The sequence below is a fragment of the Quercus robur genome, chromosome 7 (genome assembly GCF_932294415.1).
Source record: "Quercus robur chromosome 7, dhQueRobu3.1, whole genome shotgun sequence".
In the NCBI taxonomy this organism is placed as follows: domain Eukaryota; kingdom Viridiplantae; phylum Streptophyta; class Magnoliopsida; order Fagales; family Fagaceae; genus Quercus; species Quercus robur.
In genome coordinates, this window is record NC_065540.1 from 15,486,377 (window position 1) to 15,630,555 (window position 144,179).

Genomic DNA, 144,179 nt, shown 5'->3' on the forward strand with positions numbered 1-144,179 from the left:
TAGCCCCTCAAAACTCCAGTTTTTATCTCCTTCCGAGGAGAAAAGCGGGGTTTTGACTTTTCAAGGGATAAGATCAATTAGTTTCCGGTTCGCACGTGTGGGTGCAGTTGCTTCTGACGCATTACGATTTACGAGGTGCGGCTTATTACTCCAGGTGGCTTTATGTCTCCTTCATCTAATGGTGAAGCGCAGATCTAACGGTTGATATTCTTCCTAGAATTTTGAGCGGGAATGGCCTTCCCTTCTCTCTCTTGCTATATAAGGTCTTGAAGAAGCTTTTTTTGCTTTTCTTTTATACTAATGCTCCAGTTTGCCGGAGAATTTCAGCGCCCAATCCTTCATTAACATTCTAGGCTTTCAAATTTTCGTGATTACTTCAGTGAGAAACTTTTCCCGGAGGAAATCTCTAAGAGTTTCAGAGATTGTCGTAAGGATACTCGTAAGTTCTACTTCCTCTTTGTAACCTTAATTTTCACCTCAGCCTTCCTTCTCAGCCCACCGGTTTGACTAGATGGGTAGATTCAAGTATCTAGTAGATACTTCGGCTGCCATGGAGGCCTTTAGGGCAAAATATCTCATCCCGCAAGGGGTGGTCTTGGAGTATTGTCCTCCGGAAGGAGTGCTGACTGATAGGGAAGTGGGTCAAGTCGTCATTCCCATGATCGCTTTTATAGAAGGAGGAATGGCGCTTCCCATGCGTAGGATTACTCGGGAGTACTTGTTTAACCATAGGTTGACACCGCATCAGTGCGCTCCCAACATGTTTAGGGTCTTAGGCAGCATAGATGTCCTGAACAAGCAGATGGATCTAGGCCTTACATGGCATGACATAATTCACATGTACGAATGCCACCATCTTGACAAGATGGGATACTATCTTAAATCTCGGTTCGAGATCGTTAGGCTAATCTCCTGTCTTCCTAAATCCAATAAGGGTACGAAAGATGACTTCCTTATTGCCTCAGGAGAGTGGAGCGACGGTCTTCACTATCCAACTCGGGCAGGAGATCCAGGTGCGGTACCTTTAGGATCAATCCCCTGGGAAAGGGGGTTCAGCCCTTTAGTTTTATTTTCTTTTGATCGAAGATTCAAAATTTTTGTAACCTAACTAAAATTTCCTTCTCGGCTATTTTGCAGATAGATCACATGTCGCTCCTCGGCTCAGACACGTAAATGTTCAGGCCTTGAACTACCTTTTGAGGTCAGAGATCTACGTCAACGAGGACGGACAATTACGAGCGACTCATCTAATTTTGGGTTATGAACCCTTGTCCCACGCTTTCCAAGACATCGGCCAATCCATAAGAGCCGGTAGTCCAAGGTTGGCTAGGATCGACATGTCAAAGCCAAGGTTTTTAGCTCGAAACGATCTTAGGCCGGTTGTTTTGCCTGCTGTTCAGAATCCTCAGCCAGCTGCACAACCACTTCCACAAGACAGTCCCGAAGCTGCAGCGCCTGTTGAAGAAGAGACTGAATCATCTTGTCTTTCTCTTAAGGAAGAGATAGACGAGTTTTATTTCGAAGAGGATATTCCAAAAGCTCCACTGATCCAACTCTTGGACGTTGAGGAAGAGCAGGACAGAAACTCCATGATCGACGCTCCTTTTATTATCGCCTGCTCGGACGACTTTCCAGACGAGGAGGTGGACAATTTGGCCTCCAACAAAGGAAAAATTTTACGAGAGTTAATGGCTGCTCGAGGCAAGGGTCAATCATCGAAGGCGCTAGCCAAGTCTCAGACTTCTTCCTTCCCTCTTGTTGCTCCGCAAGTCCCTGCCGACCTCGGCCTGAAAGCTAATCCCGACCTAAAGAAGAAAAGGCCAGTTGAGTCCCTTGAGGAAGGTGAGGTGGGTCCTCGGCAAGGAGGCAAACAAAAAAAAACTACTCGGGAGCACAGGGACAGAAGGGCTCCATTTGTAGAGAGCCGAGAAGAAATGGAGTGGGCTGAGGTGCGAGTGACTCAGCGCACTTGGATCCCTCGACTCAAAGTGGACGGAGCATCCATTCCTTACAATGCCTTCATCCGAGAATATAATCGGGGTCGAGCGGGCTATATTGTGGAAGCCTTGGAGCAGCCCGTTCTCCTCCCGAGGGATATGGAGGCTTACAGGCAATTTTCATAGCCTGAACTCTTCTTATCCTTAAAGAGAGATCTTGCAATGGTAAGGCAATTCCTCCTTTCATCAGTAAGATTATTGGGTCATGTCTTATTCTAACTTGTCATTTTTTCACTCCTTGGGCAGATCACTCAACAAGTATTTGTGGCCGAGGAGTGGTGTCGCGACAACCGTAAGTTAGCTAAAGCTGAAGCCCTCTCTCATGCCGAGGTGGAGAAGGATCTGGGAGCCCTCAAGCAGGAGCACTGTGAGCTGTCTGAGAAGCTCAAGGAGGCTGAGTCAAGCCGTAAGAGTGCTGAGGCTGGCTTGAAGACTGTTGAAAGGCAAGCCGAAGATCAACACCAAAAACTGTACGTGACTGAGACCAACCTTGCTACTGAAAAGCAAGTCGTATTGGATCTCAAGGCCGTGTTATAGAAAGCTCAAGAAGAGGCCCGGCTTGCTAAGGAAGCAGCTCAGTTAGCCAAAGAAGCAGCTGAGGCTGAGAAAAAGGCTGCCTACCAGCTAGGGGCGGAAGAGACTGAGGCAAGACTCTCCGAGGAGCTGCCGGAGGTATGCAGGGATTACTGCAGTATTTCATGGGCTCAGGCCCTTAATGCAGCAGGGATCCCTGCAGACTCTGCCTTGAGACTGTCTCAGAATGTTTTCTTCCCTCCCGAGATTCGGGAGTTCCCTACCGATGCCACCGAAGTTTCCGAGTAGCCCACAACTATTCCTGATGCCATCCCCCTTGCTGAGATTACCGAGGGCTCTGGTCAGGTCACCGTCCGGGCAACAGATGTGGAGGAAGAGAAGGGTAAAGGCAAGGGTAAGGGAAAGAAAACCTCCTCCAAGGCCAAGGATCTTGCTAAGGATGCAATCAGTGAGGCTGAGGATCCTGGAAAAGGTCCCTAAGTCAAGGACGTCCCTCCTCCTCATCTAGAGCAGAAAGAAGATCCTTCTGCTGAGGCTTAGCTCCTAGGGCTATTTTTATTATTGCCATATAGAAGGAAAATTTTTTTTTTATTTACTTTGGACGGAAGTTGTATTGTATTGTATTTTGTTCCTTTGCCAAGATCTCTCATTGTATTATTTTTGGTTTATCAATATAAACGTTCTTTTTCTCATTTTTTTGTCTTATGATTAATGCTGATGGAATTTTATTACATTGTTCCAAGTTAACGTAACTATTTCTTTAATTCATGTTTGCAATAGCCATATCAATATAGACAAATTAGAAGAAATAGAACAGTGCAATGAATTTTGAACAATAAATGTTATTATGCCAAGCTGAACATACCTTAGAATTGCATAGGAACTTTGAGTTATCAATTTCTCCCAAGTCTATGGTTGGAATAAGTTGTTAATTTCCTCTAAGTCTGTGATCCGAGGAGTCATGCAGGACTTAAGTTCTGTTTAAAACTTAAATAGATGTCATAAGTTGTTAATTTCCCCTAAGTCTATGGTCCGGGGAACCATGCAGGACTTAGGTTCTGTTTAAAACTTGGATAGATGTCATAAGTTGTTAATTTCCCTTAAGTCTGTGGTCCGAGGAGCCATGCAGGACTTAAGTTCTGTTTAAAACTTGCATAAATGCCATAAGTTGTTAATTTCCCCTAAGTCTATGGTCCGAGGAGCCATGCAGGACTTAGGTTCTGTTTAAAACTTGCATAGATGCCATAAGTTGTTAATTTCCCCTAAGTCTGTGGTCCGAGAAGCTATGCAGGACTTAGGTTCTGTTTAAAACTTGCATAGATGCCATAAGTTGTTAATTTCCCCTAAGTCTGTGGTCCGAGGAGCCATGCAGGACTTAGGTTCTGTTTAAAACTTGAATAGATGTCATAAGTTGTTAATTTCCCCTAAGTCTGTGGTCCGAGGAGCCATACAGGACTTAGGTTCTATTTAAAACTTGGATATATGCCACAAGTTATTAATTTCCCCTAAGTTTGTGGTCCGAACATTCTGGTCATCATCCTTTGATAGGTTGACCCTGCATTCTTTAAACCGAAAGGCATCACCTTATAGTGGTAATTTCCAACGGGTGTCATGAACGCCATTTTCTCCTGATTTTCTAGAGCTAGTGGTATCTGATGATAACCCTGGAAGGCATCCAGGAAGCTCATTCAGGGGTGGCCTACAGTCGCATCTACCAATCGGTCTATTCAAGGCAACGGGAACGGGTCCTTCGAGCACGCCTTGTTTAAGTCTGTGAAGTCTACGCAGACTAGCCATTTCCCTGTCTTCTTTTTTACCACCACCGTATTTGCCAACCATTCGGGGTAAAAGACTTCTTTGATAGCCCCTGCCTTTTTCAGCTTCATCACTTCATCCCTAACAGCGTCGGCATGTTCTTTTGACGGGCGCCGAGGTGGCTGCTTCTTTGGAATAGAGGATGGGTTAACATTCAGGTAATGACAAATGAGACTAGGGTCAACCCCCAGGGCATTGTAGGCGTCCCATGCAAACACATCAACGTTCCTCCTTAAAAACCCAACCAGTTCCTCTTTTTCTTGAAGAGGTAATTCTGAGCCAACTTGGAAGAATCTTTCTGGATTATTGTCAACGGCAACCCTTTCTAAACTTTCACATTTTATCTCCTCGGCTAGTTCGCTGACTTGTGCTGCCAAGGTGGTTGATTGCTATAAGCTCTTCACAGGAGCTGAGGACTCGGCATTGGACCGACGTGAGATGGTGGCCACCATGCATTGCCTAGCCATGGCCTAATCTCCACGAATTTTCTTCCACTTGGCCCCCTGACGGGTATTTTACCTTCTGGTGAAGCGTAGAAGACACGGCTCCCAGGGCATGGAGCCAAGGTCTGGCTACTATGGCCGTGTAGGATGAATAGGCATCGACCACAATAAAATCCACCTCCACCACCTCTGATCCGGTCTATATGGGTAATCTGATCTGCCCTTTTAATACGACAGTCCTCCCTTCGAAACTTATAAGAGGAGAGTCATAAGCCGTTAATTCCTTAGGCCTTAAGTTCAACCCCTTGTACAGATCAGGGTACATTACTTCCACTGCACTGCCGGGATCTACTAGTACCCTCTTCACGTCGAAACCTCCAATCCTCAACGTAACCACTAAAGCATCGTCGTGAGGTTGGATAGTTCCCCCCTTATCCTCGTCCGAGAACCCCAATATTAATGAGTTTCCCTTTTTAGATCTTTTGGACTCCCTCTCACCATCCTCAGCGGGGAGCCGAGCCACGGACAGCACCCCAGAAGGAAAAGAGCCGGTTCTTCCTGGGGCGGCGAGGATGACGTGTATCGTCCCCGTGGGAGGTCTCAAAGATACATCTTTCCGAGGCTCTTGTACTGTTGGGCCCAGATGACCGCTAGAGGGGTGTAAAAGGTGACGTAACTTTCCTTCTCTGACCAACTGATCCAGGTGATTCCATAGATTCCTACAATCCTCGGTGGTATGCCTGTGGTCTTGATGATAATGACAATACAGATTCTGGTTGCGCTTCGATGGGTCTCCGGCCATTTTACTCGGCCATTTGAAGAAAGGCTCATTTTTTACTCTCTCCAGAACTTGTTGCATCGGCTCTCTGAATATGGCATTAACCGTTTGCATGTTGGTTTGTCCAGCGTGTCTCGAAAAATCCCTCCTCGGCTAGTTACTGTTATATCGTTCCGACCTGTAATCATTTCTTTTGGGGGGGGATGATCTTCTCCTTTCCTTTCCCTTGTAGCTGGTCCTCTTCCACCCTTTTGTATTTGTCAATCCTGTTCATCAATTGGCGAACGCTGGTGACGAGTTTACCAGTTAGAGATTTCCTTAAGCTGTGCTCGGTGGGGAGACCACTTTTGAACGTGCTAATGGCGACGTCATCATGGCTTTCGTCCATCTTGTTATACATCTCCCAATATCTATCCGAATACGCCTTTAAGGTTTCCCCCTTATGCATAGACAGAGATAATAACGAACTTAGGGGTCGTGGGACTCTGCTGTTTGTAATAAAGCTGTTGAACCATCTTGTAATAAAGCTGTTTGTAATAAAGCCAACTTGTAAAAAGCTTGAGTGAGCTACCTATAGGAATCTATGGAGTTCGTCTTCAAGCTGTTGAACCATCTCATTGCCACTGGTCCCAGGCTGGACGGAAAAACTTTGCACATCAGAGCCTCATTCTGGGAATGGATAGTAATTTTCTGGTTAAACTGGCTCACGTGCTCCACGGGGTCTGCTCAGCCGTTATAGATGGCAAACATAGGTTGATTGAAACGTTGGGGCAATTTAGCCCCCTCTATCCTGTGCGCGAAGGGTGATTTGGAGACCTGATCCAATGCCTTGTTCATGGCATCATTACCCAAACCCTTACTAGATGGGCTCTTACATCTCCGTTCAGGGCGCAACTCCTTCTCGTAAGAAAAGGTTTCACTTGGGGGAGTTTTTGACCTCCACCTGTAACTGACATCCTCCTCCTCGTTAGAGGATGTATCTGAGCTGGAACGGGATTGCCTTCGCTATGCACGACACAACTTCCTTTTTAGGTCGTCTATCTCTCGCTGCATGGCCTGATAGTTGTTTCGCCTCTGGGATATGCGACTACCTACTTGAGAGTGGCTTTGGCTCGTCTGAGTAGTATGTACGCTTCCCTCTCGGTTTCTTCCATTGCCTAGATTTAGCTCAAGGTCAGGAGGATTATTTTGCCGCTGAGGCCCAATAAGTTCTGTTTGCTGAGGGTTAGGTTGGCGTGGATTCTCTTGGTGTGGACCTGATCCTGCCATGCTTAACCGTCATACTTACTAACACTCAAGTTCTTCCCACAGACAGCGCCAATTGTAGGTGCACAATTTGGAGCCCAAACCTCTATTTTGTAAGTTTTGGTCCAAAGAGCCCAACACAATGAATTTTTTGTAGAGTATGGATTGAAGAACTAGGTTTTAATAAGTTAAACAGGGTATTGCATGGAATAAAGTAACACATGAACAAGAACAAAAGCCATTATATTGAAAAATCACACGATCTGATAGGGCTAAAAACTTAATTTGCGTATACAGATCAATGCAGTGGGGTTCTTTTGCATGCTACAGTACTCTCTCTTCTTTTTTCCCTTTCTCTCTTCCCCTTCTTATAGGGGCTTCTACACATTATATAGGCATTTTCTTATCATCTGAGCTTTACACTTGTCGATCATCTAAACCTCCACTTGAGCATCTGTCCCATTAGACACCTCTTTCAGTTCTTTGTGAGTTGTGGTATCCAAGGTAGCACTATTCAGGGGTCTTCTCCACATTAATGTGGCCAGGAAAGTAGCTGTAGTGCATTCAATGTGGTGGCGGCAGCTTTTGCTTAGATATTTTGTGTTTCCTTCCTTTTCACGTATTTAGGGGATGGGCTTTAGTGGCTTGGATGTCCTTTTGCTCCGGATTTTCAGTGTCCGAGGAGAAATTCCTCCTCAGACCTGTTTTCTTTGTTTCCAGTGATATGTTTAACATGAATTGTTTAAGCCACGTTAACTCCTCGGATGGGCTGGTGTCCTCGGACGGGTCCAAGGCCCAACCTGTTACTTTGGGCCATAGTCCCCACAATCATAATCCTAATGCATTTGGAATTCAAGAAAGTATTCAACATTGACGAAAATAACTACAAGTGAAAAAAATCAAATCAAATGCAAACCTATTTCAGCCATATAGTAAAATTAAATTTAACACGATTACCTATGTTGGGTAACTTTTTCTTTCCTTTCTCGACTAAGAATAATATCAACACAAATTATAAATAAGAAGAACCATTAGGTGAGGTGGCTATGACCGCATGTGTGGGTTTTGAAGGTGTTGAAAGCTTCTGCCAATCGATGTAATCCACAAATCCACCGAAGTACTTGTAAATTCCAATTGCAAAAACAAAAACAGTTTTATAAATAAGCAAGAGAGCCATAGTTACTACATTAAATTAGAATTCCAATTAACAATTATTAATAGAAATTAAAAAATTTTAAGAAAGTTGCTAAGGAAGCGTAGTTGTACCAAAATTCATACAGTATGTTATAATTGTTGACATCACCTCATAAGATTGATTCCCTCCCCCACGCTACCAATAACTAAGCCTTCACTCAGCAAACGAAAATCCGTAGTAAAAAAGTAATCGGTGAAATCCATAGAGATTTGCAAAACTGAATCTATAACAAAGGGCACAAATCAATTATTAAAAAAAAATGAATTATTGATTTATAATCATAGAAATTTTCATCATGTAACGATATTAATACAATCAGGTCATGGTAAACAAATATCTAAACTTAATTGCAAGATTTAGAATTGTACGCTATCATTGAAGGTTGAAAAATCAGCAATCAAGTATTATTCAACACGTGCACCACTCATAAACATGTATTGTCTATTGCACAGATTTGTAAAAATCAGCAATCAAGTATTATTCAACACTTGCACCACTTATAAATATGTATTGTCGGTTGCACAAATTTGTAAATTGCTAATGTTTATTGAACTAAACCCTAGATATCAATATAAAAAATTTTAGTAAATAGAAAAAGCCTAACCTTGATTTGATTTTTTAGATGTAGCAATTGGAGAGGGAGTGCTAAAGAAAGAGAAAAGTATGAATGGCTGAAACCCTATCTCAAGAAGGAGAAGCGTGGCTAGTTAGGTTTTTGTTTTGAAAAAGGAATGTGTGTTATTTATTTTTAAAAAGTCAAATAATTTTATTTAAATATTATGCTGACATGGAAAATTGTGAGAGTTTCAAAGGTTTCGGTTATATATATATATATATATATATATAGATTTGTCATGCTTTATTTACTTTTTGTTTAGTGTGTTAAAGTTTATTTACTATTTACCCTTCAAAAAATTGCATCACACTAGATATGTACAATTTTGAAGTATATCAGGTGATCTAGATTATGTGGTCATGAACCAATAACCTAAACCTAACATCTATTTGCTATTTTACATAAACAATGCTTGGAGCACAACTTTTTATTAAGATATCATTAATGGATTCATATAAAAGTAAATATACAAAATAACTTTAAGTAAGAAAACACGATTTTCCTGATCTCATCAATAGAAAATTGAAAATCCTTGTAGTTTGTTTAAATTGAGGGAGAGGGAAGGGGAGTAAAGTATAGTAGAGTAAAGTAGAATAAAATTGACTCAAAATTAGCCTATTTTCAACCAACTCTACTCTACCTCTCTCCACTCCCTCCCCCCCTTCAATCCAAACATGCTCTTAGTGCTCACTACATAGCATGACAAAATGTGAAGAATTTGAGAGAGAGGGACCCACGTTTAGATGAGAATGTGAATTCAATGCTATGCTGCTAAAGTATGATAATTGATATCTCTCTAATGACATATGTGGAATTTTATAGTAAAGACAGCAAAAGAGGCACATAAGGGGTGAACAATGGATCAACTAACTAATGAAGTCTTTAAAACTTAGTAGTAATGAAATTTAATTTTAAAAAAATGCTAACACCAGCCAAAAAGGATAGAAACTTCAATTTGAAAACCAACTTTATTAGTTGGAAGAAATCTGTGATGAGATGGGAAGAAAATATGGAAAAAATAAATAAAAGTCAAATGCTAACCTCCATGATCATAAACACCAAAAAAAGAGGTGTAACTGTCCAAATTTGGATAAACTGCATGCTACAAAAGAAAACACGGTAAATTATTTAGCATACAATCAGCAAGATAGCATAGTCAATGAAAAATCATTGAGATTATGTCCACTAAATGGACCCATTGAAAAGGCAACCCAAAGATTATGAGTCAACTTTGATCATATTTGGACCATTCTATCCACTTTGGTCATATTCAGTCCACTTTGGTCTTACTCGGTCCACTTCGGTCTAATTTTGTCCCATTTGGTCCAATTTAGTCCTATTAGGTCCACTCAATCCACTTTGGTTCTATTTGATCCATTTTGGTCCTATTCGGTCTATTATGTCTACTTTGGTCCTAATCAGTCTTTTCAGTCTAATTTAGTCCTATTAGGTCCACTTGGTCCAATTTGATTCTATTCGATCCATTTGGGTCCTATTCGGTCTATTCTGTCCATTTTGGTTCTATTTAGTCCATTTTGTCCCTATTCGGTCCACTTTAGTCTAATTTGGTCATATTCGGTTCAGTTTGGTTCTATTCAGTCTATTCTTTCCACTTTGGTCCTATTTGATCTTATTCGGTCTAATTTGGTCCTATTAGGTCCAATCGGTTTACTTTGGTCTAATTCGGTCCACTTTGGTCCTATTCGGTCCAATTCAGTCCACATTGGTTCTATTCGGTCCATTTTGTACACTTCAGTCCGATTAAGTCCACTTCAGTCCAATTCAGCCTATTCAGTCCATTCTGTCCACTTTGGGTTCATTCGGTCCATTCTATTCAATTTGGTCCTATTTGGTCCACTTCAACTCTATTCGGTCCACTTTGGTCCTATTATGTCCAATTTAGTCCTATTTTGTTTACTTCAGTCCATCTGTGTCCACTTTGGTCCATTCAATCCATTTTTGTGCACTTACATAATGGAAAAGGCAGGTTTAGGTTGAGAGCTAAGGTTGTGAGTTTGGATACAAGTGCTTCTAGCATTTGGTGAATCATAATCGGGTTTGATTTGGAGGTCTCATTTGAAAAGTTCCCACCGAAATTGTTGCCGGCGTGATTTGAGTTTTGTAAAGAACAAGTGGACAATGGTGAACCCTAAAACTAAAAGGCTTGGTTTTGTTTTTCTTTTCAGGTACTTTTAGTTGGGAAATGTCTTTTACATTTTGAATAGGTGGGAAAATTTGAAGGGCTTCAAGGAAAACTCTATTTGAAATGAAAATTTTAGATTTTACAATGAATTTGTCATACTTTATTTTCATAGTATTTTTTTATATATAATTTATAGAAAAATAAATAAATAAATGAAAAAAAAAAATGAGAATTTAAATATATGTATCTAGCTAAGTAAACAGAATAAATTTATTTAACTTGATCCGATGAGCTATTATTTAATAAAGATTAGTCTAGATAATTTATAGTTTGTTTATCTTAGCTTCAAATTTGAGTTTTTTTCAACTTTAATTTATATACAATTTTTTAAAACTTCATCTAATTATAATATGTTGTATTTTTAAATATCTTATTATCCAATGAGCTATTATTTAATAAAGATTAGTCTAGATAATTTATAATTTGTTTAACTTAGCTTAAAATTTGAGTTTATTTTAAATTTAATTTATATACAATTATTTAACACTTAACTATATTTAAATTTAATATGTTCAATTTTTAAATAATATAGTAAAATAACCCTCCCCCTTTTTTTTATAACACTCTTTTAGTGGTTTTTATAATGTCTTTTTTTTTCTTTTCTTTTTCCCTTTTTTTTTTTGGTCTCTCTCTTTACTAAAGGTGGTTTTTCTAATATCATCATTAGTCATCTATCACAAAGTATGATTTTTTTTTTTTTGGGGGGGGGGGGGGGGGGGGGGGGAGAACGGAGTGTGTGCTAGTTGTTCATTTTGAGAATAAACCGAAAATAAATGTGATCCAACTCCAACCAATTGCAAGATCTTTTTTTTTTTTTTTTTTTGGGTTATAGTTAGGAGAGGTGCATGATGACACAAATTACTTTTGAATAAATTAATAAATCATTATGATTTTCAAGCAAGATAAACATATTTATTTATTTTTATATGGAAGATAAACATATTTATAATTATGTACATGTGTATGAATTTGTGATTTGAGATCCATGTAATGTCATTTTGGTACCATAACTTGGCCCACTCATAAAAAATTTATGGTCCCATTCCTTACCACAATGGAACTCAAGCTTTTTTTTTTAATTATTTTTTTTTAGAGAGTTTCAACCTATAGCGTCTGCTCCTGATGATGACTCTTTATCATTAGACCAAGACACCAATTGGTTTTTTATGTAGGCGGGGATTGAACCCTAGATCTTTTATTCAACCATAAGAGATTTTACCAATTAAGTTAACTGAAACTCAAGCTTAATTGTGGTAATTAAAAAAAAAAAAAAAAAAAGTCACTCTCAACATGTTGCATTATTTTTTTTTTTGAAGGGCAACATGTTGCATTATGTTACTTATGAGTACCAGGTACCTAATTTTCTCTAAGATTACTTTAGATATTTAAAAATGACACCTAACTTCTTCATTTTTAAATAGAATAGCTAATATGTAACACATAGACATCTCTAAATATGATTATATGCGAAACAATATCACATGAAGTAAGCGTTTAAGGAAGATTTCGTGTTCTACAAGCAAATTACAAGTTTGCGTAACTTTTCTCTCTTTTAAATAAAAAAGAAAAAAACAATTATTCATATAAAGTCACAACAAAGAGGTATCAAACCAAAGGTAAAATAATAAAAAATAAACATAAAAATCCATACATGAAATTGCATTAAAACAACTAAATGATTCCTTTGAGTAAGCTTGAACCTAACCTATATGAATGATGAGAATCTTGCCCGAGAGTCAGCCACAAAGCTTACAACTCTTTAGACAATCTAAAGACACCTTGTTGAGCTTTCAAACTCATTGGCCGATCAAGTTCCCAAACATAGTACATTTATCGAACGACTGCAGACGATAGCCATTAGTCTAGGCCTATCGAGCCAAACCCACACTTCTTGCACTATGCTAGAGTACCAAGCACACTTACCTCCAAAGTAGCACATGAAATAAGCCACTCAACTTGTTGTGTCAACATTAATTACTCTGAGTAATCACTCCTTTTACTTTTTTGAATACAAGATAAAAAATTTACTCTATATTAATCTAAGTGTATATTTGTGTAAAACTCCCTCCTGAAGACTTGATCCTGCTCGTTGCCCCCTACACCCCACAAGTACTAATACTTATGAAGTGACCATTACACTAAGGATGTGCGGTGGTGTTCCTTTTACTTTAAATGCTACAAGAAATGTATCCCTTTAATACATTAAGACAACTGAAATTAATTACAATAGGGACCCACACTAATTGTGAGAGGAGGGAAGGGGGGGGGGGGGACTCCAATTGTAGGAATGAATAATAATGCATCCCTTTTATCACATTAAGACAACCAAAATTAATTACAAGAAGTGTGGGGCTCACCAAGGGTCCCATGTAGGGGCCCACACTAATTGTGAGATTGGGGGGGGGGGGGGGGGGACTCCTGTTGTAGGAATGAATAATTTCTCAAGGCAAATACCCTAAGGCCTAGGGGTGTCCAAGTAACCAATTTACCCAACCAAACCAACCAGACCGACACGCTCGTTGCCTGATCCGACGACTCTGACAGTCAGCAACGGGTCTCAACCCTCCAAACTAGATTCCGACAGGTCAAGTGGCAGGTTTTCTCCTTTAAAACACCAGCCACCTAACCCGCCCGACCACCACTTCAGATGAAACATCCTCCGTTCAGATCCCGTGACGATTAGCCATCTTTCGCTTAGATTCGGCGACGATTTTGCTCAAATCTACTTAGATCCAGTGATTTTGGCTCAAATTCGGCAGTATTTTTCAAAAAATCACTCAAATCGATGACGTTTAAGCTCAGATCAATGACGTTTAAGCTCAAATCGGTAACTTTAGCTTAGATCCAATGATGTTTAAGCTCAGATCAGTGACATTTCGCTCTCCTCCAACCAGATTTGACGTCATTTCATTCTCCTCCGCTCGTCGCTGCTATTCGTCAGTTTCAACCGGACCAATCAATCGTTTTTAAGAATCCGATATGACTCGACCTATGGTGATCGGCAGTCAGTTACGGATCTGATCCTCTCCCACCTGACCTGAACGGGTCGAGTCCGGGTTGAGTCCAAACTCGACTCGGACCGACCCGTGGTCAACCCTACTAAGAGCATAACCCCTTAACTAACCTGAAATGATGTCACGCTAACAAGACTACTCACCCTCGCCTTTATTATAAACTGATAAAACAATCAACATATACTTTCAGTTATATGACCTATTTAATGAGTTATGTGACTCGTTTAAATAATACACATTATTTTATGAATCATCATGCAATAAATTAAAGGAGATTCTCCCAATTCGGTTTTAAAACTTTTTTCAAATACCCTTTACAATGAACTATGCCCTATAGGAGCTCATTCACCCTGCAATGGCCATTAGGAATCATAACTCTGCAATCTCTATAACTATGCATTGTAGAGACCAATTGGGAATCATTGTAATAACTTTGACCTTCCCAATTGATTGGGCATGAATGCGAGGAAGTATGCTATTTTTTCTGATTTCAGGAACTTCGACCGGTGAACTTTATTGCTATGCCTATGAATTATAATTTTTATGATTCTCTTCAAGGTTTGAGTGGTAAGTAAGGTCCATTAAAAACGGATTGGCAGTAGCTGCACCTTATAATTATCACTTTAGTCCTTATTCAATGACAGACCGTCTGATCCGGTTCTGGCGTTGGGTGCATTACTCACACGAGGACAGTATCATCATAATATATGATTGTTTACTGCGGACCCACCATAGATACTGTGATCACATTTATGCAAAAAACATGATTCATGTCAGGTCCCCAATTTTGGACCCGTGATAAATTATTAAATTTGCAATGAATTTTTTTTTCCTGAATAATTCACACGAACACTAATGAATAATGAGAAAAGTGGAGGAGTGGTTGTGGTAGATAATTTGATATACGTTGGAAACTAGCCCAAAGACAAATAATTTTCATTGCAACCCACAATAAATCAACACCAATAATTACAAGAAGAATGTTCATTCTCAATTTGTTGCATCATATAACTTGAACACATGTAATTTATGCATGAATTTTTGTTTGATAATTTGATAGTTACAATGAAGAGGAGATTTAAATTGAATATTTACGTAGAAAACGTTTTAGCATTTTGTTTTTAAATAATTAAAATGAACAAAAATTTGGCAATTTAGATATAAATACGTGAGAGTTAGTATGGAAGATAAAGAGTTAATCAAATATATAATCTCGCATTGATAAGGCGAGACTAGAGAAACTCCTTTATTGATTTTTAAGTGTGTTTATAAATATGTTGAAAATTTGAAACATATTGGAGCAAATATTGGATTAGATATTTGCGCATAGAAATATTAAGAGAGAAAGTGTTCTAGTTGAATTATAAGGCTTCTGTAAATAAAGTTCAAATATTCTAATATATATGCACTAGCACAATACATGTTGTACTAGCCTTACAACTAACAATTGAATGAGTAAAAAAGTCTATTAACAACATGAACATCACATGAGCATATAGAAAATTAACTTGAAAATCGTATTTTATATAAATGAAGTTCAAACATTCTAAATTTTTTATATATTTATGTATGTTGTACTAATCTTATAGCTAACAATTGAATGAGAAAAAAGTCTATTAACAACATGAACATCACATGAGCATATAGAAAATGTTGTACTAATCTTATAACTAACAATTGAATGAGCAAAAAAGTCTATTAACTACATGAACATCACATGAGCATATAGAAAATGTTTGTACTAATCTTATAGCTAACAATTGAATGAGCAAAAAAGTCTATCAGCAACGTGAACATCACATGAGCATATAGAAAATGTTTGTACTAATCTTATAGCTAGCAATCGACTGAGCAAAAAAGTCTATTAACAATATGAATATCACATGAGCATATAGAAAATTAACCTGAAAATTATATTTAAAGACACAAAGTCGACCACCCCAAATGGTTCTTTTCCAATTAAGTGCATTAAATATTAAAAGCATTATAATTTAACTGGTGTTTTTAATAGAGATGTTCGATAATAGTTTATACTCCAAGCATAGATTCACTTTTTAAAGTCTCCCTTATTGACCTCAAATTGATATGCAACTATCAGAAACTAGAATTCAAAGTCTCAAACTAGAGGTCAAGGTTTTGAACAACATAATTAGCTTGGTTGAGAGCCTACGAAAAACTGTCATGCACCTAAGTAACAAAATTTGCTTCCTCCTGATAACAAAACCCTTGCCCTATTTTTCCATTCCAAGTTCCAACAATGCAATAATTCTATCAAGTATCAACAGAGTTGATCTCATCAAGCATAATTTTCAAACTCCTCTCAAGTAATAGACTAATAGCTAAACCATACATGGGTGAGTATAAGTTAAAAGAGAGACCAGACTTTTTGCTTGTAGAATAGTATGTTTTATGGAAAATGACTGAAAAAAATTAATTGAATTGCGTGGGACTTGTTTCTGATTGACCACCCAACTAGTTTTTAGTTGATTTTTATTTTCTGTTGTACCAAACACCCAAGAATATGAAAAAATTGGCAGTATTTGCACTGTATAATAATCATCACAATTGCTTCATAAAATTGAAGGAAGCGTCTGATCCGGTTCTGGCATTGGGTGCATTTACTCATATACTGTTGGGCTGTGCTTTGGGTCCACAATAGCTATGATGATCACATTTACAAAGAAACATGATGATGATATATTTTAAGATCCTTGCTTTTATTTTTGGCATGTATATTGTATTGTATAGTTCCTTGATTTGTCCGGTCTAGAATGTAATAAAAATGTGGATTCCATTCTAGAGTCCAGATTCATACCACAGGTCCACAGGGCCGTTTTATAGGGAAAAAGTAAATTGTGCTTTTAAGGGGTTGAGGAAGCTGTGAAAGAAGTCAAAAACTGTATTGGACCTACTTGTGGATCTTAGGATAAGTCCAATAATGACAAACTTGGGCCCCATTGTGGTGAAATTCTATAAATTATTCAATACACCAAGTTTAATGCATTTACCTAATGTAAAACATAGATTTCAGTTAATTCAATTGATAAATTTTCTAATAGTTTTTTCGAGAAAATAGTAATACTTATTAGAATACATAAACATGAAAGTAATATATAGAATTTTTTAGACAGGCTTATAATATATTACATAATTTGATTAATGTCTTGATTTAGTGATAAAAAACACAATCATCAAAAGCAAACGCCATAAATTAAAACTCTATAAAAAATATATATATTTTGTATATTGGTAGTTTATTTGCTAAATATGAGACAATATATATAGCTTTTAAAAAAAAAAATTATACTAAATATTTAACAAAAAACTAATACCTAACTTTATATATATATATATATATATATATCTCAACACACACATAAGACAAAAGAAAAAAAATACAAACTAAAAGTGTTAACAAAAAGAAAAAAGAAAAAAAATATTTGTAACTAGCTTATTTGTTTAAATGAGTGTTTGGATTCATGTTTCAGCATCACGTTTGCATTTTTTGCCTTCTTTTTTTTTTTTTTTTTTTTTTCCCAGCACGTGAATAGTAACATCATATGGATTCACAGTGCAAGAGATAAAGTGTACTGTTCATGCACTGTTCACGGGTTCCACGGCATTATTTACACATTTAAAAATTATTTTGTTACAGTGTTTTTAGTTTTCAATTTTAGTAAAAATAAGTTGTATCCAAACGGACCCTAAAAGTGAGACAAATGTGGAACCCTTACTTACTTAAAACTACTTTTTGCGTGAGTTTGAATGATTGTTTACTGATTGTTGATTAAATATTTGTTAAAAATAGTTAAAGTATATATAGTTGTATTTCCAATAAGTTAGGTTTTAAAAAACTAAGAAAAAATTATATGTAAACAAATTAATAAGCTAAAAAAGCTAAGAGGAAAAAGAAGATGATAAACAAACTTTAGTCTCACCTCTAAGCAAATAAGTTATATCCAAATCCACACTAGAATCTAGATATAAGATATTCACATAGCAACTTATGCCACGTGATTCACACAAAACTAAATAGCTCATCATCACCCATTTCCTCGCTTAGACTGACCCCAACCATCTAATATTGATTTGGGATCTTTCAGGCCACTAATTCTTTACCCATTCAATTGTACACCTTTAATATTTTCGATTAGCAATTATGCATCCCTATATTATATATGTTAGCTTTTTGAATTTGGTCAAAATGAAAACAAGAAGCTGAAAAACAATTATTTGTTCTCCTATGTTCCACTAGAAACGTGAAGAACCACGTTCCTAGAGAATACATGAACAATGGACTAGTAGTAATAATTTATGATTTACCCAACAAAGAAATGCCACTATATCATTATTGTCACTATTAGTGGATACACGATAAAAAAAGTAGTACTTTTTTATCATTTACCGAAAAAAGAAATGTCATTATATTATCGATTAATCTCACTCACTTTCCTATTGGAGAAGGGTCTATATTGGAGAAAGGGTCTACATATTCATACCATATACAAGCACCCTAGCTAGAATAAGGGAATGAATATGTCATCTTAGCAACACGTGTATATCTTAAGGATGTTTGATGCATGGCATCTCATAAAAGGTGTGATGTAAGAAAAGCCGGAGAAATTGTTCCTCCTCTGAGCACTGAGTTGACTGGCACAAAAGTTAGGTTCTTGATATACATGTCATACATCACATTTCCGACCGAAATCTCTATTACACTATTTTTCACAATTATTTTATGTTGCAGGTGGTAACCGCATTTAAATGAGCTAATCATTTTTTTTCTATCACAATATGGGATAATTGTGAAAAAAATATATGATCTCAGAATTATTGAGTCTTTAGCGAAGAATTTTCTACGATTAGAGTCAATTGCAAATGATTATGGTGGGGCTACTAGCTCATCCTATGAGAAAGTATGAACACTAGTAAACATAGAGATCCATCTATCTCAAGGATAATGTCCTTACAACCTTGGCTCCATGTGAGGCAGTTAGAAACTCATTTTCATGCTTATACCCAATAAGAAAATTGACGGATAGATATGGGTGGTTGGTCTAGTGGTCATGGACTCACTCTTAAGGGTTTTGAAGGTGGAGGTTCTAGGTTTGAATCCTGCAATGAGAAGCGCTTGAAAAAAAAAAAAAACTTCATACTCTTAGCTCATGATCACTAACATCCTTAATGGAATTGGGTGCACAGCTATGGATCATTTGGATCCCCTTCTCTTGCAGGCCCAGACCTAGCAGGTTGAGTATTACTATGGTCATGTTCAAGTGAAAGACGCTAACTCAGGTCACCCTCTTACCCATTTTTTGTTCATCGAAATTTTTTTTGATAGATGAATGGATATTTTACTTTTCAATGACAACAATTTCCACAATCAAATACATTAGGAGTAATGCTAAAGGAAAGACAACCAATGATTTTTACAAATCAAAGTTTGATATTATTCAATTCCCATGCAATAATGAGATATCAAATGAAATTTTGATGTAATGTTTAAACACTGGGATATTGGGTTTTTGCCCTTATTTTACAAAAATATCAGCAATATATCCCTATTTTGAAACTATTTAGGTCCGTGTCACTATTTTTTAAACTTAGTTTTAACAAAATTGAGTTCGGTATAAAACTTGATATCCTCAAAATCGAATTATATGTAAATTTTTAATTGAAACTCAACTTTAATAAAGTCAAGTTTCACTTAATTTAAAAAAAAAAAATTAAGTGGCAAAATATGCATAGAACTCAACATTGCTAATGTCGAGTTTCACTTGTAACTAGATTTTTTTTTAAAATCGAGTATTAAAACAGGAATACAGACCTAAATAGTTTCAAAACAAAAATATTATGCTAGATTTTTTACAAAATAAAGGCAGAAGGCCAATATCCTGGTTTAAACGTAAGGTGAAGGTGTCAAATACATGAATTATGGGTGTGGGGATGTGCCTCCACCTCAATATCCAATCCAAGTTTTCCATTATGGTAAATGAAGTACTCAATTCTCAATTGAAATAGAGAAAAACATACAAGGAATTTAGACCGTTGGATGTTCCTCTAAGTTGAATCAAACGGACAGGAACTTCCTAGCAATTCTATGACCACTCAAAGTCATCCATATTTAAAATAATCAGAATTCTGAATCCCATCAAACTTGAGGCTGAGAGCAACCATCTAAAACCATTAGTGCGTCACGTAGAGTAGGGCTGGTCGCTTCATAAATTATAGCCAAAGAGAATGATGGATGGCTAGGTTTCACACTATGACCAAAATGCCCTCATTATACGACGGTCATACTTTTGGTCCTTTCCGACCTGAATATACATTTATACACTCATTACACTTCTGTTTATTTAAGAGAAACATTACAAAAACAATTAGTTTTTTTTAATAGTTTTTTAATTATATTTTTCAGGAAAAATGGTGTCAAAAAATTTCTAATTTTTTTTATTAACAATTGCTCTAAAATGGTTTAGGAAATATTTTTTAAAAAAATTTATGGAAAAATTAATAATTAATTTTTTGAAGGTTTTTTCTTTTATATTTTCATAAAAATAGTGTCAAAATTTTTTTGAAATAATTTATTAACGATTATCCTAAAAGCATTTGTTAATAAAATCCTTTATTTAATTGAACATTTAGTTAAATTAAAAAAAAAAAAAAAAAAAAACTAAAAAGTTTCAGTTTATCTAGAGTTTAAATATGGTAATTTTTTTATATATAAAAATAAATAGAAATAAATATTTTCAAATAGTACACTGCTGTCAAGTCACAACTCAACATGAATTTCGGGAGTGAAATTTCAAATTTGGAGGGGACATTTAGAGGAAGAAAGGAAAAAGAGAGAGCCTTGGAAATGGAGGGGGAGTCTGGAATTCTGGCTTCATTTCTGTAAGGCATGTACCTAGGAGTATGGGGAAGGAGAAAATGAACGTCAGGGTTGTGCAATTTCCTAGGCACCCCAGTGAGCCAGTGGAGAGGCTATATACTTGTCTAATTCTCTCTTCTTTTTCTTTTTATAACTTTTTATTTCTTATTTCTTTTCCTTTTTCCCAGGTTAAGGAGCGTTTGGATTTTCCCATAAAAGTTGATAAAGTTGATAAACATAGGAACCTCAACATTTTATAAAACTACTACATTGCCATATGATAATGATATAAACTTTTTTTAATTTTTTATTCCCTTTTGTCACAAACGGTTGTTCATCCATTTCCTTTTCCTTTTGGGATGCCCCGACATGTCTTTGAAAGATTAATAAATAAAATTTATTTTTTATCATTTATTTTTTACCAGAATACAAATTAATGAAACTAGTTTTGAGTTTTGAAAATTTGTACATTTTTAATCAAAAGACAATATATTAAACGATAGTTAAATTTTATAAACATAACCAACAATTTAGGACGGAAAAACGATTCGTCATCTCAAAAATCAAGCTCCACCTTTTGATTTTTGGTGAAATGAACCTTAACCGTTGTTGAGAGCATTTATGAGAATCCAAGTAGAAAGAAGAAAAGCCCAACAACAAGGGCGGCAAAGAATTGGCAAGTGGATAGCAAAACCATTAGGCCCAAGCGGCATGAATAATGGATTATAGGCCCATGAAATAAACAAATGAGCCTTAAAGAGGCAAGTGGGCTTAAAGAAGCCCGAAAATAGAGAAATAACATACCCATAGGCAGTATACGATGTAGAAAAGTGAGAAAGGGTCATTGCAGGCCTAAAGTAATACAAACAAAGAAAGTAAGAGGTTTATAGCAGACCCATGAACCCCAATGATGAGAATAAGGTAATTGGGTCAGGGAAGCCTAATGAAATTAGTAAAAGCCCATGAGAATGCAGAGTTAGTAAAAGGGCCAAGGAAGCCCAAAAAAAGTAAGTGGGCCAAGGATGCCCAAGAGAAAAACAAAAAGGGACATAGGAGCCCATAAGTAGGAAAACCAATGGCCATACCAAGCCATTGGGGGAAAGAATAAACGGCTGGTCTAAAGAAACCCAGCATGATTGAGTTATTACAGTAGGAATAACAGAACAATATGACAGGAAATGAGGAAAATCAAGAAGTGGGCCAAATAAATGTAAAGTCCATCATCAAATAAGGCCCAGCTCCTAAGAGGAGCGGGAAATCAAAAGGGAGCCCACATAAAAGATCAAAGAAAACGGATAGCAGGCTATGCAGGCAAGCCTCCAGATCACGGCAGCCAAATGGACAGCAGGCAAATTTTGGACACATATGGAAGGAAGGCACACGCAAGGCCTAGACACCACCAGCCTGTACCCAGCCAATACAGGGCATGGTGAGGTCGGAGGTCAGAGATTCAAAGGGCATGGTTTGGTGGTGGGGAGAGGGGAAAAATCTATTTTTGAGGTTTTGGCTCAGGCTCTTTCAAGGAAGTGTCCTGCTAGGATGACTTACTACCCAAAAGAAGTAAGCTGAGTTGGAACCACTAGGTGCATGCCATGAGGGATAGGGAGAGAGAAAGAATCCAGACCGTAGCAGGAAATGGTGCCACGGCAGACAAGCAAACAAAATACCCTTCTTTGTCTGGTGATGGGGGGTGGCACATAGACGAAATAGTGATGGTCGGCCAGTACACCCAGACCAGACAAATGAGGTTAAAAGCTAAAACAGTAAAATTCGGTCACGGTAGGCACTATAAAAAGAGGATCTTGCCGTGAACAGAAAAACAGAGCAACAACGGGAACCTTAACTAAAAAATAGGAATTTGAAAAGGGAAACCAAGAAATAGAAAAAGAAACGAGTGGGAAGGAAAGAAAGAAAACAACTAGAAAGAAAATAAAGTGAGATTTAGAACGGCAGGCATGCATCGGTAGAATGATTCTCTCTCTCCCTCATGAAATCCTGTTCTCTGTGAAAACCACAAGGAGCCTCTGTGCATAAAACCATTCAAGTCTGTTTCTCTCAGGGCAATTAATCTCCACGGTAGGATTTTTCCTAAGAGATTAATTGCGTTGAGAAGGAATGTTCTTTCCTCTCTGGTTTTGCTCCTACGGACCAGATTTTAGTTGATTTCTTCATCTTCTGATTAACCCATACATATTAATATTTGTTCACTTTTGTTCTGTTCTTTTCCTTCTGTAAAAGTAATTATTATTGTTGTAATTGTGTTTGAGGGTTGTTTGGTTATTTCCCACTGAGTAGCCAGATATTTGATTTTTATTATTATTATTATGTCTGTCTGCCACAACTTATCTGAAACAACTCTGTCTGCCACAAACACATTTTTGGCAAACCTAACTTAATTTGTGCACAAGCCGGACCAACTTGAGTTGCAGTTGGACCGGTCCCAACTCCCTTATCCATAAAACTTGGGCCTAGTGCCGCAGGAAGTAACCCAACACCACTAGCACAGCCCACCACTTTACAATCGTCTCCTCTTTGACTTATGGCAACCTTAACTATATAAGATTAATGTTGATTTGATCTGATGATCCATTATGCGCTTCCACAGCCTTTTAGTATGTTTCCAATTCGTCACTATTGGTCTCAAGTGCCACATCACCTGTCATGTCAAGATTCCTTACCACATCAATGCTATGCCAATAGTAATCGGTTTTAACTTGAATCCTTGCCTCGACTTGATTCGAATCTCAAATCATATCTTTTTTAAGTTGCGAATTTGAACCAGATTTAGGCTGTCAGTGAACCAAACGATACCTTTGACTTTAGACTTTTGACTTTTAGCGGACATTAACTTTGACCATTGACCATAATTGATCATGTCCACAATTAAATTTAAAAATAAAATACAAAATTTAACAATGGTAACAGAACAAAAAACACAAAGATAATACATTTGTGAATAGATTGCGAAAGATATTTTAAAAATAGCATTACTCAAAGTTTATTGTTGAGGTTTGCTAACAAAATGTTCTTGCTATTAACCCTTTTTCCCCTTTACTTAACTTTACGTTTAAGTTTTATCAACCACATTAGCTAATTTGTTTTTTTTTTTTTTTTTTTTTTTTTTTACAAAAGAAAAAAATGATAGCTAGAGGCAATAGCTAGAATATTTTTGTTGTTGAGAAAGTAGCTAGAATAGAAACATATCAAAGCAATAAAATGAACCATATATCTTAGGAAACATAGCTAAAGTCAGCAAAAACAAGTTATCCCATTTTTTGCTTTCAAAAAAAAAAAAAAAAAAAAGTTATCCCATTTTTTTAAAATGATTTTTTCACACTAGGAATTTGCCATCGTCTACTAAAAACAGCTCTGACCAAATACATTAACTGTGACAAAAAATATTGACCATGGTTAATTATGGGTCCGCTTATGATAATGATGGGAAAGTACAACAGCTCATGCCATTCGATGAATGTCATATCATAAAAAAATAAGATTTATTCCTAATTTGATAAAAGTTCTCGGGCCTACACCAAAACAATTGGGCTCGATTTTACCGAAGAAGTCCTAATCGTGCATTCGTTGGTCCCACTTAATAAAAAATGTACGATTGAGATTATTATGTTCAACGATTAAGACTTGGTGCAATTTGGTGAGATTTTGACACGTGAAATATCTACAACCTATTATCTTTTTTTTTTTTTTTTTTTGCTTTTTTTAAAAATAGTAAATAACCTAGATTAAACTTCGTTGAAGTTGGTAACTCTTTGGTATAGGGATCGTTTGGATACAGCTAAAAATTGAAAATTGAAATTGAAAACTGAAAAATACTGTAGCAAAATAATTTTTAAATTTGTAAATAATACCGTGGGACCCATTTTTAATGAAAAAGTTGCTGAAAAATGTAATTTGGGGGTCCATGAACAATGCACAGTGTGCACTATTCACGGAGAAAAGTCAAATATTGTTGCGCAACAGTGAATAAATAGTAAAAAATTTGGCCAAAACGCGTGCAAAAAGAATAAAAATAAAAATAAAAAGAACTGAAAACACAAAACGTGCGTTTGGGAAACGCAAACTTTGGGAAACGCGTTTGCGTTTCCCAAACACACACACATAGGAGCTCTTAATCTTATTAGATTCATGCATCACTATTCGGAAATAATTTTCAAATATCTAGCGGGATCTTATAGCATCAAGAAGAAACAATGCTAGATCCAAAATAGTTTAACATTTATACATGTTTGGGTAATTAGGCATTTCAAATGAATTGATAGTTTATACGGGTAAATATTTTTGAGAGAATAATTTTAAGATTAAATGTAATAATAAGGTTCTTTTAAAAAAAGATGAAGTAAGAATGAGGTAATCTTTTTGTCTTTTTAATTCGATATGTTTGGAATGAAGAAAGATAATAAGAGAATAGAAAGAAATGTGATTGAAATATACTCAAATGACCCACTTTTTATGCTAATAATGTTATACTTAACCAAAATGTTAATAAAATATAAATCACCTTATCATAGGCTTCAACTATCCCTCAAAATCAAAGTGATGAAAGTACATAATGCATTATATATAGTAATCAACTAATCATTAATCTAAAGATTAATGAGATAAAGAGAAGCAATCATGAAGCAAAAGAATGGAAGAGTTTATTGTGCCATAAAATTCAACAAGGCCTAAAAGAGAAGAGAGAAATTGGGTACCAATAGTTTTGGACATAGGTGTAATATATATTATATATATGAATACGGTCATTTTGGAGTACAAGTATTATAGTATAATACTACTTTAGTCAAAATTTGGAAAGTATCGTAGTCGGCAAGGGCATTAAAAAGATATCCTTGACCAAGATATATTGAATGGAAAATGTGTCCTCGCGCAAACACAAACACAGTTACACTCACATTGTCAAATTGGTAGTAGTATAGGAATAGTCAAGCTTTTTCATGGCTCTAGGAGAGAGACTTGACGTTAGTTTATTGCCACGTTTCTTTCTCTAACTGCTATAAATATAACCCATTCCCCACCAATATTATCAGAATATTTTGATGGCTCTGAGGAGCTTCCAAGTTCCAAGTATGGAAGAGTCTGTTAAGCTCAGGAGGGATAGCGCCATGGATGGTCTTTACAACAATATCTATACAGGGTTTCCTTGATCTTCTTTAGCGCTATCCATCCTGAGTTTCACTGGTTCTTCTTGCTCACTCTCATCGGTAGCAGTTTCAGCTAAGTAAAACCAAGAATGTTCGATGTGTGGTACGCAATGTTACTTCATTAATTTCTCTGTGACCTTTCTTTTCTTGTTTTAGTCTATGATGCTTCTATGTTTGGTAAGGTTCTTGAAGTTTTTTTTAAGAAGAAGAAGTAAATCAGAGCTTCTTCAAGACAAAATGAGATCTGGGTTTGTGCTTGAAATCAGTGATTAGCTTCTCATTTTCTATTTCTCTGTGTTATATAAGACAATATTATACCAAGTTTTGATGTACCTTTGACTTTCATTACAGAGTGGTGCCTGTTCATAAACATCTAGAATTTTGAGTTACATCATAATCAATCGAGTTAAGAATTAGGGAATAGGTTTTGTCGATTTCACTTCCTGAATACAACTTTAGATTTGTTATGTATAGTAAGTAGTTCGAACTACAAAATAAAACCATTTCAAATGTGGAAATTTCTGAATCCAGAAAGTTAAGGTCCTTTTTTTTTGTTGAAGTAAAGAGACAAAGTTAAGGGTGTACCCAAAATATTTAAGAGGATCGAAGTTGATATTCCAGGACTTATCCATCAGTACAAGTATCACAAATTCACATGGAAAATAAGGACAAGAGTATGGGATGTTGACTATTTTCCAACTTAAGTTGTGTAGTCACAGTCTCAATCTTTCATTTTCGAATTTCGATTCCCATAAATAAAGGATTGGATTTTGCAAGATCTGCATCCAATTCAACCTTTCTGATATTTTCCCCACCTTCAGGTATGGTTTTGTCCACGCTTCCTTTGCCACATCCACTAAAATGTCACTTGGAAGAATTTACCACACAGTTGGGGGTTCTTTTTTATTTTTATTTTTTAATTTACCATTTGATTTTGTTTATATTGTTGTTGGTTTAATGTAAATTGTAAGAGCTAGAGTAATATTTGGGAAATGATCTCTTCTAAATTAATTGAATCCTCAGACTCATTCCAGTTTTTAGTGGGATAAGCGATATGTGACATTTATTTGATTTTTAAATATCACGTGCCTTACATCTAAATAAAAGATAAAGAATTGACGGGCAATGTTGTATTACTTTATCTTTTCAAGAAGCTAATAGCTACCTCAAAAGAAATAATCCATAAGAACATTTATTGAATTTCATCTGTGAGTTTTATTTAACTTTTTTTTATTTTTAAAAAGTTATTTAACTTAATTACTCATATGCAAATTTAGATGCATTACATTAAAATTTTCAATTAAATTCAAACTCATAGTTGTATTGAATTTGTTTATCTTTAAAAAATAAATCATTGTTTGTGTTTCATTGATCAATACATTCATGTGCTTGAATTTAATTGAAAGACCCCATGTGCTGCACCTGAGTTACATTAAGTTTTTTCCTCATATCAAACTCACTTAATAGACGTTTCAGTAATGCAAAAGGCAAAAGGTTGGGTTTATAAAGGGCCAAATATATCACTTTCTTAGCCAATGAACTTTTATCTCATATAAAACCTCTTTTTTTTTTCTTTTTTTTTTTTCTTTTTTTTTTTAATTTTGTAAATCATCAAGAAAAAGAGGTTATATATATATATATATATAAAGTCTTAATATATAGTGTGGCATGAAAAATTTTCAAGGAATTCACCTAATCTCTTCTAAAAGTAAATGATTTGGTTCATAATGGTCGTTAATGTTGACTTTTTATTTGTAATGCTACTAATACAGGCATCATGAATATTGAGTTTATAATTTGAGTTATAAAGATCTGTTTTGTTTGTATAAGTTCCAAAGTAAATTTAAAGGTAAAGACTTTTGAGTTCGCAATTATTGCAGAGCCGCAATAGAAGTCTTTGAATTGAAGATTTCAAGTCTTTGTATGGCTTGGAGTAGACGTGGTGTTTTTCTCTTTTCTTAACGTGTAATTTAGATTTGTAGGGAACTGGTACTATCTAACTCTTTTTTTCTTCTTCTTCTTCTTTTGTTTATTTATTTACTAAAGTCAAGTAAGTCAACAATTTTAAACTATTCCAATTTCCAAATGGTCACAAAGAAATAAAAAAGATTTAGATATTTTGATTGAGATGGTTTGGTTATGTTATAAAAGTAAATAATGCATTGATGAGAAAGAATGAGTTGATTCAAGTTGAGGAAAAAAATAAAGTAAAGAAAGACCAAAAAATAACATTAATTTTTCTTTTTAATACAAGATATAAATTATACTCTAACTTAATATAAATGTATATGTGCGTAAAATTTCTTTTTGAAAATTTGAATCTTGGTCTTTGGCCTCTATACTTTTCAAGCACATATACTTGTAGAGTGACCATCGCACCAAAGATGCACGGTGGTAAAAAAAATAATATTAATAGAAGCAGTAGAAAATGACATGTTATGTAATGAAGCAAAAAAAGTTTAACTTCAAAAATAATAATGACATAAAATAATAATCTGATATGATTAACTTTGACTAATATGGAAAGGATGCATTAAAAATTAGAACCAAAAACTTGGCTTTTGTTAGTTGGAAGGACGTGAAAGATAAAAAGAAGAAAACAAATGAATGAAGTTTTGTCCTATTTAGTGAGGTGAAAGTAATATAAAAGAAACGGCAAAGTTTGGCCTCAACTAAGTTTGAGGGACTAAAGAAAAAAGGTGGATGGAGATGCTCGTCAAACATTATCCGTCCAATGTGTGTATAAAATTGGAGGGAGAAAAGCATTATTATTTTACCCCCTCTAGTTAATTTTTTAAATATATATATTTAGACTCTTTTTTCCTCTTATAGATATCTGTTTTGAGCCGTGTAACTAGGCAAGTTTATACCAACAAAAAGTCTAAAAAGCTCATGATAATGGAAATTTTTAAATCCAATGAATGTATTAATAAGAGTTGGTTTCAAGTTATATGTGGTGTAGTTTTAAGTAAGAGTACATTATTCAAAATTTTTTTATTAGAAATAATTTTTAACAAATTCATTATATATTAAATTATCTTCTTATAGACTTGTACCATCGTAAATTTAAGTTAATCAAAGATTAATAATTATGTAATTTATCAAATATTTAAATTTTAATATTTTATATTTTAAAATAATACATAAAGGAAGTGTTAATCTTTTTATAGCCTGAGTCGGTTGACGTTACTCTTCCCCAAAGTGCTATAATCAGAACATGGAAAAAGGGAAAGTTTGTATTTTTTTAAGTACAATTAAAAGTCAGTTGAAAACATGTTCGTGGTGAAAGGAAGATGAATTTTGACACAGTGCATTGCAAGACTATGAAGGCAACATCTATGGAATTTAACGATCCAAGATAAGCTTCAACTTTTGTGGTGGAAATTTGTGTCAAATATTTTTCCTACAAAATAACTTATGAGCAAAAGATGTCCTTTAGATAATTCTTTTTCCTCTTTTTGTAATGATTGTCAATAAACTATAAATTTAAGATAAGATTCTCTCTTATTGAATCTTTTAATTCTTTTCTACTTATATTTAGACGTAAGACATGTGATATTTAAAAATTAAATAAATATCACATACTGCACATTCAACTTAGAAAATTGGCCACCCTAAAAAAAAAAAAAAAAACCTTAGAAAATTAGAGAAGATCGTTTTCCATTAACTCATGTACTCTTTAAATACCTCATTGCAAGAATGTCTTGCTCTATGTTTCCTTGGTTAACAAATTATCAGTCAATTTATGAATGGATAAAAATAACTATCGAATTATAAAAATAAAAATAAAAATGAGGGAAGAGTCAAAAAAAGAGAGAGGGTGTTGTTTCCTTTTAATTCTCTTGGAGTGGCTAAAGCGAAAGAGTCAAAATTTACTCTATTTGTCTCTATCCCCTCCCTCCATTTTTTAAATATGATCTAATGGTTTAGAACACTCTGGATTCAAAATAGACCTCCAAAGTATTGAAGGCTATTAGACGAATACTCCATTACTCACAAGACTCACAAAATAAATAAATAAACAAACCAATGTTTGGCCAACTTGATAATCTTGTACTGCTACTTATTGGGGACATCCACGGCAGGGCTATAAGCTAGCACAAAGTTAGTGTTGATGTTATTAGTGCGATACAATACTAACACCTCCTACAACATAAAAAAATAATAAACAACAATATCAATCTCATTATTTTCACAACAACCAAGAGGACCACGCTTTAACATGTCCCTAACTTTACCAAATTCTATTTTGATGTTTGATATGTAGGATTATATCTCCTTAAAGAGAATTTTATGTGGCCCATATTTGAGTGAAGATGAAACTCATGTTTTAAGTTTCTTATTTCATGTCTTAAGTTTCCTATTTGTGAAAGTTATATGTTAGATGTAACATCCTTTAGTAACTCTCAAATGGTGTAACCCATTTGGTTAATAAACATCATGAAGTTACAACTATTAAGCTCCTTGATGGAAGGAGAGTTATGGAAATCTTTATTTAAAAGGATCCCTAGTCTAGCTTATATATATAGCCTATTTCCATCACAAGGATATATGTAAGGTGAAGGCCATAGACAAGAAGACCCTTTTATATACACTATCATAGTAAAGTGAGTCTTTTTTTTCTCTAAACACTTAAACAACTATGGCTGAAGGTATGTTTATGTTGTTTTGTTTCCGCTGCACTCTGAATTTTGTCTTACATGATAATAATAACAAAAATGACAATTACCACTATGTATAACTGTTGGTGCAAACACAATGATAATGGAAATAACACCAAGAGAAACTGAATAATACTTCTGAATTTTATTAATTTAAAGAGAGAAATTACACAACACTATTTGGACTGAGGCACGACACCTACTCTTTTTAAGGAGATTCAAGTCATTGGTTGGCTAAACTTTGTAACCGGTGCAGACCGTCTCTGACTTGTCTCCCCCAGGATACAACAGCCCAACAAGTGTCGTATGGCTAGAACAACCTCTGCACAAAGTGTTCAAGTCCAAAGCTCCACCAGAAAGAACACCCTTCCTTGTCAAGAACCTCTCTATTTTTTTTTTTTAGTGTATATTGCAGTAACTTGGATTGGGTTTAAATGAGTTTATTTATAGGCTCAATGGGCCTCATGAAATTACTACCCAAATTAATTAGGTCAATTATTATGATGTAGGATCCAAGAGACTGATTCATTTCCATTTTTGATACCTCCACCCTTCACCTTCCCCTTGCGCACGTATCTAGCCCAATATCTGAGACAATTCATATTAGCCCATTAATTACCACAATTAAAAAGAATAAAATTGCCTCTCTCATTTTCAATGTGGGATTAAATATTTTCACTAACTCCTTATCTTCCATATTCACTCCCACATCTTTACATTTATGTTGTAACATTTATTCATTTTAATTATTTAATATTAAAATGCTCCAACAATAACATATTTGTAGACAAGTTTTTCATTTAATTTAATTGCATTGTGCAAGATGGTTATATATAAGGTGGTTGTGGCATGCTCATAATTTTGCAACATTTAAGAAATTTTTGATAGATTATATAATGCTAGAGCATTCATGCTCTCTTTTGATATTAGCTATAGTATTTAAAAAAAAAAATTCAAGAGTGGATTATAATAAATGATGAATGTTTATTATCTAAACTATTTGTACTAGAAGAATTTTATGTCTACATGTCCTTAGGATCAACAGTCGACCGTTGAGGTTGTTGATGAAAATACCCACAAAAGAGCCTAACATAAAAATTAAAACTCCAGTAATCACAAGAGTCCGAGTCAATGTGTCTTGTGTCATCGTTTGTTAAATCTAATGCTTGCGAAATTGGAAAGCGGTATATCATACGTCTTGGAAGATTCCCAAAAGAGAATGTGTTTTTTTTTTATTAAAAAAATTTAAGTTTATGGAAAAAATTATTGTATTGAGATTTTTTTTTTCTATAAAAAAATTATGGATATTTGTTTGTTTTGAATTTGATTGAAATGAGTTGTGCTTATTTTGGAAAAAATTTGTTGTTTTTCCTTTTTTATTTTTATTTTTATTTTTTTGCTTTGATGGTTTTGTTAGTTTATCAATTTACTTAGTTGTAACTTGCAGCCCTGTATCACCACATAAAAAACGAAAAATCATTTGAGAGAGAGAGAGAGAGAAAGAGAGAGAGAGATATGACTTTTTTAAAAGTTTGTGAATAATAGGAATATAATCAACATAATTGTCAAAGACAAGTGTATGTTAAAATGTGAAGGACTTCCAAATCAAAAATTAAACTTCTTTAAAATGTTATCCATTGTATAAACCATTTTATTCTCAAAGCTATTTATTGTAGTTATGCAGACAACATGAGTTCAACAATAGTCATGAGGATGGTATCAAATTAACACAACATTTTGAATAAAAAAAGAAATTGTAGGGGCTGAGTTTTGATTCCTGAGCCCAAAAGGCAGAATGATTCAAGCCCAAAGTGCCCAACACAATGAATTTATAGAGAGTGGGCTTATAAATTAGGTTTCGATGGATCAAGCAGCGCGCACAATGGATTAGAGATAATAAGAAAGCAAAGAAAGACAAGCTTTATACAAAGAAATCCTTCCTTGGCAAAGTCCAAGGAGAGTGGTTCTTGAATATAGTTCTTTTAGACTTGGATACAATTTCAGTTCTTGTTGCTACAGTGTTTTCTCTCTAGGTATTTTTTCGATCCCCATCCCTAGAGGATCATTTTGCTGATCCTGATCCTCCATTTGTTGATTATGCAGGCCACTACTTGAGTGCTTGTCCCATCAAACGCCCTTCTCAGACTTCTGTGAGTTGCAGCAACCAAGACAGCATTGGTCAGGGGTCTTCTCTACATAAATGCGGCTAGAGGGTTTGGTGAGGTGCGATAAATGTGGTGGTAGCTACCACCCCTCCAATCACGTCAAGGCTAACCCCTTCTCTGAAACTCTTCCTCTATAGTGTGGCTCCCTTCTGGTAACGCGCCCTTGACATGGCAATGGCTCACCTCTCCGGCTTTACCGTCCGAGCGTATGGGCTCCTCGGAACTGTACTTACCTCCTCGGCCTTGGGTATCACATGTGGCATGATTGCCTTATTAAATTTTTGTACCCTATAATAGCCCCTCAAAATTTCAGTTTTTCCCTTTTGTCCAAGGAGAAAAAGTGGGGTTTTGACTTTAAATAATTGGTTCCACGCGCTTCTTTGTTTTTCCCACGTGAAAACGTCAATTCATGTGTCCTGTAACTATTTCTGACGCTTCGGAGTCCACGATGTCTTATTAAATGCTCCAAACGACACTTTGTTCCCCACATCCTATGGCGAGATGGAGATCCTGCGGTTGGTATTTCTCCTCAAATTTTGGGCGGGATAATTTCCACCCAATTCCGCCTCCTATATAAGGCGCCTGGGGGATTCATTTCTCCCACTTTACAAATCTTAACTCTCAAAACTTCCCAAATCCCCAGACTTTCAAGAGTACCCAAATCTTCAAACTTTCAAGAAGCTCCTAAAGTGACCCTTGTCCTTATTTTCGTAAGTTTTTTCGTTCTTTAGGTTTTTTTTTTCTCCTCGGCCTTCTATTTTCTGTTTCTTTCTTCACAAAAATTCCTTTCCCTTCTCTTTAGTCTACTTAGATGGGTAGGTTCGCTCACCTTGTAGATTCTCTTGCTGGTATGGAGGGTTTTAGGGCCTTGTACCACATTCCTCAGGGCGTTTTCCTGTAGTACTGTCCTCCGGGTGGATGGATTGACCTTAGAATGAAAGGGGAAGTAGTTATTCTCATGATCGCCTTTATAGAAGGGGGAATGAGGCTACCCATAGGGAGGGTGACTAGGGCTACTTGATAGCCCATAGGATCTGCCTTCACCAATGCGTGCACAACTTATTTAGAGTCTTAGGTAGTGTAGACGCTCTCAACGAGTAAATGGGGTTAGGCCTTACCTAGCACGACGTCATCTGGATGTACGAGTGTCATTTACTTGCAGATTCGGGATACTATCTTAAGTCTAGGTCTTTCGTTGTTAGGCTCGTCTCTTGTCTCCCCAAATCCAACAAGGGCATAAAAGATGACTTTCTGATTGTCTCGGGTGAATGGCATGACAGTCTTCACTGCCCAGTCCAGGAGGGAGAGCCAGGTGGGGTACCCTAGGTTTAGGTCTTTTAACGTGGGCACTAGTTTTGTAGTTTTGCTGCTTTCTCCTTTCCTTTAGTATTTTGTTTCTTTCTGATGGAGGGCTTCATTATTCTGATCGTGGTTTTGCTTCTCAGCTATTTTTGCAGATAAAAGATACATGGCTCCCAACCTTAACTTCGTCTATGTCCACAATCTCAACAAGGTGCTGAGGTTCAAGGTGTTTGTGAGCGAGGACAGACAGCTGAGAGTTGTCCATCTCATCCTCGACTTCAACCCCCTATCTGACAAGTTTCAGGACGTGGGTCACGCGATCAGTCTCGGTGATCCTTGACTGGCTCGGATAAACGTCTCAGTTTTCGGGTTCCTAGCCCGAGAAGATATCGTGCAAGTCGAACTGCCCTCCCACCATGCTCTCCTTGAGGCTGCGGTTCCAAGAGAAGAAACAGCTTCCTCTCGCCTGTCACTTGAGGCAGAGATAGATTAGTTTCAGCTTGATGAAGACAGGGAGGAACAGGGAAAGCCTGTGATCCAAGTCTCGAACTCAGAAGACGAGCTCGACATATCTTCCATCGTCCGTTCCCCTAGGCTCATTATTACTCGCGTAGACAGTAGTTCGAAAGAAGATGATGAAATCTCATTGGATAATAGGAAGAAAGGCTTACGTGAGCTCCTCAAGGCTAGGGGGTCAGCGCCCAAGGATACCTTGGGGTTTTAGCCTCCTTTTCCTCTTCCCCCTCCTCCTCCTCCAGTTAACCTATTTGCTCTTGCGAACTTGAAAAAGAGGAAGAAGGAGAAAGAGGTGGCTGAGGAGAGGGAGTTGGTCTCTTAAAAGGAGGGGGTTTCCCCCAAGTAGCAAAAGACGGCCAAAGGCATGGGAAGGGCCTTCTCGATTGAAAGTAAGGAGGACTAGAGTGCGGTCGAGGTGCATCTTCAAAATCCTGTGTGGAAGTCTCGGCTGGAACTAGATAGGGCAGCTATACCTCGGAACTCCACCACCAAGGAGTTCCAAAGGGGGAACGCCCACTACCTTGCCGAGGCTCTAGAGCAGCCCCTGCTGCTGCCTAAGGATATGGCTGCATTGCAGACTATAAGGCAGCAAGATCTTTTTCTGTCCCTGAAGAGGGACTTGGCCTTGGTAAGTTTCTTGGCACGCTTTACTGACATCTCGCTAGGTTACTTTTTTCTTATTCAATAACGTATTCCTTTGTTATTTTTGTACAGGCCCTCCAAGAGGTATTCATGGCTGAGGAGTGGGTGAGAGACGCTTGCAATGAAGCTAGGGTCAAGGCCAATCTTCACGCTGAGACCAGCAAGGCCTTCAGTGCAGCGGAGTAGAAGAATCGAAAGCTGACTGTGAAGTTGATGGCTAAGGAGAAGGAGAGGAGGAGCGCTAAGGCCGGCCTTCAGAACACTCAAGACCAAGTTGAGGAGCAATGCAAGAAGCTCCATTATGCCGAGATATAGCTGGCCATGGCCAAGCAGCAGGTCCGGACTTGAAGGCAGACCCTAGAACTCCACCACCAGGGAGTTCCAAAGGGGGAACACCCACTACCTTGCCGAGGCTCTAGAACAGCCCCTACTGCTGCCTAAGGATATGGCTGCACTGCAGACTATGAGTCATCAAGATCTTTTTCTGTCCCTGAAGAGGGACTTGGCCTTGGTAAATTTCTTGGCACACTTTACTGACATCTCGCTAGGTTATTTTTTTCTTATTCAATAACGTATTTCTCTGTTATTTTTGTACAGGCCATCCAAGAGGTATTCATGGCTGAGGAATGGGTAAGAAACGTCTGCAATGAAACTAGGGTCAAGGCCAAACTTCACGCTAAGACCAGCAAGGACTTCGATGTAGCGGAGTAGAAGAATTGAAAGCAAATTGTAAAGCTGACAGGTAAGGAGAAGGAGAGGAGGAGCATTGAGGCCGGCCTTAAGAATGCTCAAGACCAAGCTGAGGAGCAACGCAAGAAGCTCCATTATGTCAAGATATAGTTGGCCACGGCCAAGCAGCAGGTCGCAGACTTAAAGGTAGAGCTGGGGAAGGCCAAGGAGGCTGCTAGGAAGGCCAAGGATGCTACGAAGGCCTCAGAGTAGAAATCCTACATCCTCGGTGTGTAGGAAACCGAGGCTCACTTGGCGAAGGAGCTGGCTGAGGTTTGTAGGGAGTACTGCCAGAAAGTGTGGACAGAAGCACTTAACTTGGCAGGCATCCCTGTTGCCTCAGGATGGCGGAGAGCTAAGAACATCTACTATCCCCCAAACATCTGCAAAGCTTCAGTAGCACTTTTGGGCCCTGGAGTAGATGCTGCCCTGGCGACAACTGTCTCTGAGCAGCCTTCTATCGCCTAAGTCTTTCTCCCTCCTCTCGAGTTCTCCAAAAGGCCTAGCAAGGTTGGTGACCAAGGCTAGGGGGTAGAGATGGCCAAGGGAAAGAAGGTTGGCCAGGGTGATTCTCGGCTCGAGGACAATGGTAAAGGTAAGGAGACCAAGCCCCTGCCAGAGACTAAAGGCCCAGAGGTTGCTTCCAAGGTTAAGGATGTTGCTCCTAAGGCTAAAGATGCTGCTCCCATGGCGAAAGAAGCTGGTCCCAAGGCAACTGACCCCCTTATCTCCCAGCCAGGCATCAAAGGGGACCCTTTTCTAGCCAAGGTCTAGTTTAGGACCTTCCTCTTTTGTTGTTGTCTTTTTCTTTTGTTATGTAATTTTCTTTTGTTGTGTAATTTTTTTTTTTTTTTTTGGTTGTGGCAATCTGCCTTGTTTAAAATGTATCTTTCTTTTGTTTAATGAAAAGATATAAACTTTTGCTTTATGATCCTTTGTTTTTCTTGCTATACTTATGTTTGATTGGCTGTAGTTACTATTTTATCCTTTGCTGAAAGGTTAAATTAATGATGCTTCTGAGGGTGAACGCCCATACTTTAACAAAAGCTAACAGTAATGATTCATTGCTAACTCGAGTGAATTGAGCCCATGTAAACAGTGGGAAAAATAACTGTCACCTTGATTAAGATATATTTTCACCTTTAAAGTTAACAGTTACTCATGCAATTAACAATCTGACTATTACCTTCCATGTAATTAGTAGGGTTATTGGATAACTTTATCTTGTCCATGGCACTTGGCATCTAGTAACTCATCTTTAAAAAAAAAATGTGTGTATCTCAGGTAAAGTTCATGTCTATTCAGAGTATATAATCCAAGAAGGCTATCATACTTAGAATTTCACTTTGTACTCCATTCAACAATAGGTTCGTATAATTATAAGTGTTAAATTACCCAAAGCATGTGGTCTAAGGAACCCAACATTACCAAGGTTTTGTTTAACACTTAAAGAAATAATGAGAAGTATTAATTTACCCAAGATATGTGGTCTAAGGAACCAGACATGACCAAGGTTCTGTCTAATATTCACACAAGTAATTAGGAATATTAATTTACCCAAGGTATGTGGTCCGAGGAACCAGGCATGACCAAGGTTCTGTTTAATATTCACACAAGTAATTAGGAATATTAATTTACTCAAGGTATGTGGTCCGAGAAATTAGGCACAACCAAGGTTTTGTTTAATATTCACACAAGTAATCAACATGACACATAACTTTAACAAAAACATGGCAGAGCTGCCTTTCATTAATAATAATACATTCGTAAGTTATTTACATTCTATGGGCGTGACACAACATTTTTGCCTAAATCTTCTAAGAAGTATGCGCCTATAACAGCTACTGAGGTGATGCAGTATGGTCCTTCCCAATTGAGCTCCAACTTTCCCCATACTGGGTTTTTTGCAATGCCAACAATCTTCCTCAATACCAAGTCCCCAAGGGTAACGGTCTTGACTTCATACTTGAGTCGTACCCTTGTTTGAGTTTTTGCTGATAACAGACCAATTGAACCCTGGCATTTTCTCTCCGTTCTTCAACTAAATCTAGGCGCTTTTCTAGTAGGTTGTCGTTGCTATCTGGAGTGAATAAGCTCATCCTCAGCGTTGAGAATCCAGTCTCTAGAGGAATCACAACCTCGGCTCCATAGGTCATTGAAAAGGGTGTCTCCATTGTTGACCTGCAAAGGGTAGTCTGATACGTCCAAAGAATGTGTGGCAGCTTTTTCACCCATCTACCATTTGCATCATCCAGTCTCTTATTAAGTCCACTCACTATGACCTTATTGACAACCTCGACCTGTTCATTCCTCTGTGGATAAGCTAGGGTGGAGTACCTATTCTTAATGCCCAAATCACAACAGTAACTTCTGAAGGCTTTGCTATCAAATTGAAGACCATTGTCCAAGATGAGGGTGTGAGGGATCCCAAACCGAGTGACAATATTTTTCCACACGAATCTCTTGGCGTCCACATCTTTAATATTTGATAGGGGCTCATATTCAACCCACTTGGTGAAGTAATCAATGTCGACCAACAGCCACCTCCTATTTCCTACTACTTTAGGAAAGGGCCCCATAATGTCTAAGCCCCACTGGGCAAAAGCCTAGGGGCTAGACAAAGGATTGAGGACACCCCTTGGCTGATGAATGTTTGGGCATATCTTTGACATTGGTCGCATTTCTTCACGTATTCCTATGCTTTCTTTTGCATATTTGGCCACCAATACCCTTGGGTAAGGGTCCTGTGAGACAATGACCTGCCCTCTGTATGACTTCCACAAATCCCTTCGTGTAGCTCATCTAAGAGTGGGTCCATTACTTCAGGATGAATGCATAGCAAATATAGCCCAGAAAAAGAGCGCTTGTATAACTTTTGATCCTTGGACAACCAGAATCGAGGAGCTCTTCTTTGCACTTTATCAACCTCCCCCTTCTCCTTGGGCAAAATGTCATCCTTAAGAAACAGCATAATAGGATCCATCAAACTAGGCCCCACCCTGATCTGGTGAATAAGGGCCCACTACTTTCTCGTCTCAATAGGCTTGCATAGATATTCAACCAGGATAACCTGAGGTAAACTCTACGTCAAGGAGGTTGTAAGGGTGGCAAGAGAGTCAGTATGCGTGTTTCTGCTCCTTGGGATTTGTTGTAAGGAGAAAGATTCAAACCCTGCTTGCAAGTGTCTAACTTGACTCAAATAGTCCTACATTCTCACATCCTTGGCTTCCGGTTCTCCCTTTACTTGGACTACAACCAACCTCAAATCTGAAAATATCTCCACTGTTCTTCCTCCCATTTTCTCAACCATAGCCATTCCTACCAATAAATCCTCGTACTCGGCTTCATTGTTTGTGGCTGAGAAGCCCAGCCTTAAGGATTTCTCAATGATGATCCTTTCAGGAGATACTACAACTAGTGCCACTCCTGATCCCCTTTGATTTACTGCGCCATCGACATACACCTTCCAAGATAGAGGTTCCTGCAAGGAGATCATCCCAACTGATTTTCCATCTATGCTAGGCCTTTAACCATTTTCTTCTAGGGAAGACTCGGCAAACTCAACCACCAAATCTACAAGGCCCTAACCCTTTATAGAAGTGCGGGGCATATACTTGATATCGAAAGCTCTTAGGATTGTTTCCCATTTTGCAATCATCCCAGTGTAATCAGCTTTTTGACGTAGTAATCAAAAAGGGAGTTGGGTTAGAACCACAACAATGTGAGCTTGGAAGTAATGTGTGAGCTTCTGTGTAGCATATACTATTGTCAAGATGGCCTTCTCCAATGGTAAATAGCGAACCTTTGCCTCCTGTAGTAATTTGCTCACATAATACACTAGTCTCTGCACCCAATCATCAACCCATATCAGTACTAGACTCACCACATGTGAGGCTATAGCAATGTAAGCAAATAGAACCTCCTCCTCCTCGAGCTTGGACATGATAGGCGGCCGAAAAAGATATTCCTTCAATTGCTGGAAGGCCAAGGAACATTCCTCTGTCCACTCAAATCCCTTCCACTTATGCAACAACTAGAAGAAGGGTCTACACCTGGCCGAGAAATGAATCGATTCAATGTAGCAGTCATTCCTGTCAACTTTTGGACCTCTTTGGGATTTCGAGGAGGCTGCAGGTTGTTAATTGCTCTAATCTGGGTCAACTTCAATTCCGCGGTGGGTAACCATATAACCCAGAAACTTGCTAGATCCTACTCCAAAAGAACACTTAGCGGTTTTAAGGCGCAATTTGTGTTTTCTCAGTATCTCGAAGATATTCTCAAGGTCATCTATTTGTCCAAATGAGGCTCAAACATCCTGGTCATCATCATCTGGTAGGTAGACCCTACGTTTTTCAATCCAAAGGACATTACTTTGCAGTGGTAATTTCCAATGGGTGTAAGAAAAACGGTCTTTTCCTGATCGTCCAAAGCTAACGGTATCTAATGATAGCCTTGGAAGGCGTCCAAAAAGCTCATCCAAGGATGGCCTACAGTTGCGTCCATTAATTGATCTATTCGAGGCAGGGGGAAAGGGTCCTTTGGGCAAGTTTTATTCAAGTCTGTAAAGTCTACACATACTCACCACATCCCATTTTTCTTTTTCACCACACTATGTTGGCCAACCACTCGAGGTAAAATACCTCCTTTATGGTAAATGCCTGCTTGAGTTTGAGTACTTCCCCCTTGACAACGTCAAAATGTTCCCTAGATGAGTGCTAAGGTGGTTGCTTCTTGGGAATGGCAGATGGATTGACGTTTAAACGATGGCAAATGAAATTTGAATCCACCCAGCGGCTTCGTAAGCGCTCCACACAAACACGTCAATATTTTTTATGAGAAAATCCATCAGCTCTTGCCTTTCCCGAGGAGGCAGCTGAACTCCGACCTGAAAGAACTTCTCCTCATTGTCGCCAATAATAACTCTTTCCAATTGCTCGCATTTTGCCCCTCCTACCTCTACCTCTGTGGACAGTACTGGCACCTTTGATTGCTATAAGTCCTACCCAGCAGAGGTTGAGGACTCACCCCCAATCTGATGTCTAATCGCGGCCACCATGCATTGTTTGGCCATAGATTGGCTCCCCACCAGCTCCTCAACTCGATCCTCAGACAGATACTTTACCTTTAGGTGCAGGGTGGAAGGTACGGCTCCTATGGCATGAAGCCAAGACCTTGCCACAATAGTAGTGTAAGGGGAGTAGGCATTTACCACGATGAAGTTCACCTTCACGACCTTTGTCCCTGTCTGAACGGGTAGTCGAATTTAGCCATTCGGAAAGACAATCTTCTTGTTAAACCTTATTAGAGGGGATTCATAGCAGGTCAGGTCCTCAGACTTCAGCTTCAGCCCCTTAAATAGGTCAGGGTACATGATCTCTGCGCTGCTACCCTGATCTACCAATTCTCTCTTCACATCGTACCCACCTATCCTGAGGGTGACCACTAGGGTGTCATCATGTGGCTGCAAGGTTCCAACCTTCTCCTCATCCAAAAAGCTCAAAGCTGGCTGAACTTCCATTCTGCTCCTTTTTGAATCAGGGGACGAGCCATCTGCAGATGGCCTAGCTACAAACATCACCTTGGATGGTTAAGAACCAGTCCTTCCCAGAGCAGAAAGGATGACACTGATTATACCTAAAGGTGGTCTTGTAGAAGCATTTCTTTGAGCCCTCGATCCTGTGTGACCACCCTGTTCGTTGGGTTGATAAGCTTCAAATTTCCTGCCTCAACTAATTGCTCCAGGTGGCTCTACAAAGTCCTGTAATCCTCGGTAGTGTGCTCTCATTCCTGGTGGTACTGGTAATGAAGACTTTGGTTGCACTTCGTGGGGTCTCTCCCCATCCTGTTTGGCCACTAAAAGTATGGCTCATTCTTAATTTTTTCCAGGATTTGGTGTACTGGCTCTCGGAACACAGTACTGACTACTTGAGTAGTAGTAGATCTAGAATTCCCCGTAAAATCTCTCTAAGGTCGGTTGTTATTGTACCTATCCAACTTGAGATTCCTTCTATCTTGAGGGACCACCTTAACTTTCCCATTTACCTGGTGTTAGTCCTCCTCGACCCGCTTATACTCATTAATACGGTACATGAGCTGACGCACACTCCTAACTGGTTTCCTGGTCAAAGACTTTCTCAGATCATACTTGGCGGGCAAGCCAACCTTGAAAGTCTTTATAGCCACGTCGTCAAAATTCCCATTTATCTCATTGAACATCTTCCAGTACTTGTCGGAATACGTTTTTAAGGTCTTCCCTTCTCGCATGGTCATAGACAGTAGGGAGTCCAAAGGCCGGGGAACCCTACTGCAAGTCACAAAACGAGCCCTAAACGCCCTAGTAAGCTCCTTAAAGGAGCTAATAGAATCTTCTTCAAGGCCGTCAAACCATCTCATCGCCACAGGCCTCAAACTGGATGGGAACACTTTGCACATCAAGGTCTCATTCTTGGAATGAACAGCCATTCTCTGGTTGAAATGACTAACGTGCTCCATAGGGTCCATTCTGCCATTATACATGGTGAACATTGGCTAGGTAAGCTGCTGAGGAAGTTTTTCCCCTTCAATTTTATGCATAAACAGTGATTTAGAGATTTAGTTAAGAGCCTTGCTCATAGCATCATTGCCCAGACCTTTGCGAGATGGACTCTTACTTCTCTGCTTATAATGACCGTCCTCATCATACGAAAAGGACTCATTGGGAGGAGTCCTGGACTTGGGCCTGTAGCTACCATCTCTGTCATCTTCAAAAGAAAGGTAAGAATTGGAAGGAGTCCTTCTTCGTCACTTGCAGCGTAGCTTCTTGCGAAGACGGTCAATCTCCAACTCAATGCTTCTAGTGTTCTCCTCGTGAGAGATGTAACTCCCGCCTTAAGACTGGCTCCTACTAGTATGTGTGGTGTGCACACTAACCTTGCGGTCCCTCCTTCGTTCAAGATTGAGAAATTGGTCCTAATGTTGAGAACCAACAGACTTCTCCCGATTGGACCTTGAACCTACCATAGCTAGACATTGATCTCACTAAAGCTCAAACTTTCCCACAGACGGCACCAATTGTAGGGGCTGCATTTTGATTCCTGAGCCTAAAAGGCAGAAGGATTCAGGACCAAAGTGCCCAACACAATGAATTTATAGAGAGTGGGCTTAAAAACTAGGCTTCAATGGATCAAGCAGTGCGCACAATGGATTAGAGATAATAAGAAAGCAAAGAAAGACAAGCTTTATGCAAATAAATCCTTCCTCAACGAAATATGAGGAGAGTGGTTTTTGAATATAGTTCTTTTAGACTTGGATACAATTTCAGTTTTTGTTACTATAGTGTTTTCTCTCCAGGTTCTTTTTTTTCGATCCCCATCCCTGGAGGATCATTTCGTTGATCCTGGCCCTCTATTTGTTAATTATACAGGCCACTACTTGAAAGCTTGTCCCATTAGACGCCATTCCCAGTCTTCTGTGAGTTGTGGCAACCAAGACAGCACTGTTTAGGGGTTTTCTCCACATAAATGCGGCCAGAGGGTTTGGTGAGGTGCAATAGATGTGGTGGCAGCTACCATCCCTCCAATCACGTTAGGGCTAACCCCCTCTTTGAAGCTCTTCCTCTATAGTGTGACTCCCCTCTGGTAACGCGCCCTTGACGTGGTAATGGCTCGCCTCTTTGGCTTTACCATCCGAGCATATGGGCTCCTCGGAATTGTTCTTGCCTCCTTGGCCTTGTGTATCACACATGGCATGATTGGCTTATTAAATTTCTATACCCCACAGAAACCAACGTATTTCAATGATGACACTTTCTAATTGATATTATGATGTTTCATTGATTGTTTCTTAATCAATTTAAGATCTCTAATTTATTTTATTAATAATTATGTTTATATTTATGTAATTATAAAATCATTCAGAATGCATTTTTTTGCATTACTACACCACAATATCAAATAAATTGACACAATAAAGTTTTAATCTTCGTTAATATTATGTTTATGTTTATGTAATGATGAGATTCATATGTTAAGATAAACACAAATTGAATGAGAAAAAAACATTAGATTATGATCTAAAAAAGGCTCATACTTTAATAACATCTCCATTAAAGTACTAACATCTTATAACAATAAATAACATCAATATGTTTGATAATAACAATAACAATAACTAATCACCATAATACTAACACCTCCTACAACATAAAAAATAACAAACAAAAATATCAACCTCATTATTTTCACAACAACCAAGAGGACCATGCTTTAACATGTCCCTACCATTACCAAATTCTATTTTGATGTTTGATAATATTAACAAAAATGACAATTATCACTATGTATAACATATTTGTAGACAAGTTTTTTATTTAATTTATTTGCATTGTGCAGGATGGTTACATATAAGGTGGTTGTGGCATGCTCATAAAATTGCAACATTTAAGAAATTTTTGATAGATTATATAATGCTGGAACATTCATGCTCTCGTTTAATATTAGCTATAATATTTTTAAAAAAAATGCAAGAGTGGATTATAATAAAGATGGATGTTTATTAGCATAAACCATTTCTATTAGAATAATTTTATGTCTACATCTCCTTAGGTTCGACAGTCGACCAATATGGTCATTGATGAAGATATCTCCAAAAGCGCCTAACATGGAGCTTAGGACTCCAGTAACCACAAGAGAGTCTTAGTCAATGTGTCCTATGTCATCATTTATTAATTTATATGCTTGTGAAATTGGAAAGCAGTATATCATACTTCTTGGAAGATTACCCAAAAGAGAATGTGTTTTTTTTTTATTAAAAAAAATTAATTTTATGGAAATTATTATTGTATTGAATTTTTTTTAAAATTGTTTTTAATAAAACAATTGTGGATATTTGTTTGATTGAAATGAGTTGTGTTTATTTTGGGAAATTTTTGTTGTTTTTTCTATAGAATTTTATGTCCACATCTCCTTAGGCTCGACAGTCGACCAATACGGTCATTAATGAAGATATTTTTAAAAGCGCCTAACATGGAACTTAGGACTCCAGTAACCACAAGAGAGTCCAAGTCAGTGTGTCCTATGTCATTATTTATTAATTTATATGCTTGTGAAATTGGAAAGCGGTATATCATACTTCTTGGAAGATTACCCAAAAGAGAATGTGTTTTTTTTATTAAAAAAATTAATTTTATGGGAATTATTATTGTATTGAGATTTTTTTTTTGATAAAACAATTGTTGATATTTTTTTGATTTGAATTTGATTGAAATGAGTTGTGCTTATTTTGGAAAATTTTTGTTGTTTTTTCTATTTTATTTTTTTACTTTGATGGTTTTGTTAGTTTATCAATTTACTTAGTTGTAACTTGTAGCCCTGTGTCACCACATAAAAAAACAAAAAATCATTTGAGAGAGAGAGAGAGATGACTTTTTTAAAAGTTTGTGAATAATAAGAATATAATCACTATAATTGTCAAAGACAAATGTATGTTAAAGTGTGAAGGAATTCCAAATCAAAAATTAAACTTCTTTAAAATGATTATCTATTGTATAAACTATTTTCTTCTCAAACCTATTAATTGTAGTTATACTGACAACATGAGTTTAACAATAGACATGAGAATGGTATCAAATTAACACAATTTTGAATAAAAAAAGAAACCAACATATTTCAATGATGACATTTTCTAATTGATATTATGATGTTTCCTTGATGGTTTCTTAGTCAATTTAAGATCTCTAATTTATTTTATTAATAATTAAGTTTAAATTTATGTAATTATAAAATCCTTCAGAGTGCATTTTTATTTTTTATTTTTTGCATTACTACACCAGAATATCAAATAAATTGACACAATAAAGTTTTAATTTATCTTCGTAAATCTTATGTTTATGTTTATGCAATGATGAGATTCATATGTTAAGATAAACACAAATTGAATGAGAAACAAACTTTAGAATATGATCTAAAATAGGCTCATACTTTAATAACATCTCCATTAGAGTACTAACATCTTATAACAATAAATAACATCGATATGATTAATAATAACAATAACAATAAATAATCACCACAATACTAACAAATCCTACAGCATAAAAAATAACAACCAACAATATCAACCTCATTATTTTCACAACAACCAAGAGGACCACGCTTTAACATGTCCTGACCATTTACCAAATTCTATTATGATGTTTGATAATATTAACAAAAATGACAATTACCACTATGTATAACATATTTGTTGACAAATTTTTCATTTAATTTAATTGCATTGTGCAAGATGGTTATATATAAGGTGGTTGTGGCATGCTCATAAAATTGCAACATTTATGAAATTTTTGATAGATTATATAATGCTAGAACATTCATGCTATTTAAAAAAAAAAAAAAAAATCAAAGAGTGGATTATAATAAGTGATGAATGTTTATTAGCATAAATCATTTGTATTAGAAGAATTTTATGTCTACATCTCCTTAGGCTCGACAATCGACCACTACGGTTATTGATGAATATATCCTTAAAGGCGCCTAACATGGAGCTTAGGACTCCAGTAACCATAAGAGAGTCTGAATTAGTGTGTCCTATGTCATCATTTATTAATTTATATGCTTGTGAAATTGGAAAGCGGTATATCATACTTCTTAGAAGATTACCCAAAAGAGATTTTTTTTTTAATTAAAAAAAATTAATTTTAAGTAAATTATTATTGTATTGATATATTTTTTATAAAACAATTGTGAATATTTGTTTGATTAGAATTTGATTGAAATGAATTGTGCTTATTTTGGAAAATTTTTCTTGTTGTCCTATTTTATTTTTATTTATTTATTTTGCATTGATGGTTTTGTTAGTTTATCAATTTACTTAGTTGTAACTTGCAGCCCTGTGTCACCACATAAAAAAACAAAAAAATTATTTGAGAGAGAGAGAGAGAGAGAGAGAGAGAGAGAGAGAGAGATGACTTTTTTAAAAGTTTGTGAATAATAAGAATATAATCAACATAATTGTCAAAGACAAATGAATGTTAAAATGTGAAGGAATTCCAAATAAAAAAATTAAACTTCTTTAAATTTAAAACTATTTTCTTCTCAAAGCTATTTATTGTAGTTATGTTGACAGCATGAGTTCAACAATAATTGTGAGGATGGTATCAAATTAACACAAAATTTGAATAAAAAAAGAAATCAACATATGTCAATGATGACACTTTCCAATTGATATTATGATGGTTTCTTAGTCAATTTAAGACTCTAATTTAATTTATTAATAATTATGTTTATATTTATAAAATCCTCCAGAATGCATTTTTTGCATTACTACACCACAATATCAAATAAATTAACACAATAAAGTTATAATTTATCTTTTTTTAATATTATGTTTATGTTTATGTAATGATGAGATTCATATGTTAAGCGAAACACAAATTGAATGAGTAAAAAACATTAGAATATGATCTAAAAAAGGCTAATACTTTAATAACATCTCCATTAAAGTACTAGCATTTTATAACAATAAATAACATCATTATGTTTAAGAATAACAATAACAATAACAATAAATAATCACCACAATACTAACACCTCCTACAACATCAAAAATAACAAATAACAATATCAACCTCATTATTTTTGTGGGGCCCGACAACAATTGGGCCAGATCCACCTGTTCACAGGAAGACTTAAGGCCCAAGCCGAAGAAGATAGTAGTCCAAGCCCAATAACGCAAAGCACCAATGGGCCAGAGAGGCCGCCGAGGAGGGTACAGCCCTCGGATGGCCCAGAGCTACACTAAGGAAAGGGGCAAAAGCGGCATAGGGATAATCTTGTAAGAAATCTAAAATATCTAGGAAAGGCTGCCCATACTACCTGCCCTAGGCAGAGCTTTGCCTCTCACAGAGTCGTGTTTCTTTAGCTCACTCAACCACTCCCAACAACTCGGGTCTGAAACTGATGGGACAAGTATCAGTCTTGGAAAGTTCGACCCTACACGTGGACGAAGGAAATTGAATGCATGCTAATATAAAAGGAAAATATGCAACCTAAAGGAAGGGGGTCCGATCCTTCCAGAGAGAAGGGCCAAAAGGGTGAATACCTCTAAATCATTCATGAACAACTTAACAAAACAACAGCCGAGTAATCACGACTTAGCCTTTCGATCCCACTTTCTACAAATGATATTGTATGGGCCCATTTACGTGCGAACCCAACCCAACTGCGGTTTAACGCAAATCGTGTGCTTACAATTGGCGCCGTCTGTGGGGAGGGCTTGCGTGTTAGCTCGAGCGGTGGCGAGGTTGAGCTTCTGTCGAACAAGGGACTATGAGGATGCCTGTATCACCGGCGACACATTGTTGCTATTCCAACATAGGCTCCCACTAGGGGCTACGTTCCACGGTGTCAACGACATGGGCAAGCCTAGGGGCTTCAAACATCAGGCCAACTTCCTCTACCTTATTCGAGGAGCTAAACCTTCGGAATAATAAGCAAATAAGGAAGAATACAAGTTTTGGACAGAACCAAGGCCTTGCATGGTCCTCGGACCCAAGCCTTTGCGGAAACCAACTACTTATAAAAGAATACAAGTTTTGGACAGAACCAAGGCCTTGCATGGTCCTCGGACCCAAGCCTCTGGGGAAACCAACTACTTATAAAAGAATACAAGTTTTGGACAGAACCAAGGCCTTGCATGGTCCTCGGACCCAAGCCTCTGGGGAAACCAACTACTTATAAAAGAATACAAGTTTTGGACAGAACCAAGGCCTTGCGTGGTCCTCGGACCCAAGCCTCTGGGGAAACCAACTACTTATAAAAGAATACAAGTTTTGGACAGAACCAAGGCCTTGCATGGTCCTCGGACCCAAGCCTCTGGGGAAACCAACTACTTACAAAAAGGATACAAGTCTCGGACCCTCAACGCCAAAAGGGCCGATACGAAATGGAGTAACATGTTTCCAAAAACATAATCGAAGTCGCTCAATGCTCAGTCACCCCCTTCAGTGAATTATTTGGAGTTCATCGTTTCTCGGACAGCATTCTCGCACATATCACAGGACATTCAACCGTTACCTAGGTTAGTTTCCTGAATTTAACTTACTGTCAATTATTATTATGCCTGGTAGTATAGGTAAGTTAGAACAAGTTAGAACGAGTTGAATCGTGTTTCAAGGGGCTCCTGCCCTAAGTATCGCTGAGAGAAAGCACATACGGGGAGTACACTCATTCACGAGGTGGTGTGCCAAAAGAACAATACCCAAAAACAAGTATATAAATTTCTATTTTTATTACAACGAAGAAATAGTACAGCGTGCAATGAAAAGCTGGAATCAGTCTACGTCAAAGCTTACTACATGAGTACTACATAAGCAAGAAAAAGAAAAATACAAGAAAGCTGGAGAAAGCCGAGGAGGTATGTCGGAGGATAGGTTGGCTACAGCTCCGAGACCTTATTCTTCCCCCGCGCTCTTACATGCCCATAGCTCAGGCAGCAAAAGAAACCCAACTTGAACCTGACACCGTAGAAGGAAAGGTGCCGGGAGCGGGAAGCGGAGGGGCTTTCTCTAAATATTCGCCTGCCGCTAAGCAGAGGCGCTGATGGCGGAGAATCTTTCTTCTGACATACCAGAGTGCTGGCATGAACAGAACCTGCTTCGGATTTTGACTAAAAGAGGGAGAGACGCCGTTCCCCCTCGGTCGAGGTGGAGTACTCTCCTGAACTTGTGCTTCCTGTGCCCATACCTTATTGTTATAAGCCTCATGAGGACAGGGCGCTTCTGCGGCGGAGGCAGTTCTTTCTTCCCAACCCTCGCCTTCAACATGTTATGCCAAGAAAGGAGAGCTCCGGATATGGGGGGTACGATGTGAGAGAAAACTAAAAGGATGGGTGTATATATAAAGCAACCCTCTCTCCCTCCTATTTATTTGAAAAGGCAAGATAATGGCAGTCAACTCATGCGGCGTCCCAAGGAGCACTACAGACAAAGTGGTCTTGGCTCCACTTCCAACGTCAACTGCAGCCACGAGACTCAAGGAGCCTCGTAAAGGCGCACCTCGATCCTTGGGGCGTCAGAGAAGTACTGCATGGCCAGAGGTTGCAGAAATATCTCCTAATCCGCAGATTAATTGAATTCGCGGCCCAGGCCCGCTTTGCGTGAGGGCCCATGGGCACCCTGTTTAAGCGCTTCGGGAAATGCTTGGTGAAAGGGAGAATCTGAACTCAAAGTCTTGGACAGAACCTAAGACTTGCATGGTCCTCGGACTCAAGCTAAAGGGGAAACCAAGTACTAATGCAGACATTGGTATTGGACAGAACCTAAGACTTGCATGGTCCTCGGACTCAAGCTAAAGGGGAAACCAAGTACTAATGCAGACATTGGTATTGGACAGAACCTAAGACTTGCATGGTCCTCGGACTCAAGCTAAAGGGGAAACCAAGTACTCTTGGACAGAGCCTAAGACTTGCATGGTCCTCGGACTCAAGCTAAAGGGAAAACCAAGTACACAGGATAAAAAGCATAAGCCCTAAACAAAACCCATGTTTTGCCAAGTCTTTGGACTCCGGCTCCTTGGGAAATCAACGGCTCGAATAAAGAAGTTTCTCGGCTTAGATACTGAAAAGGGTTAAGACTCGTGTGTCATGGAGATGGCAAATTAACCTAATGATCGTCCACCTAAGGAGGCCGTTCATCCGGTGGGTAACATGTCCTCGGATAACTGCTTCTTACACCTTATCGAGCATTTAGTACCCATCACGGCTAATTTTAAGATAAGTCTTATTCCTCACTGGTCGGATTGTTATGTTGAATAATGATCTTGTCAAAGTTATCGTGGCATCTTTTTATCAACGATTACTTTGGCCTTAGTTATTATTGATTTAAATGCTATATTATTATGCCGAGCAGCGCTTTCACATTTATTAGAATATATAAACGAGACATACGAAATAGAGTAACAATAACCTTTATTAATATGAAAAATTGTTACAACATACAAAGAAGGGCTTAAACAAGCCTATACAAAAAATGAATTGCTAAAGCAATAACAGCATCCGTAATACAAATAAGCAAATCATTGGGCGTCTTCTGAACTCGCCTTCAAAGTCTCTCTGAAATCTCTGCCTCAGTACTGCTCATATCAGGAGAAGAACCTTATACAAAAATAATGAAGGAGAAGGAAGAAGAATTGGAACACATGGAAGCACTTCAGCAAACTCTTGTCGCTGAAGAATGCAAGGGAAAAAGAAGATGGAAGACATGAGCAGGAAGGAGGAGAAGAAGAGGGAAGCAATGAAAAGAAAGTAAAAGGAGCAAAAGAGGGAGAAGGGGAGCCATATTAGGTATGCTCATGAGAGAGCGGATGGAGATGACAAGGGAGGTTTTCGACTCAGTCACACCAGAAATGGGGTATGACGAGTCCCTGCTTCGGATTTTGGCTAAAAGAATGGGGAGGCAAATCTTGAGCCTCCGCCATCCTTGCCCCGACCGAGCCATCTCAAGTTTTGTTAGGACATGACGTTTCTGGGAAAGGAAGGCTTTGTTCATGGCGAATTACTGTGGGGGATGTATTATTGAATATTAAGTAACCGGATGGAGGAAGTGAATTCTGAGAAGAGCCTGGGGGATTCAGATATAAGAGAATCACCTTTTGTCCTCTCTCTTTATATAGGGGAAGGGGACAAGGGTACGTAACGCGCTCTGATATCCCAAGAAATCCCCAAATAAATGTGCGTCCGTTTCATTCCTCCACGTTATCAGTAACCGCTTGATTTGGGAGGCCTCGTAAAAGGAAGATATTAAAGGCACACTACGAACAACCAAACGGTATAAACGCATCACGCGCAAATCGAGGGAAACATCTCGTAGACCGGCGCATTCCTTGGGGAGGTGAAAAGTCGCCGACGTTGATCAAGGGCCGAATTTAATGAGCCGCTATAAATGCTCGGTATTATCAAAACCCTCCTATCCAACCAAGGGGTCGGACAGCATGGTTTTGAGGGGCTATTGTGGGGCCCGACAACAATTGGGCCAGATCCACCTGTTCACAGGAAGACTTAAGGCCCAAGCCGAAGAAGATAGTAGTCCAAGCCCAATAACGCAAAGCACCAATGGGCCAGAGAGGCCGCCGAGGAGGGTACAGCCCTCGGATGGCCCAGAGCTACACTAAGGAAAGGGGCAAAAGCGGCATAGGGATAATCTTGTAAGAAATCTAAAATATCTAGGAAAGGCTGCCCATACTACCTGCCCTAGGCAGAGCTTTGCCTCTCACAGAGTCGTGTTTCTTTAGCCCACTCAACCACTCCCAACAACTCGGGTCTGAAACTGATGGGACAAGTATCAGTCTTGAAAAGTTCGACCCTACACGTGGACGAAGGAAATTGAATGCATGCTAATATAAAAGGAAAATATGCAACCTAAAGGAAGGGGGTCCGATCCTTCCAGAGAGAAGGGCCAAAAGGGTGAATACCTCTAAATCATTCATGAACAACTTAACAAAACAACAGCCGAGTAATCACGACTTAGCCTTTCGATCCCACTCTCTACAAATGATATTGTATGGGCCCATTTACGTGCGAACCCAACCCAACTGCGGTTTAACGCAAATCGTGTGCTTACAATTTTATTCTCAAAAAAAAAAAAAAAAAACCTCATTATTTTCACAACAATCAAGAGGACCACCCTTTAACATGTCCCTACAATTACCAAATTCTTAGTTTGGTTAGGAGTATGAGGTATGTGCACAACCAAAAAGTTTATTTGGTATATCTTATATAAATAAAGTGTAGAGAAAACAATTACATTACGACATCACAGATAAACCAATGCATTAACACAATATAATTCATATTAATTATGTTAGATGATGTTTATTTTTATGTAATTATGACAACCTTTGAAATTTTTTCTTCATGTTGACTAATGGTTGTATTGTGTAATGGTTAAGTGAGATCAGACTTCTTTTTTTCTTATGATGTGAGCTTTTATTATGGTGATGTTGATACTATTCATAATAGTGAGAAATAACATCATATTTTATTAATATATAATCACATATGAACTTAAGTTTTTTAATAAATATAAACATGGACCAATTCTTTCAAAAAACCATTAAAATCCATTGAAAAAAACAAGAGAAAATACATATTTTTACTCCAACATGTATGTGTGTGTATATTATTCCATTTTTAAGTATTTTACATGCAACTAGTGTCATCTATTTTGCATTTTGCATTTCAATAGGTTGTGCATAACCCAATAAAAAGTTCTAACATAGCCAATTACCTTTTTTGATCAACTCAAAAGCTTCACCTATATTTTAAAATTTTTAAAACAAAACCCTTAGATAATACATAAAATAAAAAGCCCAAAAATAAAATGTCAAAATTGGGCTTGGGCTCAAACTCTAGAGGCAAAAAGTCCCCTCAACTTCGTGGCCCAATTGAAGAGGACATAAAAGAAAAGCCCAACTCAGTCATAGCTTCATATACATTTGAAGATATTTGTACAAGAGCGCAAAATCTTACCGTTAAATTCATTGGTAGATAAAGTTTCAATAAAATATGGTTTTATTAATTAATTAAGTGAACAATCTTAAAATTCTCTTAATTTTTCTTTTACTTGAAAAGTTAAATACCATTTTGAGGGAAAAAATAAAAAAGGGTTTCACTTTATATTTTGAAAATAATTTTTTAATTATTTATTTACATTTGGTTATTTTTATTTTCTGAATGTAAGAATTAAGATGTCTAAATTCACATATTTTTAAAAAAATTTGTTATATATTTTTTGAACATAATATTATATAAGAAATAAAGCTATTATATTATTTTATTAACCATATTTATCATTTTAAAATTATTAATTAATTATTTATGACCCAATTGCGATTGGACTAGAAAACTGAACACCCTTAAGTTTGCCTATAAAAACCCCAAAAGTTAAATACTTCTCCTATTTTTCTCCTTTTCCAAGGTAGCCTATCTCTGCTTCTGCATACCATGGTGGAGCCAAGACTATCAAGTACAAGTTCAAGTACAACCCTTTCTTTTGGTTTGCGTTGCAAAAGAAGAATAGAAGATCCGGATGATTTGATCCGATCAAAACTCGGTTATGTGTTGATTGAGGTCCTTTATCAACTTCCTTTTCGATTGGCTATCCTTTGTGTTGGATAGATTTCAACAATTTACTTTGTGATTAAGTAAAAGCAACAACATATGGATCTAAATATAAGCAACAACACAAATAGATATGATAGGCAAAAGCAAAATATAATATATAAGAAGAAATCTGCAAATAATTAAAAACTCACAGACATGCGTGAAGGATGAATGATTCAGATCAAGTCTTGTGTTTGACACAATCTCCTTAAAGCAGATTTCGCCCCTCACACAATTTGTGGTGCTTTGAGACTCACAAACGTTTGCCTCTCAGGATAAAATGATCTACAACATGGAGAAGAAACACACAAGGTCTGTGCTCTGCGAACTACTCTCTGTCTCTTTCTCTTTCTTTGACTCAAATGAATGCACAAAAATTTTCTCTCTAGAAGAGTTTCTCTTTAAAAAAGTTAGTTTTCATAAATGAGGGACTATGAATTTATATACGTTAGTGAATAGACACATTGTCCAAAGAAAAACTGTTGTGCATAGACTGACTAACTCAAAAAATAAAATAATAAAATTATTATTTGGACAAGAGGGCCCAGTCCACATATGCCAAAGCCCAACCCAATGTCCGGCTCATTAGCACAAAACCGCATATATTATCTCTTTCCTTTCCTATATGGGACTCAGGATTTTCATCATTTTTAATAACATCTTCAGGTGAACAAATTAAACGTCAATTTCTTGTTCACTCAATACTATTTTTCCAACAATCCCCCACATGAATGGAAATTGATAAAATACAATGCAAATGATGATGCAGACACAAAGAGAGTAGAAGAAAAGTTACTGTATCGAGAGAAGTAGCTTTTGGCTTTGAACTTTCCTTTGTGAAAGACTGTCGGATATACTGGCTAACCAGTGAACATGATGTCTTGAACTGTTCAACCGTTTGTATATACCAAGACAATAGAATTCACACAATTTCTTTTCGAACATATTTCGTTCATATAGTTGTGTACATTTCGGCCCTGAACATATCCTAGTAAATTCATGAATTGCTTTAGAGAATTCAACCTTAAAACTCTCATGAAAATGGCCCACTTCACACTCATATAGGTGACTCTTATTAAGAGTATCCTGCTATACCCCACTTGGATTTACAAGATATAAGAATTATTAAAAGCAAAACTTACCTTGAACATCGCTTACAAGCATCACTATTTCATCATAGGAATGGGTGGGAGATGTAATCTCCATAGTGATAAAAACAAGTCTCCACAATTTTATTGTCCATTTGAAAACCTAGATCTTGGGATCTCCAATCAACTAGGTGGGGTTACTGTCATGAAAACTTTAGGTCATAGGCTTTAACCCCATTCCCCTCGATGAGCAATTTACTTGCTCTCCACTTAAACAATTGATTACAGATCCATTTTATAATCTGGAATCACTTCCATTTGAGAGCAACTGTCTCACGGTATTTTGTCTCCACTCGAACAATGCATGTTTGTTTAGGTTTATAAAGACTTCCCAAAAACACATATGCTCTTCACACAAGGTGTTCTCATTAGACTGTCGTTACATCTCTCATGTGATTGAGACAAGACAAGTCCATGAGATGTATTAGAAAATTTTATTTCTAGTATCACATCTATAACACCTACATCTTTCGAGTTGAACTTAATGGTCAACATCATCCTGGTAGCCTTTTATTTTTGCTACATACACGAGCATATTTCACAACGACATAGCCTCTTGTGATATATTTCACATAACACACTAGTCACATTAAACCTAAACTCATTTGACATCATCTCATTGTCAAATTTCTCATGTCATTGCATTGAAACTTGCTTCAATCTATACAAAGATTTAACAAGCCTACACAATTTGTTTCCTTGTACAAGAATTATAAATTCACATCTTCCTTTGGTTTATTGTATATCAAGAAAACTCACATCTTCCTTTTGTTTGTAGCCTTCTACAACTAGTCTTTCTTTGTAATAGTCAATAATTCCATCAACTCTCAAATTCTTAGGTACTAGATCCACCAATTACAATGCATAAATGTCCAAGATGAATTTATTGCTCTATTGACAAATCTTTTTTCTAAGAAGTCATCTCTCAAGATATCGCTTTTTTGAGGCTTTAAGTTTATCTTCTAACATTTAAATTAGAAAATTTAGACCAAGCGAATATGACGTTTGTCCTTTTACTATGATTAGGCTCAACCTCTTCCATCAACTCTTGATCATGAGAAATACTAAACATAGACTCAAAATTTCTTTTAAGAAAGTTTAACACTTGAAATATATTCTAATTAATTTTCATGCATATAAGAATAATAGACTCATAAATTAGAAAAGCATTATGCACTACTTTTATGACCATAACCCAATGAAAACACAATCAATGGTTCTTTATCCTTTAGGAATAGGAATCACAACCTTCATCAAACACCCCCACATTTAAAGAATTTATAGAAAGGCGATCACTTTTTCCATAATTCACTAGGTGTCTTAGTGGTTTTCTTTTAAGGCATTTTAATGAAAAAATAAAGTGGAAATAATAGCTTCCCCCCACAAGTTCTATGGTAATCAAGAACTTATTGCATTCATTGAATTATTTCTCAATTTCATTCTTATAATGAATGGACATCTTTAGGGGCAAAGGGATATATAGCCTTGGGGGGGCCATGACCGCCCCAAAATTTTTGAAATCCTTATAGTATTGTATAAAAATAAATTGGTCCCCTACAAAATGTAATGATTGGTCCCTCCAAAATTTTTTACAAAGGCAAGATTACTCTTAACTTAGCTTAAATCATATCATACTAAAAGAAAAGATAACCAAGCAGTCCACCTACTTGCATTACATGCCAAAAAACCTTGAGTTTTCTAAACTATTGGATAAAAGAACCCTAGTTTTAAAGTTCCAATTAGCTATAGATGTTCATCATCTTCACAGTTAATGCTTGTTAGGACATATGTGATTCACTTGTTAGGAACATATGTCACTATTTTATGTAATTGGTTAATCCTTTGACAAAATGCACTTTACTTGTATTTGGGTAAATCTAGTATGTGTTTAATACTTCAAGAAACAAGGTTTCAAGTTCAAGTGTTAAAGCCATGCAAGTCTGTCCAAGATTCAAGTGTGAAAAGTGCTGTTCATTAAAGTTCGACAGTTAGCATCTATCAAGCTTTGAAGAGCTGTTCCAGCCTGTGGCTCGATAGCAGCTCAACAGATAGGGTATCTGTTGAGATTTATGAAATTCAGATTTTATGTTCTGTTTTTCATCCAATCCGTGATTATATGTTTGAGTTTTCTTTTTTCACAACCCTAGACATATAAAAGAATTATTTCAAGGGCTATCAAAGGTGACACAAGTTGCACAAGTGTTGAGCAAAGTTTGTTCAACTAAATTGTGACCGAAAATAGAATTTGCCCTAGTTCATCTTTTTTGTGAAGAAGCTACTGTGTTTGTGCATGGTTTTGTAAACAAGAAACTTCTCGATATTCATCATGTGATGAACTGAAAAACTTTGCAGCCAACAACCTTCTTTAGTTGGTGATTGAAGTCACGTACTGGGATCCGCGCAATTGATTAGTCACGTATTGGGAGCTGTGCATTAAAAGAAGAGATTGTCACTACAGAATAAATCCAATTGGGTATTGGGGTAAATGTTCAACTGTAGGTTGGTATAAGGTACTGAGATTCCTTTACTTGTAACCGCTTGTTTTAATAATAGTGGATTTTCAGGAGTGGTGACCTTAAAATCACTTGGTGGGGTTTTTGCTGTGTAGGTTTTCCCCATTCGTAAACAAATCACCGTGTCAATTTAATTTCCGCTGCATACTTAGTTTAATTGGTGATTTGTTTGTGCTGCCACGTACATTGCATGTTAATTTGATTAATTAATAAACTTAGCTAATTAGTCAATTAATTAATCACAAGGGCTCAATTCATTTTTGGCCTATTAATGCTCATTTTTTACTATTGTTTTGCTTTGTTTTTGAATAATGAAAACTTATTACTTTCCTTAAAAAAATGTCACAAATGTTAGTCCAGTGTTAGTTTTTATGTTTTTTCCCTTTAAAATCTAGCAATGACCGAGTTTAGCTATTGAAAATTCCAACATTTAGTTAGTTTCTCAAGTGTACACCCAAACAAGACACACCCTTTTACCAAAACCAAATAAAACCCTAGCCTCCAGGGCCTTTCTTTTTATTTTTTCTAAGAATACAAATTGTTTGCAATTGTGAAATGTAATGTGGATTGCTCGAATTGGTGTGTTTTTCTTTTTCATTCTTGGTCTTCAAATTTAATATATTTATTTTTCTCATCATTATCACCACAATCATCATTTTTTTTCCACAAAATTTGATCTTTTTCTCATTTCACCAATTTGTTTTCCTCATAGTTATAGTTATATTTCAATAATAAAATATGGTTATTGGTTATGAGTTATGACTAACCTATAAATACATGATTCGGCCCCCCCAAGTGAAAAATCCTAGCTACGCCACTGGGCATCTCTAATGTCTCATATTTGCTTAATAAGCACTTATAACAGACTCTTGTGCATTCCAAATTTTTGACAACTCAAGTATATCAACTAAGGCATGTAACATATATATCATCCAAAGAATTATTACAAAACATATATTGGGTTTAAACACATTAATATCCAATCAAGTTCACACATGCGAAAAATACATATACATGTATGTAATCAAATAAGTCTATACGTGCTTAAATACAACTATCATGTATCCTCCATATCAATACATAAAATTATCCCTTAAACTTTATAAATAAATAACACCTCTGACCTAGGGGTGAATGATACAGTCTCTAATTAAGAGTAAAACCCCATAATTACAGCCCCATTAGTGTGCAATTTGTCTCTTTTTTTCAAGTTTGACACTATCAAATATTGGGCATATATCCACACATTTGAAATTATTAATAAGTGCTCTCATAAAGCTATTTTAATTATCAATTAGTGGATCACGTGATGAAATAGAAAAAAAAAAACAAAAAAAAAACCAATAAATAAAATGGCAGCCACACCCTGAGAGCATTTAAAAGGATTCAAAAAAAAAAAATTTATGTCTCCAATAAAATTCCCAATTTCCTTTATTCATTTAGCCCATACACCATTGCACATAAAAGGCCAAGGACACATGATTGACATTCACAGCATATTCAGTTACTATGAACTATAAACCAGTCAAGCATCATGTATATCAAGGTCCGTTTGGATACAGCTTATTTTGCTGAAAATTTAAAATTGAAAACTGAAAACACTGTGGCAAAATAATTTTTAAATGTGTGAATAATACCGTGGGACCCATTTTTAATGAAAAAATTGCTGAAAATGAGGTTTGTGGGTGCTGTGAATAGTGCACGAGACCCATTGGTGTGCATAGAAGAGTCAAAAATCATGGCTCAACAGTGTGTGAACAGTGCACTTTGTCCCCTAAAGCTGAAATGCATACAAAAAAAAGAAAAAAAAAAAAAAAAAAAGGGGAAAATGCAAAATGCCAGTCGCATGTTCTTCCAGATCCAAACACATACTAAGGATATTCACACAATGAATTATGGTATAAGATTTATACAAATCCAAAAATTCTCAAATCAATTATTAAACATGAAATTCCAAGCTTAAAGTCATGTTTGATGACTAGCACTATTTATCTTCAAATAATATACATGTATCAATCTACCAAAGATCAAAACAGATTGAAACTGCAAGGTCAATGGAAAAATTGAAGTTATCCATGCCAAAGTTCAACTTGAACTTAACTCATCGGCCAAGTTTAAGAGAGAAAAATAATTATTAACTTTCAAATATGTTACTGTGTAAAAAAGAAAGTCAACTCAACTCAACTATTTTTCAAAACCAAATTCCAGAAACAGTGCAGCACAATACGTACTAACCAGCAAATAAATCTACACAAAGCCCAGTCAACCACAAATCCAAAAAGGGCAAATATCCTAATATTATATAATATAATTAAAGAAGATAGAAGACATTGGATAAACAAAACCACCGACTGTCGGATACGAATCAACTTTATCAAAAAGCAAAGATCATATTAATTTTATAATATTAAAAGATGATGGATAGCCTTGAAAAATCAATATCACCGGCACAGATAAACAAATAGTCAACTTTAGACGATCATATTCAGCCAAAAAAAAAAAAAAAAAAAAAACTTTAGAAGATCACAATTAATTTATAACGGGTCTAGTTGATGTATGCCCTTAATATATACATTAACAAATCTGTTTTCAAAAAAATTTTATTGGGAATTAAAAAAATTGTCAAAATTTTTTTAATTTTTGATAAATTTTTTTTCAAAAATAATATACTATTGTGTGCCTTTAAGACACGTGTTAGTAAAATCCATTTATAATATATAAACAAGTAGATATTTACGCTAAACGATAAACACAAACCCAATTTTCCCAAGTATTGCAGAGAGTCTATACAACTGCCGATTTAGTGTTTTTCAACCAACACAAAATTCCTTTTACTATAAATCACAAAATAAATTAAAATATAAAAATCTGCTTTAAGATTGTGGGATATATTTCAACAATTTATTTGGTGATGAAGCAAAATGAACAACTTACAGATCTAAATATGAGCAATAACACAAATAGATATGATAGGCAAAAGCAAAGTATAATATATAAGAAGAAATTTGCAAATAATTAAAAACTTACATACTAAATGCGTGAATGATGAATGATTCAGATTAAATCTTGTGTTTGACACGATCTCCTTAAAGTAGTTTTCGCTCCTCACACAATCTGCGGTGCTTTGAGACTCACGAACATCTGCCTCCAAAGATAAAATGATCTATAGCACAGAGAAGAAATACACAAGGTCTGTGCTCTGCAAACTACTCTATGTCTCTTTCTCTCTCTTTGACTCAAATGAATGAACAAAAATTTTCTCTCTAGAAGAGTTTCTCTCTAAAAAAGTTAGTTTTCATAAAAGAGGGACTATGAATTTATATATACTAGTCGCTAATCCGTGCAATGCACGAGATTCTTTAAAAAAAAAAAAAAATTGCAATTATCATTTGCTGCACTAAATCAGAATGAAATCCTGCATATCATCTCCATAAAAATACATACATGCCAAAAAGATTAATACCACTACCATACCACTACCATAGGTCCATTGGCAATGAATTTATTTTCATAGTTACATACATACTGTGAATAAACAAATAAACAAATTGCAATAACGATCGCAATCTTATTTTCATAATAAATAAATAGAATATAGTTACCAATGTCAAATTCTTTTGCTATGACTCAAAAAGAGTAGAGAAAGAACATAATATAACAAATCTGCATTATATAGAAGAGTACATCATATATTTATTCAACATAAATCATTAAGTTTTATAAATCTTCTTTGCTTGCTCACATTCGCAACCACGTCTCTTGTGCAAAGATACCATAGATATTGCTTTTCCAAAATCATGAATAGACTTTGCCAATAAAGCCTTCTCCATGTCAAACCCTTTTGCTTTGCCTTGAAATTGTTCCTCGAAAACAGCTGCTTTACCCAAGTTGGGGGCTTTGAGAATAGAAGAAGAATTATAGTATTTGAGAAAGTGCAATAACCACAACATATTGGTGTTATTTTCATATATAACAGATAACGAAATGTGGAAACACCATTACTAAACAAAACATGTTCTTTAAACTCAGAAAGTATCATTAACAGGAAATTCTGTCAACTTCTCTCTTTTCTTAAGGGAAAAAAAAAATAAATAAAATAATTGCTTTTCCCCTACCATAGGCAAAATGACCATAATCCAAAGCTCTACCCAAATACAATTTAGGATAGTTAAGGACAACCAATATGAGAATCAACTTCAAAATAATTAAATAAGAAATAAAGACCACCATAGCTCAATTTTTAAAGGAGCTTTCCTCATAGACACATGCATAAGAAATCAATATATGAGACACATAAAGAAACAACATTTAAAGCAACCCAAATGAGATTTCAAGAAAAATAAGCTCGGCTAAATTTAATTATGAAACCCAGATGTCATAGTAGTGAAGCTAAAATTTTCTTAACAATCACTTATGAACAATTATGAAGCATATATAAATCATTAAACAAAATTTTTTAAAAATCAATGACATAGATAATCCATTTTCACCACCCTTTCTTCTACCAACCTTCCTTCACTTATTTAAGAGGAACCTAGCTAGCCCTCTCAAAGGTCAAATGACTCAAATCCCATCTTATATACCTCTAAGTATTGGCAATATCTCTTGGCTTTTCCATCCCCATGTATACAAGTTGAGACGATAAACATCTAAACCAGGTCAAATAAGAGAGTCCCTCTCTAATAAGGTTTTAGAAAATCTTTGTTCAGTGGCTGAGCCTCTGCTCCAGTGTGCAAGAGATGGAATATATCATAAACCTATGTGAGTCGAGATTTGGATATAACCACCACCATGCTAGAAATTAAGACAAAGATTTTCTAAAACCTTATTAGAGAGGGACTCTCTTATTTGACCTGGTTTAGATGTTTAACGTCTCAGCTTGTATACATGGGGATGGAAAAGCCAAGAGATATTGCCAATACTTAGAGGTATATAAGATGGGATTTGAGTCATTTGACCTTTGAGAGGGCTAGCTAGGTTCCTCTTAAATAAGTGAGGGAAGGTAGTATAATATTGTTTTCTCAACTGACTTGTTCAATAGTAACCGTAAGAAACAACAATTAAACTTCCTCAGCTCCAGGGTTCAATTGCTGTTTCAAACCTAAATTGCTCAATTTTGTTCCAGATAATAGAAAATAAATAAAAAATTTCTGTAATTCTGTCAAATTTATCATTGCCCCCCATATGCAGAATCCCACTAAGACCTAGCATCAAACACCTCACAGGCACTATTATAGATACTCTTTTTATCATTTTGTTGAATCAATAAAAAACTGAGATTTAAATTGCCACAATTAAAAGCACAAACCACCATTTAAAATTTGAGAGATAAGTAGGATAATTAATCGATATTTAGTTATAATAAAATATGAAGACGAAGCAGAATAAGAGTTTGAAGAAGTTACTCATGATTGGATTAGACTACGGCTTGCTCTTACTCTTCTTCGTCATCTTCTTCTTTGACAAACTTTATCTTAACAAACGCCCAAAAGAACAAAAAAAAATTGTTATAAAATCACAGATCTTCAAAATTGCTTTTTGCTACAGAAGAAGAGTTTAAAGAAGTTACCCATGACTGGATTAGACTACGGCTTGCTCTTACTCTTCTTTGTCATCTTCTTCTTTGACAAACTTTATCTTAACAAACGCCCAAAAGAACAAAAAAAAATTGTTATAAAATCGCAGATCTTCAAAATTGTTTTTTGCTTTTGGGTTGTGGGTTTGATATGGTCTGATTATGGTAGTTCATGGGTTGCGTTTGCTGTGGGTGGTGGTGGTGCTGCTGCTGCTGCCTGCTGAGTTGTGGTGGTTGTGGGTGGAATGGGAAAGGAGAAGGGGAACGGGAGAAATAGGGTCTGAGGAAGGAGATCTTTGTTAATATGTGGGTATGGTGGGTTTTGCTTGAGGAATCTATGGGTATGGTGGGTAGGTCTTTAGATGATTTGCTGTTGGTTTGCCATGGGTTTGATGGAGGAGGACCTGGTAGAGGAGGAGCTGGTAAAGGAAGGAAGGGTGTGCATTTTGGTGTTTGGTGAAAGAAAAGGCTAGAGCATCGTGAAAGAGTTTTGGTGAAAGAAAACGTGAAAGAGAAGGCAGAGCATCGGTTTGAGTTTTAGAAAAGTTTTTATATCGGGTTTGAGTTTTAAAAAAGTTTTTTTATTATTATTTTTTTAATATTTTTTTAATTATGTGCTGACATGGAAAATTGTGGAAGTTTCAAAAGTTTCGGTTTTATATATATACTAGTCGCTAACCCGTGCGATGCACAAGATTGTTTTAAATTAAATCAAACGTTAACATGTTCAGGTTTAATCATTTCTCAAATTTCAATTATTGAAAGCTAAATTGGCTCTAATATAAGATGAAACATGTAATATTATGAAGTAATATATTGCTATAATCATAATGTGCTCTTACATTTGGTTTAATAAGTATTACAAAAGACCTAGTAAATAGAATAAATATACAATTGTGCTTACATCTTCAAGCTTTATTCAATGCTTTTCAAGAATGTATTTCCTCCCTTTCTTAAGCTCTTCTCAACTTCTTTAAGCTACTTAATTTTTCACTAAAAAAATTTTCTAAAATGGTTTACTAATATATACCCTAAAAGTATACTTTAGTAAAACCCAATTTGTAATATCCCTGACAATTTTTTTTGTTACACATATCTCATCTCAAGTACCGCAGTACCTAACATAAAAATAAAAAAATAAAAAAAGTACTGCGGCACCTAACATTTGACAGCCTTTTTTTTTTTTTTTTTTTTAACTAACGTTTTTTCACCTCCACTCATTCTTTGTTGCTTTTAGGTTTTATTTATTTTCTTAATCTTCATATTATCTCCTCCACATGTTCTCTTCCAATATGTACTTACATTTCAAAATTTACAAAACAAAAGTCTTGGCAGTTGGCTCTTTTTACCTTTCGTCATTCATAACTTGATAACCCAAAGCAAAACTCAAAAATCAATAGAGAGAAGCGGTAACCAACAGAGAAAGATCTGATAGAAAAAACAAAGAAGACCGAGAGCAGAGGAACACGCAGAGACCACAATGAAAAAATTGTATTACAAAGCTCACAAGAAACAAAGTAGAAGAAGAGAAGAGACCATGATACAAAAAGAGAAGCATCAGATTGGCAGATTTGGGATAATTCTAAGGAAGTATTTCTGGCTTCTGAAGTTGTCGAAGAGTTAAGAATTTATGAAAGAGCATAAGAGACGTTGGACAGAAAAAAGTCGGGTTCGCGCAAGGGAAAAGCAGAGCATCGGGTTTTAGAAAACTTTTGTTACGTTTTTTTTTTAATGTTTTTTTTTTAAATATTATGCTGATGTGGAAATTTGTGGGAGCTCCAAAAACTTCGGTTTTATATGTATATATAGACTAGTTATAGGCCCGTGCGTTACACGGTCTTATAAAAAAGCTTATAAAATAAATGTATAAATAATTATATATTTTAATAGATTCAATAAAGATAAAAGAAAAAATTATCAAGTGTAAATAATTATCTCACTAAAATAAGGGGTAAGATTTCTTCCTAAAACTAAATTAAATTGATAATTCCAAATTGAATATTAAATTGATAATTATTTTAAAAAAACGTACTAAACAATTGATAAATCTAAAATTAATATAATCTTGATAATTTTATAAATTAAAATTAAAGTTGATAATTCAAGAATACACGTGTAGAACATCTTGATAATTTGATGTAACATAAAAATCAAATAAGAAAATTGTTAAAATTAATCTATTAATTCTAACCATATTTAATCATTAATTCTAAGACCCTAACCCTAAGCATGTAAATTAGATAAAAGCTAAGAAAATTAGTTTAAACAAAAGGCAACCAATACACAAAACCTAATCAATTTAATAAAAACAAAATACAAAAACAAAGAAGGAGCCTTTAGAAACTTGACAATGTTTTCGAATGTTTTGAATTCATTAACTAAAATCACATGAAGACAAAAAACCAATAATAACACTAAAGAAAATAAACAAAATGAAAATAATAATAATAAAAGAAGAAAGAATGTATACATGCATTGTCATGGAATTTAGGTATTCACGTATTGAAATAAGCTTCACTCCAAAAATGATATATAGGGTTATATATTGGTAGAGTTCCATTTGAAATATAATTCATTTAAATCTTATTGAAATTAAAGATATCTAATCAATGTATTTGTTTTTATCCCATAAAATTTGGAATTAAAAAAAGGTTATATGAAAAAAAAAAAAAAAAAAAAGAGTTGATTCAACATAACGTAACATATAAAAAATTAAAAATTAAAAAAAGAGAGAGAAAGAGAATGTGGTTGATAGCTATAAGGGATTTTCATATATATATATATATATATATATATACACACACGTAGAAATTATTAAAAATCTAAAAATTTAATAAAATTTCTACAATTTGGTGAAACCACGTGGCACAACTACGATATCTAAACCTAACTTTTATTATATATAATATATAGATTAGTGAACAGACACACTGTTCAAAGAAAAAGTGTTGTGCAAAGACTGACTAACTCAAAAAATAAAAAAATAAAATTATTATTTAGACAAGAGGCCTAGTTCATATATGCCAAAGTCCAACCCAATGTCTGACCCATAAGCGTATAAACTCATATATTATTTTTTTCATTTTCTAAGTGAGATTCAAGATTTTCATTAATTTTTAATAACATCTTCAAGTACAAATTAAACGTCAATTTCTTATTCACACAGTACTATTTTTCCAACACAATGTAGGTCGGTCTCGAAGTCGTGGTTTTCTCTTATTTCTGATCCTTATTTTGTTCGCCGCTTCATTCACCACCACCACCAATTGAGTAGATTAGACTTAGACTCCGAGCCCTTTACTCTTCTGTTACAGTAAAAAGAGTCTCAAAAAAATATCTTGGTTCTTCCATCTGATAATTCTGAGTTGTTCATCGACTGTGGTGGTGGTGGTGGTGGCGAACTCGATTTTCTCGACTTTCTTCCCTGTATCGAACGAGCAAGAAAAAACTATCCCTTTTGCATCGAAGCATCGTTCAATGACTTATTGCTGGTATGCAGTGAAGTTCTACCGGGTCATAGGCCATCCTTTTGCGAGTATTGCATTTGCAATCCGCTAACCAAACAATGGCTCACGCTCCCTCATCTTCCCTGTTCACGAAGGAACAACATGGTTGGCTTTATATGCGATTTATGTAGCTATGATAAAAAGCAGGGATGTGTTACGAATGCCTATTACAGATATAAGGTGGTACTCATTCATTCTCCCACTGAAACCAATACTACACAGTTAAGTATGCAGATCTTTTCTTCTAAAACTGGTGAATGGCGCGGCTCAGTTGTTTCTTCACAACGGGGATTGAATCCCTTCGGAATGATGTCTCTGGATGCTGGTGTTGTCTGCAATGGATGCTGCATTGGGTCGATGCAGATAAACATGATTCGATGATCAAAGGCTTTGTCAAGTTCGATCCTTTCAATGATGCAGAACGATGCCACTATATCTACCCACCCATCGACCTTTTGCCTCGAGATTCAGTGTCCTTTGGAGTGTTCCAAGGGCATCTCCGGATATTCCAAAGCCCTTGTCACCATTATCCTCACAACGATGGTGCTTACAAATTCTATGTTTGGGAACTCGAGAATTACGGCACATGGTGTCTGAAACACAAAAGTTACTTCAAGGATACGGTTTCAGATCATTTCAATCTTGTTAAGATAGCCAATGGGATCTCCCCGCCCGGGGCCTTGCTAGCATTCCATCCAAATGTCAGCGAAATTGTCTTCTTACAATTGGGCAATTATATTGTCTTGTGCAACATGCAGACAAGGGTATTGAAAGTGGTGAGCCAACTGCGACATGGAGGGAAAATTTTACCTGGCAACTCCGGCTATGATGTGTCTGTATACGCGAAATCTGTCTTCCTACTTACGCAACCATCTTGCCCAACACCTCTTCCATTCCATTGAAGTAACTGAGGTTGGACATTCTGATTTGTCTCAAGAAGAAGTCAAATTGGGATGGAACACGTTTAAACTACTGTGTTATAAGGAACATTATTTAGATTGTAAATTATATTTTTATTCTGAATCCCCATCCCCTAAGTAAAAGCATTCTATGTAAACTCTTGGATCCAAATTTGGATTGTAAATTTTTTAGTTGTTTGCCTTGACGAAGTTGGATGTTGTCATATTTATAAGATTGAAGTTTAGATACTCAAAATCATTGTTCAGTTTGTGGGATGTGGTGCATTGCCGTGGAAGGCCACAGATTCAAATGCTTTTGTTCTTTCCTTTTGAATTATAGTATATGCTTTAACATAGTGAAATTATATTTTGACACAATTATGTTCTCGGAGTTAAATTTCATCAGTTTCGAAGTAATTTCGCTGCTACTCAGAAGCAGAAATTGCTTATGATTTCGGAACTCGAGGATTATAGTTATGCATTTACATGGTTCATGATACACATACTTTACTTCATGGACACGTATTTAGAATATTCTAGGCTTGTTTAAATGGTGGAGGAGCTGCAACCGCCTGTGGAATTGCTAACCTTCCACCCAAATGATGGCAAAGTTTTCTTCTTACATTTAGCCGTTCCATGGTCTTGTGTAACATGCAGAAGAGGGTATTGAAAATGGCCGGCCAACTATGAAATATGGGGCTACAGAAGTTCTAAACTACACAGGTACTGGTTTCGATTAACAGCCTTTTTTTTAAAAAAACTTCCAATTTTCTCGTGCATTTTGGATTGAATGAATCTTACTTTCATGGTAGTTACTAGTTTGTCAGGGTCTGGTAGTTAGCATTGATTGAGACCAAAAGCTAATGTGATGATTGCCATGGAGCAAATTTAACTATCTGCAATTATGAGTTTTACTCATCAAAGTGGATGATTTTACTTTTGAAGTTAAACTTTCCTTCAACCTTTACTCTGTGGTAACCATTTGTTAAAACCTAAGCTGTAGCCTATGCTGCCTCGCTTAAAATTATCTTTCCACATTCCAAATTGCGTGTATAAGTTTCCCAGCAATCCTTATTTTGTCTTATGATGCACTTCTTTGTTTCAATTTTCTCTTCATGTGTGCCTACACTTTTCAGGTATGACCAATACTATAAGTTTTGCAATAATTCAGGAAACAGACATATGTTAATGATGACAATTTGCTTGTATGATTCTTCTCATATTGGGTGCCTCCAGCATAATTCCTATCTGACACTCTGACCATTGATGACATAAACCCAGCCTGAAAGACATTTTAATTATGTCTCATTGACATTGTTAAATTGGTATATGTAATTATTTGAGTTGTTGTCCTGATGCTTTCATCTTATTACTCTTATAAAATTTTTACCCACTTTATAATATCTCTTATTGCTTATTTTTTGGTTGTACTACTTATATCTTGTGTGCTTTTTATTTTACCATCCTTTTAGTGTCCAGATTCTTGTGTTTGAGTAATTTTCCCTGTTATGTATCTATGCTGTGTCATTCTAGTGTTTGAGTAATTTTCCCTGTTATGTATTTATATTCTGTCAAGTTCATTTCACCTGACTCTATTTTCAGTGCAAGTTCTTCTTTATTTTTCCTAGGGTTAGGGCCATGACTACAAAGAGGGTTTGAGTGTGATTCCATTTCCACTAAAGAAGGTAAAATGAAAAATCCAATTCGATTTGAAGGAGAAAAGGTTGAAAGAGCCCAAGAAATTGAAGGTGTTGCTGACCCCAAAGGAAAAGGTTTTGGCATCTAAACTTTTTGTCTCTATTATTTTTTTCCTTTTTCTCAATTTGGGTTTTTTATTCCCACAACAAAAGACCAATTCTTTTACTCTTGATATAAGCCCCAAACCCCGTCAATTAATTTCTAGGTTTAATGGATTTGTGGGTTCAAATTTTCTAGGTTGTGGTTTGAATTTTCTTTTGGTTTGATGGTTTTTGGATTTGCCTTGATGGGGTCAGAATCTTGTCATTGATAAGGCAGGGACTTAATGAGGTCGAAATCTTGTCATTGGTAAAGCCGCTGCTAAACTAGAAATAGAACAACAAGCTTAACCCAAAAAATTTGAATCATCCCATAAAATTGGATCTTCTTGCTCTCTTCTACTGTATTCAATGCCTTGGGATCTCATCCACCACTTTTTTTTTTCTTTTCTTTTTAATTTTTATACAAGATAGAAATTCTAATCTAGCCTAATCTTAAGTGTATGTGTGTGAAGCTTTTTTATGGAGACTTGAACCCCGGCTTTTGCCCCTTCACACCCCACAAATACTTATACTTGTGGAGTGACCATTGCACCAAAGTTATGCCGTGATGATCTCATCGGGCCGGCTCCCCTCCCGTTCTAATTTCTCCTGTTGTCTCCCATTTTTGCACAAATGAGAGACATGTGGCTAACAACAAATCCAAGGCTTAAAGATAAGCCACGTCTAACATTATACCCTCTCATTCTTTCTCAACCCTTTTTAGCAGCTCCCTGGAAAAACCGTCGTCCACATGCCACTGTAATGCCTTTCTCCAACAAGATCAAAACTTGATTGGAGTCGTGGGGACACATGAAGCCAGGTATTATCAAGCATTTTTCATTGGGTGGTGACCAATTAAACAACACCAAATCAAAATTAAAATTTAAAATAGAGGTTATACTATTAAAGTTCCATTTTTTTTTTTCTGGGTTTGTATAACCTTGTAACAAAAATTGATCTTTCAAAATGATCTTTGATGGTTTCCACTAGTACAGAATGATCAGCCACTCCAAACCCATCTCCAGCATGCTCAAAACTCTTTCAGGAGCTTCAAAAATTTGATGGGGAACAGAACAATGAATTGGGTTTTATTAATTGTGATTCAAATGTGAAGAGAAAGGGGAATTAATTGGATAAATGAATAAACAAATTAATGAATAAAATATTAGAACTTGTGAAAGAAACCATGAGTTGGATGAAGGAGTGGTTTTGGCAGAGCATATATCATGGCAGCTTTCAAGAAGGAGAGGAAGGTTTTAAAGCTTCCATGAATGATTCTTTCATAGCTCAGTAAACAATTCCGATGAAGTCTCATCCATTAACAAAACGATGAAGATCTTCTTTGCCGGCTTCAACTTAGTGGAGGGCAAGTTTTGGTGGAGTGTGGGAGGTGGTTTTTCTAAGGAATTAGGAAGCTGCTGAAAAGAGTTGGAGAGAGAGGGCATTATGTTAGACGTGGCTCATTTTTAACCCTTGGATTTGTTGTTAGCCACGTGTCTTTCATTTGTGTAAAAATGGGAGACAACGGGAGAAATTAGAACAGGAGGGGAGTCGGCCCCGATCTCATCCCCCACTTGAATGCTCTTAGAGTCTTAGTTGTCGGTGTTTGTGTGTTTTATGTTTACAGGTTTTGTCTTTAGAGTTTTCTTGCTGATAAGTAGTCATAGGAAAAGATTTGAGGGAGTGGATCTGCAGGTTTGTGCGTGTGTTGGGGAGAGGTTTTTCTTGTGGTGGTCTTACTTTCTTACTAATTGTTTGTTCGTGAGTCCTTGGGAAGGAAGCGAGTAGATCTTCAGCTTTGTTGTTCCCAGTTCAAGTCTCATATTTATTAATAAAAAATTCAAGTCTCATATTGTGTCCTGATGCAACTTGAAGTTTGATACCTACGGGTACCAAATAGGTAATTAATGGCTGCTTGGAGTAAAAGGCATAAGCATTGGCTTCTTTTTATTGGGTTCCAGATCCATTTATGGGTTTGTTTTCAGTGTTCTTCAGTCAAAATAATATATAAAAACTCTCACAATTTTTACAAATATCACTTTTAGATCTTGATTGGTTTGTTTTTGCTATATCTTTTATGTTTTTAACGGTTAAAGGGAGAGGTGAGTAGTTGTCTAACGGAGGCTTCCTCAAGTGGGTTAGGTGACACTTTTTCAAACCATGGATAAACATTATTAAAACCGAACTAATCACATGTGGGTAAATTGCAATTATCCCCCATAATTTTGAAGGTGCATGATTTTCAAAAAATGTTGCAATTGTGGACTCATAAAATATATTTAAAATTTTTTGGTGAGGTATAGTAATACAATTGAAAGTATATTGAGCAGGATAACCATAAATTTTCAATATTTTGTTCTTGATTGATTATTTATTACTAACTACCAGTGCCATCATGGAGAACATGTTTCTTACCTAATTCTATTGACTAGCAATTCCTTCTATGTTTCTATGGTTTTTAATTCAAATAGTATGTTCACATGTTTAGAATTAGGGTTTCTCCTCATTATAAATATATTTTCGTGCTTTTGATCTATAATTCTAGAGTCACATGTTCTTGCATTCTAGATCTAGAATTATTTTGTTGATTAAAGTTTGGTTCATAGATCCTGTGGGGCACAAGAATTCAAATAAGGCACCTATGCCACGTGTCGTATCCATAACCGAGGAGCCTATTATCATGCCAAGGAGGCCACACACTCGGACAGTAAGGCCACGCCAGTGGCACATTGCCAAAGGAGGTCCTACTATTGAGAAAAAGCTTTGGAGGGGGGATTAGCCCTGACATGACTGGAGGGATGGTGGCTGCCCCCACATTCAATGCATCTCACCAAACCTCCTGGCTACATTTATATGGAGAAGACCCCTGAACAGTGCTGTCTTAGCCGCCGCAACTCATAAGAAGTTTGGGAAGGTGTCTGGGAATGTGTCTGATGGGACAAGCACTCAAGTGATGGACTGGACAATCAACAAATAGAGGGCTAAGATCGCCTGAAGGGAGCTATATAAGGTGAGAGACCCTCCAAAGGGTAAGGACATGAAATTTGTAGAGAAAACACTGTAATATTGAGAAAAGTAACTATAATCCAATCTAAGAGAAATATACTCAAGAACTACTCTTCTCAAAAATTGCCGATGAAGAATTTATGTGCATCATATTTGTCTATTTATTGCTTTTCCTTGCTTTCTTACCATCCTTAGCACATTAAGGGCGTCATCCACTTCATTGAAGCCTAGTTTTTTAGCGTACTCTCTATAAATTTATTGTATATGGCTTTTTGGGCCTTAATCCATTCACCTTTTGGACTTAAGACCAAATCCTGCCCTTACAAATCCAATTAGCTAAAAGATTTTTTTTTTCCTCAAAACATTATTTTTCTACACTTGTGGGGTCTAATAATTTATGGGTCCGGCCCACACGCTTATAGGAAGCCCACAGGTTTTAAACTGAAGGAGGCCAGGGCCCAAGCTCGAAACTAGGAAACATAGAAATAGCCAGAAGACATAGCCGAGGACGGTTTCATCCTCGGCAGGCCCAAAATCTCAGGGGTAGGAGTGAAACACGAGTACGCTAGAAAGATCAGAAAATATCCTGGGGAAGTTGTCTTTAATACCCTTCCCTGACATGACACCGCCCCTAACAGAGCCGGGATCTTAGGCTTTATGGATCATCTACAGCAATTTTTGGACTAGACTGATGGGACAGATATCTGCCCAGGAGAGATCGACCCTACACGTGGACGAAGGACAACGAACGTAGGCTAGTATAAAAGAGAATGTTATGTGACCAAAGAGGGGACTCCCATGGAGCTCCTGAAAAAGAACTTGATGAAAGAGAATGTCTGAAGAATATACGCCGGACATCACCTAAAAAACCCGCCGACGGGCAATCGGGGACAACACCACCACTCCTCGGACAGTATCCGAGGAGCCAGTCCCTCCTCAATACAAGATCGAAGGGCCTGAATATCCAGCCCAAAGCTTTATCTCATGTTGGTTCATCTAAAGTCCGGCCCAAAATGCCATCCTGTGATCCAACGCTGGCTTTTTAACCCCACTCTCTACAAATGTTATTGTGAGGGACTTTCCGTGTGCGAGCCCAACATCGTCGCTGGGCCGTTACAGATTTTGTGTCCTTACAACACTATATACAAAAATCTGCTTTGTTTTTGCATCTAAAAATCTACACTGTTTTACAACTAATATATGCACTGTTTTTCCATATAAAAAAAAAAAAAAAAAAAATTATGCATTGTCTTTAAATACTCCCTTCATCCCAAATTGTTTGGCCTAGTTAGAAAAACCTTATTATTTAGAGAAGCATCATTAACTGTTTTATCTCTTAAAAAAAAAGTTAAAAATTTCCTAAATTACCCTTAAACAAATTTATCAAAAAATTATTTTAAAACATTTTTTTTTTTTATAATTTGAATAAAGATGACATGTATAGTTGATTTCAAAATTTAGGTTTTTATTTTTTTTTTAAATTAAAAAAAATGCTCTCACAAATAAATTAAGGGCATAAAGGGAATGTTAATAAATTAATGGTGTTTGACTTTTCATACAGGACATAATTTTGGGACATCCCAAAATGAAATACAAGCCAAACAATTTGGGATGGAGCAAGTATTTTTCTGCATCAAGATAATTTTATGCACTCATGATAAAACAATTTTCTATTTTAGTTTCAATAACATCCTTTTGATCTAAAATCCTCAAACTTGTTTTTAAGAATGAAATATATTTAAAAATCAAATCTTCTTTTCTAAATAGAATCTCTTTGCAAAGTCTTAAGATTCTTTTCAAAAATTAGAAATTGTTTTCAAAATCAATTTGGATCTATGAACTAATCTTAGTCTTTAATTTAATGCTAGCTCTAAGAACTCAATAACATGTTCACATGTTCTAGATTTATCACACATCACACACATATTCACCATGTCTTTCAATTTCAATTATTTGCATGCCTAAAATAGAATTTCATCATGCTTATCAATGTATGTTTCACGCTTTAATTACTTGTTCTTAGATGATATAAATTGTTGGAATGCTGTGATATGATCATTGGCCATCATAGTCTAGAAGACTGGTTTCAATAAGCAAGTTGGGTACATAACTCCTTCCCAATCTTGTAACCTAGCTTTCGAACTTAGATCAAGGGTGAGTGGATTAGACTTATCCCCATAATTTTCTATTTCTAGATTGTAACTAGGAATCGAAGTATTGTATTTTTTGTTGTAGATTGTATCTAAGACCAAAATGATGTAATTTTTGGTTATTTATCATTTTCAATTCATCAATAAGAATGATGCACTTTTTAATTTGGTTTTCTTATTTTTCCAATTAAATAAGTGGTGACTCCATTATAAAACCTTTGACTTAGAAAGTAGAATAATAACAGTAGGTTTAGGTTGGGGTTGCAATCTCTCACACATTTAAGGGTCCTAAAAAACATAAAAGGATCATCTTCTTTCTTTTGAATGCTTTGGATTTTGTTTTTATTCTTGAGAAAGATAATTTATTGGCTTATAATGCTGCTAATTGCTAATTGGACTGCATTTTTTTTATGGTTCTATGGTTTTTTTTTTCTGTTTTTTTTATTATTTTTTTTATTTTTTATACTTGTATTTATTTTCGATTTCCTATATCTTTATTAGGTTGTAATATGGGCTTACAAATAAAAATATTCAACAATAACGACAGGGAGTGATCTTATTTAAGTGAGTGAAGTAGTTATTTTGACTTCCACACTGATTATTATGAATGAGTCACCTGAAACTAAAATTAATAAAATTGAATTAAATGTATGCCGCAAAATTATATAATAATTAAAAACTAATTTAGATTCAATTTAGATTTGGATTGTACTTCGAATTTAATATATTATATATGGTTCGTATTTAATGAAAAAAAAGAAAGAAGGAAGAGTTGCTCCTCTAAATAGACCAATTTGCCTTTTTGATAAACTCAAAAGCTTCACCTATATTTTCATTAAAATATAAAAAAAAATAAAAAAAAACCCCTCTATAATACATTAAAAAAAAAAAAAAGCCAAATAAAATGTAAAAAGTGGGCTTGGGTTCGAATTCTAGAGGCAAAAAGTCCCCTTAACTTTGTGGCTCAACTAAAGAAGAGAAAAGCCCAACTTAGTCACAGCCTCATATACAGTGGGAGATATTTATACGAGAGCGCGAAATCTGACCGTTAAATTCGTTGGTAGATAAAGCTTCAATAAAATATATGGTTGCTTCTTCAAGCTCTGACTTCACTCTGAGTTTCAACTTTAAAAATGGCGAGTACTCTCACGCGCCATCACCTTCTCTGCCTATACTCACCGAAGCCCAATCCATCGTCGTTTAAATCCCAATCCCCAATCAGAAACCCTAATTTCTCTACCTCTGGCCATTGAGCAGTGTCCATGGATGTTGCAACTGAAAGAAGATAAGGGAAATAAGGAAATGATGTGTTCAAAGAGAGTAAAAATGAGCTCCTTTCCTTGAAACTGGTTATAAATGTATGTTTCACGCTTTAATTACTTGTTCTTAGATGATATAAATTGTTGGAATGCTGTGATATGATCATTGGCCATCATAGTCTAGAAGACTGGTTTCAATAAGCAAGTTGGGTAAATAACTCCTTCCTAATCTTGTAACCTAGCTTTCGAACTTAGATCAAGGGTTAGTGAATTAGACTTATCCCTGTAATTTTCTATTTCTAGATTGTAACTAGGAATCAAAGTATTGTATTTTTTGTTGTAAATTGTATCTAAGACCAAAGAGATGTAATTTTTGGTTATTTATCAAAGAGATTTATCATTTTCAATTCATCAATAAGAATGATGCACTTTTTAATTTGGTTTTCTTATTTTTCCAATTAAATAAGTGGTGACTCCATTGTAAAACCTTTGACTTAGAAAGTAGAATAATAACTGTAGGGGTAAGGGCCTAAGATTATATATTGGGCCTTGAATTTTGTCCGAGGACAGTGATACATCCGAAGAGGAGCAAATAGATGTTAGGAGTTCCCAATTAAAATCTCGTAAGTAGGGAACGAATAAAGGATGATCCGAGGAGGGATTCCTCCTCGGATACGATGAATGTAGCCCAAGTGTGAACTCCAGCAATTAGAGTGACCCTCCAAGAGGTTCCAGTGATAGGAACGTGCCTCATGAACATACGAGAAAGAAGGAAACTCAAAAATGTCTAAGGAAAAGCTGCTACCACTGCATTAAATGCATTGCAGCTACTTTTCTTGCCACATTTATGTGGAGAAGACCTCTAAACAGTGCTGCCTTGGCTACCACAACTCACAGAAGGCCAAAATGGGTGTCTGATGGGACGGGTACTCAAGTAAGGGCTCAGATAATCAACAAGTGTAGAATCAAGATGACTTAAAATGAGCTATATAATGTGAGAGACCTTCCATGAGAAGGGGATCAAAAAATAGAGAGAGAAAAAGATTATAGCAATCTAAATCATTCTGATATCCAAGAGTAATCATTATATATAGGTCTGACCTCCTCGTACTGAAAGTCAATTGATATCAGCGTCCTTTATATGTGTTTAATTGTCATGTAATTCAATACTAGCTGTTGTTCAACTCATTACGACCAAGTTCTTTGACCCATTCTCTACAAATTCATTGTATTGGGCTCATTAGACCAAGACCCCATACGTTTTGGGCTTGGGTTGCAAATTGGGACCCTACAATAACAGTAGGTTTAGGTTGGGGCCGCCATCTCTCACACATTTAAGGGTCCTCAAAAACATAAAAGGATCATCTTCTTTCTTTTGAATGCTTTGGATTTTGTTTTTATTCTTGAGAAAGATAATTTATTGGCTCATAATGCTGCTAATTGCTAATTGGACTGCATTTTTTATGGTTCTATGGGTTTTTTTTTTTTTTTTTATACTTGTATTTCTTTTCGATTTCCTATATCTATATTAGGTTATAATATGGGCTTACAAATAAAAATATTCAACAACAATGACAAGGAGTGATCTTATTTAAGTGAGTGAGGTAGTTATTTTGACTTCCACACTGATTATTATAAATGAGTCACTTGAAACTAAAATTAATAAAATTGAATTAAATGTATGCCACAAAATTATATAATAATTAAAAACTAATTTAGATTCAATTTAGATTTGGATTGTACTTTGAATTTAATATATTATATATGGTTCGTATTTAATGAAAAAAAAGAAGAAGGAAGAGTTGCTCCTCTAAATAGACCAAGTGCCTTTTTGATAAACTCAAAAGCTTCACCTATATTTTTATTAAAAAAAAAAAAAAAAAACCTCTATAATACATAAATAAAAGCCCAATAAAATGTAAAAAGTGGGCTTGGGTTCCAACTCTAGAGTTAAAAAGTCCCCTCAACTTTGTGGCTCAACTAAAGAAGAGAAAAGCCCAACTCAGTCACAGCCTCATATACAGTGGGAGATATTTATACGAGAGCGCGAAGTCTGACCGTTAAATTCGTTGGTAGATAAAGCTTCAATAAAATATATGGTTGCTTCTTCAAGCTCTCACTTCACTCTGAGTTTCAACTTTAAAAATGGCGAGTACTCTCACGCGCCATCACCTTCTCTGCCTATACTCACCGAAGCCCAATCCATCGTCGTTTAAATCCCAATCCCCAATCAGAAACCCGAATTTCTCGTTTCGTCTTCGAACCACCGTGCTCAAATCTTCGCCTCAGAAACGCGTTTCCACGCCAATAGAAACTCCGCCGCAAGACCTCAAACCAGCCGAAACTCCTCCGCCTCGGGTCGACCCGGTCCCTCCGTCGTTTTCTTCTCGTCTCCGTCGTTTAAGGTACGCTCCATTTTTTAACTATAAGTTCTCAATTCCATGTCGTTTAGGGATTTATATGTTTGTGATTTTATTTTTGCAGAGATGGGATTAAGTTCGATGAATTGGCGCTGGAGATTTTGTCGATAGCATTGCCGGCGGCTTTGGCTTTGGCCGCCGATCCGATAGCGTCTTTGGTTGATTCTGCCTTTGTTGGCCACTTAGGTATTCATTTTGTTGTTGATTTTGAAGTGTTTGATTAATTTTCTGAATGAACTGTTGGTACTATTGGAAATTTTGAATGTTCAGGTTACTAATTTGGGCAGGTATTGCTTATTATTTGGTATTAGAGTGTGTGTGTGTGTGTGTGCATCGATTAGTCTTTTTTATTAACTCCGCCATGAAGTTCATAAAATCCTATTCATCCATTGTGAAACGAGCGGACTAGATTTCACCACCTCATCTATTTAAATTATTGATGACGTGGCAAAATCCGATACACTTATGCTATAAGTGATAACTAGTTTTCATTTTGTCTTTGTTTTATGACTGTTAATAGTTTTTTGCTTTTGTTAAATTTCTCCTTTTAGGATCGGTTGAATTGGCTGCAGTTGGGGTATCGGTTTCGGTTTTCAATCTGGTATCCAAATTGTTTAATGTTCCATTGCTCAACATCACAACGTCGTTTGTTGCTGAGGAGCAGGCATTGATTAGTAAAGCCGCTAAAGATTCTGAAATGGACAAAGGTAAGTAACTGTGGTATACTTGTATGTAAAAATTGTTTGTTTTGGATTTTATCTATTTATTTATTTAATGGGGGATTTGTTTTTTTGTGATTGTCATTAAGATCGTGCAGGTGAGCACAAAGGCAAGGTTCTCCTTCCCTCCGTATCAACTTCTTTAGCACTTGCTGCTAGCATTGGCATTGCTGAAGCTGTTGCACTCTCTTTCGGCTCTGGTTTCTTGATGAATATCATGGGTATACCTGCTGTACGTAGACTTTGCTAAAGTATGAATTTAATAATCAATGAGTTGTTTATTAATTATTACCAAAACGTTCTCTTGTATTTTAGAGTCATTGTTGTATTTAGTTGATCTTTGTTGATGTTTTTAATCATGTAATGAAACTGTTGATGCATTAGTCTGTCCTTTACACGATAAAAGATGTTAATATATTTTGAAGGAAAATTTTGAATATCTACAGCAAAATACTTTATTTTTATTTTTTATAAAATATTAACAATGGTTAACTTAGATATTTCTGTGCTTGGAAATATAACTATGGGTATAGAAATCTATTTTTAGAAAGAACGGATTGGTCAATCAAGAAATATTGTGAACCAATGGACCATTGCACTATGAAATAATAACCTCAATTTTGGGTGAAAGTTCTGAATGGTCATAAATTATGTTGTAAACTGTTACAACTTTCTTTGGAACTCCTAATATGGTAAATCCTATACATTACTCTATGCCCATAGAGCTACCTATGGGTATACAGACAAACACACTAGAAATATACTTACGTTGTGAGAGAAGACATTTAATTTTCTGGTGCAAGATATAGAGCGATGCTCAACATTAGTTGTTAAGTCATTTAGCAATCATAGTAGTGAAGTTCTAGTTAAAAACTCTAGAAATCAAACTTTTATAATCATGATTTCTAAAAGTTTTCATCGGAGCCTTTAGTCTATTGCAATGTAATATGTGCCTTCTATGTTTGTTTACTTATTTTGATGTGATATGATTTTGTCTTGTATGTTGTATGTTATAAGGCTGGATTTATTATTTGGGAAGTGTTTAATGAGGTTTGATATGTTGTAGGACTCACCAATGCGAGTGCCAGCTGAGCAGTTTCTTACTTGGAGGGCCTTTGGTGCTCCACCAATTGTTATTGCACTAGCTGCACAAGGCACTTTTCGTGGATTTAAGGACACAAAGACCCCTCTTTATGCCATTGGCAAGTCGCAGCATGCTTCTCTCTCTCTCTCTCTCTCTCTCCTTTTATATATGTGTGTGTGTACAGTACATATTGTATCTGTACATTTAGATTTATATTCCTTTTGATGCTCAATACAATTTCCTTTCTGGAGTCATTCACTTCAAATTTTTTTCTTTTAGTCTATGATAATGAACTTTGAGAGCCTTTCTTAGGTATTTAATGATTGATGAGTTTATGGATTGTCCAATTTATAGTATTTTTGAACATCTGTTTTAAGAGAACTTCTACAGGAGATTGAGATGTTAAATTTGGAATTATGCAGTTTTGCTTGACTTACCAATCAGTTTGTAGACCTCAACTAACTTATCAAAAAAAAAGTTTGTAGACCTCAACTAGTTAGAATCATATTTACACACATGCACTCACTCAAGTATTAATCCCATTATTCTATTGTCACACATAACGAGGTTCACTAAATAGATTTTCTCTGTCATGATGAGATTGCTAACTGTATATATGATGAATGACTCTTAAATACAGGTGCAGGCAACTTACTTAATGCATTATTGGATCCAATATTGATCTTTCTTTTTGGTATTGGCATTGGTGGAGCTGCAATTGCTACTGTGATTTCTGAGTACGTCAGTAATGTGGTAAACTTTATAATGCTTGGTGTTCTTGTAAGTTGCATATTGTTGTTGACTTTCCTATCCTAACAGATTCATTTTTGTACATTTTCACCAGATATTTAATTGCTTTTATTCTTCTTTGGGAACTGAATGGAAAAGTATTGCTTATTTCTCCTAACATTGATGGGAGAAAAGTTGCTAGCTATCTAAAATCTGGTAGGTTCCTTTGCCAACTAAGTTTTACAATTGTCCTACTCAACTTTTACTCTCACAATACTTGTACTCCTTTAGGTAGCAAAAATCTCAAGAAGAGAGTTATTCTTTTTGAAGTTTTCTGGATTATCGATTGCTATAGGCAGTAGCTAACTGGCATGAAGCTATGTTATCTTGAAGCAAGATTTTTCAAAAAAAAAATAAAAAAATGAAACTGGAAATAATGATGTTGATGAGTACTAGACTAGAGAAAACTAGTTTTTAGAGTTTTGTAGGCAGTTTCTCTCCCTTTGTTCCTTAGCTCTCTCTTTCTTTGTAATTAGTGCTTCTTTTATGTTTTTGCTTTTCTCTCTTTTTTTTGTACTTTTTGATATGCTTTATGCTACTTTGCATTTAGCAGTTTTTGAATATACATCTTTCTTACCAAAAAATAAAAGAGTTTTGTAGGCAGTCACATACCAGCCTTTTGCAAGTTCTGTGATTTGATTGTTGCATTTATGATTTAGTCCTTGTGGTGTATTCATGAACTTGTGATTGAGTTTGTGTTGGGCTCTGTAGAGCCTAATTTTGTTTTATCCGGTTTGACGACCCGACCCGAATAATATTGTGTGGTTTTTTTAATGAGAGATTTTTTGAGGCTTAGTCCATGGAGCGGAGGCTTGGGCCGACAAGCCCAAGCTAGAGCGCTCATGGACAAGCCTCTTGGGGGTCTGGGGGCAACGCCCTCGAGAAAAAAAATTTGGCTCATTTTGTAGCCCATTGTGAATCCTATGCGCAGGTTGTAGAAAACGCAATTTTGTGATTAGGGTTTGTTGTTGTCGTGTTTCTTGAGTGAGAGAAAAATAGTAGTCGCACTTTGTATTTTTCTCTGATAATAGTAAAATCCCTGCAATTTCGTGAACGTAGGCAAATTGCCAAACAACGTAAATACTATCTTATGTGTGTGATTGTTTTTTTCTTTTGGCATGTGTTTTCTCTATTTTTTTTGTTTCTCACAGGTTGGGAATTTCGGATTAATTACCTACAGTTTGCCATATTTTTCTCTCAACAAAATAATTGCTTTTTGCATAACAAGTCTAATATCCATCCGGATATTGGGCTTATGTATTTTTGTAGAATTCATGGCTTACCAGTTAGCATCAAACCAAACCCAGTTGGCTACCTTATGCTAAGCAACTATTATTTAGAAATTACTCCAAGTGACCATGCATGTTGAAGGAAGCAAAAATGGGTGTAAAAGATAATTTATATCTTATCTGTCTTCTGTGCATGCTTTTATGTTCTTGAGTTAAGTCAAGTGGGAAGATAGTTAACCAAACAGTGAGATATGGGGTATGCATGATCGTTGTGTTTGGTACAGCTATAGAAGTTCATAAAAGATTACTTTGGCACAACCATTGCATTGTTATTAAATCCATATCATTAACTGCAATCCATATCCTTAAGTCAAATAGTGTTCTCAGAAGGTAAATTATTATATCTTACTTTAAACTTTATCTTGTTATGATCTTCATGATGGTTGCCTTGCTGGCCTGACAGAAAAGCTGCATAGGTAAAACAGAAGAACAATAAATTAGTACTGATCATGCAATACTGTAATTTTTTTAAGCTTCTCCTCTTAATTACTAGTTCTGGTTATTTATTTTGCAGGTGGGCTTCTCATTGGGAGGACCCTAGCTGTGCTTGTAACCATGACACTGGCGACATCCATGGCAGCTAGAGAGGGTCCTATCCCTATGGCTGGTCATCAAATTTGCATACAAGTTTGGTTGGCAGTGTCTTTGCTTACTGATGCTTTAGCTCTTGCTGGTCAGGTATAGTTTGCGCATGCCAGTGTGTCCCACGTGTAATCAAGTTGTTGACGATGAATTGAACCAAAAAAAGTGTCTTAGGAGTAGCTGGGAAACTTCTGTAGATCTCTGTAGAATTAATTTTTTGGGACACACGTAATTTCCGTTTATAACTTTGAGGTTTACATATATGCTTAATGACTTGGGACCAATTTAAACACCCCGCCCCCCCCAAAAAAAAAAAAAAAAAACCCACACACACAAAAAAGAAGAAAAAATGTCTAGTTATCAGATATGAAAAGCATAATAAATTTCAAATATCTGAGTCCTGAGTTTGACTTTGGAGATTCCGTTGGATGAGAATAATGGAAATGCGTGCTACACATTACAAATAATCTGAAGTTCATATTAATCTTACCCCTTTTTTTTCTTGAAAACTGAACTTAAAGCTATTATGAAGCTTTTCCAGCCTATTTACTTGCAAGAATCAATCTGGTAATTGTTTTGGAAAATTCATTGTGTTTGGTTAGCACCAAATTGAGGGGTGGTCAGTCTGGAGAAGATTTGTTAAAAAGTTAAAAATCAACATGCAGAGGCTGTTTGATCTGCTCTCATTCTGCTCACATGCCTTGTGTCCAGTATCTGAGTGAATGATTTTAACAGATGTATTATACAAGAATAAAATTTTGTAATTCTGGTTAGATGCAACTTCTGTGCTGGTTATAATTCTAATCAGCTAAGATGGAAGACTTATTTATAGGAGCATGGCACATAAAATGTGTTGATCTCTCTCCCAACACACACACACATGCAGACATAAGCTGCAACTGGGTGAGATGCTTTAGTTGAGTCTTCACTGTTTCTGTCATCATATGCATAATGCATTGGTTATTCTCACAGGCTCTGCTTGCAAGTGGTTACTCACAAGGAAATTATGAACAGTCACGTCAAGTGATTTACAGAGTTCTTCAGGTTTATACTATTATCCTAACTTTTATCTCATTACCACTTTGAACAGGTTTCGATTTTCCCCCCAAAGAACAAACATGGAAACTGACTAAATATTTCTATGCTTTTGTGCTTCAGATTGGTTTAGTGTCAGGAACTGCATTGGCTGTTATTTTATTTCTTGGATTTGGGGCATTTTCTAGTTTGTTCACCACAGACTTGGAAGTTCTGACAATTGCCTGGTCTGGTATTTTGGTAAGAAACTTTAGATCTGAAAGTTTAATAATTGGACAGCTTTTTTACCTTTTGGATTGAAGCTGAGAATGATCATTGTTTGTGCTCTTTTGAAGTTTCATGTTATCAGACTAAAGTATTTAGTCCTTTCAGGTCTAGTAAAATTTAGTCACTCTATAATAAATGGTCCACTACAGATCTAGTAAAGGTAGATATTGGATCCACAAGGTTTGAACCCACTGTGAATGTCATAGGTAACCTTCCCATTTTATTCCCCACCAGTCAATCTGTAGCCTGGCGATTGAAAATGGTTTGACTTTCATATGTTGGTTATGGAATGGTAATAATATTATGTAATACATTTCTTGTTAAATAGTATGTTGTGATATCTAACTAATAGCCATAATGTTGAGATGTTACTTACAAAAAAAAAAAAAAAAGGTTAAGTTCGAAAGAGAAATTGAATCAAAAATCTTTATATGGTGTTAGTTTACTTCTTATATATATATATATATATATATATATATCCCCACCAAACTAAAATTCCAGCCTCCGCCACTGGTGGTGACAGCTTATGTTCTTCCCAGTTTAGATGTCTTATTTTAGAATTAGTAAATGCAAAGGGTCGGCAGGGTAAGTTTGAACCCTTAAATTTTGGCAAGGACACACAGTGGGGGTTGACTAATGCAACTATGGATGATATTTATAATTTTATCTATAAATTCTTGTAACAATCATCATCATTTATGAAAATTGTGTTTTTGTTTAAAATATTTAACATACTACTGTTCTGCAGTTTGTTGCTGGATCACAGCCAATGAATGCTTTAGCATTTGTTCTTGATGGGCTCTACTATGGGGTTTCAGACTTTGGATATGCTGCCTACTCTATGGTGCATCCCTCCTCCTATTATATCATTATTCACTGATTTGATTTATTCTCCTTTCTCAGCTCTTTTGTTGTGATGCATAGGTGCTCGTTGGGTTGATCTCTTCAATGTACCTACTGGTGGCTGCTCCAGCATTTGGTCTTGCTGGTGTCTGGTCAGGGTTGTTTCTTTTCATGACCTTGCGTGTAGTAGCTGGAATTTGGAGGTAAACTAATTTCTAATTCTGTGTATGAGGCAACATCTAGTCATGGCATATAATTGATGGTGAAGTCCGGTATCAACTGTTACATCACTTTAGTTTGGTGTTGCTTTTTTTTGGGGGGGGTGGGTTGTTGGGATGATGAATATTTGAATTTGACCAAGCTCAGTGAAAGAGTGTGATTCATGTGACTGGCAATAGTTTGGTTTGGTTTGTTCTGCTTAAGTTCTTACAATGATATCATGCAGATTGGTTAACTCACAAGGTCTTTTGTATTCCCAAAATTAGTTATTTTGATCATGGCTTCGGAAGTAATTAGGGATATTTGGGTTGAGTCATATCCACTTGTTATCAGTCTGCTCTTTTGGTCTAAGCCTAATACTCTTTTGATCATATTCCCTTAGGTTGGGATCAAAAAGTGGACCATGGAAAATGGTCTGGTCTGAGATGAAGCAAGAAAGTGAGTGAGATTTGGTCAAGTTCTGCATCCCATGTCTCTGCCATCTGCTATGCTTGTTGAGTGCCGTCCAGGTCCCGGGACATCACACTCTTTTAAGTTATCCTTATTTTGAAGTCACTCAAACAAACTTTTACCAGTGCCAGTCACAAGAATTTTGCGTTGAGGTTTTCAACTGAGGCATACTTTTATTGAGGCCACGTGGATTCATTAACCAGAGTATCTGTCAACTGCTAACAACTGACTGGATATAAGTCTGGCTGATTTGATAAGGTGGTAGAATGTATTATTGGAGGAAGCTGAAGGTAAAAACAGTTTCAGGCGCAAGTTGTTGTCCCTTTCAGGCTTCACCAGGTTCAGTAATCTTTCAGATTTTTGTATCGCCTTCGAGCTTTCTCCTACTCCCAATTGTTAAATTTGACCCATTTATATGAGTGTGTATATATATACACACACACTATAGGACAAACTACATTAGGACAATATCCTACCAAGATTGATCGGCATTTTCAGTTTTTACACATATTACTTGCCTGTTTCTGTCGATCTAAACCATTTACATTGATTTAAGAACAGCAAAGATCAAAGAACTCTACATTTTGTATGAGCTATTAGAACCAAATGATTAATTTGAACATTGTGTAAGCCTTCCGTAGATTGGGTTATATGTTTGCTTTTGAACACTATGCGAATATGTCAGTCATTAAATTAAATTAATTTAATTTCCAAAACAATATGGGATTGCTAAAGGAATTTGAAAAGAGCCTGGCATTTAGAATGCCAAATTGCCAACCAACACCCACAGTTACTGAAAATATCTTTGGATAGAAGCCCAATATATAGCAATAGTTATAAATTATCTCTCTCAAACCATGGATCCCACTATTCTGTGAAAGCAAAATCCAAATTTGTGAGAGATAGTACACCATCGACTTTGATATAAATGTCTGAGTAGGTCTGTTGGTGTTGACCTCCATTGGAATTCACAACATTCGTGTTGCTGATTTGGGCTAAGATAGCATTTCTTGGGGTCTGACTTGTAGCACAGAATTCTTTAACTACTTGAGCGCAGCTTGCTTCTTTCTTTTCCATTAATCGAACTGCCCTCTGCTCACCCAAAAAATAAAATGATAGCATACCTTTTTTTTTCCCCTCTTTTCAGTATATGACTTATAGCAGATAGAGATTGCGCTCTTTAGATTGGATAACATTACTTTTTTTTTTTTCCTCAAACTCGATTGGATATCTTGAGTTTAACAAAATGAAATGTGATAACAATGGCCAATTCTTTTTTTTACATAACAAGAATACAATGATCTTTCTTATTAAAAAAATAATTTTAAACAATGAATCTCTTTTTCATAATCCACCCAGTTACATCGAAAGAGTACAAATCTCACAACTGGCTTGTAAAACATCCTAATATCGTACCTAATATCCCCACTCGGAGGACCATAAATCAAAACATTGCTGCTCTTCCAATAAGCGAGTATCATAATCTGATTTCACAACATCCCAATTGTAACCTCTTCCTGATTCTAGCTGCGTATGCTGTTCCAATGAGCTGAAATTATATTCAGGCTCCAAATTGTAGTCCACGCCAGAATCTGACTCTTGCTTTTGATTTGAGCTCCCAGGCAAGTAAGTGTCTGAGTTCTGCAAACAGCGAGAAAAACAAGACGGCCTTCCTCTTAGTGGGTAGCCTATAGAAGCCGACTCCAATCGATTAAAATCATAATTTCCCTCTTGTTTCAATGTAGAATTAACACTGCTGCCTTCACCCAAAGGCTCCATAGCTCTGTTTGTTGACCAATTATGCAGGTAGTGAGACCTGTTGTCGAAACCATTACTGTAACTGGAATCTGTATAATTTTCCTGTATGTCTTCCCTTGTCAAAGCTTTATCAGATTTGACACCATTATAAGAAGGCTTATACAAGCCATTATAATCATTGAAAAAATTACAATATGGAAATTCCATGATTTCTGAAAGTTCTCTCTTCATTTGTTTCTTCATCACCGGCATTTCACCTTCAACATTACAAGGCTTGCAATAACTTATTTGATTGCAGTTTACATCTATAGGTGCATCATGCAATACATCATAAGTATTGTGGAAATCAATATAGTCGTTGAATTTACATATTTCTGATGATTCTCCCATCATTTCATCACTCATTATCGCCATATTATCAGTTCTTGGATTGCAGTCCACATCTGTGGTCAAACCATGCAAGAAATCATTAATACCGTTGAAAGCATCATCAGAATTTAATACTTCTGCAAATTCTCCATTAGTTTCTTCCCTCATTTCCATCGTGTCAATTTCAGCATCATCAGAAAACTTGCAATGAATACTTGTATTCGAGGCTGCATCTATGGGCTCATAATGCAATCGATTATTATGTTTATCATTGAAACCACTGGATTTTAAACCTCCTATAAGTTCTCCCTTCATTTGTTTGCTCATTGTCGACATTTCAACTTTAACATCATTTGAAGGGTTAGCACCAGATCTTAATTTACATTTCACTTTTCTAGGCTGTCTCAAAGTGTGTTCTAGCTTCAATTCCTCAGTCTCATTATTTTGAGAACAGCCAGGTATGCAACCCTCAGAACGTTCTTTTTTTAACTGGTCAGAACGTTCTGGTGTTACCTTCAATTCCTCTGTTGATTCATTTGACACGCAGGCCTCAGAACAGTTTTGTTTCTCCTCTGATTCCTTAACAGCAACTTTGGAACGGTAAAGCTTGCCTGCAGGGGACAGATTATTCATCTTTGATTCCTTAACCTCACCAACACCATAACTATCTGATAATTCCTTTGGTGAGCTTTTAAATGTATCTGAGGACAATGCATTGGAGTACGTTGATTCCTCACAGTACTTGGGGAAATTTAGACGAGCCAAATTACCATACATAGCTTTTGCAGCTTCATCATAAGCAAGAGCTGCTTCAACAGCACTGTCAAAAGTACCAAGCCAAAGCCGGCTACTCTTTCTCCGTGCAGCGTCCCCTTTAAACGGCTCCCGAATTTCGGCCACCCACTTGCCCCAAGTCCTCTGTCTAACACCTCTATATTTGCAACCTGAGTTCTCTGGGCCGCCTTTTCCTGGCATACACCCCTTTGTTGAGCCCTTGGCCGGAAATTTACGTGTCACATCAACTCCATCTTTTCCAAAATCATATTGATTGTTTAAAATCTTCCACTTTGCTAAAGTTTCTTCTATTGAATCACACCCATTACGTCTCTTTCTTGATTTTCTATCCCTGAAATCACCCACCACCAAAAAAAAATAAAAATAAATATTCAGTTTAACCATGTACATTAACTCTAAAGTTTATTTAACAACAAATGAATGAGTTTATAAGTTCCTCCCTTTCAAGAGACAAAGTCCATTTTTTTCTAAAAGCTTAAAAAGATTTTGACCCTCGTATGCTTTAATTGTAGAATACTTTTTTTTTTTACAAGATAAAAATTATATTTTAACTTAATCTAAGTGTATACGTGTGTTTCTTAAAATAAAATTAAAAAAAAAAAAAAAAAAAAAAAAAAAAAAGTGGATCTCCGAAGCTTTCTCTTACCCGACCCTTGTCCCTATCTCACAAAAACTTTGTACTTATAAAGTGACTATCACTCAAGGATCCATAGTGATAATTGTATAGTACTATGGCGTACGTAAACCCAAAAAATCCAATTATACGTGTAGTAAGCAACAAGAAAGCAAAACAATGCATATCCACAAAGCAGATGGTAAAAGACCAGTAATGACCAAGGACTAAGGACCCGATTAGAGCGTTGTGCTAATAACACGAAGGTCACAGGTTTGAGATCTGCAGGCCAAAAGTTCTAAATTTTTTGCTTGGGAACATGATTAAGATATTTGGAATTTAATTACAGGATGTTGGACTGTATGGATGGAGCGTAATTGTCAGTCCTTTGAAGATTCTGAAAAGTCTTTGGTTGAGTTAATACGCCTGTGCCCGAGAAGTCTTTTTGATTGGTCTCCATTCTAGGGTTTTATAGAATGTTCTTCTATTGTTCAGTTTTTTTCTTCTCTTAGTTTAGTCTCTTGATGGTTTTCTGTGGTGTTCTATTTTGTCAGGGGCGGAACCAAGCTTTTTTGTTTGGGGGGCCAAGTTGCGACACTAATATATTTATCCAAACAACCCTCATATACATATATAAATATACACACACGTTTTTTTATTATATATATATACACATATATATACACACTTTTTTATTTGATAAGTTATATAAACACACCAAAAAAAAAAAAAAAAAAAACTTAATATTTTCAATCAAAGTTATGTTTGATGACGATCTTTATAAAATAAAATTCATTTTTTCCATTTTCATAATGAAATTCTTAAAAAGTTTCATTTTAAATACAAATTATCAAATTTTATACTAAAGTAAAAAATCTTTCAATTGAACTAATGAAAATTCAAAAACATGCAACTAATGACATTAAAATAAGTTAGACTCCAAACATATTTAAAGCTATCTTGCTCTAGCCTATTATGTGTCAACTAAAGACACATTTCATGCGTAGTTTTAGTGACAAGATTTTTTTAATGAATCGATAACTTGTTAATTGGCACATAACGGGTTAAAAAAAGGTAAATTCAAATACGTTTGATGCCAAACTTTATCAAATATTTAACAGATGTAAAAGCACATTTTACAATAAAAAATAAAATTATATCTCTATAACTATTGAAATAATTTTTTTTTTAAGAACAACATTGAACTAATTCAAATATTTGGGAGGCCAGCTCTTAGTGTTATAGACTAAACTTTGAAAATATTAAAATAATTATATATATAATTTAAAATTTTTCAAAATTTTGGGGGGCCATGGCCCCCCAACCTTCAACACAGCTCCGCCTGTGCTTTGCTGTGTTCATTCTCATGAAGACATTGTATGTTTCTTTTTCCATTTTCATCGATAATAATTCTTATATTACCTATAAAAAAAAAGGACTAAGGACCAAATGAGTATGAAATCAAGTACAGACCATATATTCATACAAAATAATGAAATATAAGAAACCCATATCAAAGATAGACAAGGAGGTTCATACTTAATATAATTGAGAGAGAGAGGAAAAAAAAAAAACTAGAGAGATGTAAAATTATCTTAGTGAAACTTACATGACAAATTCTTGTCGAAAATGAAACTCACTCGTCAACAATCTCAGACTTCATGCGAGTTCAACGTCCTCCTTTGTATTACCTTTTTGCTATCCTCTCTCTGTGTAAGCTTTGTGAAAAGGTATACTCTCTTGCTTTTGCTATCCTCAAGCTTTGTGAAAAGGTTTACTCTCTTGGTGTGGTAGGGTATATATATATATATATATGTTGTCTGTTTTGAGCTACTAGATATATCAAGGTCGTTCTTAGCATCTTTGATTTGTCACCTTTCAAAACTTAGCGACCAAGGAATTGTTAAACAGAGAGGACTGTTTCAGAGATAGTATTAAGTAAGTTGATGTTTCAGAGAGTATTAAGTAATATTTGTTGACGTAGAAAGCAAAAGCAATTTGATTTCCAGCTGTGCCGTAAAATGTATGTGGACAATTTTGCTTACAGGGACCGCACCTCGTTTTCTTGGTGTACAAGATTTTTCCTGTCCTTTCTCGTACCTTCCAGGTGTATTCCAGCCAAGTTTTAGTTTTGTTTATTTTAGTAAAGTTTCATTATCTCCATTTATCCAGAGTCATCGTGTAAAAACTAAAAACTATAGCTCTAATCTTCTAGGAAATTGCGGCTACTTTCTGTACCGGAAAAGTTAAATTAATAAAAGGCAAAAGAATTAAAAATAAAAAATAAAAATTTGTCTTGTCATCCAATTCATGATATGTTAAAAATATAAAAGTTTTATATCACTTTAAATAAATAATAAAATATCTTAAATTTTTATTCCCCCTAGTTCATGGATAATTTCATAAAATACAAAAAAGTAGTTTATTTTATACATTTTAATCAAAAAACACTCACATTAGTGGGTATAAAATTGTACATAAATGTACAAATGTTACAATAACCGTACATATATATATATATATATATATATATATGCACGATTACTATAATTCTTCTATACATTATTTTAATAATTTCTAATTTCGCTCCTTTTTTTTTTTTTTTTTTCTCTCTTCTCCATCTGCAAAACTAATGCCCTCATCATCTTCTTCTTCCTTTGATCCATACACTCCCACAAACACAAAATCAAAAATCAACCACAGACACCACAAAACCAAACACACCCACACACGGACACACCAACAAAGACAAAGAGAGTAGATCGGTGCTTGGATCGACGAGTGGATCAAAGAGAAGAACAAGGTATTGAAGAAGAAGAAGTAGCAGTAGCAACAGTCAATGGAGAGCCCCAAAATCACCACCAAAATTGCAAACCCGAAATCACTGGCCATAATCAAACTCAAATAGAAAAAGAAAAAGAAGAAGAATGAGAATGAGAAGATGAAGATGCCGAAGATGTAAGGAAAAAAAAAAAAGTGGAAAATAAAGAGATAGAGAGTGTCAGAGATATTTTGGAGAGTTTGGTAAGGTGGTGGGACCGGTGGGAAATAATAATAAAAAATAAGAAAAATGATTATTTAAATAAAGTAGATAGTAGAATAGATAAACTGATGTAAGTGTTTTGTAAAAATGGGTGTATAAAATAGAAAAAGTAGGTTTTTTTTTTGCAAAATAGACAGAAAATTTGCACGGACTAATACGGTTGCTCTAATCATATATTTTATAAAAAATAGTTTTATCATTTTATGGACTCCCAATTTTTTGTATTTTTTTTTAATTTAAAAAATTGATAGTTGAAAGAGGGAAAATGTTAATTTAACTACAAGAATTTTTATATAACTCCTAAATTTAAACATTATAAATTTCTTTGTTGAAGAGTGAGAATTTGAGCAATAAACTTTCAAAGAATGTCAAATCTTTATATTTACAACAAATATAAATTCTCATACATTAAAATATCATCAGTGTCATGTGGATTAACATGTGGATCTATAATTGATCTCAAAATTTTAGTTATGTTATGCTGTGTTGCCTCACCAACAAGCTACACTAATTCAAATACATAACCACACTACCTTCTTAGCAAAATTATGCCCATAAGAAATATTAAAATATATCCCATCCAATAACTGAGTAGATTTTCATAGATGAAGTATATATAAATTGCCAAGAGTTTTAAATCTCAATTAGTTAGCAAGATTCAAATCCTCTCTCCCATTGTAATTGTTAAATTTATAAAAAACAGAGAGTATATACAAAGTAATACTTTGTTTAAGTATTTAAATCATTATAACTAGTCGAATTATTTCAAATTGACATAAATATCAAAATTTGTTATTAGTTTCCTCCAATATTTCAATAATTTTTGTTGGAAAAAATTTTATTTTATAGAAAAAATTGAAGACAATAAGGGTTGATCATACTATATGTATTTATAAATTTAAAAATTGTGTGATATAGTAACTAATTAGACATGTTTTATGTATACTCTAGAATGCAAATATCATTTTGATAAAATAGAATGCGAATATTAATTATTTTTCTCTTTTGTTGGACTTTGTATCAATTGTTGCAAAAGCAACTAAATTGATCAAGAATACCATATTTTAAACCAATTATTGAAAGCTTGTCGAGACAGACAATATGATAAAGCAAAATCTAGCAACCGAGACAGATAATTGAATGAATTAATTATCTGGTATTGGAATTGAGAGGCTAGTGTATAAAGAAATGCATCAACAAGAGGGATTTTTTTTTTTTTTTTTTTTTTTAAATTTCTAAACTTGAAGCACATTAACTGGAGTAGATGCATATTCGCTTCAGGCTATTATTTTCTCTCCTCCATTTGCCTAGCCTTGCCTCATTTTCTTTCCTGGTTGTTCTGCCCTCACCCAAGAGAAGGCACCTATATCTCACCCACCTCTGCCAAACCTCTACCTCAGGAATCATTTCTATGTAGCATTGTAAAATATATGCAATATCTTCGGTTATCAATAAATACTTCTTATGTTGCAATTTGGAAGCATATTGAGATAGTTCATAGAAATTTGCTTCAGAGAAAAGCAGAGAAACAAAGGAAGCCCTAGTTAAGCTCTGCAAACTAAAGAACATCCAAATCCCATACAATGGCTTCCTCTCTCTCTCTCTCTCTCTCTCTCTCTCTCTCTCTCTACCTCTTCTAAAATGAAATGGAGGCTAGCTACTAGAAACAAATTTAAATTTGAAATACATCAACAAGATCTCAAGCTAATAGCGAGGTTTCAAAGTACCAAAGTAGATCATGAGGGGACAGCAACAGCACCGTCCAGCCATATGACCTCTATTGTTGCTAATGCAAATTGATATTTACTCCAATTGCCGAGGCAAAGCCTTCCCTCAGAAACTCACAACAAAAGGCAGCAACAGCACCATCCAGCCATATGATTAATATGACCTCTATTGTTGCTAATGTAAGTGGAAATGACCATAGCAAGAGTCCTTAGTCCAGCCGCCAAGGCAAGCCTTTCTATAAGGAACTCACAACAATGGGGCAGAAACAGCTCTGTCTGGCCATGACCTGTACCGTTGCTAATGCGGATGTATGACCATAGTTAGACTCCTTATTCCAGCTGCCAAGGCAAGCTTTATACAAAGAGCTTTAGAAGTGAATGGAATGAGTCAAAAACACAGAGAGAAGGGCAGTGACTTGATCAAGGGTCAGCACCTGGAGGGATGTATTTGAAAATAAAGAAGCAAGCATCAATTTGACAGTTGAGGACTGAAAAACTCAATATTTAATATCAGAAGCAAAAATAAAATTTTAAAATGAATGGAGGAAGAAGCGGAAAAGGCAAACATCACAAAATTTTATCACAGAAACCCCATCTTTCACACAGGATTTTAAAATTGGGAAAAAAATGAAAGCCTAAGACATACCTGGAAACAATACATATAAAGTAGTTAAACCAACAGACAAAGCTGACAATCTACTTATCTATACTCGATGAAGCATTATTCATAGAAAAACTGAGAGAACTGAAATTATGTATCTTAACCCCACCACTAATGAATGTGGTCCCACTTAAGCAGACAAGATCAGAAGGAAGTCCTCATGGGCTTTACACACAGAGGTAGAAGAGGGGGGGGGGGGGGGGTGGCTTTTTTTTTTTCCAATCCACAAATGCAATTTTTAGAGGATGGTGGATCCTCTCCCTGTATAACTCTTCCACCCCAAAACACACATACCCACCCGCATGAGGAAACAGATGCATAGGAAGATGCCTGGATTTTCAGGCATTGATATTTAACTATTTATCATTAGCAAAAGATTACATACAGAAATGACCACTTCCTCTACAAAAGATGGCTGTGTGAGTACACGATCACTTGTTAATAAGTAGAGCATAAGATAAAATCTAGAACCAACTAAATTAACGTGGCTCATATAGATGATAAATAATGTAGCTTTAGATTGTCTTTTAATGCCAAACAGAATATAACTCCAATTGAGATGACATTTCTTATCTTTTTCCAAGGCCTCAAAACACAATATTTTAAGTACATCAACTAGGCATCAGCGCAAGATTACATAAATCATATGTGTAATGTTTAATTAGACAAAATGCACCATTTTAATTTTAAACTAGAATACACGAAATTTGATCAAAACTTATCACTTGAATCATGTCTTCCCCATGCTACTTTTATATTCAAAGAAGACTTCTAGGTGATAATTTTTTGAGTGTGAACTCTGTATTAGTGATATAAAGAAGAATCACATAACCTGTACAGCCATTTTCAGATTGCCAAATATAGAATAATTGCTTTACTAAGTGATTACTGATTGTTTCACTCAATTATGAAGATAAACTCGAATGGTATAAACAAAATTACCTGACATGGAATAAATAGATACCAGCAAATTACGGCATTTATTCAGATCCAGTGAACCGAGCAGCTTTGTATTTCAACTTCCTATTATGATTTTCCTGCCCAAAAACACAAAAAGAAGAAAAAATAAAAAACCCATTAATTTCATTGTCAATGGGATGAAAATTTCAATACCAAAATGGGGGAAATTTTGAATAAATATAAACCCAATAACTGAATTGATCAAAATCTAGGAAGCATGGACACAGACACAGACACAGGTATGGGTAAGGACATGGGTATGACACGGTCGAGGAATTTTCAAAAAATTATAACAGGTATGATACCCTAAATGAGGTGTCCGCACTTCTTAGATCAAAATTCAGTTACTGTCTTACTGAAACTTCATCAAATCTATCCACATTCATCAAAATCAACCAATTCGAATTCATCCGCATTCTTCAAAATCAATGATTTTGAGTAATCACAGTACATAATTCAAAAATTACTCCAAAAAAATCATTTGAATACATACAAAGCCAATATCAGTTACTGTCTTACTAAAAACTAATCAAATTATATCACAACCTTGAGTCGAATAATAAATCACAATGCATAATTCAAACCAAAATTAAGTTATTTCCTAGAACAAATCAATGAAAATCGAACAATTACCTGCTCGAAAACCAGAGCAGAGCTCTGCTCGACTTGCCTTGCCAAGGTCTCGATCTTAACGAGCATTTTCCCGTACAAATCCTCCAATCCGGCGGAGTAATTGGCGGCCTCATTTCCCATCAACTTGCTCAATCTCCCAACCTGGAATCCCTCGGCGCAATCGTCGAGCTGAGTCTGCTCAGCTCTCAGCCTCTCCTCCTCTTCCTTCCCGTCGTCAACAGCCATGGAGGAGCTATGGTCGCAAGGCAGAGAAGGGAAAGGGGAGTTAGGGCTAAACGCACCGTAATGGGAGCGGAAAGCTGGGCCGATGTTGATAACTTCGATGGATTTGGGATCGAAGGAAAGGAGAGAGGAGCGGAACTGGTAGGCGCGGTATTCGTGAGTGTGGATGGTTTGGTCGTGGATCGGAGAGGAGAGGAGGAGGAAAATGCAAGGAGAGAGAGAGGAGCGAGAGGAGAGGATTGGGAAGGAAAGGGAAGGGAGGGAGGAGAGGGAGTGGGAGAGAGAGAATTCGCGGAGGGAAGGGCGGAGAGGGGAGCGGCGGCGGGCGGAGAACCAGCCGAGGAGGGAGGAGGAGGGCGGCGGAGGAGGGAGGAGGAGGGGGTTGACGTGGCCGGCGGAAAGGGAGAGGAAGGATGTGATGGTGGCGATTAGGGTTTGGGAGGAAGAGGAAATGGGAGGGAGGGAAGTGGAAGTGGAGGGAAGGGAAGAGGAAGTGTCGTCGGAGAGAGTGGAGGGAGTGAGGAGGGACACGTGGCCGTATAGGAGCCCGTCTATTGGGCCTGGGGAAGTGGAGAACCGTTGGATCAAGGAGGCTAGGGTGGGTCCTGATATTGCTATCTTCTCTATGGGAAGATCGTCCATGGCTGAGAGAGAGAGAGAGAGAGAGAGAGAGAGAGAGGGTGAAGGATTTGACCTGAGAGAAAGCTAAGGGGGTTCTGGTAAGTTTGTTTGCTTTTTTTTTTGCTGAATAAGTTTGTTTGCTTAAATTTGGAATGACATGTTCTACGTATTTTCTGTTTACAATTACACAAAGTACGAAGTAGCAAAAAAAATAAATGCCAAAAACAAACTTTCACTCCCTAAATTTAGGGTTACTTCTAAATAGATATCTCAACTTTTAAAATTTTTACCGCCAAATATTATAATAAATATGAGTTTGGCTTTAAACATGTCTAGGGCAGTACTTTTTCCTTATAATAATATCAATGTATGTCTTATAAAATGTCTGAAGTTTTTGTAGTCAATATGTTAAAGTATGTCTTAGGGAAAGTCTAAAATTTTTGTAGTTAACATGCCTGAAAAAGATAAGTAATTTTTTAGTATTCTCAAAGCATAATAATTAGTGCTCTCTTCTCTCACATTTGTAATGAATTCACTTATTAAATTTATGATGAGTCCACTGTAAATGTGATAGGAAAGAGTATCATTTCATTATATTCCAAAAGTACTTAAGAAAAAAAAAAAAAAACTTTTTTTTTTTTGGGTCCAAAATGTCATTTTTGTGTTGGTTAACAGTTTTGAAGTTTCTAATAGATATTGACAAAAAGAGCATATTGATATTGTCGAAATAGTAACGCTCAAGTATGCAAATTGCGAGTTTTCATAATTAAGATACCAATTTCAAAGTAACCTCTGTTCAAAAAAAAAAATTTCAAAGTAACCTTTAATTCAGAAGGTGCAGCAAATAGTATTTTAGCCAACAGAACATAACAGAGGAAATACTTAACCAAGAATTAATCAACTGTTCACTGAAGTATCCCCTATCATTTTAATTGGAAACCAATCTGAGTTCATATATCAGTTTTAGAATGAGCTAATCCCTAGATTTAGTCTTGTGTATGCATTCAAGTACATTTTTGTAGCACCAATGGCAATCAAAGATAATAGTGATTCTTGAAAATTGCTCTTTTTTTGCTGTGTGGGACATCACCAACATTCTTGACATTATCAAAAGCAACTGCCACTGTTTATCAATGGAGTAGTCACACAATCACATAAATCACACATAAAAAGTCTTGCAAATTCATAATTTTATTGAAAGAATACACCAATTCTGGTTTCAAAAAAGAAGAAAGAATACATCATTCTCCTACATAAGAAAAGAATGCTTATTATTCTAAATAATGTTTGGAATGAGCTTGTATTTACATACAAACAATAAGAATCAAAGAATTTGAGCACTACCTAATACCTATATCTCTCATCTCCTATAAACCAAGTAAACTATATAAAACCCCAAAATTAAATAAACCAATCATTCACTTGCTGATGATGGCAGTTTGACTGCTCCATCATCACCTGCTGTTGGCACTCCAGCACCTTCATCACCTGAACTTCCTGGCAGCTCTGGCTTAATCTCTTCTAGCTGCTGAAGAACTTGTTGAACTTCTGGCCGTGCTGCTGGTGAAGGATCAACACAATGCAGAGCTAATTTCAATGTGTTAAGCAACTCGTCACCTATAATTGGCGCATCCCTCATGAGCTCCAAATCAAAAACTTCATTTGTCCATTCCTCCTTCACAATTGATGCCACCCATTGGGGCAAATCCATCCCATTCATGCCTTCACTGGGTGATTTCCCTGTCAAGAGCTCCAATATAATCACCCCAAGACTATAGACATCGGTCTTTGTATTGGCCTTCTTCATCTTTGAGAGCTCTGGTGCATTGTAGCCAAGTGAGCCTGCAGTAGCAATCACATTGGTGTTTGCAGCAGCTGTCATAAGACGAGAGAGGCCAAAGTCTGCAATGTGGGCATTGATCTGCTCATCAAGTATTATGTTGCTCGATGTGAGATTTCCATGTGCCATTTCCTCTTGTGCGTGCAGGTGGCATAAACCACGTGCAATGCCCTTGGCAATGTTCATCCTTGTTGGCCAATTGATAATGGTTTCTGGCCCACGAGCTGCACATGAATAAGGTACATATGTCAGAACTAAAAATGGTAAAGTAAAAAGCTATGGCACTGTACCTTAAGATTATTCAATTAAATTCAACCACTGGATTGCATTAGCATGAATATTGAATAGCCAGTAATAACAGCTAATGTATCATGGTTAGAAAATGACTATTGCACAAGACCTTAATGACCATTGAATTACTATAAAAAGTTTATATTTTAGCCCCAAACATGTCAAAAATCATTTTGGGAAATTAAATAGATTGCTGAATCTACTTACCATGAAGGAAGGATGCTAGACTCCCATTAGTCAAGTAATCATAGACAAGAAGCTTCTCTCCCTTGGGTCCCATGTAATAAGCTCTAAGGGCTAGGAGATTCGGGTGTCGAACTTTGCCTAGTGCAGCAACCTCAGATTCAAACTCCTTATGACCCTTTGTAGTCTTTTCTCTCAGCCTCTTCACAGCAACTTGATTACCATCCTCTAAAGTAGCCTTGTATGCAGTTCCATAAGCGCTCTTTCCCATTATTTCAGCAGTTGCACACAATAGATCATCAGCTGTAAAGAGAAATGGCCCATCAAAATGAACTAATTTGCCACCTGTTTCACCTCCGGATTCAACATGAGTGCCAGAAGTAATTTCCTTCTCGGAACTTCCCAAAGCAGCAGCACTTTTCGCGGTTTTACCATTCTTTCCTTTTGAAGCAGCTCTTTTCCTGATCAAACAACAAAGCAAAATGCAACACAGAAGAAGCAGAGCGGCTAAGACTGCACCAGCTGCTATGAGAATTATGTCCTTGGTGCTTAGTTTGTGGTGGTGGTGGTGGTGGTGCGGTTTCACAGTAGGCCCTTGAAATGGTCCTGGATTGTTCTGAGGTGGAGATAAAAAAGGACATGGGATAGAAGAGTCATACCCACATAGAATATTGCCCACAAAAGAGCTTGAATTGAACTTTTTGGAAAGGAGCAATGGGACTGCACCAGTCAGATTGTTGTAAGAAATATTGAAAGAAGTGAGATTTGCTAAGTTGTCAAGTGAATCTGGAATTTCTCCGCTGAAATTATTATGAGACAAATCAATTGCGTTAATGCCCGAGATATTCCCTATGGTTGCTGGGATTTGGCCTTTGAATTGATTATTCTTTAGATTGAGTACTGAAAGGTTTTGTAACCTGTCCAGTGCTTCTGGGACCTGGTTTCCAAGGTGGTTGCCCTCTAGATTCAACGAAACAAGAGAGGAAAGGTTGGAAAGGCTAACAGGAAAGCTTCCATTAATAGCATTGTATGACAAATCTAGCCTTTGGAGCCTCAAGAGGCTGCCTAGCTCACTAGGTATGGTCCCAGAAAGCTTGTTATGGCTAAGAGAAATCTCTTCAAGCCAACCCAACTTGCTAAGAGAAACAGGAATAGTTCCAGAGATAAGATTATGATCAAGAGTCAAGAACTGAAGGTGGTAAGTATTTTTTCCTATTTGACCCCAAGTATTAGGAATAGAGCCAGAGATATTGTTGTGCTGGAGAGCAAGGAAGATCAAAGAATGGGATTTAGTGAGACTATTTGGGATTGTACCCGTCAATGAATTGAAGCTCAGATTGAGTCTAATTAACCTGGTTGAGTTTTCAAGACTAGGAATTGCCCCAGTGAGTGCATTATTACTTAAATCAAGAGTCTGAAGGAGAAGACAGTTACCAATTGAAGGAGGAATAGAACCCGAAAGCTGGTTATTGAAGAGGTGCACCCCTCTGAGATTGGGTAAGAAACCAAGAGACCAAGGAACACTGCCAGCAAGAACATTGTCATGGAGGTTAATCTTTCTAAGAGATTGAAGCTGGCCAATCTTCTCAGAGATTTTGCCACCCAATCCCTTCCAAGGAAGCTGGAGAGCAATGACTTGACCATGTACACACTTGATTCCTGCCCACCCACCAGAACAAGCACCATAACCACTGTCATTCCAGCTGCGCAACACGCCTTTGAAATCGACTAGTTCATGTTTCAAGGCCCTGAGCGCTTGATAATCTGCTTGAGTAACAATTATCCCATCCCATTGGTGACCACCTGAAACAAGTTTAGTAAAACCCAAAATTTGAAAAAACAACAAGGTATAAAGGAAAACTTTACTAAACCAATTAGTGGTTTCTTTAGATGCAAAGTGAAGAAACTGAAATGGGTTTGTGACAAATGGACTCCCAAACTTGGTGTCCATGAGTTTTTTGATCTAGAGGACTGTATATTGAGGAACAATGAAAGGAAAAACTAAATAGCTAAAGTGAGATGATTGAGAGGAAGAAATATAGAGAGAAGGGTAAGATAAAGCATGTGAGAAGTGAGAGAGAAGAGAAGGGAATCTTGATTAGAAGAGAGATGGGGGTTCAGAGTCCAAAGTCAGTTGAAATGGGGTCAGTTTTAGTCTTGCTCTTAGTTTATCTTAACGGCTAGTTTTAATTGGTCCATTTTTTTTTTCTCTGTAACGGTTGGGGTTGAAACAAAGTCAGTCATTAGAGGTGGGGGGGTCACTCTCCCAACGGCTACTTTTCTTGCGGCAGCATGTGCTGGATGTTGTTATGGGCCTGCAACTCTAAAGATGTTTTTTTTGGAGGGTAAGTATGGTGGGCCTGAAGATTCGATTCAACGACCTTAGCGACTTGCCTAGGTAATCGGCTAATAACGTGGAAATTAATCGCATGAGATTATAATAATATAATAGGTAAAAAGTAAATTTATATAGATTTCTTCTCAAAAAAAAAATTTATATAGATTTAAAATAATTTTAGGTTTTAGAAGTATTTTACACGTCCAAAAGTTTTAGGTAGAAGTATAATACATTTTAATTGAGTGTTTTTTAAGTATAATAGCATTTCTATTATTCTATAAATACACTTTGAACAAAAATAGAGATAGAATAACACTTGAAGCAATTGAAACCCATTTAATATCAAAAGACACTTATTATTATCAAATTGGTGAGCTATGTCAAAAAAAAAAATTATATATATATATATCAAATTGGTGAGCAATTTGAGGGATAATTAGTGCAAACTTGTAGTGCAGTTAAAATGTAATTTGATTCTTAATCAAACTCTCAGTTACCACTTTTTAAAAAAATTAAAAATTAAAAAAATCATCATTTATTTGCTTCAAGCTTTTGAGGGGCTTATTCAAAACTTACTTGGACTATTATTCAATAATATAAAACAAGAGTTTTGTTTTCAATTTATCATGAAAAAAGTAGGCCAAATACAAACATTTTTGTGCCCTACCTTGAAGACCCCTTTCTTGCCATTGGAAAATGTTAGAAGGTTGTCAGAAATAGCATAATTTGATTGGATCGCACCCAGCCCACAATCGCTCTATATATATATATATATATATATATATATATGATACGATGATTTGAGGAATTAGAAAATAGATCTTATCCAGATGATAGAACTAGGGTAGATAAAAAGCACCTCCGATTAAATCTCATAACAGAATCTTGCATAACAAATATGCCACTTCCGCGATACATTATGTTAATCACTTAATCCTACTGAATATGCGGTTGAATGCAGAATGTTCCACTCGTACGTGCTAACCAGTTCTTTATGTTAGATGAAAAACTTTAATATATGCTTGAAACGCTTTTGTGATCCATAACAACTGAATCAATGTTTCAAAAAAATAAAACAACTGAATCAAATTCCGAACGCCAAAATCCACAATTACAAGTTCTAAAAAGGCACGGGTTGATTGATTGTTTTGGATCTTTGCATTCTTCTTGTTTCCACTTTCCAGTATGACGAGAGATTCCTTTTAATAAGTACAGCAGTAAAAAGATTATACATGATAAACAATCCAACGAGAAGAGCATCACCAAAGAATAGGTTTCACAATGAACATGACAGTAATATTAAGATTTAGCCTATTCAATTTTGTCGGCAAAGACATTTCAGGACCACTGAACCTAATGGCTGAATTTTTACCATCGTACTCTGGGACCACTGAGCCTAATGGCAACACTTGGATCAACTAATCGCCAGCAGATTCAATCAAAAAATTATCATAACTCATAAGGGGAACGTTACCAAGCACCCTTGGTGCTTGTTAAGTGCAAAAAAGACAAAATTTTGTTAGAAAAAGTCAAAAAAACACCAAATAGTACCTACAAAACTGGAAAAATTTACATAAACTGCAAAAGAAGACAAATTTTGTCAGAAAAAAGTAAAAGAAAAATTGTGGTTAACGGGCAAACGGGCACCGCAACCCTTATCATAATACCATTTTTTTTTTTTTTATATTGGAAGTCACAAACGCACCCAGAATGATCATAATACCATCACTACTACAATTTGAAGTAATAGTAATAATAAAAGAAAAACGAAGAAGAAGAAGATCAAAAATAACAACTAACAATCTTTAGATGCTCTAATATAAAGTGGCACCAGTATCTTAAAGGTGGGTAACAATCACTACTGCTGCTAGCATTTTCCATAATAACTTACACTAACTTAAGCAACATCATAATTATATAGCAAGCAACTGAACATACATGGCTGTCTATCAAATTGAGCTACAGGACTATTTATCAAATACAAGGCAATACAACTTAACATTTCTCTTTAAAAAAAAAAAAAAAAAAAAAACCTGAACATTTCTTGGCTATAATTAGCTTTTCAAGATTTAGACAATAGAATGCAAATGAATCAGCACTAAGCTATCAAAATCAAAATGAGGGCAAGAAACCCATAGGTAAAAATACCAACATCAGCTTTCATAATCATTTCGTTATGAAAATTGAAGAATGTGAGAAGCCATGTCAATGACCCAATATCAATGTAAGTGAATTCTCATATTAAAAAAGTTTTGACTATATTACTGGAGAAAAAAAAAAAAACAATATGGTGCAGAAGATCCCATAAACATACACCAGGATTCAGTTCATTAAAATTCAGAAAGACAATTTTCAAGTTTAAGCTTGATAAATCAATAGTAGGGAGTCTAGGGATTGGACAGTGAGTAAGAAAAACCAAAAGATTAAAGATCCTCTCCATTTGCTAATGAAGAGACCACAATTCATGGATGAGACATGATTTTCACAAATTCAAAATTGTAACTTCTAACAAATAAAGGGCAAAAACTAATGCTAACTAGTTTCAAATGCAGGTAACACAACATATACCTTCTATATGTTAAAATTAAATTTCCATTGAGGGGACTCTGTCCCTAGAAATTGTTTGTATATAGCAAACAAAGGGGATCCCAGCACACACGATGATCACTCAATTGCACACATACCCAAAAATTACAAACTAAGGATTCTCTCGTTGGTAGTCTAACTAACAAAGATAATCTAGCTGTTAGTTAATCTAGTGAGCTAAACTCAGTAACCAAACTCTGTAACCGTGACCATTTACAATGCCCCCACCATTAATATCGTCCAACTCGACCATAACTTCTCTACATTTGACTATTGTCTTTTATTTTTTTCTTAGATACGATAGAATTTCAACTTATGGTATCCACTCTTGCACTCCATGATAATTGCATTTTGTCATCGAAACACCAATTGGTTTTTGGTGGAGGCAGGGTTCAAACCAAGATATCTTATTCTACATCATGATACTTTACTACTAGTTGAGCTTGCCAAATTACAAACCAACAAGAAAATTCCATTTGTTCAGCAAAACCAAGCATAACACAAATCCTAATGATCTAAAGCTCTCTCCTACTGGTTTTGACGGATCCAAATAACAAACCAACAAGAAAGATTTTCAACTCACTCAGCAAACCAAGCATAAAACCTAAAAGCTAATGATCTAACTTATTATTAACCTTTTCCATTAATGATCCAACGGATGTTTAACCAAACTCGCAGAAATGATCAACGCAACAATTCAGTCAATGAATCAAACACGTTCTCTCACACAGGGAACAATATACAAAATTACTCAAAAATCTGATAATTAAAATTCTTTGATCTCAGCATAAAGATTCAACCTTGAAATGCAGAAAGTACAACACTATTCATGAGCAAATTTGCACAGAAACAAAATCTTGATACGCGTACCCCATATAGATCTGAATCAATGAATTTGTATCACATAAAGAAAATTAAAAAGAACATATAGAACTTACAGATCCACCACCAAAAGTTTCACATTCTACCTAAAACCAAATCAAACATCACAGATCCATAACAAAGACCTTCAATTTTCGCCTATATATCAAAAAATTGTCAAGAAGGAAAAAAAAAACATTTATTTTCTTGTCTACCAAAAGCTAAAAAACTTTCAATTGACAAGAAGAACCTTCAACAAGTGTGTGGTCTCAGACGCGTGCGGCGACGGCAGGAGTTGCTGCAGCAGCGGCGACTGCGGCGTTGGAGGCAGCGCCGCCAATGAAGGAGAGAAATCCGGTGGAGACATTTTCTTGTTCATCGAGAAACAGATCTTCCGGAGCCCTAAACGCGCCGTGAGCACAAACAAGAGCGACTCCGATGAGGAGAGCTGAGATGAGTAGCGATCCGACGGAGGTGAGGAAAATGACGAAGATGCTCGAAACGGCGAGGATACCTAGGGTTTCCCTATCGGAGAAAGCACGGCCGAAGAGGACTAGAGGCTGATCGGAGGGGCGGAAGAGGTAGAGGAAGAGCCAAGCGGAGAGGAGGCCGAGGAGGACGAGGAGAGAGATAGGGTTAGAGAGGAGAGAGAAAGCGAGGACCAGTCCGATGACGGTGAGGTAGTTGATGCGGAAGTAGGAGTAGTTCTTGCGGACGCGGAGGGTGGCGTCGGAAAAGGATTCGGGTTTCGAGAAAGCGGATCGGTCGACGAGCTCGGACCACGGGCGGCGCTGGGCGAGGTTGTTGCGGACCGATTCGGTTATGTTGCTGATGAAGTTGCGAAAAGCTGGGGTGGCGATTGGTGGTTGGGACGATTGGGCGGTGGTGGTGGTGTTTGAGATTGGGAGAATTGGGGGAGATGTGGTGGAGGACATGATTGTTGACTTTGTGTTTGTTTGTTGGATCTGAGAATTTGGGAATTGGAAGAGTGAATGAAAGAGTTTTTATTTGGAGTTTTGAGATAAAAAGGAAAGTGAGAAGGAAGATGCGTGGGAAATGGGTGGGAAATAGAGAGAGAGAGGACGTTTTTTGGTTTTGTTTTAGTGGTTTTACAATACTTAAGAAGTATTTTAGGGTGTTATTAATTTGCTTAATCGTTACGTGTTGAGAGACTTTTGGCCGACACAAGGAAAGGAAAGATCAAAGATGGGTAATTACTAATTGGGTATGTATGGTATGGGGTAGATCTATTTGAACAAAGTTTCTATCTAAACAAACTTTACAAACTCCTTATATATTTCTATTGGGTGTGAATTTTAAAAATCTAACCCTTAGATTACATATTCTTATTATACTATTCATGCTTGCAAAATTTAAAGAAGATCAAAAATCAATTGCTATCTTATCAAACAAATGTTAAAATTTCAAATTTTTATAATCTAAAATTGTATATAAAAAATAAGTTTATCGATCGAATAATAAATAATATCCAATTTGAACTAAATTTAATGTGCATGTTAAGAGCATAAGGAAAATGAAATTCAACGGTTGGATTTTCGAAATTCACATTAAAAAAAAATATATATATATATATATATGAAAAGTTTGAAGAATTTCTCTCCAAACTAATTTAGAGATAAATTTTGTTCGGTCTATTTGGGTTTCTAGGACTTTGGGGTTGTCAAATGTTAAATATTAAAATTAGTAATTTTCTTGTTTGACCATGTGGGGACCATTTTGGCGGGGAATTTGTGGCTTGAAATAAGAAATAAAACTCACTAAATATATGATTTGTTTAAATAAGATGTTTTATAAAGGATTATGTGTTAAATGGGTGTTTTTAGGGTATTTGTTTTAGTGGAGATTAAAATCAATTACCACATCATTCCATCAAACTAACTAAATATCAGGTTAACTCAATTGATAAAGTCTTTGATGGTTAAATAAAAAATATAGAGTTCAATCTTTGCCTACACCAAAAACTGATTGATGTATTGGTCTGATGATAAATGAATTATAATCAAAAGTGGACGTCACAAATTGAAACTCTATCTTAAACAAAAATATAAATAATACATAATAAATGTCAAGTTGAAAAAATACTTGAGGTAATCCAAGCCAGTAACTAAATGTCCAGTTGAAAAACTACTTGACATAATCCAAACCTTTGTTAATGAACTATTTTTAAAAAGCTTTAATAATACCAATTTTATTGGAAATATAAAAAACTATCAAATAAGTCAATTGTTTTTTTCTTTTCCATAAACATGTTTTCTAAACCAATGTCCCTAGAACATTCGTTGACTTTTCCTTTTTATAAATAGTCACGCAATAGGTTGGAAAAAATTCTTCCAAGCTAGTTTCTAGGAAAACTTTATCCGCAATTATTAATTATATATGAAAGGGCAAGATTTGGTTCCTCAGCCCAAAGGGTTCAAGGAATTAGGCCCAAAGAACCTAATACAATGAATTTATAGAGAATGAGTTTAAAAACTAAGCCTTAATGAATCATGCAGCAACTATAGTTGGCCCAGATGACAAAGAAGCAAAGATAAAATAATTTAATTCAAAGAGAATCGTCCTTGGCACAATCCGAGAAGATTAATTCTTGTATATATCCCTTGAATATGATTACAAACACCGTTCTTGTTGCCACAATATTCTTCTCTTAATTCTCTCCTCCCATTTCCCTCAGGGTATTCTTTCTCTTTTATACTCTTTTCTTATTTCATCTCCACCCTCCACATATAGACCAAATTACTGGTGTTGATCCTTGTCCCATCAGCAGCTTCCTGAAATCTTTAGAAGCAGTTGTAAGGCTGAAAATTACTATTTAGGTATCACTTCCTCATTAATGCGGTTAGAGAATTAGTTACAGAACATTCAATGTGGTGTTAGCAGCTTTCTCTTAGATATTTCATAGTTCCCATTTGTCTTGTACCTTCATGATGTGTATCCTTATCAATAGAATCTCTTGAAACATCATCCTGGATGGCAAACCATACCTTCAAACCTCTGCTTTGCTTAGCCAAGGAGGCAATCCTTCTCAGACCACCTTCTTGGACTATTATGACCAAACCCCATCTCTTCATTCACTAATGCGAACTTCCATGACAACGTTTAACCATCCTCAGACTACTAAGCATCCTCGAACCGGGCTCCCAGCCTAATATATACTATATAGGGAAAATTGTATCTAAGACTAAAACATACATTACATCTTGTCATCTTACCATCAACTCATCAAAAAATTGTCATTTAAGGCCCAAAATAAAATAATAATAAAAAATTGATATTATATCATTGTAATAGTCATTGGTCTAAATTATAAGTTTGAAAATCAATAGAGTAAATTATAAGTTTTAGAAGTCGAGCTATGATTTAGAAATGGAGCCAAACTTAGAAGATGCAAATGTATTTTATTCATTCTATTATTTGTTCCTAAAAAATGTGGTTTGTGTAATATTGGTCCTTTAATTGAAAACAAAAATCCAATTCATTAATTTAAATTTTAAAAGAACAAAATTTAGCTACAAAATTGGTAGTAGTATAAGACTATAACCTTACTCAATAAAATAAATATTACTATATATTTTGAAAATCTAATCATTGAATTGCATATTATTTATGCTCATAATACACATATCAAATTGTATGTCAATAAGATATTATATATTATGTGATCTATAAGCTAGTATTTTATGCATAATTGTAAACTATAAAAACTTGCAATTTAAACAATTTATTGATGACGTAGTTATTGATCTTTAATTTTCTATAAATTTTTTAAGCATGTAGGATATAAGAAGAAGATGTAATCCAACGGTGAATTCATCAAAATTCACATTCAATAAAAAGATATTGAGTAAGGTTGTAACTTAAGATCACAACCAATTTTATAGTTTAAGGCTACAACTAATTTTGTAGCTAAACTTTTTCTATTTTAAGAAGGGAAAATATCTTCCCTTTATCTACTTTTCGTTCATTTCTTACTTGTATATTTGTCCCTAAAAAAATGAGATCGGCAATTTAGCATTTCATTAATAGATATAAATGAAAAATAGAATAGGGATTGTGGGGACCGGGCAAAAATAACAGGTTGGCTGGGCCCTAGGCCCGTCCGAGGACTTTGCCCGTTCGAGGAGTCAGTGTGGCCCAAGCAATCCTTATTCAGGCCCACTAGGGCAAAGAGAACATGTCTGAGGAGTAATTTCTCCTCGGATACTATAAAATCCGGAGCAAAGGTACATCCAGGCCACTATAGTCCATCTTCTAAATACTTAAAAATGAAGGAAACTCGAAATATCTCAGCAAAGGCTACCACCACCACATTAAATGCCTTACAACTACTCTCCTGGCTGCATTAATGAGGAGAATACCCCTAAACAGTGTTACCTTAACTACCGCAACTCACAGAGAATTGAGGGGGGGTGTCTGATGGGACAGGTGCTCAAGTGGGGGATTGGATGATCAACAAGTGTAAAGCCCAGATAATTGGAAAGGCCCTATATAATATGTAAAGGTCCCCCAAGAGAGGGGACGGAGAAAAAGGAGGAGAGAATACTGTAGAGAAGTCTTATTGCATTAATCTGTGTCTATTAATCAAGTTTCGAGCCTTATTTTTTGTGAGGGACCTCTCTTCATGATAGCATTTTTCGTTCTTGTTTCTGTATTTCCTTATCCCATGCGACAATCCGTTTAAACTAACTGATACAGAGTTCTTTAGCCCATACTCTACAAAAAATTCATTGTGTGAGACTTTTTAGGCCAAGACTTGACCGATAAGGATTGGGTCACTAAAATTGTGCCCCTACAGGGATTAACTTGTTATGTTTTAATTTTTTTTTTTAACCAAAGTAAAACTTTTTAAAACCAAGGAATCAAAATAAAAAAAGTCACAAATTTGAGTGATTTAAAATATGATCTACCCGATTTTATGTCATGCAACTCTTTAATTAAAGGTTATGATTATGATTTGTGAGTATCAACAATGATGGAGAAAGAGGAGCTAATTAAATTTTGCACAATTAACTTCTTTTCCTCATTTCATTTTAATAGGATTTTCTTAATCCTTTATGTTTACGTTTAATTCTTCTAAAGCGACAAATTGAAACCAATTGACCAAGGGTTAGGGCATAAAGACAATGCACATTTTAGTCTCTTTCACTCTCTCTTTTGGTCACTTTCAATAAATTTGGTGTGCATAAAAGATACTAACCTCATCACACACGCTTCTCGCATGCAATGAGGTTTTTTTCATTTTTTTTTTTTTATTTTTTTTTATAGTGTCATAATTTTTCATTCATTCCAATTTGAAGTTTACATGTTTTCTTATTAATATTATGCATTTAGAACTACTAATACAACCAGTAGTGTCATAAGGCTTGTAGGGACACGATTATTTAACGGCCCAATAATGACGTTGGGCTCGCACATGGAAGATCCCTCACAATATGATTTGTAGAGAGTGGGCCTGAAAGGCTCGCCTTTGATCACGGGGCGACGGTCCGGTCTTGATTTTAGAGGAATTCATGTAGAAAAAAGGAATTGGGTTTGGACATTTAAGCCCTATAGCGTCGTATCTTGCATGGTTGGACTCCTCGGACTTAGTCCGAGGATCATTAAGGTCTTCCTCCGGTTATCTGGCGGTGGTTTTTCTTTCTGTGGTGTGCATACATCGTTAAGTGGTTTTCACCCCTGGAGTTTTTCTCCTCGAGGTAAGATGGGAATCCTCGGTTTTTTCTCCATTGTTCCCCCCCCCCCCCCCCCGCCCCTTATCCAGATTACTTACTTTCTCTTTTATACTCGCCGACGCTCGCTGTCCTTCGTCCACGTGTAGGGTCAACCTTTCCAAGACTGATATTTGTCCCGTCAGTCTAATCCCAGAATCATTGGGGGTGGTTGATAAAGCCGAAGAATCCGGCTCTGCTGGATGCAGAATCTTATCTGGGAAGGGTAATAAGGGCAGCTTTCCCGAGATATTTTAGATCTTCTTTCCAGTTTGGTCCTATACCGTTTTTTCCCTTCTTCTCGGTGGAATTTTGGGTCTGCCGAGGACTGAACTGTCCTCGGCAACATCTCCGGGCCATTTGGGCTTTATGTTATTGAGCTTGGGCCGTAACCTTCTTTGGCTTGGGCCTTTGGACTTCCCACGAGCAAGTGGACCTGACCCATAAATTATTGGGCCCCACAATAGCCCCTCAAAACCCTGCTGTCCGACTTCCTGGTTGAAGAGGGGGGTTTTGGTAATACCGAGCCTTTATTATGGCTCATTTAATTCAGCTCTTGACTGACGCTGGCGACTCTTCACCTGCCCAGGGAGTGTACCGGTCTACAAGATGTTCCCCTTAATTTGCGCACGATGCGTTTATGCCGTTTGGTTATCCGAAGCGCGTCTTTAATATCTTCCCTTTACGAGACCCCCCAGATTCAACGGTTTTTGATGGCGTGGGGGAATGAAACGGGCGTATTCTTGTTTGCAGATTTCCTTGGAGATCTGAACACATTAAGTACTCTCCTCTTCGTCCCCTATATAAAGAGAAGAAACAAGAGTTGTTTCTCCCACAGATGAATCCCTTTAATCCCCCCAAAATTTGAAACCCTTAGATTCCTTCCGGAGTTTACTTTTACTCTCCAGTTATACTTTAACCTGAAATACATTCACCGTAGTAATAAGCAATGAAAAAATCATTCCCCTCCCAGAAACACCAGGTTCTAACGAAGCTCGAAATGGCTCGGTCAGGGCAAGGATGACAGAGACTCAAGATTTGTCTCACCTTCTTTTCAGCCAAAATCTGAAGCAGGGACTCGTCACGTCACACTTTCGGCGTGACTGAGCCGAGGAAGCACATCATCAATACCACCCGCTCTCTCATGAGCATATCTAACATGGCACCAGTATGTTAGGAGTCAGGACTGGGGCAGGGACAAGTGCCCCTACTTCTTCCTCTCTTCGTTCACTGGCGCCTCCCTTTGCCTCTCTTTCTTCTTCTTTCCACCACCAGATCTATCCTGGTGCTTTTCCTTCTCCCTATTTTGCTCCTTTCTCTTTCTTTTCATCTCTTCTCTCTTCTTCTCCATCTTCCTCATTCATCTCCTCCATCTTCCTCATTCATCTCCTCCATCCTCTTCTTCCTTCTCCTTCATCTTCTTCTTCCTTCTCCTTCATCTTTTTCTAAAGAAGGTTCTTCTCTCAATATGAGCAATACTGAGGCAGAGATTGGAGAGACTTTGAAGGCGAGTTTAAAAGACACCTGACTGTTTACTTATTTGTATTGCGGATGTTATCGCTGCTTCGGCAGTTCACCTTTTGTATAGGCTTGTTTAAGCCCCTCTTTGTATGTTGTAATAATTTTTCATATTAATAAAAAATTGTTGTTATCTTACTTCGCATGTTTTGTCTCTATGTTTTTACAAATTTGCAAGCGCTGCTCGGCATAATAGTATAGTATTTGAATCAACGATAACTAAGGCCAAAATACTTGCTAACAAAAAGATGTCACTATAACTTTAATAGAATTGTTTGGCACAGCAATGCCTACCTGTGAATAACGATACTTACCCAAAACAGTGCCGAGATTAGAACTGGATGCTCTATGCGGTGTAGGAAGTAATCATCCGAAGACATATCACCCGCAAAAATGAACAGCCCCCTTAGGCTACCGAATAGTGGGGCGTCTTGCCATCATCCTAACACTTTTATTGGCCTTAACATTTTACAGCATTTGAGCCGAGGACTTTCCCCATCCGAGTAGTTGGCGTCCCAATAGGCTTGAGTCCGAGGACTTCGCAACGCCTTGGCTCTGTCCAAAACCTAGTTTTGTCATCCAAGTAGTTGGTTTCCCCATAGGCTTGAGTCCGAGGACCATGCAAGGCCTTGGTTCTGTCCAAAACTTTTTTGAGTGCTTGGTTTCCCCATAGGCTTGAGTCCGAGGACCATGCAAGGCCTTGGTTCTGTCCAAAACTTTTTTGAGTTCAGTTTCTCCCTTTCCTCAGGTATTTCACGAGGTGTCGAGCAGGAGGTTGTCCTCGGCAACGGCTATTCCTCGGCGTGGGCCATAGTCCCTGGGCCCCCATGTAGATCGGGCCTGGGCCGCGAATTCACTAGGCCCACAATTAAGAGGTATTTCTGTAGTCTTTGGTCACGCGGTACTCTTTGGCGTCCCAATGTTCGAGGTGCGCCTTCATGAGACTCCTTTAATCTCATGATTGCAGGTGGCGTTGGAAATTGAGCCAGAGCCATTTTGTCTGTAGCGTTCCTTGGGACGCTGCGTGAATTAAATGCCACCACCTTATCTTTTTAAATAAATAGGAGAGAAAGTTGCTTTACCTACGCACAAATCCTGCAGTTTCCTCTCAAATCACAACTCCCATATCCGGTGCTATCCTCCCTTAGTATAACATGTTTGAGGCGAAGGTTAGGGAAAAGGAACTCTCTCCGCCACAAAGGCGCCGTGTCCTCCTGAGACTCAAAATAGTGAGGTACGGGCAAAGGAGGCATAAATTCAAGAGAATATTCCGTTTCGACAGAGGGGAAAGGGTGTTTCTCCCCCTTTTAGTCAAAATACGAAGCAGGTTCTGTTCATGCCAGAATTTTGGTGTGTCAGAAAAAAAATTCTCCGCCATCATTGCCTCTGCCTTGTTGCAGGCAAATTTTTGGTGAAGGCTTCTCAACTTCCGGCTCCCTGCACCTTTCCTTCAGCGGTGTGAGGCTCAAGTTGGGTTTCATGCACCTTTTCTTCAGCTACGCTAGCCTGAAGCTGGGCTCTCTCTGCACCTATTCTTCGATGGTGCAAGCCCCAAGCTGGGTTCTTTTGCTGCTTGAGTTATGGGCATGTAAAAGTATTGAGGAAGAACAAGGTCTTGAAGCAGTAGCCAACCTCTCCTCTGTGCCACCACCTCGGCTTTATCTTATTCTCTTGTATCTTTCCTTTTGATTATGTGGTTAACTTTAGAAGCCAACCTCTCGTCTGTACTGCCTCCTCGGCTCTGCCTTATTTTCTTGTATCTTCCTTTTCAATTATGTAGTAAGCTTTGACATAAGTTGATTCCTGCTTTTTATTATACGCTGTACTTTTTCTTTGTTTTAGTAAAAAGGGGAATTTATTTACTTGTTTTGAATACTATTCTTTTTGCAACACTATTTTGTGAAAGGGTGTGCTCTATGTGTGTGTTTCTTCAATGATACTTAGGGCAGAAAACCTTGAAACATAATCCAACTAATTCTGATTTACCAACACTACCAGGCATTACGACGATAATTTATAGTAAGTTAGACTTAGGAAACTAACCGAAGTAACAACTGAATATTCTGTGATTAGTGCGAGAATACCGTCCGAGAATGATAATCTCTAAATAATCCATCCGAGGAGTTGACTGAGCAGTAGGGAACCCCGATCGTTTTTCAGGCGGCATATTGCTCTATATTGCATCGATCCCTTTGGTACTGAAGATTCGAAAGCAGACTTGAGAATCCTCGCAATTTAGGAACTACCCCAATTGCTAGTGGAGAGTTTTCCTCGAATAAATCCTAAGGTCCCTGTAATGTAGTTTTTCCTTATAAGTGGTTGGTTTCCCCAGAGGTTTGGGTCCGAGGACCATGCAAGGCCTTGGTTCTGTCCAAAACTTTTTGAGTACTTGGTTTCCCCATAGGCTTGAGTCCGAGAACCATGCAAGGCCTTGGTTCTGTCCAAAACTTTTTGAGTACTTGGTTTCCCCATAGGCTTGAGTCCGAGGACCATGCAAGGCCTTGGTTCTGTCCAAAACTTTTTGAGTACTTGGTTTCCCCATAGGCTTGAGTCCGAGGACCATGCAAGGCTTTGGTTCTGTCCAAAAATTTTTGAGTACTTGGTTTCCCTATAGGCTTGAGTCCGAGGACCATGCAAGGCCTTGGTTCTGTCCAAAACTTTTTGAGTACTTGGTTTCCCCATAGGCTTGAGTCCGAGGACCATGCAAGGCCTTGGTTCTGTCCAAAACTTTTTGAGTACTTGGTTTCCTAATAGGCTTGAGTCCGAGGACCATGCAAGGCCTTGGTTCTGTCCAAAACTTTTTGAGTACTTTTTTGTATTTATTTGCTTTTTCGCAGGTCAGCCCCTTGACCATGGCGGGGAAAGCTGACTTGGGGTTGGAAGCCCCTAGAGCTGTCCGTGCCGTTGGCGCTACAAGACGTAAACCCTGGCACAAGTTTATGTCGGAATAACAACTGCATGTCGCTGGAGATGGGGAAAAACCCGCGAATCTCTGCTTGCTAGAGAGTTGACTCGAACGCCACCTGTGACAACGCGCAAGCCTTCCCACAGACGGCGCCAATTGTAGGGACACGATTATTTAACGGCCCAATAATGACGTTGGGCTCGCACATGGAAGATCCCTCACAATATGATTTGTAGAGAGTGGGCCTGAAAGGCTCGCCTTTGATCACGGGGCGACGGTCCGGTCTTGATTTTAGAGGAATTCATGTAGAAAAAAGGAATTGGGTTTGGACATTTAAGCCCTATAGCGTCGTATCCTGCAGGGTTGGACTCCTCGGACTTAGTCCGAGTATCATTAAGGTCTTCCTCCGGTTATCCGGCGGTGGTTTTTCTTTCTGTGGTGTGCATACATCGTTAAGTGGTTTTCACCCTTGGAGTTTTTCTCCTCGAGGTAAGATGGGAATCCTTGGTTTTTTCTCCATTGGTCCCCCCCCCCCCCCCTCCCGCCCCTTATCCAGATTACTTACTTTCTCTTTTATACTCGCCGACGCTCGCTGTCCTTCGTCCACGTGTAGGGTTAACCTTTCCAAGACTGATATTTGTCCCATCAGTCTAATCCCAGAATCATTGGGGGTGGTTGATAAAGCCGAAGAATCCAGCTCTGCTGGATGCAGAATCTTATCTGGGAAGGGTAATAAGGGCAGCTTTCCCGAGATATTTTAGATCTTCTTTCCAGTTTGGTCCTATACCGTTTTTGCCCTTCTTCTCGATGGAATTTTGGGTCTGCCGAGGACTGAACTGTCCTCGGCAACATCTCCGGGCCATTTGGGCTTTATGTTATTGAGCTTGGGCCGTAGCCTTCTTTGGCTTGGGCCTTTGGACTTCCCACGAGCAAGTGGACCTGACCCATAAATTATTGGGCCCCACAAGGCTAACTTCAAAAAATGAACAAATATTACATGTTTATTTTGTAGCAAAAAAAAAAAAAAAAAAAAAAAACCTGTATTTTTATTTTATATATATAATTTTTATTTAGAGAATATAATTTATAAGTGGATAAAGCAATTTGAAAATCAACAGGAGGGTGGCCCTATTTTTTAAGCAATGTTTTAGTGGGAGTTAGAGGTTTTTTTTTTTTACTGAATTGTCCTTTAGTTTGATTTCTACTTAAACATAGGGGTGTAAAAGCCAACAAATCATATAATAGATATAGCCAACAAATCAACAATGCTAACAGCATGTTGGCATTGTTGATTCTCGGTTTGAATAGAAGAGAATCCAAAAAATGAACAAATATTACATGTTTATTTTGTAGCAAAAAAAAAAAAAAAAACTTGTATTTTTATTATATATATATAATTTATAAGTGGATAAAGCAATTTAAAAATCAACAGGAAGGTGACCCTATTTTTTAGGCAATATTTTTGTGGGTGTTGGAGTTTTTTTTTTTTTTTTTTGAATTGTCTTTTAGTTTGATTTCTACTTAAACATAGGGGTGTAAAGGCCAACAAATCATATAATAGATATAGCCAACAAATCAGCGATGCCAACAGCATGCCTCTTCATCATGATGTAATTTTTTCTGTTATTTAATGAAAGTTCTAGTTTTCCTATATATAAAAAAAGTATAGATATGGATAAAACCACCTACTCAAATGATATAATTATGGTTATGCCATCTCTGTTTCTTTGAATCCAAAAGACATCGTGGTTTTTTTTTTTTTTTTTTTCATTATAGCGAAGTTGAATTGACAAAGGTGTTCTTGTTGGAATTGAATGATAAATTTATTCAATTCTAATTTCCTTTGCGTATGTATGGATTAACTTACGTTATTCAGTTTATTTTGCTCAATAAATCAATTAGATACAAATATGCCATATACTAAAAAGAAACTCATTGATCCCTTTTTTTTTTTGAACTAGCATTGATCCCTTTATTTGATGATAGAAAAAAAAAATCATTGAATTCAGCCAAAAAAAGAAAAAGAAAAAGAAAAAAAAAATCATTGTGAAACTAATCTCTATCAGTGTACATTGGAAGGCATATAGGTACAGTTAACCGTCACTTCAACGGAATTCTTTCATCTCAAGAAAAAAGCGTGGGTATACCAACATATTGACGTGGAGGTGCTAAAACCTTTGAGTACAATCGAGTCAATTAATGAAAGGTGAGCCTCACCATTCCTAGACCCTTGTATCTCGTGAACTCTACGCCAAATTAAATTAAAACTTCAGTGAAGGTCTTAGTTTTGTCAATTTATTTTATTATTTAATTTATTTTTACTACTATTTATAAATCTCATTATATTTTCTGATATTATTCATAAGTCTCACTATACTATTTCAACTAACTTTTACTTTTATTTACAGTACTTTTAACAAAAACTTTTCAATTTTAATAAAATAAGTGAATTTCAAACATCCCCTATGTCTCTAGTAAAATGTCTAATGAAAAAGTATCATTTCCTAATTGAGGTGCCTAATACAAAGATTAAACTATGGATCCATTTGAGATTCGTTTATTTTGCTGAAAGTACGGTAGATAAAGGTAAAAGTTAACTAAAATAATACAATAAGACTCATAAATAGTATCAAAAAGTATAATGAGACCCATGAATAATAGCAAAATTAAGTTGAATAATAAAATAAATTTTAGTAAAAAGTAAAATTAAGCTGAATAATAAAATAAGTTGGTAAAAATACTTTTTACTAAAACTAAAATTTTTTTGCTAAAAATACTGTAGATGAAGATAAAAGTTAGTTAAAATAGTAGAGTGAGACCCATAAATAATATCAAAAAGTGCAATGAAATTCATGAATAGTAGCAAAACTAAGTTAAATAGTAAAAAAAATTGGCAAAAATAAGTAGTGCCATATGGGCACCATATGTTAAATTTCCCACAGTATAAGGGCAAACTGTAAATCAAAACAAAGATAAAATGGTAACAACTTCAGAGACAAATTTTGAGCTTAGGGCTATCATACAATCAACAACCTCACCGATTGAGGAGCGGATCAACTAGTCTTAACAGATAAAGATAAAATGATAACAACTTCAAGGAAATATTTTGAGCTCGGCTAAACTTCATCAATAAAGGCGTAGATCAACCAGGAATGATAAAAAAGGTAGCGTATTGTAGACTAAAATAAGGGCAGTCAATACGAAACTCTAATGCCTAGAGAGTTTCATAAGCAAGCAGGCTAGGATGAATGTAGGCGACAAAAGAAAGCAGGCTTTTCACTTGGAAAAGAAGCCTATTTATTTTGTGCTCTGTGACTAAAGAATTCATAAAAATTGAAGCTGATACTACCCAGAATGAACATGAATTTGGTGCCACCAATCTTGTGGCTTAATGGGACTCATAGGGAGAACCTAGGCTCAAACCTTCTCCCCCCTCCCCCCAGACCCCACTTGGTTGTAAGCAAAAAAAAAAGTGTATAAACAGTTTGAAAAATGAATTAACTCCTTTCTCTAAGGAAAAAGGGAAACGGAAACATACTATAAAAATTGTTGAGAGACACCCAAATCTCACCCAGAAGGCTAGAAGTACTTCACATTTGGTGAATGCAATTCCCTTATTGAATAAGAAGCAAGCCAATTATTAATACAGAGAACAAGCCCGAACAACTGACAATCTAACAATGATATACGGGATTTTACTTCAAACCTGGGTTGTACCCCATGAGTAACATAACATCATGGGCCAATGCCAAATAAAAAGTATGCTTAAGGTAACATATGAGAAAAATGTTCCACATTTCCTAATACTAGAAACACATGAGGAAATGATATGTCCTCAGCATTAACAAAGTACTTATGATACCAAATAACATAAGTTATCTGAATACAAAGCATCAAGTCTATTAGGAATCACCACACCACACCACACCACAGTAGAAGTACCACAGAATTTAGAAGGTAGACCCATTCCATCCAAAGTTAGAACCCTGCCAAATAAACAAAGCATCATTATCATCTAAAGTTAAAGCATACAACATAAACCAACTGTTACCATGGACCCTTTTTTTTTTTTTTTTGGGTGGTGGTTGGGGGGGGGGGGGGGGGGGTTATGGATTTTTTTTTCTTTTCGAAAATGCAAACAAGATCTCTGCTGATGATTTTAAACAGTAAAGATTTATTTACATGATCTAGTTCTGGTGTAAAGCATGCAAACACTGTGCATATTCTTGAGATTGATGTGCCTAAACAAAAAGGAAAAATGCAATGAGACAAAAGAAGTGCACAGATATAACCCTTCTTCATGAGAAAGTTCAGATAGTTTGCCTTAGTGTCATAGAATTTGAGGAAGAATCTGGACTTGGGAACAGACAACTTAGTCTCAAGAATTGTGGCAATTGCAGCACTCAGCTTTTTGTTCACATCTGGGTTAAGGCCACCAATAGACACCAGCTCACCATAGGCTGCTGGCTGCTCAGTACCACCAAATGCTATGGGTATTGATCCCTTCAATACAATCATCACATACTGCATATTAACAGATACAAAACGGTTAAAGCTTTTGGAGAATAGATACCAGAACAAGATAAATATCAGGCTAACCATACGACCATTCTTTTAATTGATTACGAGAAAATGTGAAAACAAGAAGAAATGACTAAACTAAATGGTAATCAAAATTTTCAATCTAAAATAAAGCACAGGCGCAGCAAAGTATGTTGAAATTCATTAAATAAATCTCTTAAATTAAACAAAAAATATCTGACTTAGTTCATAATATTAGGTTTTCATTGTTCTGAACAAAACCATCCTAGTCCTAGATGGACCAATAAGCTTTGTCTACACTAACACAAGTGAACAAGTTAGGACATGCTTGAGATTAGTAATTGGTTGTCTACAAGATGAGTTACAGTTTACACAAGCATATCCAAATTTCCAATAATGAAAGATGTCCAGGATGGGGCATCCACTGAGTCTTTAAATTGCTGTACCAATATCAACTAACCAATTCAATGTTTACAACATACATAACCCAAGCAATGTATTGATTAAAATAAAATTAACTTTATCAATGCCTAGCAAGAATCAAGCCCAATTCATACTATAAGTTAGTTCGTTGTATCATATATCATGACTCAACACTGAGGATAGGAACATGAAGGCCCCAAGACTCTTGATCCGGTCATAAACAAAATCAATGCTCCATAAAGGAGTATTCGAGAAAATGATAGACCCAACTATTAGTAATCGCCAACAAGACTCTCACTCACAAACTCACTGCTCCATCCTTCTTAGTTCTTACCTTTCCCTATCCCTATCCTCTGTCCAGGTTCAGAGTAATGATTAAATAAATAACACAAAATGGAGTCAGCTAACAACAACAACAAAGCCTTGGTCCCAGTATTTTTGGGGTCGGCTATGAATCCTGAACAAGACTTGTCAAGATCGGCCACATGTATTCTTTTCCACAAAATGAAGTCAACAAACCCAACCCCAAAAAATAAATAAATAGACCTAGCAACACCCATTTCAGCTGGAATACATATGATTTACCAACTAGCAAGCCTGTCTAAAGACAAATAAGTTAGGTTGTTTTTATGTTTTTTTTTAATTATAAGAAATTAGGTTGTTTTTATGTTTGAACAAATCTAGTACAATATAATATCAAAATATTCGAATAAAACACGAGTCATTTCCACTATTCCTTTGACTGTGTTTAGAGTTCTCTTAAAATTTAAACAATGTGTATCTCTTTGCCCATAATATCACCTAAGCCACAAATCGATCGCTGATAGACCAGAATAGCAAGTGTCACCAAACCATTTTGCTTAAAATTCAAGCCATGTATCAAAAATTTCAAGAATATAAGCCTTAATTTCACTCATCTAATAAAAAATCATAAAGAAACCCCAAAAAAAAAAAAAAAAAAAAACAGAAACAAAAACAAAATAACCCCAAACAAACAACAGCAATAGCTTCAAGGAATGTTTTATCGGAAATCTGAAAAATCAAAATGAAAGAGAAAAACAGAAAGTCGACATTAACAAAACTATAGAATATAGACAGAGACAGAGAGATAGAGAGAGAGTACGGCTTCGGGTTTGCCGATGAGTTTGGCGACAGTGGAGGTGGCTTCGGAGAGGATTGAGGAGGTGTCGACGCCTTCAAGGCCAACGTTGGTCGAGATGTTCAGGCAAGGCATCTTTTCTCACTTTCTCTTTGTTTTTTCTCTGTTTCTCTCTCTGTCTCTCACTCTGTGACTCGCTCGCTCCCTGGTCTCTGTTTACTGTCTACTGCCAACAACCGCTAATATCAATCACAAACCTCAATGTATAAACAATCGATCCATTTTATAGTGAAAGTGAGGACTTTGAGAGATATTATGTCCCCGTCACATTTGGGCCTGGAAATTTTCTTTTAATTCTATGCGGCCCACAGATGTTTGTTTTTGTTTTTGTTTTTTCTTTTTTGAGATTTTAGGGTTAATTTTTAGGCACTGACGGATCAAGACGCTGACGTAGTACTCTATTCTCTCACGTTCATGATGTATTTCACTAGTACTCTATTCTCTCACGTTCATGATGTATTTCACTAGTAAATTCACGGTAGGTTCATCATGAATGTGAGAGAAAAAAAAAATCATATTAATATATCTCGAGAGTATCTAATAATTACTCTAGATTGAGATATTTTAAACTTCTTAAAATAACTCTATCATATAAAGGACATGTCGGAATTTTTGGGATATCTTATGGGCAAAAAATAGAATAATCTAATAAAGAACTAATACACCACATCCTTAATGAATGACGTGTGACTATACAGTCTATACTAGTCCTTTTTGGCATGTAAGTTATATATAGTTAATTAATGTTTTTACTTAGAATAATCTAATAAAGAACTAATACACCACATCCTTAATGAATGACGTGTGACTATACAGTCTATACTAGTCCTTTTTGGCATGTAGGTTATATATAGTTAATTAATGTTTTTACTTGGATGGTTACATCATACATGTGAAGAGTTTGTCCCCATTTGTTGTCTTCTTTCTTGGGTATTTTTTTCGGCAATGCAAGATAGAATTGAGGAGGACCACCCTTTTTTTAATTTTTTTTAATCAAAGAACTTGTTTCACTTCTCTCTCTCTCTTTTTTTTTTTTTGGTTGAGAATCTAGCTTGTTAGGACTTTTATTGAACAATATTGGCTAAATCAGCCTAAAATACAGCATAAGAAAGTGGAGGCACAGACTCCATCCACACTACATAATCTAAAATATGAACGCGTGTCTAGCTAATCCATGAACTACCTTGTTACCTTCTCTCTTTGTATGAGAGTAAAGTAATGTACTAAAACTAGCTGAAGAAAGTTTAGGGCCTGTTTGGGTAACCTTTTTTCATCACTCAATTTCCGTCACTCAATTTCCATCACTCATCACTCATCACTCATAACTCATAACTCATCACTCATCACTCATTTTTTCACACTCATTTGGCAACATCACTTTTATTTTCATCACTCAATTTTTTCACACTATTCATGGGTCCCACACCTGTCAGCCAGTACAGTAGTTTTTTTTTTTTTTTTTTTATTAATACCCAACTCACCGAAGCTTAAAAAAAAAAAAAAAAAAAAAAAAAAAAAAAAAAAAAAACTGAACGGCCAACCCAGGAAAAGAAAAGAAAAGAAAAAAAAAAAAACAGCCAACGCCAACCTAGAAAAAAAAAAAAGGTCAAAAGGTGGTCAAAAGTTGCGGCTGTGGGTCCCTCATGTGTGTTTATTTACGGAAATGCCATTGAGTTATGAGTTATGGAAACTGAAAACAGCCTTTTGTTGTTTTCAGTTTCCATAACTCATAACTCAAAAATCAGAGAATTGAGTGATGGAAACAGAGTTATGGAAACAGAGTTATCGTTTAGCCAAACAACCTTTTTACTATGGGTCCCATCATTTTTGAGTTATGAGTTATGGAAACAGAGAATTGAGTTATCAAAAAACTCAATCCAAACGGCCCCTTAATATCCTCCACCAACAACCCAAACGGAGATAAAGAATGTTCACCCCTTTTTAAAGCTAGATGGACAAGGCTAGAGTCTCCTTCCAAAATAGCATCATTAATTCCAATTTTCCTTGCAAACTCCAGTGCTTTGTTAGCAGCAATAGCCTCCATGTCTGCTGCCTGATAAGCACAAGGGATCAGCTGCGACAGAGAAGCAATGGCTGCACCGTGTGAGTCTCGGATAATAACACCTATCCCAAATTTTCCTTCATGCTCGAAAGTGGTTGCGTCATAGTTGATTTTGTACAAATCACAGGGAGGGGGCTGCTAGGAAGCACGTGGGCTGCGCTGAGATGGGCTGCACAGAGATGGACTTGCAACGGGCTGGGCTGCACTGAACTAGTCCAGTCTTGCTCTTGCAAAGGAAGGCCTGATAAGCACAAGGGATCAGCTGCGACAGAGAAGCAATGGCTGCACCGTGTGAGTCTCGGATAATAACACCTATCCCAGATTTTCCTTCATCCTCGAAAGTGGTTGCGTCATAGTTGATTTTGTACAAATCACAAGGAGGGGGTTGTTAGGAAGCACGTGGGCTGCGCTGAGATGGGCTGCACAAAGATGGACTTGCAATGGGCTGGGCTGCACTGAACTCATCCAGTCTTGCTCTTGCGAAGGAAGCAATCTGAGACAGCATGCAATGTGGCTTGTTGAGTCGAGCTTGGTTCCTCTGAGTCCAAACCAACCACACCGTCATTGCGAATAGCTCGGTATTCCTCTATTCTTATATCACCCATGAGAGCAGTTCTTTGAAATCCAAAAACCTCCTGTTATAGCGAAAACCCCATTGAACCGAATCTGTCCAGACCTCATCTAGCTTGGGACACACCCACACTGCATGTAACATTGTCTCAGGGAGCTGTTTGCACCGATCACACGGGGGTTTATGATGATAGTGCGCTGCATTAGGTTTTGTTTTGTGGGCAAAGAGTCACGGCATGCTCTCCATACGTGGTTTTTGACTTTGTTCGGAATGTCCAGCATCCATAACTTCTTCCACAGCTGGGTTTTAAGGGCCACCTGATTCCTTTCAAGAGCTGGTTCTGCTTCTTCCTTTAAAAAGCGATAACCTAACTTGCAAGAGTACTTACCATCGTGAGATAAGGGCCAGTAGAGGCTATCTTTCGTTTCAGTTCATGCAAGGGGAATTTTTTTGATGATTTCAGCTTCTTGTGGGGTGAAGAGTCCTTCCAACATGGCAATATTCCACTGTCTTGTGTCTGTGTCAATCAAAACATCCACTGTGGCCTCCTCCATTGAGTCCACTACCGGAGACAAACCCAAACCATGGTTCTTTTAAGGCAGCCGCCTGTGTTTGTAAATCTGGACTGTTTTCCCATTCCCAATGCGCCACTTTGCCCCCCTAAGGATGACATCTCTTCCATGGAGATACTCTTCCATGCATAAGAGCTTGATCTCGAATCCTCCACCTCCATGATGGTGCAATGAGGGAAAAACCTTGCTTTGAAAATTCTGTAAAACAAGGAATCTTTATCTGTCAATAGTCGCCATGCCTGTTTTGCCAAAACTGAATCATTGTACATTGCCAAATCTCTAAAACCCATTCCCCCCACCATTTTTGATTTTTTCATTTTGTCCCATTTTAGCCCGTGAATCTTCCGCCTATTTCCTCTTTCACCCCACCAAAACTTTCTAATCAACACTTCAATTTCATTACATAGACCTATCGGTATTTTAAAGCAACCCATAGCAAAGGAAGGGATGGCTTGAATTACCGATTTTATCAACACCTCCCGCCCTGCTTGTGATAGTAATTTTCCTTCCCACCCTTGCAATTTCTTCCACACCTTCTCCTTAATGTAGTTGAAACTAGCTTTTTTCCCTCTCCCTACCAATGAAGGAAAGCCCAAATACTTCTCATAATGCTGAATTTCCTGCACCCCCAATAGGCCTCTGATAATTTCTTTAGTGTCATCCGGAGTGGATTTGCTAAAGAATAGTGTTGTCTTACTTCTGTTTATCTTCTGACCCAACACCCTTTCATAGGAACCCAATAAATCAAGGATCACGTTACACTCATTTGATGTTGCTCTACAAAATAAGAGACTATCATCTGCAAAAAAATAAGTGGATCACGTTGCACTCATTTGTTTCACTTCAAATGTTCTCTTGGAATACTATTGCAATGGACCTCCAATTAATTTACTTGTATAAAAAATGGAAAAAAAGGACTGCAGTACTTTTTTTTTGGGAAGTAGGACTGCAGTACTAGCCCAATACGGGTCACAATTAAAATATGAAAATTTGTCCGGCCTATTTTTTGTAGGCCACGCTTAGTCTAGCCTGGCCCACATCATATAATCTCAGAGAGGTGCACAAATTATAGACGAAAAAGAAGGCCCAGAGCTTGGATGAAATTATTTTTGATAAATTATCGATCGTTCAAAAATAATTTATATATATAATGATTGATCCCAAAAAAAAAAAAAAAAAAAAAGATCCAAAAGTTTAATCTATTAAAATATGATGAATTTAATAATTTAGTTTCAAAAACGATAGTCATTGACAGTCATTTCTCAGTCTCCAATCTGTGATTTTGGTATGTATTAATATTGGTATTGAATAGATTTTTTTTTTTTTTTTGAGAAAGAGTATTGTATAGAATGTGAATTATATATTCAATGATGAATGGCTGATGTTGATTTTGTATAGGCTCAAAGTCTCAAACGTGTAACATAGTGCTTATCTGAATTGATGGTTTAAATATATACAATAATTACAACACTTCAATATACAATGATCTCATGATTAAAACTTAACGAGTAATGTGTTCAATTTTCTGTTTACATCAAAAACTTATTGGTGTATTGACTCAAATGTGTAATGTAGTGCTTATCTAAATTGATGGTTTAAATATATACAATAATTGCAACACTTTAATATACAATGATCTCCTGATTAAAACTTAATCGATAAATTGTTCAACCCCCTGCCTATACCAAAAATTAATTGGTGTTTTGGCTCAAACGTGTAACGTAGTGCTTATCTGAATTGATGATTTAAATATATACAATAATTGCAACACTTCAATATATAATGATCTTATGATTAAAACTTAACTGGTAAAGTATTCGATCTTCTGTCTACATTAAAAACAGATTAGTATCTTGATTTGATGATAAAAAACTATCATCACAAACAGACATCATCGGTTGAAATTCTCTAAAAAAATAATAATAAACTCATGATCAACATTCTTTTAATCTGAAATTTGTTTGATTTTTTACTCCCCCCATTTAACGGAGACATTTCATCATTTTAGCTTATAAAATTTCTTATTGATATTATTGTAAAACAAATACATTAATGCATGGAGCCCAGCCATCATACAAGCAAGCCTGACTTATCATAGGAATACTGTCTAATCTATAGAAAAATAATCATAACAAGCCACATAAAGTGACAAAATTCATAAACGGGTTGTAATCATAATGTCATTTTATATCATCACAAATTTGTCATAACTTGGAATAATTACGCCCAGCAGTTGTATCATAGACTTTGAGGAAAAATCGAGTCCTGGGAACAGACAGCTTGGACTGCAAAATTGTGCCAATGGTAGCAATTAGCTTCTTCTTCACGTCTGAATTAATGCCTCCCATTGATACTATCTCAGCATACGCAGCTGGTGTTTTGTTCATTTCAAAAGATATGGCCACCGATCCTTTTAGTATTACCATCACATACTGCCAAAAAGGAATAAGAGAATCTTAATTTTCTTGTGGTAGCAAAATGTATTACTTATTCGACAATAATAATTAGAACAGTTAATGAACCAAACTATTCATAAACAACTCAAGTTCGGCTCGAAAAAAGACTTTTTTTTTTATGTTTGTTTGATTATCTAACAAACCAAACCCAAGTTCAAGTTTAGACTTGCCTATTAAACGAGCTAAACTAAAATATAATAATGTATTTGTGAACAAACTCATAAACAAGAGGCATGATTTAACTATTTATGGTTTATTGATAATATAATCAGTCCATTCATAGTAAAAAATCATCGATTTGTACAAAAAATAATAATAAATTAATCAAGTAACTCATGAACAAGCTCAAGTTTGTTCAACAAAGAAACAAATCGAGCTTGAACATGTAATTTTGTTATTTGGTGATGAGCTCAAGCTTAACTTGTGCTCAAAATAAAATTAATTAAAAACAAGCCAGAACTTTTAATACTTGACTTGTTTATAAATATATGGATTCTCAGGATCAGCCACATGTGTGTCTTTTTATGCTATTCTCTTCAATCCGAAGTTTTACTCTTCACTATCTTAATTGGTGTGATTTTTTTTATTATTTCTATTAATTTTAATTTTCTTATCATTCTTAATCTATTTTTTCCCCTTAACTTTTAACTAAAAAAAAAAAATCCTCATTTTTTTTTTACTTGTGCATTATATTTTTGCTAAAGAAAAAAAAGGAGTAAAAACAGCAATACAATGTAGCTTTCCTACCATAACTTTTGAGTAGAGTTGTGATGCGTCTTTGTATTAGAATTTCTTTCCGTCTCTCTCATGTGTATGTGTTTGTTTCTCAAAAAAGAAAAAAAAAAAAATGTAGATTTCCTATTTGAGAGTGACTCCGATTGCTGGTATATTATAAGACAAATTTTGCCCTAACTTGCAGGGCTATTGACATTCCAAATTTAAAGGTACACCTGCAAATTTTTCCATATAAACGTGCAGTTCTCATTTGTTGACAGAGGATTTTTGTAGTTATCCAATTGTCCTTTTTTAAAAGAGACTTAAAGTGGTCCGCACTTCTGCCGTATGCATAGCCCATCTTTTCTTTTAAAACTTAATAGTCGCCGTAGTTGTACACGTATCATTTTCTTTGTTCAACTAATTTCTTGGGGGTTAAGTGCAAAAAAGGTAAAGATAAGACCCAATCTAATTTTACTATTAAACCCTAATAAGTAATAACTTATAAGAATGAATCCCCATGGTGTATTGTATACAACAATCTCACTTGGCAATGATAAGTTATAACTTACAAAGATTGTCAAAGATGTTTTTAATGCTCTATTTGTTTTGATATTGGCATTTAAAAAAAATAATAATAATGAATCATTTTTTGAAAAAGCATTTTGTATAAAATTATATTATTTTTCTATATTTGATAGTAACCTTAAAATAGGTTAAAAAGAACTATCTTTTTACATATTTTTTTAATTTAATTTTTCTTAAGGTGAAGTTGTTTTCCTTATTTAGTTTTGTGTAGGATAGAGTTGTTTTATTTTAAAACAAGAAAAGTTACCAATTTTGTTTGAAACTAACAAATACAGAAAAATGCGAAAAATTATCTTCATATAAAATTTTTCATTGAAAATGAGGAATACTACTTGACATAGGTATTTTGTAACTTACCCTTTACCTTTACAGCCTAACTCTTTGTGGTTTATGGTATGTATTTTCACCTTAATACATATTGCCCAATTTTCATGGATTACCTTGAGTTGACCAATTATGACCAGCATCTAAATTACCTTAGCCAAGTATCCATTATAGTAATCAAAAAGCAAATTATCCAAGTTGCGCGCATGACAATGATATATTTAGTCACATGATTCTCTGTGTAATATACTAATATATTATAGGAGAAGGTATCTACGGTCGTTAATAGCTATTATTAGATTATCAAAAATTAATAGCTATTATTCTTCCAAGGAACTAAGAGACAAGGAAACGTGAAGATATGTATGCAGTCACTTCCCAAATAACATAACATAACAACTCATAATAAATAAATAAATTACAATAATGATAACAACTAATAAAAAAAAAGGCTTATAAACAAAACAACTACAACCACACAACAAAGAAGATATTAGAGATGCCCAGATGGTAAAATGTTTTTGGGGGACAAGTAAAAGATTGAAAAAGAAAAAAAGATGAACAAGGAGGAGAAAGAAAAGCAAAAGATCATTTCTGCCATAGCAAGCACTCCTTGATATTCTATTTGCCTTTTTTTTTTCCCCCTAAACCAAGTTTTTGTTTGTTATGCTTGAATGAATTAAGGATTATCTTAGCAAAAATATATATAAGAAAACGAAGAATGAAATTAAGGAGTACTTCTTAAAGTGAATATTGGATTAAAAACTTGAAGAAACTTGAATTACAGAGAGAGAGAAAAAGAGCATACATTTTCTGGTTTTCCGATAATTGTAGAGACAGCCTTGGTGAGTTCAGAAAAGATGGGATCTGTGTCAACTCCGTCTAGGCTAACGTTGGTAGAAATATAAAGACAAGGCATCTTCCTCTTTATCTTTTGTATCAACAACTGTGTCAAATGTTCGAAATGACCGGAGGGGCTTTTAGATAGTTAATTAGATTCGTGTTTCTCAAATGTTGCGCTAAGTCTGCCTTTTTATATACCGCAATGTCTTCGAGTCCATACACTAGTTATCATACGGCTTCATCTTGTCACTTTCTCATTGGACACGTTTTTAATTACACGGTCGTACTCGTACAATTTTTCTTATATACAAAAATAAATAATAATAATAATAATAAGCTCCAATCATAGAGAGAGAGAGAGAATCACGGATTATTAGCAAATTAAAAATATTTATAAAAAATAATAAAAAATAAAAAGAGTGAGAGAGAGAGAGAGAGAGAGAGAAGAGTAGCATCTCGTGAGCTCGCTTTACGATTAATATATCTTGATTCTATAGATTGGACTGTTCAAGAATTGTGGATCCCACAAATATGTGGGGCCATAGTTGTAGGTGGCCCACTCCCTAAAACATAGGGATAATGAATAGAGGTGTAAAAAAGATCCATTTGTGGTTATGGCTTAGGGCTGTTTTTGGTTTTTGCATTTTCATTATTTATAATTTTGTTTCTATCACTTATAACTCAAAAATAGTGGAAGTCACAGTTGAGAAACGTGTTTGGTTTTTGTTTCCAATTTTTGTATCCATCACTCAATTCTCTAATTTTTGAGTGATGAGTTATGAAAACTGAAAACACATTTTAGGTGTTCTCAGTTTCCAAAACTTAGTTTTCAATGGCATTTTCGTAATTAAACACACATTGAAGGACTCATGATCAAGCAACAACCGCAACTTTTGATTTTTTTTTTTTCACTGGGTTCGGTGAGTTTAGGTGGTCTTCTTCTTTTCTTTTCCCTTTCACGCTGGGTCTAGTCTTGTCTTCTTCATCTTTTTTTTTTCTTTTCTTTTTCTTTCCTTTTCACATTGGGTTTCTAGGTTTGGTTGCATTTTTTTTTTCATTCCTTTTCACTAGGTTTCTGGGTTCTCTTCTTCTTTTTTTCTTCTTTTTCTTTCTTTTTTCACTTCTCATGATCTTTTCTCTAACACGCTAACATACAAACACAAACCCACAAACATGTTCATCCACACAATAAAAACCAGCCGATTTCAAAGACTCCATACTAATCCAAATCCACACAAAAATGACAAAACCTACAAACATGTTCTATAGTTCTTTCTTCTTCTTCTTCTTTTTGTTCTTCATCACAGAATATTTTTGGGCTTTGCTGCACTCCATGATCGGGTAAGGATGGGTTTGGATTTGGATTTGGGGTTTCAAAATACAAATATGAATGGGTTTCAAAATACCCATTCCTTGAACAAACATGAATGGGTCACGAAGGGAGGAACAGGGGCATCAGATCGACTTTAAGCCTTGTTGGAAGTTACGAGGGGAGTCGGATCGGCTTTGAAGAGGAGTAAGGACGTTGAGGGAGAGGTGTTGTGGGCTCGGTTTCAGCGAGGGCGAGGGAGGAAGAAACCAACGATGAGTGAAGTAGAAATGGAGAAGAAATGTGATGGTAAAGTGAGGTTTCAATTGGTTAGTGGAGTTAATAGGGTCAGGTAGGAGGTCAGGTGCACAGGTGAGGTTAGAGTGTGTGGGTCCCATTTTTTTGGCTTTTTTGGTTAAAACATAACTGAGTGATGGTGTCAAACGTGTGGAGTATAGAAAATTAGGGTATTTTAAGTGATGAGTGATGAAAATTGAGTGAGGAGTGATGAAAAAAAAAAAAAAAACCAAACAACCCTTTAAGTTTTGTTTGGATACCACTTATTTTGGTGAAATTGAAAACTTATTGCTGACAATATTGTAGATAAAGGTAAAGGTGAAACTACACTATTAGTCCCTAAAATTTATCCTATGTGCGCAATTGGTTAGTGGAGTTAATAGGGTCGGGTAGGAGGTCAGGTGCACAGGTGAGGTTAGAGTGTGTGGGTCCCATTTTTTTGGCTTTTTTGGTTAAAACATAACTGAGTGATGGTGTCAAACGTGTGGAGTATAGAAAATTAGGGTATTTTAAGTGATGAGTGATGAAAATTGAGTGAGGAGTGATGAAAAAAAAAAAAAAAACCAAACAACCCTTTAAGTTTTGTTTGGATACCACTTATTTTGGTGAAATTGAAAACTTATTGCTGACAATACTGTAGATAAAGGTAAAGGCGAAACTACACTATTAGTCCCTAAAATTTATCCTATGTGCGCAATTGGTCCCTCAAGTTTCAAGTGAGCACAATTAGTCCCTCAAGTTTTTAAAATGAATAATATAAATCCTTTAATTAACTTATATTAACGGTGTTACTTACGTGGCTAACAGAATAATGATTTGGCATTTTTTAAATGACATGGCATTTATTTTTATTAAATACCATCAATGGCTATTGAATTAGATTTAGATCATCCCAAATACAATTGTCTACTGCACTATTCATTTGTTATCACACTCCATATATTATTTACAAACAGGTTATATTCGGAATCTTCAACTCAAATACTCTATTCCAACTCAGACCTCCCCACTTTACTCTCTCACTCTCTCTGAGTTCCAAATTGCTGGCCACATTTCCGTCGGCCCATCATCGGAACCCGACTTGAGAAATCATTGGACCATCCTCCACCAAACATGGATGACCATGGTGGTGCATATCTGCAACTATTCATGGATGGGGCCACCTTTTACAACTGCATTGGTCTTGGGAGTCTCTTGTCAATGAAAGTGTGGGACCCACTGCCCCAATTCATCCAAACATGGGTCCGCAACTACATTGGTGGAAATTTAGTCTAACTACTCTTTGGTGGAACTTTAGTCTACCTACTCTCTGGCTTCCTCTGGTATTTCTGCAAAGCTCATAGATCTCTTCGAGCTTGCACACCAGAGTCACCTTGTCTTCGTCCAACGTGGCACTGTCAATCATTCTAAGACAATTGCTTAAAGGTTGCACCGTCGAACAATAACGTTTTTCTTTAAGACAATTGCAATTGTCTTAATCCGATTAAAGCCAAGGCACATAATTGACGGTGCTGGATAAAGTTTTTCTAAAAACAATTGCACCGTCGAACAATAAAGTTTTTCTTTCCATTACGTTAACATTGCCATGGCACCGTCGATCACTTTTGTACTGGGCTAGGATAAAGATTTGAATTAGAATGGTCTAATTTTTTTCTTATGTGTTAATTTAATTTTGTAATTTTTTAATAAAAAAGAATGCCACATCATTTAAAAAATGTTAGGTCATTATTTCGTTAGCCACATAAGTAACACTACTAACGGAAGTTAACCGAATGACTTATATTGCTCATTTTGAAAACTTGAGGGACCAATTACGCTCACTTGAAACTTGAAGGACCAATTGCTCACATAGGATAAACTTCAGGGATTAATTATGTAGTTTCACCTAAAGGTAAAAGTTAGTTGAAATAGTATAGTGAAACCCATGAATAGTGCCAAAAAGTGTAATGGGGCTCATAAATAGTAATAAAAATAAGCTGAATAGTGAAATAATCTATAATTTTAATCCACATCCAAACGCACACTTAGTGGTAGGAAACTCGTCACCGTCACACTTATGAATCTAAGAATTGTGGATTCGAGTAGTTGCATGTTGCATTATTGCTTGGGTGGCCCCATGCTCAAGTGGGTTGAGGGTTGTGAACATGCACTCAAGCTCTCTTTTCTCGATTAACCAAAAAAAAAAAAAGATATCTTTGGTTGTCATCTTATAATAAATTAATTATTATGGGCATATGAAAATGGGCAAATATGTTTGGTTGTAAAATTAGAATTAATTAATTGTTTTGTGCATGTGGAAGTGAGCATATTATTTTTATTCCACCTACTAAGAAATATCTATTATAACCATTTTAGGGAGGATAACTATTTCTCAATTGAATGGATAACTTTTACTAAGTAATAAGTAACAAAGGCAACCAAATAGTCATTCCATTCAAATGATATTTCTTGGTATTTCCAAAAAAATATGTCCATAATTTGAATTTCGTTATATATACCCCTAAAAGAAGGCATCTTTGATGATAGTATAGCTAGAGATTTTAATGTTTGCTATTTTGTTTGGTGTGTAGAGAACCCAACAATGTTCACTGTAGATGGACCTTGTATAGGAAAATTTATTTCATAAAGCGACCCCAAGAAACTATTTTCTCACAGCATGTGGATCCTACTTGATATAAGAGAGTGGTTTCATGAAGTCACTTACACATTGTATATTGTGTTTGTGCCAAGATATTCAATATATGTAGGGGTGTCAATGTTTGACCCAACCCACGAACACGAGTTTTTGCTGGTTAGGGTTGGGCCTTAATGGGTTTGGATCACAAACGGGTCGACCTGAAAGCGATATGATACGAAACTTATCATAAGCAAGTCAACTCACATGACTTGTTTAACACAACCCATTTAACTTGTATAACAAATAAATATTCATTTTTGATTTTAGATTTCTCAAATATCTTTTGTAGGGCCAGAGAATTTATGTCCCGGCCCACTTTCCATTAGGACTCAAGGCCCATATCGAAGAGAGTAGTTGCCGAGGATAAGCAATGAAAGGCCAAGTAGTCTAGGGATGCAGCCGAGGATGACCTTGTCCTCGGCATCCCAAGGCTTAAAAGGGAAGAACAACATGTCATCAAAGGCAGCTTCCAAAGCGCTCCCAGAAGAAAAGGCGAGTAGAATGGGAGTCGCATAGGGGTACAGAGTGGGAGTGGTTCAAGGAAAAGACGTCACCTCCACATTGAATGCGCCAACAAACGTCCTAGCCACATTGATGGGAAAAGACTCCTGAACAGTGTGGCTTCGGTTATTGCAACTAACAGAAAGTAGGTGGAGGCAGTTGATGGGACAGGTACTCGAGTATTTACCTACCTAATCAATAGATGGAATGTCAGGATCAACCGAGAAGGGCTATATAATGTAAAAGCTTATGCGCCAAGAAAAGGAGGAAAACAAGGGTACCCAAAAAAGGGAAAGGAAGAATAAGAACATTAAGTTTCATGGACAAGATCCACAGACAACCTTAACTCGCCTCTATGCATCCACCATGAGTACCATGACTAGCCACCATTCGGTGACCAAGGCCTAGCCTTCCAAGCCCACGCTCTACAAATTATATTGTTTGGGCCTTTAACGTACGAACCCAATACCATTTTGGGGTCGTTACAAATTGAGTCCTTACATCTTTTATATTCAATCTATATTTTAAACTTAAAAAGAAAATGGAGTAATTACAAAAACTTACAAGTGATATAGTTGTAAATTGAAACTTCTCTAGTCATGATCAGTCTATTGTTGGCACCAACTCTTTCAATATTGATACTTAACGTTTGACGAGTTTTATGGATATTATATTTTTGTTGAACTATGTTATTTTGGGTTGAAGTGTATAAACTTCTTTTAGAATGTAAAGAACTTATTTTTAGATTGATGTTAAATTTTTGTTGATTTATGTTATTTTGAATTTGGGTTGAAGATTCTATCAAAAAAAAAAAATGTGGGTTGAAGATTTGAAGTGTATGCATTATTTTCAAAATGTAAAGAACTTATTTCTGTCTGGATGTTATAGTTTATATTAAGCGGGTTGAACCCATCTTTTTCTCTCCTCTTGCTAGGAGTGTTTCCTCTCACTAAAGGTGAGATTTCCTCTACTGCCTAGTAGTTTTCTCTACCCCACCATGATGAGACTTTCATACGGTTAGGTTTGGGGTTCCTCACTATATACTTTGTGTATTTTGTCCTTTGTTACTTGTAATGTCCACTATTAATTCAATGTTAATTTCTGCTAGTTATCTTTCCACTGTAAATTTCTTATAGTTTTCTTGCTCTTGTCCACTATTAATTCCTTCTAGTTTTCTTGTTTATCTTTTCATTGTTAATTCCCTCTTCTTGTCTTGTTCTTTTGTTTCTCTAGATATTCTTTTCTTTGTTATTGCCTTTTAGTGTTCTTGACAATCTAGTGTCTTTTCTAAGTCCATCATGGACTCGGATTTCATTGAACGTCTACAAAGGTTTAATTTGACGGAGGAAGAAGGTGAGGCTATTACTGTCTGTTCAAATCATTGTGAGAAAATTCTTGAGGAATGTTCACTTAGTCTCATTGGTCGTTTCAACATGGCAAAACCCATCAACCTACGGGCAGCACAAAATCTTTTAAGGGGTATATGGAAATTTGGTCAAGACTTGAAGATTACTGATGTGGGAGAAGGGCTTATTTAGTTCAAATTCTCTTTGGAAAGCCAACAAGTATGGGTTATGAATAATGGTCCATGAAGTTTCGATAACCACCTCTTACTACTCTGGCAATGGGAAAAGGGGATGATGGCTTTCTTTGTTAATTCCTTACACATTCCTATATAGGTGCAAGTATGGGGACTTCCTTTTGATCATATAAATGAAGAGGCGGGTAGAGATATCGATAGTGGAATTGGTCGAGTTGTTGTTGTTGACTGCAAGGCCATAACATCTAACTAAGCCCGTTTCCTCCGAATCTAAGTTGAGATGCCTTTGGATAAACTAATCCGGAGAAGTGCACCAGTCATTAGTCCAAAAGGGGATTGAGCATGGGTTGCCTTTCAATATGAACGCCTTTTGGGGCTATGCTTCAATTGTGGATTTTTAGGACATGAATCAAGGGCTTGCACGAAGGAAAAGATCAGGGATGGTAGAGATAGTCTGTATGGTGATTGGCTGAGAGCAGGTTATTGTAAACTAAATGTTAATAATAATAGAAATAGACCACCTAGCCCACCAAGGAGAAACAGGAAGGAGAATGATGGTAATCGAGATACCAATCAACCGCTGCAACCACCACATAATTCAGAATCGGAGACCTCACAAGATAACACTGATGACCATGCAACGATTATAGAGAATATTGAACAACAGGTAATTGCTTTCATGGGTATGTACGAGATTGAAGCCCAATTTCCTAATCCATCGGATAGTAGTTTTTTAAACCGTGATATCATGGATTTAAATTGTGAAAGTGGGATAGAGAAGGACCCCGAAATTATTGGAGACAGCCTGATTAGTGTACCTATCTTGTATGAGAAGCAGAGTTTGGTTGAAAATATGCCTCCTACTAGTGAAGCCCTTGATGAGTTGGACTTAAACTCCCTGTCACTTGATAAACAACAACAAGGTAAGCCACAAATACGTAAGTGGAGAAAAATTAAAAATCCTAAGGTTACGTCTAAGGCAGAAATGAAGCATGCTACCAATGGGGTGGGAAACAAGCGTAGAAAAAAGGTGGAACCCAATGAAGACAAGAAACGTTCAAAGGTTTGGAATGATTCTTCAACAAGCACAATGGCAAAGGCTGAGATTCAGCCCCACCGAGCACAATGAATATCTTAAGCTGGAACTGCCGGGGGTGTGGGAACCTCCGTGCAGTCACTATTCTCTCTCATTTGGTGAGGGAAAAAGCTCCCAAATTTTGTTTCTCATGGAAACAAAACAAACAGTAGATGAGATGAGAAGAATTCAAGCTAACCTACAGTATCAATCGATGCTTACAATCCCATGTATTTGGAGAGCCGGTGTTTTAGCTTGAATTAGGAAGCAAGAAGTTGATCTACATGTTCAGACCTATTCCTTCAATCATATTGATGCACATGTTATGACTAATCCAAATTCACCATGGAGAATTAATGGCTTTTATGGCAGACCGGAGGAACATCGGAAACATGAATCTTGGGGATATTTGAGAAATCTGCATTGTAGAAGTTCATTACCATGGTTGTGTATTGGTGATTATAATGAGATTTTAACCTCTATTGAGAAACAAGGGAGAATACCAAAGCCAAATCAATTAATGGAGGAATTCAGGATTGTTTTACTGCGGTGTGGCATAGTTGATCTTGGCTTTTATGGGAATATATTCACATGGCGGAATGGACGTCTGGGAGAAGCTTTTGTTCAAGAGAGGCTAGACAGAGCATGTGCTACAATCGAATGGAAGGCTTTGTTTCCACATAGCAAGGTTACACACCTTCAAGCATCATATTCTGACCATGACCCAATAATGCTCACAACCAATGTTAATACACAAGGGGCACACAGGAAAAAATAACCCAAGAGATTTGAAGAAAAGTGGGCAACGCATCTAGAATGTGAGGGAATTATTCATGATGCTTGGAATAGTGCAATAACCATGGGTAGCCCAATGTATAGATTATTTGAAAAAAAATCAAAAAGTGCAGTATATCTTTGGTGGGATGGAGTAGACAATTGGGAAACTCAAAGATAAAGATAGAAGAGAAAAAAAAATTGGAGTTAGAGAATCTTACATTATGAATAATGCAGATAATCTTGAAGTGATCCAGAAAGTGAAGGATGAGATAAATGCTTTATTATTACAGGAGAAATTATTTTGGAGGCAGAGACTAGATCAATTTGGTTACCTGCAAGGGATAAAAACACAAAGTATTTTCATCCGAGAGCAAGCTAGAGGCATAGAAAAAATCACATTTCAGGTTTTTTGGATGACCAGGGCAGATGGTGCAATATTGAGGATGAGGTTACAAGTGTGGCTGAAAAATACTTCAAAATTTTATTTACTTCTACTACTTCGACTAATTTGAATCTTGTTCTGGACTCAGTTGATAGAGTGGTTACTTCTGATATGAACCAAAATGCTTCAACTGTATACACCTGATGAGGTAAAACGGGCTCTTTTTCACATGCACCCCTTCCAAATCACCCGGGTTAGATGGTATGTCTCCATTCTTTTTCCAAAAATATTGGCACATTGTAGGCAATGATGTAACTAATGCAGTGTTTTCTGTTTTGAATTCGAGTCATGTGCTCCATAAGATGAATTACACACATATTGTTCTAATACCCAAGAAGGATGATCCAAAAAATGTCTTTGACTATCAACTTATCAGTTTAGGCAATGTTGTATCTAGAATTGTCTCAAAAGTCTTAGCCAATCGGCTAAATTATCTTGCCCAATGTAATATTAGACTCACAAAGTGCTTTTGTTCCTAACCGGTTAATAACTGATAATACTATTGTAGCATTTGAAGTATTACACAGGATGAGGAATAAAAGAATAGGGAAGATAGGGCAGATGGCAATTAAATTGGATATCAGTAAGGCGTATGATCAAGTTGAATGGGAATTCTTGAGACATATTATGCTTATATTGGCTATTGATGCTCAATGGGTGCAATTAGCAATGGAAACAGTGACTACTACTTCTTATTTTGTGATTGTTAATGGAGAGCCTAAGGGATTTGTTACCCCTTCTAGGGTTATAAGACAAGGAAATCCACTATCCCCATACTTGTTCCTTTTATGTGTAGAAGGGCTCTCATCTTTGACTAGGAAGGTAGTGGCATCACAGAGCATTCATGGAATTTTATCATGTACAAATGGGGTATGTATTTCTCACATTCTTTTTGCAAATGATAACTTTATTTTTTGTCATGTACAAAATGGGCTCTCATCTCCATGCATCAACTATCACCTTCTTTTTGCAAATGATGCTCAAGATATATTCATGCTATTTAGGTGGTTGATGGACAAACTTTCTTAACAGGAGATGGAATGATGGGCAGTGACAGCTTGGGCAATTTGGAATGCTTGAAATAAATATTATTTTGAATATATCCAAATTCAACCCAAGTCCATTCTTGATGGAGCACTTGGTTTTTTGCAGGAGTATCAACATTTGGTAGTTGCTCAATTAACAATTGAATGTGATCTGATAGTTTCTGCATATATGATGTGTTTCTGCATAGTGTTATTTTTCTGCATAATTATTTGTTTCTGTAGAAACTGTTTTGTTTTTCTTCATATTTGTTGCTTCTACAGTATAGGTCCGGTAATGTTGTAATAGTTGTCCGACTCCTCTGCTTGTTTTATAGGTTTCTATGTATTGTTTTTGAATTCTACAAAAGTTGCTTTCTGCATAATTCTGCATTATTGTTCTGCTGTTAGCAGAGGGTTAAATACCCCTATTTGTCTATGTAATGTTTTGGTGTAATGGTGTGGTCTATGCAGAAATAGTTGTTTTCCTGCATAATTGTTTCGCTATTAGCAGAGGGTCAAAGGTTCCTGTTTTGTTTGCAAGGTTCTTATATACTCTTTGCATATTTTATCAAATAAAATTTCTATCTTTTATCTGAAAAAAAAAAAAAAAAATATATATATATATATATACACACATATTAAGCGGGTTGAAATGGGTTGTGTCACATTCGTGTTAACCCAACACGACCCGTTTATTAAGCATTTTAAGTGGGACGAGTTGTGTCAACCTGCTTCATTAATAGGTTGGGTTCGGGCTGAGGAGTCATGACACGATTATTAAATGAGTCGGGTTTGGGTTGAGGCATTTAGTCGAATACCCCTACCTCGACACGACACGAACCTGATACCTTAACTTGAATTGACACCCCCTAAATATATGTATGTGTAGGGACACAGTTCGCGTGGGCCCACAGTAGGGTTGGGTTCACACGTAAATGGACCCGTACAATATCATTTGTAGAGAATGGGGTCGAAAGGCTAAACCATGTTTACTCAGCCGTGGTTTAGTTGAGTTGTTCATGCATGATCTAGAGGTGTTCACCCCTTTAGGTTTTTTTTCTTTCCGGAAGAATCCCCCCCCCTTCTTTAGGTTGTATATTTTCCTTTTATATTAGCATGCATTCAATTTCCTTCGTCCACGTGTAGGGTCGGACTTTCCAAGACTGACACCTGTCCCATCAGTTTCAGACCTGAGTTGCTGGGAGTGGTTGAGTAGGCCAAAGAAACACGACTCTGTGAGAGGCAAAGCTCTGTCTAGGGCCGGTAGTATTGGCAGCCTTTCCTAGATATTTTAGATTTCTTACAAGATTATCCCTATACCACTTTTGCCCCTTTCCTTAGTGTAGCTCTGGGCTAACCGAGGGCTGTACCTTCCTCGGCGGCTTCTATGGCCCATTAGTGCTTTGTGTTTATTGGGCTGGGACTACTATCCTCCTCGGCTTGGGCCTTAAGTATCCCCGTGAATAGGTGGATCTGGCCCATCTGTTGTCGGGCCCCACAATAGCCCCTCAAAACCCTGCTATCCAACTCTTCGGTTGGAAAGGTGGGTTTTGATAATACCGAGACTTTATTGCGGCTTATTAAGTTCGGCCCTTGATCAACGTCAGCGACTTCTCACCTCCCCAAGTAATGCGCCGGTCTACGTGACAATTCCCTTGACTTACGCATGAGGCGTTTATTCCGTTTGGATAGCCGTAGTGCGCTTTTAATGTCTTCTTTTTACGAGGTCTCTTAACTCTATCGGTTAAGGAGGGCTTGGAGAAACGAAACGGTTTTGCATTTACTAGCAGATTTCTTAGAGGATCGGAACGTGTCACGTACCCTCGTCTTTTTCCCCTATATAAAGAGAGAAGATAAGAGGGTGATTCTCTCATATGCGAATCCCTTAGACTTTTCCCAGAATCCGCCTCTTCCCTCTGGTTATCCCTCATTTGATAACACGTCCACCACAGTGATCAACCATGAATGAATCCCTCCTTTCCCTGAAACACCATATCTTAACGAAACTTGAGATGGCTCGGTCGGGACAAGGATGGTGGAGACTCAAGGTTTGTCTCCCCATTCTTTTAGCCAAAATCCGAAGCAGGGACTCGTCATACCCCATTTCTGGTGTGACTGAGTCGAAAACCTCCCTTGTCATCTCCATCTGCTCTCTCATGAGCATACCTAATTAGGCTCCCCTTCTCCCTCTTTTGCTCCTTTTACTTTCTTTTCATTGCTTCACGCTTCTTCTCCTCCTTCCCGTTTATGTCCTCCATCTTCTTTTTCCCTTGCTTTCTTCAGCAACAAGAGCTTGCTGGAGTGCTTCCATGTGTTCCAATTCTTCTTCCTTGTCCTTCATTATTTTTGTATAAGGTTCTTCTCCTGATATGAGCAGTACTGAGGCATGGATTTCAGAGAGACCTTGAAGGCAGATTCAAAAGACACCTGATGGTTTACTTATTTGTATTACAGATATTGTTATTGTTTTTGCAGTTCATTTTTTGTATAGGCTTGTTTAAGCCCTTCCTTGTACGTTGTAACAAATTTTCATATTAATAAAAGATAGTGTTACTCTATTTCTTATGTCTTGTTTATATATTCTAACAAATGCGAAAGCGCTGCTCGGCATAATAGTATAGAATTTGAATCAGTAAGGACTAAGGACGAAGTAATCGTTGATAAAATGATGCCACGATAATTTTAACAAAATTATTATTCAATATAACAGTCCGACCAGTAAGGAATGAGACTTATCTTAAAATTAGCAGTGATGGGTGTCAAATGTCCGATTAGGTGTAAGAAGTATTTACCCGAGGACATGTTACCTCTCGGATGAATGGCCTCCTTAGGTTGACGATCATTAGGTTGCTCTGCCATCTCCACGAGGCGTGAGCATTAACCTTTTCCATTATTTAAGCCGAAAAGAATCCCTTCATTAGGGCAGCTGACTTCCAAAGAAGCTTAAGTCCGAGGACTTTGCCAAACCTGGGTTTTGTTCAGGACTTATACGTTTTATCTTACGTACTTGATTTTTCTCGGAGGCGTGAGTCCGAGACTTGGGTTTTGTCGGTATTGAGTTTTACCTTTTAGCATGGGTCCGAGGACCATGCGAGCCTTAGGTTCTGTCCGAGACCAATGTCCGCACCAGTACTTGGTTTCCCTTATCTTTGAGCATTTCCCGATTCGCCCAAAATTGACTGTCCTCGGCCATGGCCGCTGCTCCGCGTCGGCCAAGGTACCTGGGCCCTTACGCCAAGCGGCCCCGGGTCCACGAATCCACCTAGCCTATGAATTAAGAGATATTTCTGCAACTTCTGGCCACGTGGTACTCTCTGATGTCACGATGACCGAAATGCGCCTTTACGAGGCTTTTTAATCTTGTGGTTGCAGTCGATGTTGGAAGTTGAGCCAAGACCACTTTGTCTGTAGTGCTCCTTGGGACGCTGCATGAGTTGACTACCATCATCTTGTCTTTTCAAATAAATAGGAGGGAGAGATGGTTGCGTTATATATAACACCCCTTCTTTCAGTTTTCTCTCACATCACGCTCCCCACATCCGGAGCTCTCCTTTCTTGGCATAACATGTTGAAAACGAGGGTTGGGAATAAAGAACTTCCTCCGCCGCAGAAGCATCGTGTCTTCATGAGGCTTACTACCATAAGACATGGGCGCAGGAAGCACAAATTCAGGAGAATACTCCCTCTCCGCCGAGAGGGAAAAGAATCGTCCCCTCTTTTAGTCAAAATCCGAAGCAGGTTCTGTTCATGCCAGAGTTTTGGTACGGCAGAAGAAGGGTTTTCCTCCCTCAGCGCCTCCGCTTTGCGGTAGGCGTATATTTAGAGAAAGCCCCACCACCTTCAACTCCCTACACCTTTTCTTCAATGGTGTCAGGTTCAAGTTGGATCTCTTTCGCTGTTTGAGTTGTGGGCAAGTGAGAGCTTTGAAGAAGAACAAGGTCTTGGAGCTGTAGCCAACTTCTCCTCTGACCTACTTCCTCGGCTTTTACTTATTTTCTTGTATCTTCCTTTCTTTTGGTCATGTAGTGAACTTTGACACAGACCGGTTCTAGCTTTTCATTGTACATTGTACTGTCTTTTTGCTTTAGTAAGAAATGACGATTTCTTTATTTATTCTGAATGTTGTTCCTTTAATAGAACTACTTTGTGAGTTGGTGTACTCCATGTGTGTGTTTCTCCTTGGCAGTATTCAGGGCAAGGACTCTTGAAACCCGATTCAACTAATTTTAATCTATGCACACTAACAGACATGATAATAACTCGTAATAAGTTAAACTTAGAAAACTAACCGAGATGTCGATTGAACGCTCTGCAATAAGTGTGAGAATATCGTCTGAGGGTGTCGAACTTTGAATAATTCATCTAAGAGCACGACCAAACGTTGCGTGACTTTGGTGGTGCTTTTGAAAACTTGTTAATCCATTCCATATTGGTCCCTTTAGTGTTAAGGGTTCAAAAGCAGACTAGAGAGTCCATGTAACACAGCTCTTCCATTTAAGTAGTTGATTTCCCCAGAGGCTTGGGTCCGAGGACCATGCAAGGCCTTGGTTCTGTCCAAAACTTGCTTTTTCTTTGTGAGTAGTTGGTTTCCCCAGAGGCTTGGGTCCGAGGACCATGCAAGGCCTTGGTTCTGTCCAAAACTTGCTTTTTCTTTGTAAGTAGTTGGTTTCCCCAGAGGCTTGGGTCCGAGGACCATGCAAGGCCTTGGTTCTGTCCAAAACTTGCTTTTTCTTTGTAAGTAGTTGGTTTCCCCAGAGGCTTGGGTCCGAGGACCATGCAAGGCCTTGGTTCTGTCCAAAACTCGCTTTTTCTTTGTAAGTAGTTGGTTTCCCCAGAGGCTTGGGTCCGAGGACCATGCAAGGCCTTGGTTCTGTCCAAAACTTGCTTTTTCTTTGTAAGTAGTTGGTTTCCCCAGAGGCTTGGGTCCGAGGACCATGCAAGGCCTTGGTTCTGTCCAAAACTCGCTTTTTCTTTGTAAGTAGTTGGTTTCCCCAGAGGCTTGGGTCCGAGGACCATGCAAGGCCTTGGTTCTGTCCAAAACTCGCTTTTTCTTTGTAAGTAGTTGGTTTCCCCAGAGGCTT

The 144,179-nt window shown here is 36.5% G+C and overlaps 9 protein-coding genes across 11 annotated transcripts; 1 reads left to right on the plus strand and 8 right to left on the minus strand.

Annotated features, from left to right (window-relative positions):
- Positions 1–4,988: 4,988 nt before the first annotated feature.
- LOC126691066 (uncharacterized) lies at positions 4,989–5,591 on the minus strand. Its single transcript, XM_050386145.1, has one exon. The coding sequence runs from the start codon at positions 5,589–5,591 to the stop codon at positions 4,989–4,991; it is 603 nt and encodes a 200-aa protein (XP_050242102.1).
- Positions 5,592–41,933: 36,342 nt separating this feature from the next.
- On the minus strand, positions 41,934–42,401 carry LOC126691067 (uncharacterized). The gene has a single exon (XM_050386146.1). It carries the CDS (start codon positions 42,399–42,401, stop codon positions 41,934–41,936), a length of 468 nt encoding a protein of 155 aa, XP_050242103.1.
- Positions 42,402–77,910: 35,509 nt separating this feature from the next.
- On the plus strand, positions 77,911–86,219 carry LOC126692470 (protein DETOXIFICATION 44, chloroplastic). Of its 2 annotated transcripts, none has more exons than XM_050388083.1 (13): positions 77,911–78,256; positions 78,336–78,457; positions 78,823–78,978; positions 79,080–79,222; positions 80,057–80,192; positions 80,715–80,811; positions 80,919–81,019; positions 82,667–82,830; positions 83,707–83,778; positions 83,893–84,009; positions 84,785–84,880; positions 84,961–85,082; positions 85,481–86,219. In XM_050388083.1, exons 1-13 carry the CDS (start codon positions 77,997–77,999, stop codon positions 85,542–85,544), a joined length of 1,650 nt encoding a protein of 549 aa, XP_050244040.1. In that variant the 5' UTR covers positions 77,911–77,996; the 3' UTR covers positions 85,545–86,219. The 2 variants fall into 2 exon arrangements, with proteins under 2 accessions (XP_050244040.1, XP_050244041.1); XM_050388084.1 differs by having other exon boundaries at positions 79,089–79,222.
- A 598-nt stretch (positions 86,220–86,817) lies between these two features.
- On the minus strand, positions 86,818–91,023 carry LOC126692469 (uncharacterized). Its single transcript, XM_050388082.1, has 2 exons — positions 90,693–91,023; positions 86,818–88,801 (listed from the first exon to the last, which is right to left on the minus strand). Coding segments are annotated over exons 1-2 (1,839 nt in total). The 5' UTR covers positions 90,695–91,023; the 3' UTR covers positions 86,818–86,964.
- Positions 91,024–93,571: 2,548 nt separating this feature from the next.
- On the minus strand, positions 93,572–97,085 carry LOC126692472 (uncharacterized). The gene is made up of 3 exons (XM_050388085.1): positions 96,108–97,085; positions 95,457–95,551; positions 93,572–94,287 (listed from the first exon to the last, which is right to left on the minus strand). Exons 1-2 carry the CDS (start codon positions 96,969–96,971, stop codon positions 95,495–95,497), a joined length of 921 nt encoding a protein of 306 aa, XP_050244042.1. The 5' UTR covers positions 96,972–97,085; the 3' UTR covers positions 93,572–94,287; positions 95,457–95,494.
- A 1,038-nt stretch (positions 97,086–98,123) lies between these two features.
- LOC126692473 (probably inactive leucine-rich repeat receptor-like protein kinase IMK2) lies at positions 98,124–101,398 on the minus strand. Its single transcript, XM_050388086.1, has 2 exons — positions 99,289–101,398; positions 98,124–99,014 (listed from the first exon to the last, which is right to left on the minus strand). Exons 1-2 carry the CDS (start codon positions 101,213–101,215, stop codon positions 98,365–98,367), a joined length of 2,577 nt encoding a protein of 858 aa, XP_050244043.1. The 5' UTR covers positions 101,216–101,398; the 3' UTR covers positions 98,124–98,364.
- Positions 101,399–105,026: 3,628 nt separating this feature from the next.
- On the minus strand, positions 105,027–106,164 carry LOC126692474 (PRA1 family protein B4). Its single transcript, XM_050388087.1, has one exon. The coding sequence runs from the start codon at positions 105,982–105,984 to the stop codon at positions 105,319–105,321; it is 666 nt and encodes a 221-aa protein (XP_050244044.1). The 5' UTR covers positions 105,985–106,164; the 3' UTR covers positions 105,027–105,318.
- Positions 106,165–118,796: 12,632 nt separating this feature from the next.
- On the minus strand, positions 118,797–121,535 carry LOC126692475 (uncharacterized). 2 transcript variants are annotated; one of them, XM_050388089.1, is made up of 4 exons: positions 121,290–121,535; positions 119,525–119,725; positions 119,384–119,442; positions 118,797–119,187 (listed from the first exon to the last, which is right to left on the minus strand). In XM_050388089.1, the coding sequence occupies exons 1-3, from the start codon at positions 121,398–121,400 to the stop codon at positions 119,389–119,391; spliced, it is 366 nt and encodes a 121-aa protein (XP_050244046.1). In that variant the 5' UTR covers positions 121,401–121,535; the 3' UTR covers positions 118,797–119,187; positions 119,384–119,388. The 2 variants fall into 2 exon arrangements, with proteins under 2 accessions (XP_050244046.1, XP_050244047.1); XM_050388090.1 differs by lacking the exon at positions 119,384–119,442 and having other exon boundaries at positions 121,290–121,532.
- Positions 121,536–126,532: 4,997 nt separating this feature from the next.
- LOC126692476 (uncharacterized) lies at positions 126,533–129,629 on the minus strand. The gene is made up of 2 exons (XM_050388091.1): positions 129,421–129,629; positions 126,533–126,962 (listed from the first exon to the last, which is right to left on the minus strand). The coding sequence occupies exons 1-2, from the start codon at positions 129,529–129,531 to the stop codon at positions 126,735–126,737; spliced, it is 339 nt and encodes a 112-aa protein (XP_050244048.1). The 5' UTR covers positions 129,532–129,629; the 3' UTR covers positions 126,533–126,734.
- Between the last annotated feature and the right edge of the window lie 14,550 nt (positions 129,630–144,179).

Excerpts from the sequence above, each read along its gene's own strand:
- LOC126692472 (XM_050388085.1), bottom strand. The coding sequence starts at position 96,971 with ATGGACGATCTTCCCATAGAGAAGATAGCAATATCAGGACCCACCCTA. Across the intron at positions 95,552-96,107 it reads CTGCTCTGGTTTTCGAGCAG|GAAAATCATAATAGGAAGTT; the intron begins GTAATTGTTCGA and ends GTTTTTGGGCAG.
- LOC126692474 (XM_050388087.1), bottom strand. The coding sequence starts at position 105,984 with ATGTCCTCCACCACATCTCCCCCAATTCTCCCAATCTCAAACACCACC.
- LOC126691066 (XM_050386145.1), bottom strand. The coding sequence starts at position 5,591 with ATGGCCGGAGACCCATCGAAGCGCAACCAGAATCTGTATTGTCATTAT.
- LOC126692476 (XM_050388091.1), bottom strand. The coding sequence starts at position 129,531 with ATGCCTTGTCTTTATATTTCTACCAACGTTAGCCTAGACGGAGTTGAC. Across the intron at positions 126,963-129,420 it reads TTATCGGAAAACCAGAAAAT|TATGTGATGGTAATACTAAA; the intron begins GTATGCTCTTTT and ends CCTTTTTGGCAG.
- LOC126692473 (XM_050388086.1), bottom strand. The coding sequence starts at position 101,215 with ATGGACACCAAGTTTGGGAGTCCATTTGTCACAAACCCATTTCAGTTT. Across the intron at positions 99,015-99,288 it reads TCTAGCATCCTTCCTTCATG|CTCGTGGGCCAGAAACCATT; the intron begins GTAAGTAGATTC and ends ATTCATGTGCAG.
- LOC126692475 (XM_050388089.1), bottom strand. The coding sequence starts at position 121,400 with ATGCCTTGCCTGAACATCTCGACCAACGTTGGCCTTGAAGGCGTCGAC. Across the intron at positions 119,726-121,289 it reads TCATCGGCAAACCCGAAGCC|TATGTGATGATTGTATTGAA; the intron begins GTACTCTCTCTC and ends GTTAATATGCAG. Across the intron at positions 119,443-119,524 it reads TCAAATTCTATGACACTAAG|GCACATCAATCTCAAGAATA; the intron begins GCAAACTATCTG and ends CTTTTTGTTTAG.
- LOC126691067 (XM_050386146.1), bottom strand. The coding sequence starts at position 42,401 with ATGTATAATGGCAGAATGGACCCTATGGAGCACGTTAGTCATTTCAAC.
- LOC126692470 (XM_050388083.1), top strand. The coding sequence starts at position 77,997 with ATGGCGAGTACTCTCACGCGCCATCACCTTCTCTGCCTATACTCACCG. Across the intron at positions 78,257-78,335 it reads TCTCGTCTCCGTCGTTTAAG|AGATGGGATTAAGTTCGATG; the intron begins GTACGCTCCATT and ends TTATTTTTGCAG. Across the intron at positions 84,010-84,784 it reads TTGCCTGGTCTGGTATTTTG|TTTGTTGCTGGATCACAGCC; the intron begins GTAAGAAACTTT and ends ACTGTTCTGCAG.